General features: G+C 32.3%; 3 protein-coding genes, 2 long non-coding RNA genes and 1 pseudogene across 5 annotated transcripts in view; 3 read left to right on the forward strand and 3 right to left on the reverse strand.

Annotated features, from left to right (window-relative positions):
* Positions 1-4,237: 4,237 nt before the first annotated feature.
* Positions 4,238-100,322, forward strand: LOC139487735 (SCO-spondin-like). The gene is made up of 52 exons (XM_071272820.1): positions 4,238-4,416; positions 22,424-22,531; positions 23,087-23,136; positions 28,170-28,361; positions 30,556-30,747; positions 31,381-31,572; positions 32,956-33,147; positions 33,765-33,956; positions 35,377-35,568; positions 36,190-36,381; positions 37,786-37,977; positions 38,592-38,783; positions 40,413-40,604; positions 41,226-41,417; positions 42,836-43,027; positions 43,648-43,839; positions 45,243-45,434; positions 46,051-46,242; positions 47,664-47,855; positions 48,472-48,663; positions 50,853-51,044; positions 51,662-51,853; positions 52,251-52,442; positions 53,763-53,954; positions 54,909-55,100; positions 55,827-56,018; positions 56,370-56,561; positions 57,553-57,744; positions 60,420-60,611; positions 63,757-63,948; positions 64,230-64,421; positions 64,989-65,185; positions 65,664-65,712; positions 66,723-66,810; positions 67,768-68,115; positions 76,241-76,291; positions 82,394-82,501; positions 83,321-83,370; positions 84,756-84,947; positions 85,382-85,573; positions 86,877-87,068; positions 87,869-88,060; positions 88,576-88,767; positions 89,847-90,038; positions 91,792-91,983; positions 92,653-92,844; positions 94,123-94,314; positions 94,997-95,188; positions 96,057-96,254; positions 96,664-96,711; positions 98,379-98,466; positions 99,828-100,322. The coding sequence occupies exons 1-52, from the start codon at positions 4,361-4,363 to the stop codon at positions 100,177-100,179; spliced, it is 9,087 nt and encodes a 3,028-aa protein (XP_071128921.1). The 5' UTR covers positions 4,238-4,360; the 3' UTR covers positions 100,180-100,322.
* LOC139492806 (uncharacterized) lies at positions 61,887-63,514 on the reverse strand (annotated as a pseudogene).
* Positions 100,323-101,949: 1,627 nt separating the features above from the next.
* On the reverse strand, positions 101,950-117,431 carry LOC139492988 (uncharacterized). Its single transcript, XM_071281136.1, has 2 exons — positions 117,134-117,431; positions 101,950-104,288 (listed from the first exon to the last, which is right to left on the reverse strand). Exon 2 carries the CDS (start codon positions 104,285-104,287, stop codon positions 103,394-103,396), a length of 894 nt encoding a protein of 297 aa, XP_071137237.1. The 5' UTR covers position 104,288; positions 117,134-117,431; the 3' UTR covers positions 101,950-103,393.
* LOC139492998 (uncharacterized) lies at positions 108,568-110,375 on the forward strand. Its single transcript, XR_011656897.1, has 2 exons — positions 108,568-108,736; positions 110,139-110,375. It is a non-coding gene; the product is annotated as an uncharacterized lncRNA (long non-coding RNA).
* A 5,852-nt stretch (positions 117,432-123,283) lies between the features above and the next one.
* On the reverse strand, positions 123,284-138,467 carry LOC139487804 (uncharacterized). The gene is made up of 10 exons (XM_071272951.1): positions 138,290-138,467; positions 136,341-136,433; positions 134,167-134,282; positions 133,214-133,318; positions 132,627-132,791; positions 128,993-129,143; positions 127,232-127,324; positions 125,694-125,809; positions 123,936-124,040; positions 123,284-123,474 (listed from the first exon to the last, which is right to left on the reverse strand). Exons 1-10 carry the CDS (start codon positions 138,420-138,422, stop codon positions 123,307-123,309), a joined length of 1,245 nt encoding a protein of 414 aa, XP_071129052.1. The 5' UTR covers positions 138,423-138,467; the 3' UTR covers positions 123,284-123,306.
* Positions 138,468-141,463: 2,996 nt separating this feature from the next.
* The window catches only part of LOC139493006 (uncharacterized), a 6,833-nt gene continuing 4,117 nt past the window's right edge, over positions 141,464-144,179 (forward strand). Inside the window, exon 1 of the long non-coding RNA XR_011656898.1 lies at positions 141,464-141,532. This is a non-coding gene — a long non-coding RNA (uncharacterized lncRNA). The remainder of the gene's footprint in view (positions 141,533-144,179) is intronic.

Below are 144,179 nucleotides of genomic sequence, written 5' to 3' on the forward strand. Positions count from 1 at the left end.
GGCAAAAGCTGTAGCAAGGTCAGCAATTAGGAAATTAGGTTTACTTATTGTTAAATGTAAAGCACATGGTGGTTTTCAGCAAAATATCTACACAAAGTTATTTGATACGATTGTTTGGTCAGTCATAACTTATGGAGGTCCATACCCCCCTTTTATGAAAGAAATCCACCTCTGTGTAGGTCTTAAAACTTTCCGATTTTGTCCCTTTAAGTATTTTTTTTTAGGGTATACCTTTCATCTTTAGAATAAAATTGAATCGAAAATTCAAATGAGCCTCCGCCCCCCTCCGCAGCTCCCAAAAAAAGAACCCCCACAAACATATATAAAATGTGGTTTTGCATGCTCTCTCTTCATTCCTTAATTCTGCTTTAACTAATGGTTACAAATGATACCGCGCGGTGTATTTTAACAATTTAAGAAAAAACGTGCAGGTACAGAGTAAACAAAAGAAAAATAGTACCATGAATTACATTTGTGTAAAACCTGAGTACTTTTCGGTAAACATAACAATGAGATTGGAAAATAGTATATATAACTACCCACTGTTATCTCTTAATTTGTTGATAATACGTAATTTTATGAAAATAACGATGATCTTTAATATTTAATTATAACTTGACAATAAATAAACGAATGATTAGTATTTTATAACTGATATATATATATTAATCAATCAAATTGTAGGTAACATATTAAAGTTCTACTAAAAACGCAAACTTTCGACTGATTTTTAACTATTTTTGAAAATTTAAGGTACCTTGGACTTAAGTGTTATCTCAGGCGTTTCCTTAGTATAAGGAGTTTCATGCATACCACTTAAGTTTGTGACTTAAAACAACTAAGATTTTACTTCAGAAATACTTATTTTAAGATTTTGATACATACCACTTAGATAAAAAGGGCGGAGTTTCCTTAACTTAAGTTATTACTAAGGAAAATCTTAACTTAAGTAGCTTTATGCATACGGGCCCTGGTGTACAATAATTTCGGTTGCAAATTGAGAACATATAAACTTTTAAACATACTTATAACACTGTGCAATATTTGCTACAGAAAATGCCACTGCGCCATCGTAGTGCTTTTTCAAAGTTCAGATGTGGTGTAGCACCATTAAAAATTGAAACTGGTCGATATGAAAAAAAAATCTAGACGAAAGAGTTTTAACTGCAATATTATAGAGGATGAAAAACAAGTACTTTTAAATTGTACGTTGTATGAAGATATAAGACATGCTCTTTTTATTGATATATTGTGTCATAATGATATGTTTTTAAACTTGTCAGATGAAAAAAAAATTATATGTATGTTTAAAAATACCAGTATTTGTAATATTGTTGCCAAAACCTGCAATAACATTTTAACAAGGAGAAACAGTATTTTATATCATTAACTACTGTATTTGTAGTATTTTATAAAATAAATAAGTATTATATGTATTTTAATAGTCTCTCATAATTCTTTTAAGAATGGCGCATTCATATATCTAATTGTTTTAAATATTTTTATTGTATATTTAATTTTATAATTGTATCTTGTTTTAATCATGTTGTATGTGGTGAGACTTTAATAAATTATTGAATCTGAATCTGAATCTATTTAAAATTGAAAAGAAATAACATATTCAATCATTCGATTTTTGTGTTTCTAGCTTGTTTCCCATTTGTTTTTACATACTTAGTAATACAAAATGTTCAAATTATCATGAAGATTTAATGAGACTTGTATTGTATTGTATTGTATTGTATTGTATTGTATTGTATTGTATTGTATTGTATTGTATTGTATTGTATTGTATTGTATTGTATTTATTGTACTGTATTGTATAGAAGGTACTTGCTAATTACTGTAATTTAATAAACATCATTAAATTCATTTCAATTTTTTTTGCAGTCGCCCAGTTATTATTTGTAAGTAGTCTAAGTTGAACACGCCAGACATCATTTGGTCCTTCACGCTACATTAATCAGATGCTTGTCATTCATTCAATATCATTCCCCAACCCAACAAAGACACCAAGCACGAAGCTCACAATCTTAAACCAATACAAAAATTGTTAGGACGTGTTCACACCTCGGTGTAGTGTTAGTGTCCTTGACTTACTCTTCAAGTAATTCTTTGCTTTTATTCTTCTTTGACTAAATATTTAAGTTAACATTCCAGTCCGATCGAAATTCGAGTTCTAAAAGACATTTCGAGTGTTTTCTGTAAAAAATGTCCAAATGGAATGATTCTTTTTTACCTGACATAAATGTTGGTTGATAAATTTTAGAATGATTCTTTTTTGATTTGCATATTCAAGTACTCATGATTGCCTTTAATAGTTATCAAAGGTACCAGGATTATAATTTAATACGCCAGACGCGCGTTTCGTCTACATACGACTCATCAGTGACGCTCAAATCAAAATAATTACAGAGCCAAAAGGTAAAAAGTTGAAGAGCATTGAGGACCCAAAATTCCAAAAAGTTGTTTAACCAATCCATGCATATAATAGATATAGTAAAATGTGATATAAGTGCAAATGGGACAACTCTCCACACAAGTCTCAATTTATAAAGGTAAATGTACGGTCTTCAAAAAGGAGTCTAGACCGAACAGCAAATTATAAAGGGCCCCAAAAATAACTAGTGTAAAACCATTCAAACGGAAAAACCAACGGTCTAATCTATATAAAAATCTATATAAAGAACACTTAATGTTTATCTGGTTGACACAAATGAACGTTTTGAAGTCATTATTTATTGATTTCTCCTTTTTAATTTACTTGCAGTGTATTCTAACTACATATTTTTATATATTACAGTAAATCACAATCATCTCAATTTTTCGACACGCCATTCTCACTCTTGAAAATGAAAGATACACTTTGCAAATTCCATGTGTGTGAAGCCCTATTCTGGATAAATTGCCATCATGAACGGCCAGAACTAATTATTTGAAAGACAAGAATGTATAAGAACCGAAACATTTGAAGAGCTATAAAACCTAAAGAGACATAGAAAATAACCATATCCTCCTGTGTCTGAAGAAGTTGAAATATTAGTTTCTCTACAATTTATAAACGGAAAATACCAGTGAAGGTGTGTAATAAATCATGGTAGAACCGAAGTGATAACTACTGACCTCATTATACCCTACGACACTGATAGTATTATTTGTATTCCTCTTCCCGAAACACCTTTGTGCTCACGAACAACGCGTTTATATAAAAGCACATTGCAATGCTACATCTATGAAACTGGTACTATCTAACTTGTTCGTTTGTTTTCGTATGGACGATTTGTGATTGTATGTTGTTATGAATGTTTTAAATTTTTTGAACGCTTCCCATTGTTTTATTCTTGGTGGCACATACAAGTAAGTGTCATATCTAAGTAAAGCGTGCACATCATGGCTTATATGAAGATATCACAAGTAAAGGTATTAAAAAGGTCAGAGGTTAGCGAATGGTGTTATCGCCGCAAATATTTCTGGTCAAAACAAGATAACATAACGCATTCAAGTTTTATAACCAAAAGTGTATTAAAACTAATGATTGCTTGGTATTTATCGCCACTTTCAATACAATTTAGCTATTTCTCGGCGGTCAGTTTTGATTGGCTGATGAAGCCGAAGTGCAAGGAGAGAATCACCAACCTTGATTTGAAATGAAGATTTTTTTGTCAACCTCTACAGCAGTAGGTATTGGCTATATTTCTTTATTTTTAGCGATGCAGATTTTCGATTAAAAAGATGTTGTATATTTGTTTTGAAAATAGACCCCGTTTCTACCGAAAACAAAATTTGTTTATTTAAGAAAAAAGTTTTTAAAAATCAACCTAGCAAGTCTTGTACGTTGGTGGTTGCTAAAACAACAAGCAGGTCCTCCTGGAAAGACGTTTGAGTGCAATTACTAGTATAACATTGTTGTACTGAATTTTGCGATTTCTAGTATTCAAACGAGTTTTGGTTAAGAAATAAGAAAATGTAAAGACCAAATTATTTAATAGTATATTAAAACATATAACGCATAGTAAGCTTGAAACCCCGAAGTGACAAATGTAAAACAATTTAATAGAGAAAACTAACGGTCTTCATATTTTAAGTACTTTTAATTGTCACATTTTAAATACCTTTTATTGTCAAACTTGTTAATGAACAATTTCCTGATATGTGATATTCAAAGGGATGAGACTCGGTTAAGTACCTCCGGATGGATAGTCAACTAAATAGCTTCAAGTATTTATATAATGATCAAATTGCATTATTTTCAAACTTGTTTGAAGAGTTATACATGGTACATTTTCCATATACTCTAAACAGTAACTTGCAGCTCGTCACTGCAGCTCGTAACTGGTGCCTGTGAAATAACAAACTTGAGATGAGATTAGATATTCTGTTTTTTATTACTTTACCGACCTTTACAGTTGTAAATAGGTAAGTTAATACAATAATGTTGTTTCCGAAAGATTCCCTTATGGCTAACACGTACATTGACTTAATGTTAAGCTGTAGTAAATATAATGTCCGTCAACAAATGTTCTTAACATTGGCTCTATAAAAATCTATGTTGTTAATTAGATTTTTCTTGAAATTTAAATATTGTTGCTCTATACATTTCCGATTTATTAAAATAATCGAAAATGTGCCAAATTGTTCAAGATAGTTTGACCCTATTGAATTTCCACAAAATTGATTTAAAAATTAGAAACTATGAATTAAATTCATTAAAACATCGCGACCAGATCTTTAAGGCGCAATAAGTTTTGATCCAATGTTTAACTTTTGGCGAAAGTTTGCTTACAAACTATTTTTCACCTAGTCAATTCAAATATGCAATACAAATATACCTTCATGTGCTAGTTGCAGAGATAAGTCGGGTCGAAGTTTTGAAACTAACCTTTCGGTTTCTTGGACATATCTTCCCTTTGGTAAAAATATACCTAATGTTTTATTTTTAAAAGAAAAACGGAAGCGGATTTTTATAAAAAAGATTCGGAAAATCCTCTCTACAAATAAGTATTTGTGTTTTGAATTTGTGTAATAATTGTTTGGAAATCATTCATTTTTATCACATTTTGATGATATTAGTATATAAAAGAAGCCATTTTTGCTGTATACTTATATCCTTTAAAAAAAAAGAACCATCGGTGATTTGTTCATTAAAAATGGAACAAAGAATCTTCACATATAATCAAGTCAAAAGTCATTACGGTCCGAAAATTAATCTTTACATAAGCAATGCCATTACCTTCCCTGTTACTGTATCGTATGCCCGTAAGGCGACTACGAAGATGGAAGTTTTTAACGACCTTAACTGGCTATACAGCCCTTGCACGGTCGGATCTGGCATGCGCCTTTTTGTGACTTCAAATAATTATTTTTTAACTGTATTTAATAAGGACGGTTCGGATGTCTTCCTCCATATTTGATTTTGAAGTAGTAGATACTAATTGGTTTAGATCTTAAATGAAATTTGCAAATATTTAGAGAAGTATGTAACTCATGTTTAAGACTTTTCATGTTATTATAGAAAATTATGTGTTTTATCATATTAGCTGCTGTAAAAAAAAACAACACAATTCTATTGTTTGATCGATTTTTTTCTTCAAATTTGTCACATAAGGGGAGATGACCCAGATTAAAGGGGAGATAACTCTGATAAAGAATTTTTTATAGTTAATTTTCATAATTTAATATGTAGCAAGCAAACAAGTCCGGTGACCCCATTTTGATCTGAAGGGATGTTATAAGAGCTTTCTGTTCACATTTTATATAAACATCTATGGTGTTGTTTTCTTTCTATCACACAAAAGTAGATTTTTGATACATAATCTATACAAAATCTTACAAGTTTGCACAATCTGTAGCCTGAACAAAATTCGGGGACCCATACTTTTTATTATATTTTGGAAAAAGCATGACAAATAGTTAAAAAATACTAAGGATTTTGATTGAGACTCCTCCTCTTTATAAGTAACAATAATTAATAGCCGTTATCATATTATGTTTAAACAAAAAAATGAAAACAAGTTGTGAACAGGAATTTCGCCTTTTTTAATCAATTTAAGTGAGTTCCTTCGATACAGACTTGTTGCATTTGATGTCAGTTTGTTTTGGAACATTTTCTATTATTGTTATCCTTTTTTCTTTCTTGTTAAACTCTTTAAAAAGATTTATTTATTTATAATATCAGTTGCCTTAATCCGCTGCATTTGGACTATGGCTAAAGCATAATTTCAATGTTCTATTTTTTGTTTGTTAAGTTGCTAAAATATACTGCAATAGTCTGTTGGTTTTATACAAACACTTAATAGGTCTGAAGTGTGCTGCATACTTGTTATGAAAGTAAACTTTACTCTGACACTTTTTTAAGTGGTTATATCACATATATAAATACTAGTCTAAAGAGGTCGGACAAACTTCCCCATCATTTTTCAATTTTCAAAAAATCTATGAATATTTACTTTTAATTCACAGAATAATACTTTCCCAATATGATTGTTATTTTCTAAAAAAAAAAAAAAAAAAAAACACTTAATAAATGTGTATGTAGAAATTATAAAAACTATTAGAATGATAATAAGTACTCAGCTCTGAAAGAAACAGAAAAACATCAACGCCAAAAATTTATATTCAGAAAAGTGTTGATAATCATATATTTCAAGGGTCGTTTTTGCAACGTCTTATGAAAACATTATGTCAACATTGACAAGATCACCTGATATGAACACTAGTAGGTTTGTACAAGCCATGCCTATTTTGAGGAGATATATAATATTCATAGATATGTTTATTTGTTAACGTACTGGTACCCAGATATGATCTCTGTGTTTAATCTAATAGAGACATAACTTGGGAATGTTACCGGTATAGAAAAAAACATGAAAGCGCTTTAAAGGAGTAGGTTCAGTAAGACCCCTTTTTGGCCCCAAAATATAGCAGGTTTACAAAATTGGGAAAATTTAATCTTTAAGATATTTATTGGAAAGTAGAGTGCTTCTGCAACATAAATATGGGCTGTTTTTGACAATACAACGCACATATATCTGGTACTAGCATCAATAAGTCATGCTAATTTACTGAAATCTTCAAAATTTCAGCATTTTAGATTTATTTTAGACGGATTCCGGCTTATATGAAAGTATATGGAACGCCGGAACTGTCTTATAGTGTAAATATTTAATGTGTTCTGGCGCTTTGTCTTTACGTCCTGTCGTTTCTTCTTTATGTTATGTGCAAATGTCTGTATTTTATGACACGGCATCTCTGTGTTATGTCAAATTAGTTATTTGTTTGGTCAAACAGTAGTATGATTTGTCATTGCTAAAGTTTGTTGTGTACAATAGGCATAACATCATGCTTTTACTACTATATATTCTGTGAATACTTCGAAACTTTATGATCAACCACCTTTACATTCTCTCATATTTTATCTATGTTCTGTCGATTCTTCTTTTACGTAAGTCAGTTAATAATTGCGTCCTGTCTCAAATTTGATTGTTATGCCGAATGTTCTAAAGGTTTTGTTTTGATACACCTTTATTCTATGTAAACCTCATGATATTATAGTTTTTTGGCGTTATGTTGTGTTAATACATTATGTATCTCCAGTGAAAAACACAACACATCATGGTATAGTTTCTGTGCGTTTTGCCGAACAATTATACTCTCTGTGAGCATTCATTACATCATGTGCAAATGCCTTTTACATTATTTGCAAACAACTTATACGTTTTGTGCAAACATCGTTTACCTTATGTGCAAACATCGTTCCCCCTATGTGCAAACATCGTTTACCCTATGTGCAAACATAGTTTACCTTCTGTGCAAACACCTATTGTGTTATGTGCAAATACATATTAAGTTATGTGTAACAACTACATCATTATGTGCAAACACTATTACATTATGTGCAAATAGTTATCAAAAGTACCAGGATTATAATTTTATACACCAGACGCGCGTTTCGTCTACATAAGACTCATCAGTGACGCTCAGATCAAAATAGTTAAAAAGCCAAATAAATACAAAGTTGAAGAGCATTGAGGATCAAAAATTCCTAAAAGTTGTGCCAAATATGGCTAAGGTAATCTACTCCTGGGGTAAGAAAATCCTTAGTTTTTCGAAAAATTCAAAGTTTTGTAAGCAGAAAATTTATAAAAATGACCATATAATTGATACTCATGTCAACACCGAAGTGCTGACTACTGGGCTGGTGATACCCTCGGGGACGAACACCGATAACGCTTTGTGCAAATGACTATTACATTATGTCCAAACATTTATTACGTTAGGTGTAAACACCTATTACGTTATGGCCAAACACCAATTACGTTATGTGCAAACACCTATTACGTTCTGGTAATCGCTTTTTTGACACATTTTAAAACAAAACGCATCAGTGATATACACTTTGAAAATTAAGAAAATTATAAGTTTTAGCTTTCTAAAAAGCTCTGAACTACTTCAAGGTAATATCCATTGGATGCTGAATGTGAACTGAAGGTAATATATGTGCATCGGGTTGTTGATTTAGTATTGGAAATGTAGTATTTTTATATATCGATTGATATGAAAATGTTATATAAATATTTAGTTTTTTGGTTTTTCTTAAAGAGTGTGCGTTATACATCCATTCTTTTTATATTTTTTCACTTTACTTGTTGAAAATTAAAATATTTACTAATACATAGACACGATTCTCGAGGTGTGTCTCTCTGGAGGTGTGCCTAGATTGACAAAAGTCATAAAATACATTTAATGCAATTTTGAAAACATTGTACAGGAACATTTTGTAGCAAACAAATCGTGCATATTGCAGATTAGCAATGCAAATAAAGACGTATTAATGATTGATATTTCAATTTTCAATTTCAGTGTGTAATATATGCATAATAAAACGACCATGAAATAATAACATTTGATCTGAAATGTAATACACATAGTAAATTTTCCGGCATTTGATGGCTTAATATCATCAGAAGAGAACAGTCTGTAACTATTTATCTCATTTAAGCCAATAGTTGTTGCTGAATATCAGCCACATCATGAAGCAAACAAACAGAATTTGTATGTGACAAGTAATTATTTCAAGAAGGCGTGTATATCGACTGAAACTAAAAGTTCTGCCCTGTTATTCGAAGCAAAAAAAAGCTACATGTGAAAATCAAAATGCAACCTCATTTCTTTACGGAAAATGTGAACGGAAAATAAGTTGATATAAAAAAGAAGATGTGGTATATTGCCAATGAGACAACTCTCCACAAGAGACCAAAATGACACAGAAATTAACAACTCTAGGTCACTGTACGGCCTTTAACAATGAGCATAGCCCATACCGCATAGTCAACAATAAAAGGCCCCGAAAAGATTATGTAAAACAATTCAAACGAAAGCACTAACGGCCTTATTTATGTAATGTTCTCTTTCATCTGCACCAAGCGGGTCATTTCATATGTCGCCATATCTTGCATACATAATTATAACATATGGTTTTGGAAGGCGCCGAATTACATTGATGAATTAAAGACTTATAACAAGGTCAACACATTATATATGCGTCTATTCAGATTATATTGACCGAGGACTAAGATATTTTCCCGCCACCTCTTATCTTGTATTTGTTCTTTGAATTAGCAGGGAGTTTTGGCAAAATTGAGCTTCCTCTTAATCAAACTGCTTATAGAACCAACAAACGCAGCTCCATCATTTTCAAAAATTCTGGTTCCGCCACTGGTCATTGAATGAGAAATCAAAAAGAGAAAAAAAATTTAGGTCCGTGTGTTTTTTTATCTAATGATATCTTAATGAACAACTTCTCTATTCATTTTACATCGGATGACCGTGAGGGCATTCATGTGTATTGCTGTCGCCTAAATTTCCATTACTTAACCTTCGTTTTCAGATTGTAACCGATCTTTAAACATGATAATAATAAATACGCGGACATTATCGAGTGCAAACTTACATTCCTTATCACTTGTTCTTAATTCAATTCAAATGAATACTCCTAAAAATATATTTTTTTGAACGTAAATTAATGATATGAAAATGTCGTTAAACTCGTTAGAAACATAAATAAAGTAAAAAATCTTTAACATGTATACGCACGTACAGAAAAGTGTGTTACCGCATGCGGAAGAATATCTCAAGAACGTTTGCAGTCTCCCATGCAGAGTTATCTGTCTTTGCTCCCTCTCTCTGCGTGGGACATTTAATGTTTTTCTGGAAAATATGTATGCTCCCTCAAATTCAATCTATCAGAAAAATCGAATTATTACAGAAGAGTGTCCACCATGCACTTGCACAGCACTATAATTAATATAGTGCAATAGAATGATATACAAATGGATAAAAATTATATATACATGTAACAATAATTTACAAATATTAAAACAATGTATAACAAAAAAAACCCAGAGTTTACTGATTTGTATCACTTCTACGATGAGGTTGAATTTATCATCCACGCACAGAAAAAAATATATATCTGTACTTTAACGTCACTCTCAGGTAAAGAGATGTGATTTGATTTTCTGAGACAAGTGCTTGTGACCGTCCACAAGAACTTGCGGTCATCCGATGTTCAGTACTTCAGTACTTTGATTACTACATGTATCCTTAACATAAAGATGTTCTCAAAAATTAATAAAACATAACAAGGGTTTTATATTTTTTACAAATGTCTTATTATCCTTATTTTATCTTGTTTCATTTTGAGAACTCAAATCGTATCAATGACATACTGCACATTTAAAGATTTTTGAAAGCTGGGAGTTAGCTGGCAGTTGTTTTATGGTGCTTTAAACGGATGAACAAGAGGGTTCCGAAATTCCAACAATACAAAACATGACAAGTGAACTTTCTTAATTTATAATCAATAGCAGGGAAATTACAGAAGAATTTAAGTCTTCCCTTTCGTGTTAAAGTCTGTCACAGTTTTCTTTTCGTTATATAGGTGATTTTTTTTAAAGACTTTTGACTAAATATGTTACGTCGATTTCAAGGCGAACAAGATTGCATCAATTCAAGATTGTTTCCGCACTTTGAGGATAATTTGGATTGAATCATATGAACTTCATGCCTCGCTAGCTATTAATAAAAAAAAAAAAACGTCTCGCTTTAACAGTAGCCGAGAAAAAATGGGGACCGATATATCAAAAATGGCAATATTTAACGGAAACTTTCAAAACATATTTTAGAATGATAACATTTAGATCCAAAAGAATATATTTGTATGAAATTTTATATTTTTTGAAATAAGATTTCTCAAAATAATGATGTGCAGCAAATCCCTTTTATGAACATTTGGCTTAATTGTGTATTTAGCTATATTTATCGAACCATTCGCGTTCATAACTAAACGCATCGAAGCTTACCGTTTATACTATATATCCCGCAATAATATTCATTAAATTTATGACTCTCCGTTCGGAAAATAGGTTGATGTTTCTAATTTATACGACGATATTCGTTGAAATATTGAACAAAAAGATAAATTCATATCAACAACTGTGGAATAATGTATCGATTATAAATGTACTTTGTCGGTAAACGTGAAAATTATTTGTACGAGCTTTAGAAACAGGACGAAAGGCGAGGCTTACCAAATTTTCTCCTGTTTCGCAGCGAGAACTAATACATTTTATATTTCTGACAATGTACATATATTGTTTACAATTTACACCTGGTATTTGAGTATAAGTTGTTTAAATCTTAACCATTGTCTCTGATTTTTACAATTATTGAAACGCGGACTCGAAGAAAACCCCAAAATGAACTATTACCCAGAAAGAAAAATATCCATATTACCGATTGGTCAACATGGAAACGGGTTGCAGGAAAATTTATTTGTACATGTACAAACAAAGCAAAACAAACGTTGTTTACCTGTTATTTGTATACAATAAATAGCTAATTGCAGGATAAAATCGAATTACTTAACTGTAACCATTTTTTTTTTAAACTGGTGAAAAATTAAATGGGGTAGAAAAATAAATAGATTAGATGACTATGCGGTATGGGTTTTTTGTTAAAGGCCATAAGAAGATCTATTGTTATTTATTTCTTTGTCATTTGGTCTCTCGTGAAGAATTGTCTCATTGGCATTCATACCACATCTTTTTTTATAGATAGTCAGTTTTTTCTGAAATTCAAAGGGAAAATTATGTTATAATGACCATTTTAGCAACGAAATTATTTATTTATTCTTATAGGCAACAAAATAAACGATATGCATATCACTTATAAAAAAATTAATAGAAGAAAACAATTACAATTTACTAGAATATGTATTTTTTGTATCGTTCTTGATGACACGGTTCGAAAAGTTACCGGACCAAATACGGATAAATGAAAGTCATTATAGTTTTCCAACATCCCTGTTAGTTTTAGAAAAAATGTCGGATAAGAGGGGCTGGTCACCTGACCACCCCTTTTCAAAACACCCACCCGTCTCAACAGGCCTTGTCAGGGACGGAGGAAATAATAAGTCTTAGGAAGGTTATTCAGAATAATATTCACAACTGGTACAGGAAATGAACGAAAATAAAATTTTAAACATTTTGTAGGATTCCTTAGCTGCTACATGAATCGTGGGAGACGTCATTACATTTGTAGCATTAATCTCGTACACGTTTCTCGCTAGATGAAAACCCTACTGGGAGGGTAATAACAAATCATCCTGGTCTCTTGTGAGGAGTTGTCACATTGGCATTCGTACCACATCTTCCTTTTTATATCGTATTGTTCCTTTCGGTTGCACCTCTTGAAAACTAAAGTCGTGTCTGTATATTTGTTACAATTTTCAAAAAGTAAAGGAAACAAATTTTCAAAGCATGGATGCATAACGCACACTCTTAAAGTAGAGCAAAATAATTTCCCATAAAAATAGATACAATGTATGTATATAGCATTTTTACACCAATCAATAGAATAAATATAAAAATCCACAGTTTGTTAAAAAGGTCAAACTTTTAATTTTCTTCATTTTCAAAATGCATATCATTGATGCGTTTTGTTTTAATCTGTGTCAAAAAAGCGTTTACCAGAACGTAATAGGTGTTTGCACATACCATAATAGGTGTTTGGAGATAATGTAATAGGTGTTTGCACATAACGTAATAGATGTTTGGACATAATGTAATAGGCATTTGCACATAACTTACATGGTGTTTGCACATAATGTAAGCGGTATTTGCACATAACGTAACAGTGTTTGCACATAACGTAATAGGTGTTTGCACATAACACAGGGTGAACGATGTTTGCACGTAAGGTAAACGATGTTTGCACACAGGGTGAACGATGATTGCACATAAGGTAAACGAGGTTTGCAAAAAAGTATTAGTTGTTTGCACATAATGTAAAAGGCATTTGCACATGACGTAATGAATGCTCACAGAGAGTATCAATTGTTCGGCAAAACGCATATGAATTATACCATGATGTATTGTGTTTTTCACTGGAGATACATAATGTATTAACACAACATAACACCAAAAGACTATAATATCACGAGATTTACATAGAACAAAGGTGTATCAAAACAAAACCTTTAGAAAATGTGACATAACAATAACACTTGAGACAGGACGCAATTATTAACTGACTTACTTAAAAGAAGAATATACACATCATAGATAAAATATGAGAGAATTTAAAGGTGGTTGATCATAAAGTTTCGAAGTATTCACAGAATATATAGTAGTTACAGCATAATGTAATGCATATTTTACACAACAAAGTTTAGCAATGACATATTATACAATTGTTTGACCAAACAAATTACTACATTTACATAACAAAGAGATGCCGTGTCAGGAAATAAAGGCTTCTGCACATAACATAAAGAAGAAATGACAGGACGTAAAGGCAAATCGACAAAACACATTAAATATTTAAACTATGAGACAGTTCCGGCGTTCCATAAAAGTAGCCGCATTCGTGTTCATTCACAATATTGAAATGTAAGTTGTATTTGTTGATAACACATAACATATATAAAGGTTGAGGATGAACACGGATGCGGCCACTATTATTTTTGACAAAAAACTTCTGAAAAGTGACGTTTTTTGGCATATTTGATTTTCATATTTAAGTTTGAATAGGAGCGTTTTTAATGATTTAATCAGTTAAAATCTTTCACCTTAACTAATCGAATCAATTAAAATAGACACTTAAGTGTTTAAAAACTGTACAAAATCTTTCCTTAGATGAACCTGAAATTTGAGGCCAAAATCGGCCCTTACCGGACCTACTCCTTTAATCCTTAGGAGGTCCAAAAGGAGAGGTAGTGGTATAGTATAAGTTTTAACCCTTAGAAGTTCAGGAGATAAAAATGTTGAAAATATGCCGAACAGCCTTATGACCTTTGAATAAAATAGTAGTGAATATCAACTTTTCGTTCTGAAATAATAAAAAAATAACGAAACTACATAGTAAAAGTGGCAGAGTTTTAGCCGCAGAGAGAGTTCCTGTGGGTTATTGTATTGTCTATATTTACAGAATTGCAACCTGTATATAGTTTGAGACCTGTATCTTGATTATTGGATTTCCTTTTTTTGAATGGTGTGGATGGTGTTTTGAAAGTTTATACCCAGCATTTATCATTCGTATCCAAGACATTTCAGAAGTGTTATTACTTGTGTACTTCTGAATATTTGATAAATCATTTGTGGCAAATGATTATTAAATTAGTAGATTGTGTCAATCTAGAACTCAATATATCTTCATTCGTCAGCTGGTTTGAGCTTTTAGTTTAACCATTTTATAAAGGACTTGTTATTTCGAATTCATTTTTGATTTCAGTATTATTCACAACTACTAAAATTTCTAAGCTTAGTTGTATGAACCAATCTCGTCTTGTTACAAAAACATTACAAACTCAGTCATTGCTGTCAGTGATACCCAGTACTAGTGAAGGTTAATGTTTGTAATATATATTTCAATTGGAAAACATTTATACCCAGTTGTAACAACAAATTGACATTGACATTGTCTATTTGCCAGACAAATGTTTATTAAAAAGGAATGATGAACTGCGTAGTAGTTAATTCCTGTTTACTTATTCTCTAAACCGATTAACCCCCAAGTGGATTACTTGTAATGACATAATTCAAAAACCGTGATTGTCAACTACAACTATATATATTTACTTAGTCAATAATGTTTAAAATATTTTCAGTTTTGGGCGAAGATTGGAACATAGAAAGATTTGAGGGGGAAGCTATGAAGAGTCATATTTTATCTATCAGCTGTTTTTTATATTTCAATTTGAGGACAAAAGTCAATTGTCCGTTTCTGTGACATGCCAAGATTTCATAAATCATCCTTAAATTGAAAACTTTTTAAAAGGTCCTGTTGCAAAATTTATTATTTACTAAGTTAACAATTACATAAAATTGAACAAATATGAGAAATCCATTTGTTTTCATCTTTTACCTATAGCCTTTTTATGCATAAAAAAAGGTTTAAAACGTGCATGTATACATTCACAGTAAAATGAAATGTTGCCAATAGAATACAGATTTTTCAGCCTAAAATAGTATCATTGTGTAACATCCACAATGAATTTAAGATTTTGATGTACCAAACAATAGTTATAGTAATTTTTGTTGAAAATCTTGAATTTGTATTTTTGTAATCTAATGTTTCAAAAAATGATATGATAAATAGAATTGTCTTTTATGTCATTATTTATACCAAAATATTGTCAACGTTTAATTTACAAAGTTAAGTGTAACAATCCACTAAAAGTACTTATTACTATGATAAGACGTACTATCCGAAATCAATTACTTTTAGTGTCTGAATAAGTTTACAAGGAGCAACCAACGGTCAAGGATGGTCATCAATTCAAAATAAAGTACAATGCCGAGTCAAAAACATGTATCTTTAAAAGTTTAATATAAGAAAAGCTTTCTTTTGAAAGTGCAAATCGTGTTTTGCCTTTTTGTGGTACATTCTCTACTCTGACTGATACAGAATGTGTGAAAATCTGACGTTTTCTGTTCAAATCTCCACCTCTAAACAAGAATATATGTTTTTTTTGAATATCATAAAATCTTTAATTCTTATAAATATATTTGTATGTCTAAACAACGAACCAAGTTTTCCGTTTATTTCATGCTGTAATTTTGTCATGGGAAGCATATTCTGCCACGAATGTTGCATTTTAATGGGGATTATAATATGATTTTTCTAATGCCTCACGATTGTCTTCTTGATCAAATCACTAGCAAAACGTATCAGTCAACATCAATAAAGATAGGAACTGTGTTATTGCCACAAACTTGTGTGATAAAAGTGACGATCAAATAACTAATACAAAAGATACTGATTTAATCCTTTCCCCGAGCTAGGGATATAATGATATATACAGTCCGCCAAAAGTTTAGCACCAGCTATTTTCATTGCATCGACATTTTTTTCATTTAAAAAATTCAGTTATTCTTCTAAAAAGAGATACCATTAGTGTGGTAATGTTGCTTACATATATCATAAACAAACCATAAACCCAAGTTTGGCTCTATGCATTTAAATTCTGCATTCATGGAAAAAGTGCAAATAACACAAATCAGAAAGTGAATTTAAGTTTCACTGTGATTTTTTTATTTTACATATTAATTACCCAATATCATTAAAAATCTCTACAAATAACCTTTGACAAATTTCATGTCAATATTTTAGTCAATAGGATAAGTAACCATCTCTCTTCCGGTACAATTCAATAACACGGCGTCTCATACTCTGTAAAGCTTCTAAACTTTAGTTGAGGAAATGTATTCAATTCATCAACAATAATTTACCTTTCTGAAATCGCCAAGATTTTGAAAGGGGGATCTCTGCTATGGAGATTTCTGCCAATTCAGAAACAACACCATACTGAACCACCACCAGCACCGATTGCAGTCGTTTGGCAAATGTTGTTTTGGTCATGGGCAATTTTATTTTCTCGCCAAACTCGTATGTTGGCTTCTACAGGTCGTAAACAGAAACTGACTCAAATCTGATCAATGCATTTTTTGCCAGCGTCGCATGTTCCAGCCTTGCTGTAAGGGTATGTCTTTTGACCCCACGACAAGCTCTTAGATTGCCTTTATGAAGTCGACGGACCAATGTTCGAACACTTACACGACCACCTTGAGGCCAGTGGTGTATAACCTGCGGGGCAGGAGTAAATAAGGTGGCTTTAATACGACAAAAATGCAGTCTGTAAACACGATGGATAGTTAAACAGGGTATTCCGGACCTTGGTCTATCGTTTACAGTTCCTATGTCAACATGATATTGTAAAAGTCTGACAATGACGGTGTAATTGAAATGGTTACCATTGCTGCCAGTGCTCTTACCGGCAATTGACATGTCAATTTCTTGTAACCGTTTAGCCACAGATGAACCACGCCTTGCCGTATTACACAATGACTTGATGAAGGTAAAATTTCACCTGTACGCGGGACAGTAAGAAGATGATTTAAAGGTATTGAAACGATGAATTTGTAAAAGTGCAGATGGCCTTTAATAAAAAGTTGCTTAGGTCGTAATAAATTTTCTTAGTGTATGTGAAACGCAATTCATAACATCAAACATAAATATTTATTTTTACAATAGTTTAAAAAATAATGCCAGTTATATTCAGGTGGTGCTTAAATTTTGGCGGACTGTATATTATAGTGGAGTGCAATATCAAAGATAATCATTACATTTCAATACCGTTTATCGTAGAGTGGTTGTATCGGACACAAATTATAAGGCTTAGTAATAAGAACGTCTCATGTGCAATTCTTAACATTCTGGGGGCCCGCAAATGAATTTAATTACAATAAAATGAAAATAAATTATAAAAATTTCACTTTGAATTACTGTCTCTGATAAATATAACTTTGAATATCTTTAACTGTCTTTGATAATGAGCACGAATAAAATAAAATTATTTTACAGTCTGTAATAAAGCACGATCAGTTAACAATTCATAAAATTATACGATAGTCTCATTTGGTCCACATTTTTATCTTTTCTTTTGCATCGGCTTTCGATCGTCCATGGGGCAGTATTTCATCACGGTCCTATATATTCTTCAGTTGTCAATTCTAGCGGATATAATAATAGCGGTTCCTTTTTAAGTCTTTTAATAACATTTTCTTTTCTTCATTTTGAAATCTCGTTGTTCACCGGTGAAGGTGTGTGATCATCTTTCCGGGATAAAGTATCGAAATGTCTGTTGTTATGGCTACATGTCTTCTTATATGAATCTAATACTTGAAATACTTTCTTTCTCCCTATCCTCTCGTCAATATGTTCAATATCAAATGATTCCGTCTTCCGTAACTTCTCCGGGTTGCATTCTTCTGTCTTTTGTGATATCCTTACATTCATTGTAGATGTTTGCTGGTTATTGTAGCTTGCTATACCGTGAAGTGGTCCTGATAATAGATATCTTATTTTTGATTTCACGGCAGTAGGTCCCTCGCCCCTTATGATATAGTTTTCTACAATTGACCAATAGTAGTCGGCTCCTATGAGTACTGAGACTTGAAAATTGTCGTTTGTAGTATCTGGATGAGCAAGTTCTATTACTGATAAGTACGATAATTTGGTAGCTTTACGGATTTAAGTTTTGCGTGGTGCAGCGATTTCTGGTACAATCATTACTCTGATCGGCAATTGTCCTTCATCAGTAAGCAAATAAATCATACTAGTTTTTAAGTGTGTAATTCTTGTACTTTCTGCACTGTCCCCAAATTCGGATAAGTTTAAAGTCTCTGTGCCAGTTATTGATAACTGCAATTTAGCGGCTAGGTCTTCTGTGATGAACGACCTCTGTGCTCCTTCATCAAAAATAATGTTGGCATCTGAACAGTGTCGTCCCGATCTTACAGGAATAATTGCAGTTTTGAGCAAAATATTTTTGGTTGCCTGTGAATGTGAAATTGTGTCCGGTTCCTTCGCGTTGTGTTGTATGGTACTTACGTTTACACTGTCTAGATAATCATTATGTGTATTCTCTTTACATAAACTCGTGTGATACCGCTTGTCACACTTTCTGCATGATTTGATTGACTTACAATCAACCAAATTGTGATGTCCTAAACAGTACTAGTTGAAACATAAGCATTCTCTTTCGACTACTGTCATCCGGTCTTGATATTCAACAACTTTGGTACAATTTACCGAGGCGTGTGATTCTTTACAAAATACGCCTGACTTTACGTGCATTTGTCTGTTGGCTTGTTTTGTATGTACCTTTGCATTGGTGTGAAATGCTGCAATAGCGGTATGAGTTTCCGTAAAATCAGCGGAATTGCCTTCCTCCATAATATTGAGTTCGTGAAATATCACTTCTCGCAGGTCAGATAATTGCCAACTGGTCGAACCATGGTGTCTTGTTAAATTTATGCGTACTTCTCCCGGTAACTTTTTCAATATGATAGGGACCAATAATGAGCCATAGGTATCCTCTGTCTAACCAAGGGATTCCAAACCACGTACATATGTTTTTATTTGTCATTATAGTTACGTAAGCTTTGTAGGGTATTCTTAGGTGACGTTATTTCAAGTAAAGCATTCATGTACTTTTGTGTGATTTTATGAACTTGCCCGTACCTCTGTTGTAACAACGAAACTGCTCTTTTGTAATTTAAGTTTGTAAGCACATAGCCATTTACGGTTTGGAATGCTTCATCATGCAACAATGACTTCAAGTAATTGAACCTCTGAACGTTACTCAGTGTTGAATTTGTATGTACGGTTGCTTCGTACGAGTCCCAAAAGGACTGCCATTGTAGAATGTCGCCATCGAAAGTTGGTAGGTTGAGTTTAGGGAGCTTATTGTACTCGCTAGCAATTGAGGAATATAAGCGAAAATATGAACGGAAATGTGTATTGTGTCGATTTTCTGTGCTTAGAGATTACTACATGTAGGATCTGACGACGGAACGTCGCTTCTAGAATTTGTAAAGCTTGTGGCATTTGTATTTAGCGTTGATGTTTGTACTTTGATATATTTTGCTATTTGACGTACTTTTGTTTCTAAATTAAAGGAATACTGATCTGAATCGACAATTTCTGTTTCAATGTCCTCTTGATCCAAATCCTGAATTATATCCTCATCTAATTTCCTTAACAATTCTTGCTTCCTTTTCAAATTGTCTAAAATGTTCGAAAGTTCATCAGAATCAACAACTTCTGTTCCGTTCTCCCGAATTTCGTCGAATTTCTTGAATATTCTTGAAACGGCGCTTCTATGTCCTGCAAGTATCGATTTCAGCTTCAAATTCATCTTGGTCATTTGTCACCCATATCGAAGAGGGGTTGTATCGGACACAAATTATACGGCTTAGTAATAAGAACGTCAGCTTGCAAGGATACTTGTATTGAAACTCTGAATATCTAACGTCACGACAAGGGTGACGTCGTGTACATGGAGAGCGGTAGCGGGAACACCTCATGTGCAATTCTTAACACCGTTAAAAGGGAAATGCACCCATATCCTATATATGAGAATAAAAAAGAGGACCAGAATGGATCGTCAGGTAGGTAGATTGGGGGCCTGTTTATCGAAACTGTCTTAAGATCGGTCCTATAAATTTCTAAGGACGTGAATTAGGATAAAGTTAGGACCGACTTACGATCTCATGAGCTTCACTGATGAGTCTTATGTAGACGAAACGCGCGTCTGGCGTACTAAATTATAATCCTGGTACCTTTGATAACTATTTACGACACGTTTCATCATGCACATCGATGCTATCTTAGGATTATCTTAGCTAGGATGTCCTAACCGCTCTCTTTGCCGCTGTCCTAAGTAGTGACGTAAGAAGAATAGCAAATTAGAAATGAAAAAATGAAAATATTGTATCAAATTTAACCATTATCTATATTTTAAAAAAGCATTAATAATTAGAGAATAATGATTAATTTTAAGTTAAAGGTACAAAATGGTTTATATAATAATTGTACATTAAACTCTATGAAACAAAACATAAGACAAAATAATATCATTACGTTTTAGGTGTCAGACCACCAATTACTCCCTCCAATTTAGAACGTATGCCTACTCGGACAAAAAAAAATGCATTTGATGTCATTGTTTACTTAATCTAACCGACAAATTTTCAGAAATTAAACTTTTGGTGAAAGAGAAATACATTTAGACCATTTTGAGCCAAAATTCACTTGTCTATGAGTTTGCATTAAAAATTCAAGATGAGTGCGCTACATAGTACACTTATTTAAGATTTCCAGAAAACCGGGAGTTATTTTGGTAGTACCTGTGTTTTTAAGATCAGAAATTTCTAATAAGACTTTAAACATTGGTTGAAAATGGCATGTAGAAAGGTGATACATGTACAATTCAGGATATACCTGGTTTCCCTGAAGTTAAACTAAAGGTAAAATATTTAGAAAGCTGTAAAAATGGCAAAATTTGATTGAACAGATCGGGATTTTTAATGGGTGGTCTGACACCCTTAAACAAGAATTGAACAAACTAATTGTAAATTGTTAAAATAAAATGTATAATAGATAAAATCAACATATATTCATTGAGTGAGCTATTTTCGAAGTTTCACGGTTTTATACTTCAAATTTCAATGGCAAATCTCGTGCATCTTTCATATAAATACTAAGTACTCGACTATGTTATTACTTCAAATAATATGCGTGTGAATATTTGACACGAAAAAGAGGGATAAGGATTTGATACGTATTAATTGAGCTTCCAAACATAATCTATACAAAATTTGATAATTTACTGAGTCTGTACCTCGGAAAAAGTAATGTGACCACGGTTTTTATCATTCTTTTTAAAATTCATAAACAAACTACATTTTGTCAAAAACTAAAAGATACTATTTAAAAAAAAAAAAAAAAAAAATAATGATAACGATTTTTATATTAAGACCCTAATCAACGTTGTGTATCTTAATGTTGAAATGAAGACCCTCTGGTATGACATAATTTTTAATTGAGAGTAACAGTGGACATGTGATCAAATCATATAACAGTGAAGAAGGATATGACAAAAGAAGATGTAGTTACTTCATTCAACGGCACATATAACGACAAAAGACAAATCAAACGTCAAGAAATCGTCATTAGACAACGTTTTATATTATTCTGTCTAGAAAATGAATATAGAAATAATTTTCTGGTTCGATGCTCGTTTAATTCTAATAGAATATTGTTTTTTAGGTTTGAATGACTATTTATACTATATTAAGTAGCCATAAATCATTTAATTTGCAATAAAATATCTTTCTTTCATCAGGTAAAACAATGTTCTTTCCTCCCAAATTTTGTATTTCCCTTCTGCCATCATAACTAAATGTCAGTCCGTTTTTTTTCGAAATAATTCAAAGTTTGTGTATTGTATGTGTTCGGTGTTTAGCTTTAACGTTAGTGTAGTTAAATAATTGCGTTTAAATATGTTTTATATCAACAGTGTGTGTGTAGGATTTCAAACTTATGCATGTACACAGACGTCTGTTCGATACGTTAGTTACAGAACAAACTGTGGATTATTCGGGTGGAATAGATGTCGAAGATCAAGGTAAACATTCTATTCACATGTACAAAAATATTTGATATCTACATTATAAACTAAAAATAATAAAAATGTTTTTTTGTTTCAAATAAGTCATAAACAATATTTGATAAAATTAAACAGTGAAAAGGCATTGTTGTCTGTTTGTCGAATAATTATAATAGTATATTGTTACGCATGATAGTCATAACGATATTTTCGTCATATTTCCCCAAGGAACTATGATTCAGGGCTTCTTGAAAATTGGTGTAAAGCTTTTTTGGAGCATGTTTTACTGTGTGATGCGTTTTCAAATTCATTGATCACCAACTATCTGTTAATTTAAATTTTAAAGCGGATTACTTTAACTCATTTCTAGTATTTCCCTGATTCAGAACAATTGTCATGATAGTTTGAAAAACACTGGTCAATGATCAAAGGACTCAACATATAGTTTTGAAATAAAAAAAAACAACATTTGTATAATGTTGTTCATTTCGACTGTAGGATAGTTGTCGAATTGGCAATCATATCCTAATCTAATACGTATTGCCGTAATATCATTACACATTTGTTTTACAGGATAGCTTATTACCATTCATATAAAACATGTTCACGAAAATGTCCACCAGGTAAGAATCGTAATAGAAAACATTAACAGTGCGTAATAGAAAACATTAACAGTGTGTGATCTTTCATGCATTAATATACAAAGAAGCATGAAATACCACTAAATCATGGTACGTCAAATCCAGTTGTATACGATATAGGTCGATAAAAAAATTCCCTCGAATTTTACTGTTGTAGGTAATTAATCCTACATTTTATTGCAGTAAAACATTTTTGTGTCGTAAACATGTGTCTTGGTTTTTCATAGCCTCATTTTTTTTTTGGGTTGCTATAGAATATTTGGTTAAATTGAGGTTACATGGTTACTTAAGCTTGTACACATGTTGAATAAGGGGAGAAATTTGATTGGTTAACTTCCAGTGATGATTATTTTCTTATATGCAATGATATGTTATGTGATTTTTTTCTATAGTACTGTACAGGATATAACTTTACTCATGCCAAGTATTTCTTTATTTAAAACAAAGATAAATTCTACCAATTTTTTTGAAGTGCAAATTAAAAAAGACTAATAGGGGAATATCAATGGTGGTATTACACATAAAGGACTCCAAACCGGGGTGTAACTCCGAACCGCGATAGTCACGCTAAAGTGCGACGGTATACGCTGAAGAGCGTTCTTTTACTTGCTGTAGTGCGATGGTAACATTGTAACGCTAACTGGTTGATAGTTAACCTGTAATGGTGTTGGTAGTTACGCTATAGTGCGATGTTCTAAATGTGTCGTGTATACTTGCTAAATGTGATTGTCTGTAATTAGAATCCCCTTAATGTGGTGGTGTAGTAGTTAGCGTGATAGCCTCGCATTTGGAATTATTTTTTCCCTGGTCAAGTCATATCAAATACATTAAATTTCAATTTTCTACATCAATATCAATTGGCATACATCTGCATGATATCAGAAATAGAAAAGATGGCTCAGATTAAGTACAATGGATTCGATTGGGAGTATATTTATTCATGTGTGCAAACATGTGTCGAACTAAAGAACTATCAAAGTAGGATCCATCTCATCTTATCAAATATACTAGTAACTTGTTCTTGTCATGTCATAAATTAGATATTGATAACAACACTTATTTATCTGATATTGAAATATCGGTATTGTTCAAGAAATAAAAATCACTAAGTAAAATTGAGAATGGAAATGGGGAATGTGTCAAAGAGACAACAACCCGACCAAATAAAAAACAACAGCAGAGGGTCACCAACAGGTCTTCAATGTAGCGAGAAATTCCCACACCCGGAGGCGTCCTTCAGCTGGCCCCTAAACAAATATATACTAGTCCAGTGATAATGAACGCCATACTAATTTCCAAATTGTACACAAGAAACTAAAATTAAAATAATACAAGGCTAACAAAGGCCGGAGGCTCCTGACTTGGGACAGGCGCAAAAATGCGACGGGGTTAAACATGTTTGTGAGATCTCAACCCTCCCCCTATACCTCTAACCAATGTAGTAAAGTAAATGCATAACAATACGCACATTAAAATTCAGTTCAAGAGAAATCCGAGTCTGATGTCAGAAGATGTAACCAAAGAAAATAAACAAAATGACAATAATACATTAATAACAACAGACTACTAGCAGTTAACTGACATGCCAGCTCCAGACTTCAATTAAACTGACTGAAAGATTATGATTTCATCATATGAACATCAGGCACAATCCTTCCCGTTAGGGGTTTAGTATCATACCATCATAACATATATGAGAAGAACATAACCCGTGTCATGCCAACAACTGTTTTTAGAATAAATGTGTTTAGTTCCGACACAAAGACCTTATCAGTGACTCAATATTAACGCAAAAATATGCAATCTTTAATGACTTGACAACAGTATCGTAATTATATCCCTTCTTAATAAGTCTATTCAAAAGTTTTGTAAGTTTCTGAGGTGAATACTGACACCTTTGTGCTTTATAAAGAATATTACCATAAAAAATTGGATGTGAAATACCTGAACGTATTAGAAGTCTGCATGTTGAGCTATATTTACGAATGATGTCTTTATACCGATGATAAAATTTAGTAAATGTTTTGACTAGTTTGTGATATCGAAAACCCTGGTGTAATAATTTTTCAGTAATACATAAATTTCTCTCGTTAAAATCTAAAACATTGTTACATACACGAGCGAATCGTACAAGTTGAGATATATAAACACCGTAAGATGGTGACAAGGGAACGTCACCATCTAAAAACGGATAATTAACGATAGGAAATGAAAAATCATCTCTTTTATCATAAATTTTAGTATTCAGATTTCCATTAGTGATATAGATATCAAGATCGAGAAAAGGGCAGTGGTCATTGTTAATATTAGCTTTATTTAAAGTAAGTTCAACAGGATAAATTTCATTAATATACATACTGAAGTCGTCATTATTGAGAGCCAAAATATCATCCAAATATCTAAAAGTATTATTAAATTTGTTTATCAGATGTTGGTTCGATGGGTCTTTGCTTATTTTTGTCATAAATTGTAACTCATAACAATACAAAAACAGGTCAGCAATAAGTGGTGCACAGTTAGTCCCCATTGGAATTCCGATAATCTGAAGATATACGGAATCCCCAAAGCGAACAAAAATGTTATCTAGTAAAAATTCAAGGGCATATATAGTATCAAAGCATGTCCAATTAACATAGTTTTTTTGTTTATTGCTACTAAAAAATGACCTAAAAGAGTTTGAACATATATATTCACATTCTGATTTTTTGAATGCCCATTTAATTAGGTGTGTGAATTTTTTCTTAATGAGAATGTGAGGCAATGTGGTATACAGGGTAGAAAAATCAAAACTTTGAACAGATTCAAAATCACCAATATAAGCATGCAATTTATCAAGTACTTCCAACGAGTTCTTGACACTCCAAAAGTAATTTATTCCACTATTTTCGAAGGCCTTATTTGAACAATTTATTATCAGGTTTTTAATTGTACCAAGTGTGCTGGTAAGAAGAATAGACAATTTAGTAGTTTAACAATGTCTTGAAGACGAAATAAATCTATATTTGTAAGGGGTTTTGTGTAGCTTTGGAAGCCAATACATAGTTGGGACTTTCATTGTATTTGGCTCTGCTTGTAAAGCGGTGCCTAAAAGTTTATGTTTGTTACAGATTTCGTTTTCTGAAAATGGAGTCAGTTGGAATGTTGGTGAATTGGTGATTTCCTTTTTCAGAACCTCAATGTAAAATTTACGTCAAACAATAATAATATTATTAGCAGCTTTATCTGCCGGGACAAAAACAAATTCCTTGGCTAGTTCTTTTAGTTTATGTTTGATACGAGAAATAAGTTTATTGTGGTTATTGTTTATAGTAAAATGTTCTTTAAAATGTTGAATACGTATATCAACTATCTTCATTACTGAATTCAAAAAAGAGTCCAAAGATTTTTTGTCAGCTTTTTCCCGTTTTATCCATTTCATACAGTAAGTATGGAGTGAGTCGTGGATGATATTACGACACTCATTCCAATTAATAATTGACGGGGGACGATATTTAGGTCCTTTACTGAGGAATGATTTTAACTCTCGGTCTTGAACGATGTCAAGATCTCCTGTTATAACATGGGAAATGGGTCCATAAATATATTCGGAATTACTGCAATTACATGAAGTAGGTGTATTTTCACTGATGTTATCATTTATGCTTGACATAAAGCGAGAGGCGTGTTTAGTTAAAAGCTTGAGAATTAACTGCTCCTCACTGAACACTATGTATTGAGAAGTGCACGCATGGATTATTCAGGTAAAACAATATTATCTTTACTTGATACACCTAAATCATTGCATATAATGAGTTTTATTTCATGATCAAATTTACACACAAAATCGTTTGAAGCATACTAGAAGAGAATTAAAAATTTCAGACTAAAACATTTACTTTGTTGTACAAAATATTTGAGGCATACATGTTTAACTTCCGAACACTGGTTAGCTCAAGACCAAGACCATATTTTGACCGTTTTGATCCCCATGATTTGCTGCCTGACTTTTTTTTATATATATTTGTAACCTAAATCTCCACCTCCATCTCTACTGCTCAAAACTCTTCGTAACTTAAATCTGCATTTGAACGCATAAAAATCTTATCCTCCTGCCTGCAAATCCATGACAAAACCATTGCACTTCAGCAAAAGGTTTATCGTACTTCGGCGTTGATCATCGTATTTCAGCGAAAGCTCCAATGTACTTCGGTGTACACCATCGTACTTTAGCGAAAGGTCAAATGAACTTCGGAGTTGGCCATCGTACTTCAGCGAAAGGTCCATTCGTACTTCGGCGTTGACCATCGTACTTCAGTGAAAGGTCTACCGTTCTTCGGCGTTGACCATCGTACTTCAGCGAAAGCTCCATCGTACTTCGGCGTTGATCATTGTACTTCGTTCTTCGGCGTTGACAATCGTACTTCAGCAAAAGGTCCAATGAACAACGGCGTTAACCATCATACTTCAGCGAAATGTCCATCGTTCTTCGACGTTGACCATCGTACTTCAGCAAAAGGTTTAATGTACTTCGGCGTTTTCCAAAATTATCATTGTACTCTGCTAGATACTATCATGTTCGCCAATACTATCATTGTATACATTTTCTTGTATATACTTAAGGCAATTAGTAAGGGTTGCCACTTATCAAAGTCGTGAATAAACTCACCTTAGCATGCCAAAAAACACTCCACTTAACACACCGCAGTATGTTAACGTTCCTATATTCTTGTATCACTTGAAATACTTTTAAATCGTCTTTTAATTCTTAAATAAACGGTATAAAATATTGCACATGTTTCTCAATGAACTAATATATTTTTGTTTAGGGGCCAGCTGAAGGACGCCTCTGGGTGCGGGAATTTTTCGCTACATTGAAGACCTGTTGGTGACCTTCTGTTGTTGTTTTTTTCTATGGTCGGGTTGTTGTCTCTTTGGCACATTCCCCATTTCCATTCTCAATTTTATATATACCTTAGATTTTTTGAGTTTCATATTTAATTTCCAATGATTAATAACTTCTTTAATTCAATACAAAGTTGACGGTAATTGGAGCTCTTGGATAAGTTGGAACGGTTGGTCAACATGTACGAAGAATTGTGGAACTGGTGGTCAAGCTAGGACAATAACAAGAGCTTGTACCAATCCAGGCCCACTTAATGGTGGAAAACAATGTCCTGGACTTACCACTGGGATAGAAAGAAGACAGTGCAACACCAATTCATGCCCAGGTCGGCTCAATTTTTTGTTTGCTTGATTCCTAATATGTATTTGTATTTATAACACAATTACAAACTTCAACGTAAGCGCGTCACGGTTATTGATATAGTTGTCAAAAGTACCAGGATTATAATTGAGTACGCCAGACGTGCGTTTCGTCTACATAAGACTCATCAGTGACGCTCATATCAAAATAGTTATAAAGCCAAACAATATAAAGTTGAAGAGCATAGAGGATCCAAAATTCCAAAAAGTTGTGCCAAATACAGCTAAGGTAATCTATTCCTGGGACAAAAAAATCCTTAGTTTTTCGAAAAATTCAAAGTCTAGTATCAGGAAATTTATAAAAATGATCACATAATTGATATTCATGTCAACACCGAAGTGCTGACTACTGGGCTGGTGATACCCTCGGGGACGAAACGTCCACCAGCAGTTGATATCCTGTGGCGTTTGTTGTTGATGGAAGATGTTCGTTGTTGTGGCTTCGGTTTGCATGTTGTGTGACATTATATTATTTGTTTATACGTTTCACTGTTATGAACGTTCTTGTGTGTGTTTGTGCTGAATTTATGTCATGTAGTGTTTTGCGATATTTTTTTAACATTGTCACAAAACCATTAAATCAGGTTCAACCCACCTTTTTTTTTAAATGTCCTGTATGGCAGTTGTTATATAAATATTCGTTTCTATGTGTGTTGGCGTATGTTTTTGATGAACTTCGGTGTTCCTGTTGTTCCTTCCCCCCTCTTATAATAGATGTGTTTCCCTCGGTTTCGGTTTGAAACACGGATTTGTGATTGTATAATACTGTTGATTATATTTCATCCCAATTTTATATTCAATATTTAGAAATTGACCTATGACGTGACATTTTGTTAATACATAATTCTATTCTAATTCTATTTGGCTGTATTTGTATAGTGCCAGGAATTGATTTTAGGTGCTCGTTGTTATTTTGTGGTTTACATGTCGAAATGTACTATTATATTATTTCATTTATGCAGTTCTCTGTCCTGGATGTTCTTGTTTCTTGTCTTGTTCTTGTACTCTATTCCTGTTACGTAATGTTGACAATTTTACAGTTTTTGTTTTAAATATTGTCATATATTAAAGCGGGTGGTTGGACATGCCATTAAACCAGGTTCAACCCACCATTTTCCTTAAAATGTCCTGTACCATGTCCGGAATATGGCAATTGTTATACTATAGTTCGTTTCTATTTATGGTGCTTTCTCTTTTGTTTTTGTTGCACTTCAGTTTTTCTGTTGTTCCATTGTTGTCCTCTTATAGTTGATGTGTTTCCTTCGGTTTTAGGTTGCACTTTGTAAATACAGCTGTTTCTCAAACCACGCCCCTTTTGGGAAGATTTAGAATATTCATAGAAAATTATTTTTTTTACATACTAGTTCTCAGTTATGCTCTCTGTGTTCCATCTCATAGAGACATAACTTGGGAATGTTACCAGTAAATATACATGTGCATATTGTTTACATTGAAATCTATGGTAACCCTTCATTCGAGGTAGGGGTAGTTAAGAAAATGTTGAAAATATGCCGCACAGCCCTATATTTTGACCTTTGAAAAAATTGTAGTGCATATGACTTTTCAATTCTAAGATAAGAATTTTTTCAAAACTTCATAGTAAAAGTGGTACAGTTATAGCCGTAAAGGGAGTTCCTATGGGAAATTGCATTATCAATATATATTTACCGAAATACAACCTATAGCTTGTTATCCGGATTTGTTTTCTCTCAATCGATTTATGACTTCTAAACATCGGCATACTATTGTTGCCTTTATTTTTGTATCAATTGAAATAAATGTGAAATTTCGATCAAGTTTAAGTTACAGTAAATAAAAAAATCCTTAATCGCATGGAAATACAAATCGAGCTGTATTTGCATCGTTTCATATACACATACAGAGTACCTCAAAATCGACTGCTTAAACTGTATTTCTTCAATCTTGCATTGATTTACACTTTTCTGTTATATTGTTTGTTATAAGACATATCGAACACATCTGAATATAAAACTATTAATTAAAGAAGGTGTGGGTATAATGCAAGTAGACAGCAACAAAAAGACACAAACAACCCAAACACACATACAGAAGTAAACATATAATCAATAAATAGGTGTCCATACAAGATGTCAATCTCTGAATGTCAAAGAACTAAATAACTCTTTATTCAATAATTAGTTGACGGTAAATGGAGCTCTTGGACAAGTTGGAGCAGTTGGTCAACATGTACGAAGAATTGTGGAACTGGCAAACAGGTTAGAACAAAGACAAGATCTTGTTCCAATCCAAAGCCACTGTATGGTGGCAATCAATGTCCTGGACTTACCACTGGAGTAGAAAATAGACAGTGCAACACAAATCCATGTCCAAGTATGTGCAAATTTATCTTTAGCGAGCGAGATTCTATATTTTGTTCTTGCGATGAGAAAATAAGATGAATACTGCAAGTGAAGATTGGTTTACTTACTTGTAATGAGCAATCTCATCACTTCAAGTGTTTTATGGTGTTTTGGTTCTAAGTTTTAATTTATGGCGTGTTTGGACTTTAGATCGTTTTTGTTTTTGTCATTACGTTGTCAGTTTATCTTATCCTTATTGGCTTTAAAAGTCTTCTAGTTATATCATGTCTGTTTTGTATTTAAAAAAACTTCAATAAAAAATGTAATAAATCTTTAATAATGTTTTCATTGCATTGGATATAAAAGTCAAAATGTATTTGTTTCGTAACAATCGAATTTTAATACTTGCATTGGCCTTGTCTGTAGGCATTTAAATTACTTGAAATCATATGTCCTATTGTGACATCGTTATCAGCTATTAGAAAAAAAAACAAAAAAACGCTTGTAAATATAAATACTATAAATGATAGAAGTTGTGGGGTATAACAAGATGTGACATACAAACAAATCAAAACACTCAAACTCACAATACAAAGGTATCAAAACAACATGTCGAACTAAAAATATTGTAAAACAAATACTGATTGACTTTTGATCAATTAAGTTGACGGTAATTGGAGTGTTTGGACAAGTTGGAGCAGTTGGTCAACATGTACTAAAAGTTGTGGAACTGGTGATCAAGTTAGGAATAAGAAAAGATCTTGTAACAATCCAAGTCCACTTAATGGTGGAAAACAATGCCCTGGACTAACCACTGGGATAGAAAGAAGACAGTGCAACACCAATCCATGCCCAGGTCGGCTCATATTTTTTTGTTTGATTCCTTATTTGTATTTGTATTAATAACACCATTACAAACTTCAAGGTAGGCGCGTCACGGTTTTTGATATCCTGTGGCGTTTGTCGTTGATGGAATATGTTTGTTGTTGTAGATGCGGTTTGCATGTTGTGTCGACAGGATATTATTTGTTCATGCGCTTCACTATTATGAATGTTCTTGTGTGTACTTGTGATGAATTTATGTCACGTAGTGTTTTGCGATATTTTTTTAACATTGTCACAAAACCATTAAATCAGGTTCAACCCACCTTTTTTTAATGTCCTGTATGGCAGTTGTTATAAAAATATTCGTTTCTATATTTGTTGGCATATGTTTTTGATGAACTTCGGTGTTCCTGTTGTTCCATTGTTTTCCTCTTATGAAAGATGTGTTTCCGTCGGTTTTTGTTTGAATCACGGATTTGTGATTGTACAATGGTATTGATTTTATTTGATCCCAATTTTCTTTTCAATATATAAAAATTTACCTTTGACGTCACTTTTTGTGACGTTGATACATTCGTTTGACGTACAGTTCATACTTCTATGTAGCTGTATTTGTGTACTGTCGGAGATTGATTTTAGGTGCTCGTTGTTATTCTGTGGCTTACATGTCGAAATGTACTATTATATTATTCATTTATGTATTTCTCTGTCCTGGATGTTCTTGTTTTTATTCGTACTCTATTCCTGTAACGTAATGTTGACATTTTTACATTTATTTTACTTGGTCATATATATAAACGGGAGGTTCAACCCATTATTTCCCTTAAAATTTTCTTTACCATGTCAGGAATACGGCAGTTGTTATCAAATAGTCCATTTGTATGTATGTTGCATTCGCGTTTGCTTTTGCTGCACTTCAGTTTTTCTGTTGTTCCGTTGTTTTCCTCATATAGTTGATGCGATTTCCTCGGTTTTAGCTTGTTACCCAGATTTGTTTTCTCTCAATCGATTTATGACTTCTGAACATCGGCATACTGTTGTTGCCTTTATTTTTGTATCAATTGAATGTGAAATTTCGATCAAAAGTAAGTTACAGAAAATAAAAAGAATCCTTAATCACATAGAAACAAAAAAATAAGCTGTGTTTATTCATACCTTAAATCGACTGCTAAAAATTGCATTGCTTTACACTTTTCTGTTATATTGTTTGTTATACGACATATCGAAGATATCTATATATAAATCTATTAATGACAGAAGGTGCGGGTATAATTCAATTAGACAGCAACCAAAAGACGAAAATAAATCCCAAAGACACACACAGAAATACACATATAGTCAATAAATAGATGTCCATACAATATGCCAATCTCTAAATGTCAATGAACTAAATAACTCTTGATTTAATTATTAGTTGACGGTAAATGGAGCTCTTGGACAAGTTGGAGTAGTTGGTCAACATGTACGAAGAATTGTGGAACTGGCAGTCATGTTAGGACAAAGACAAGATCTTGTACCAATCCAAAGCCACTGTATGGGGGGAAACAATGTCCTGGACTTACCACTGGAATAGAAAATAGACAGTGCAACACAAATCCATGTCCAAGTATGTGCAAAGTTATGTTTAGCGTGATTATATATTTTGTTTTTGCGATGAGAAAATAAGATGAATACTGCAAGTGAAGATGGGTTTACTTACTTGTAATGAGCAATCTCATCACTTCAAGTGTTTTATGGTGTTTTGGTTCTAAGTTTTAATTTATGGCGTGTTTGGACTTTAGATCGCTTTTGTTTTTGTCATTACGTTGTCAGTTTATCTTATCCTTATTGACTTTAAAAGTCTTCTAGTTATATCATGTCTGTTTTGTATTTAAAAAAACTTCAATAAAAAATGTAATAAATCTTTAATAATGTTTTCATTGCATTGGATATAAAAGTCAAAATGTATTTGTTTCGTAACAATCGAATTTTAAAACTTGCATTGGCCATTACTTGTCTGTAGGCATTTAAATTACTTGAAATCATATCTCCAATTGTGACATCGTTATCAGCTATTAGAAAAAAAAACCAAACATACTATAAATGATAGAAGCTGTGGGGTATAACAAGATATGACATACAAACAAATCAAAACACTCAAACTCACAATACAAAGGTATCAAAACAATATGTCGAACTAAAAATATTGTAAAACAAATACTGATTGACGTTTGATCAATTAAGTTGACGGTAATTGGAGTGTTTGGACAAGTTGGATCAGTTGGTCAACATGTACTAAAAGTTGTGGAACTGTTGATCAAGTTAGGAATAAGACAAGATCTTGTAACAATCCAAGTCCACTTAATGGTGGAAAACAATGCCCTGGACTAACCACTGGGATAGAAAGAAGACAGTGCAACACCAATCCATGCCCAGGTCGGCTCATATTTTTTTGTTTGATTCCTTATTTGTATTTGTATTAATAACACCATTACAAACTTCAAGGTAGGCGCGTCACGGTTTTTGATATCCTGTGGCGTTTGTCGTTGATGGAATATGTTTGTTGTTGTAGATGCGGTTTGCATGTTGTGTCGACAGGATATTATTTGTTCATGCGCTTCACTATTATGAATGTTCTTGTGTGTACTTGTGCTGAATTTATGTCACGTAGTGTTTTGCGATATTTTTTAACATTGTCACAAAACCATTAAATCAGGTTCAACCCACCTTTTTTTAATGTCCTGTATGGCAGTTGTTATAAAAATATTCGTTTCTATATGTGTTGGCATATGTTTTTGATGAACTTCGGTGTTCCTGTTGTTCCATTGTTTTCCTTTTATGATAGATGTGTTTCCGTCGGTTTTTGTTTGAATCACGGATTTGTGATTGTACAATGCTATTGATTTTATTTGATCCCAATTTTCTTTTGCAATACATAGAAATTTACCTTTGACGTCACTTTTTGTGACGTTGATACATTCGTTTGACGCACAGTTCATACTTCTATTTAGCTGTATTTGTGTACTGTCGGAGATTGATTTTAGGTGCTCGTTGTTATTTTGTGGCTTACATGTTGAAATGTACTATTATATTATTCATTTATGTATTTCTCTGTCCTGGATGTTCTTGTTTTTATTCGTACTCTATTCCTGTAACGTAATGTTAACATTTTTACATTTATTTTACTTAGTCATATATATAAACGGGAGGTTGACATGCCATTAAACCAGGTTCAATCCATTATTTCCCTTAAAATTTTCTTTACCATGTCAGGAATATGGCAGTTGTTATCAAATAGTCCATTTGTATGTATGTTGCATTCGCGTTCGCTTTTGCAGCACTTCAGTTTTTCTGTTGTTCCGTTCTTTTCCTCTTATAGTTGATGCGATTTCCTCGGTTTTAGATTGTTACCCAGATTTGTTTTCTCTCAATCGATTTATGATTTCTGAACATCGGCATACTGTTGTTGCCTTTATTTTTGTATCAATTGAATGTGAAATTTCGATCAAAGGTAAGTTACAGAAAATAAAAAAAATCCTTAATCACATAGAAAAAAACAATAAGCTGTGTTTATTCATACCTTAAAATCGACTGCTAAAAATTGTATTCCCTAAATCTTGCATTGATTTACATCTTTCTGTTGTATTGTTTGTTATAAGACATATCGAACATATCTATATATAAATCTATTAAGCACAGAAGGTGTGGGTATAATTCAATTAGACAGCAACCAAAAGACGAAAATAAATCCCAAAGACACATACAGAAATACACATATAGTCAATAAATAGTTGTCCGTACAATATGCCAATCTCCAAATGTCAATGAACTGAATAACTCTTGATTTAATAATTAGTTGACGGTGAATGGAGCTTTTGGACAAGTTGGAGTAGTTGGTCAACATGTACGAAGAATTGTGGAACTGGCAATCAGGTTAGGACAAAGACAAGATCTTGTACCAATCCAAAGCCACTGTATGGGGGAAAACGATGTCCTGGACTTACCACTGGAATAGAAAATAGACAGTGCAACACAAATCCATGTCCAAGTATGTGCAAATTTATGTTTAGCGAGCGAGATTCTATATTTTGTTCTTGCGATGAGAAAATAAGATGAATACTGCAAGTGAAGATTGGTTTACTTACTTGTAATGAGCAATCTCATCACTTCAAGTGTTTTATGGTGTTTTGGTTCTAAGTTTTAATTTATGCCATTTTTGGACTTTAGTTCGCTTTTGTGTTTGTCATTACGTTGTCAGTTTATCTTATCCTTATTGGCTTTAAAAGTCTTCTAGTTATATCATGTCTGTTTTGTATTTAAAACTTCAATATAAAATGTAATAAATCTTTAATAATGTTTTCATTGCATTGGATATAAAAAATGTATTTGTTTCGTAGCAATCGAATTTTAATACTTGCATTGGCCTTGTCTGTAGGCATTTAAATTACTTGAAATCATATGTCCTATTGTGACATCGTTATCAGCTATTAGAAAAAAAAATAAACGCTTGTAAATATAAATACTATAAATGATAGAAGTTATGGGGTATAACAAGATGTGACATACAAACAAATCAAAACACTCAAACTCACAATACAAAGGTATCAAAACAACATGTCGAACTAAAAATATTGTAAAACAAATACTGATTGACTTTTGATCAATTAAGTTGACGGTAATTGGAGTGTTTGGACAAGTTGGAGCAGTTGGTCAACATGTACTAAAAGTTGTGGAACTGGTGATCAAGTTAGGAATAAGAAAAGATCTTGTAACAATCCAAGTCCACTTAATGGTGGAAAACAATGCCCTGGACTAACCACTGGGATAGAAAGAAGACAGTGCAACACCAATCCATGCCCAGGTCGGCTCATATTTTTTTGTTTGATTCCTTATTTGTATTTGTATTAATAACACCATTACAAACTTCAAGGTAGGCGCGTCACGGTTTTTGATATCCTGTGGCGTTTGTCGTTGATGGAATATGTTTGTTGTTGTAGATGCGGTTTGCATGTTGTGTCGACAGGATATTATTTGTTCATGCGCTTCACTATTATGAATGTTCTTGTGTGTACTTGTGATGAATTTATGTCACGTAGTGTTTTGCGATATTTTTTTAACATTGTCACAAAACCATTAAATCAGGTTCAACCCACCTTTTTTTAATGTCCTGTATGGCAGTTGTTATAAAAATATTCGTTTCTATATTTGTTGGCATATGTTTTTGATGAACTTCGGTGTTCCTGTTGTTCCATTGTTTTCCTCTTATGAAAGATGTGTTTCCGTCGGTTTTTGTTTGAATCACGGATTTGTGATTGTACAATGGTATTGATTTTATTTGATCCCAATTTTCTTTTCAATATATAAAAATTTACCTTTGACGTCACTTTTTGTGACGTTGATACATTCGTTTGACGTACAGTTCATACTTCTATGTAGCTGTATTTGTGTACTGTCGGAGATTGATTTTAGGTGCTCGTTGTTATTCTGTGGCTTACATGTCGAAATGTACTATTATATTATTCATTTATGTATTTCTCTGTCCTGGATGTTCTTGTTTTTATTCGTACTCTATTCCTGTAACGTAATGTTGACATTTTTACATTTATTTTACTTGGTCATATATATAAACGGGAGGTTGACATGCCATTAAACCAGGTTCAACCCATTATTTCCCTTAAAATTTTCTTTACCATGTCAGGAATACGGCAGTTGTTATCAAATAGTCCATTTGTATGTATGTTGCATTTTCGTTTGCTTTTGCTGCACTTCAGTTTTTCTGTTGTTCCGTTGTTTTCCTCATATAGTTGATGCGATTTCCTCGGTTTTAGCTTGTTACCCAGATTTGTTTTCTCTCAATCGATTTATGACTTCTGAACATCGGCATACTGTTGTTGCCTTTATTTTTGTATCAATTGAATGTGAAATTTCGATCAAAAGTAAGTTACAGAAAATAAAAAGAATCCTTAATCACATAGAAACAAAAAAATAAGCTGTGTTTATTCATACCTTAAATCGACTGCTAAAAATTGCATTGCTTTACACTTTTCTGTTATATTGTTTGTTATACGACATATCGAAGATATCTATATATAAATCTATTAAGCACAGAAGGTGCGGGTATAATTCAATTAGACAGCAACCAAAAGACGAAAATAAATCCCAAAGACACACACAGAAATACACATATAGTCAATAAATAGATGTCCATACAATATGCCAATCTCTAAATGTCAATGAACTAAATAACTCTTGATTTAATTATTAGTTGACGGTAAATGGAGCTCTTGGACAAGTTGGAGTAGTTGGTCAACATGTACGAAGAATTGTGGAACTGGCAGTCATGTTAGGACAAAGACAAGATCTTGTACCAATCCAAAGCCACTGTATGGGGGGAAACAATGTCCTGGACTTACCACTGGAATAGAAAATAGACAGTGCAACACAAATCCATGTCCAAGTATGTGCAAAGTTATGTTTAGCGTGATTATATATTTTGTTTTTGCGATGAGAAAATAAGATGAATACTGCAAGTGAAGATGGGTTTACTTACTTGTAATGAGCAATCTCATCACTTCAAGTGTTTTATGGTGTTTTGGTTCTAAGTTTTAATTTATGGCGTGTTTGGACTTTAGTTCGCTTTTGTTTTTGTCATTACGTTGTCAGTTTATCTTATCCTTATTGACTTTAAAAGTCTTCTAGTTATATCATGTCTGTTTTGTATTTAAAACTTCAATATAAAATGTAATAAATCTTTAATAATGTTTTCATTGCATTGGATATAAAAGTCAAAATGTATTTGTTTCGTAACAATCGAATTTTAAAACTTGCATTGGCCATTACTTGTCTGTAGGCATTTAAATTACTTGAAATCATATCTCCAATTGTGACATCGTTATCAGCTATTAGAAAAAAAAACCAAACATACTATAAATGATAGAAGCTGTGGGGTATAACAAGATATGACATACAAACAAATCAAAACACTCAAACTCACAATACAAAGGTATCAAAACAATATGTCGAACTAAAAATATTGTAAAACAAATACTGATTGACGTTTGATCAATTAAGTTGACGGTAATTGGAGTGTTTGGACAAGTTGGATCAGTTGGTCAACATGTACTAAAAGTTGTGGAACTGTTGATCAAGTTAGGAATAAGACAAGATCTTGTAACAATCCAAGTCCACTTAATGGTGGAAAACAATGCCCTGGACTAACCACTGGGATAGAAAGAAGACAGTGCAACACCAATCCATGCCCAGGTCGGCTCATATTTTTTGTTTGATTCCTTATTTGTATTTGTATTAATAACACCATTACAAACTTCAAGGTAGGCGCGTCACGGTTTTTGATATCCTGTGGCGTTTGTCGTTGATGGAATATGTTTGTTGTTGTAGATGCGGTTTGCATGTTGTGTCGACAGGATATTATTTGTTCATGCGCTTCACTATTATGAATGTTCTTGTGTGTACTTGTGCTGAATTTATGTCACGTAGTGTTTTGCGATATTTTTTAACATTGTCACAAAACCATTAAATCAGGTTCAACCCACCTTTTTTTAATGTCCTGTATGGCAGTTGTTATAAAAATATTCGTTTCTATATGTGTTGGCATATGTTTTTGATGAACTTCGGTGTTCCTGTTGTTCCATTGTTTTCCTTTTATGATAGATGTGTTTCCGTCGGTTTTTGTTTGAATCACGGATTTGTGATTGTACAATGCTATTGATTTTATTTGATCCCAATTTTCTTTTGCAATACTGTGGATTCATTTATTTTCGTGGGTACCAATTTTCGTGGATTGAGGGAAACTTGCATGTTCGTGGATATTTAAATTCGTGGTTTTGGCAAAGTCTGCATACAATCCTTAAGAACATTTGTATTTCGTTAAACATTTAAATTCGTGGTTTCCCTGTACACACGAAATCCACGAAAATTGGTATCCAACGAATATTAATGAATCCACAGTACATAGAAATTTACCTTTGACGTCACTTTTTGTGACGTTGATACATTCGTTTGACGCACAGTTCATACTTCTATTTAGCTGTATTTGTGTACTGTCGGAGATTGATTTTAGGTGCTCGTTGTTATTTTGTGGCTTACATGTTGAAATGTACTATTATATTATTCATTTATGTATTTCTCTGTCCTGGATGTTCTTGTTTTTATTCGTACTCTATTCCTGTAACGTAATGTTAACATTTTTACATTTATTTTACTTAGTCATATATATAAACGGGAGGTTGACATGCCATTAAACCAGGTTCAATCCATTATTTCCCTTAAAATTTTCTTTACCATGTCAGGAATATGGCAGTTGTTATCAAATAGTCCATTTGTATGTATGTTGCATTCGCGTTCGCTTTTGCAGCACTTCAGTTTTTCTGTTGTTCCGTTCTTTTCCTCTTATAGTTGATGCGATTTCCTCGGTTTTAGATTGTTACCCAGATTTGTTTTCTCTCAATCGATTTATGATTTCTGAACATCGGCATACTGTTGTTGCCTTTATTTTTGTATCAATTGAATGTGAAATTTCGATCAAAGGTAAGTTACAGAAAATAAAAAAAATCCTTAATCACATAGAAAAAAACAATAAGCTGTGTTTATTCATACCTTAAAATCGACTGCTAAAAATTGTATTCCCTAAATCTTGCATTGATTTACATCTTTCTGTTGTATTGTTTGTTATAAGACATATCGAACATATCTATATATAAAGCTATTAAGCACAGAAGGTGTGGGTATAATTCAATTAGACAGCAACCAAAAGACGAAAATAAATCCCAAAGACACATACAGAAATACACATATAGTCAATAAATAGTTGTCCGTACAATATGCCAATCTCCAAATGTCAATGAACTGAATAACTCTTGATTTAATAATTAGTTGACGGTGAATGGAGCTTTTGGACAAGTTGGAGTAGTTGGTCAACATGTACGAAGAATTGTGGAACTGGCAATCAGGTTAGGACAAAGACAAGATCTTGTACCAATCCAAAGCCACTGTATGGGGGAAAACGATGTCCTGGACTTACCACTGGAATAGAAAATAGACAGTGCAACACAAATCCATGTCCAAGTATGTGCAAATTTATGTTTAGCGAGCGAGATTCTATATTTTGTTCTTGCGATGAGAAAATAAGATGAATACTGCAAGTGAAGATTGGTTTACTTACTTGTAATGAGCAATCTCATCACTTCAAGTGTTTTATGGTGTTTTGGTTCTAAGTTTTAATTTATGCCATTTTTGGACTTTAGTTCGCTTTTGTGTTTGTCATTACGTTGTCAGTTTATCTTATCCTTATTGGCTTTAAAAGTCTTCTAGTTATATCATGTCTGTTTTGTATTTAAAACTTCAATATAAAATGTAATAAATCTTTAATAATGTTTTCATTGCATTGGATATAAAAAATGTATTTGTTTCGTAGCAATCGAATTTTAATACTTGCATTGGCCTTGTCTGTAGGCATTTAAATTACTTGAAATCATATGTCCTATTGTGACATCGTTATCAGCTATTAGAAAAAAAAATAAACGCTTGTAAATATAAATACTATAAATGATAGAAGTTATGGGGTATAACAAGATGTGACATACAAACAAATCAAAACACTCAAACTCACAATACAAAGGTATCAAAACAACATGTCGAACTAAAAATATTGTAAAACAAATACTGATTGACTTTTGATCAATTAAGTTGACGGTAATTGGAGTGTTTGGACAAGTTGGAGCAGTTGGTCAACATGTACTAAAAGTTGTGGAACTGGTGATCAAGTTAGGAATAAGAAAAGATCTTGTAACAATCCAAGTCCACTTAATGGTGGAAAACAATGCCCTGGACTAACCACTGGGATAGAAAGAAGACAGTGCAACACGAATCCATGCCCAGGTCGGCTCATATTTTTTTGTTTGATTCCTTATTTGTATTTGTATTAATAACACCATTACAAACTTCAAGGTAGGCGCGTCACGGTTTTTGATATCCTGTGGCGTTTGTCGTTGATGGAATATGTTTGTTGTTGTAGATGCGGTTTGCATGTTGTGTCGACAGGATATTATTTGTTCATGCGCTTCACTATTATGAATGTTCTTGTGTGTACTTGTGCTGAATTTATGTCACGTAGTGTTTTGCGATATTTTTTAACATTGTCACAAAACCATTAAATCAGGTTCAACCCACCTTTTTTAATGTCCTGTATGGCAGTTGTTATAAAAATATTCGTTTCTATATTTCTTGGCATATGTTTTTGATGAACTTCGGTGTTCCTGTTGTTCCATTGTTTTCCTCTTATGAAAGATGTGTTTCCGTCGGTTTTTGTTTGAATCACGGATTTGCGAGTGTACAATGCTATTGATTTTATTTGATCCCAATTTTCTTTTCAATATATAAAAATTTACCTTTGACGTCACTTTTTGTGACGTTGATACATTCGTTTGACGTACAGTTCATACTTCTATGTAGCTGTATTTGTGTACTGTCGGAGATTGATTTTAGGTGCTCGTTGTTATTCTGTGGCTTACATGTCGAAATGTACTATTATATTATTCATTTATGTATTTCTCTGTCCTGGATGTTCTTGTTTTTATTCGTACTCTATTCCTGTAACGTAATGTTGACATTTTTACATTTATTTTACTTGGTCATATATATAAACGGGAGGTTGACATGCCATTAAACCAGGTTCAACCCATTATTTCCCTTAAAATTTTCTTTACCATGTCAGGAATACGGCAGTTGTTATCAAATAGTCCATTTGTATGTATGTTGCATTCGCGTTCGCTTTTGCAGCACTTCAGTTTTTCTGTTGTTCCGTTCTTTTCCTCTTATAGTTGATGCGATTTCCTCGGTTTTAGATTGTTACCCAGATTTGTTTTCTCTAAATCGATTTATGATTTCTGAACATCGGCATACTGTTGTTGCCTTTATTTTTGTATCAATTGAATGTGAAATTTCGATCAAAGGTAAGTTACAGAAAATAAAAAAAATCCTTAATCACATAGAAAAAAACAATAAGCTGTGTTTATTCATACCTTAAAATCGACTGCTAAAAATTGTATTTCCTAAATCTTGCATTGATTTACATCTTTCTGTTGTATTGTTTGTTATAAGACATATCGAACATATCTATATATAAATCTATTAAGCACAGAAGGTGTGGGTATAATTCAATTAGACAGCAACCAAAAGACGAAAATAAATCCCAAAGACACATACAGAAATAAACATATAGTCAATAAATAGTTGTCCGTACAATATGCCAATCTCCAAATGTCAATGAACTGAATAACTCTTGATTTAATAATTAGTTGACGGTAAATGGAGCTTTTGGACAAGTTGGAGTAGTTGGTCAACATGTACGAAGAATTGTGGAACTGGCAATCAGGTTAGGACAAAGACAAGATCTTGTACCAATCCAAAGCCACTGTATGGGGGGAAACAATGTCCTGGACTTACCACTGGAATAGAAAATAGACAGTGCAACACAAATCCATGTCCAAGTATGTGCAAAGTTATGTTTAGCGTGATTATATATTTTATTTTTGCGATGAGAAAATAAGATGAATACTGCAAGTGAAGATTGGTTTACTTACTTGTAATGAGCAATCTCATCACTTCAAGTGTTTTATGGTGTTTTGGTTCTAAGTTTTAATTTATGGCGTGTTTGGACTTTAGATCGTTTTTGTTTTTGTCATTACGTTGTCAGTTTATCTTATCCTTATTGACTTTAAAAGTCTTCTAGTTATATCATGTCTGTTTTGTATTTAAAAAAACTTCAATAAAAAATGTAATAAATCTTTAATAATGTTTTCATTGCATTGGATATAAAAAAATGTATTTGTTTCGTAGCAATCGAATTTTAATACTTGCATTGGCCTTGTCTGTAGGCATTTAAATTACTTGAAATCATATGTCCTATTGTGACATCGTTATCAGCTATTAGAAAAAAAATAAACGCTTGTAAATATAAATACTATAAATGATTGAAGTTGTGGGGTATAACAAGATGTGACATACAAACAAATCAAAACACTCAAACTCACAATACAAAGGTATCAAAACAACATGTCGAACTAAAAATATTGTAAAACAAATACTGATTGACTTTTGATCAATTAAGTTGACGGTAATTGGAGTGTTTGGACAAGTTATAGCAGTTGGTCAACATGTACTAAAAGTTGTGGAACTGGTGATCAAGTTAGGAATAAGACAAGATCTTGTAACAATCCAAGTCCACTTAATGGTGGAAAACAATGCCCTGGACTAACCACTGGGATAGAAAGAAGACAGTGCAACACCAATCCATGCCCAGGTCGGCTCATATTTTTTTGTTTGATTCCTTATTTGTATTTGTATTAATAACACCATTACAAACTTCAAGGTAGGCGCGTCACGGTTTTTGATATCCTGTGGCGTTTGTCGTTGATGGAATATGTTTGTTGTTGTAGATGCGGTTTGCATGTTGTGTCGACAGGATATTATTTGTTTATGCGCTTCACTATTATGAATGTTCTTGTGTGTACTTGTGCTGAATTTATGTCACGTAGTGTTTTGCGATATTTTTTAACATTGTCACAAAACCATTAAATCAGGTTCAACCCACCTTTTTTTTAATGTCCTGTATGGCAGTTGTTATAAAAATATTCGTTTCTATATGTGTTGGCATATGTTTTTGATGAACTTCGGTGTTCCTGTTGTTCCATTGTTTTCCTCTTATGAAAGATGTGTTTCCGTCGGTTTTTGTTTGAATCACGGATTTGTGATTGTACAATGCTATTGATTTTATTTGATCCCAATTTTCTTTTCAATATATAAAAATTTACCTTTGACGTCACTTTTTGTGACGTTGATACATTCGTTTGACGTACAGTTCATACTTCTATGTAGCTGTATTTGTGTACTGTCGGAGATTGATTTTAGGTGCTCGTTGTTATTCTGTGGCTTACATGTCGAAATGTACTATTATATTATTCATTTATGTATTTCTCTGTCCTGGATGTTCTTGTTTTTATTCGTAATCTATTCCTGTAACGTAATGTTGACATTTTTACATTTATTTTACTTGGTCATATATATAAACGGGAGGTTGACATGCCATTAAACCAGGTTCAACCCATTATTTCCCTTAAAATTTTCTTTACCATGTCAGGAATACGGCAGTTGTTATCAAATAGTCCATTTGTATGTATGTTGCATTCGCGTTTGCTTTTGCTGCACTTCAGTTTTTCTGTTGTTCCGTTGTTTATCTCATATAGTTGATGCGATTTCCTCGGTTTTAGCTTGTTACCCAGATTTGTTTTCTCTCAATCGATTTATGACTTCTGAACATCGGCATACTGTTGTTGCCTTTATTTTTGTATCAATTGAATGTGAAATTTCGATCAAAGGTAAGTTACAGCAAATAAAAAGAATCCTTAATCACATAGAAACAAAAAAATAAGCTGTGTTTATTCATACCTTAAATCGACTGCTAAAAATTGCATTGCTTTACACTTTTCTGTTATATTGTTTGTTATACGACATATCGAAGATATCTATATATAAATCTATTAATGACAGAAGGTGCGGGTATATTCAATTAGACAGCAACCAAAAGACGAAAATAAATCCCAAAGACACACACAGAAATAAACATATAGTCAATAAATAGTTGTCCATACAATATGCCAATCTCTAAATGTCAATGAACTAAATAACTCTTGATTTAATTATTAGTTGACGGTAAATGGAGCTCTTGGACAAGTTGGAGTAGTTGGTCAACATGTACGAAGAATTGTGGAACTGGCAGTCATGTTAGGACAAAGACAAGATCTTGTACCAATCCAAAGCCACTGTATGGGGGGAAACAATGTCCTGGACTTACCACTGGAATAGAAAATAGACAGTGCAACACAAATCCATGTCCAAGTATGTGCAAAGTTATGTTTAGCGTGATTATATATTTTGTTTTTGCGATGAGAAAATAAGATGAACAAAGCAAGTGAAGATGGGTTTACTTTATTGTAACGAGCAATCTCATCACTTCAAGTGTTTTATGGTGTTTTGGTTCTAAGTTTTAATTTATGGCGTGTTTGGACTTTAGATCGTTTTTGTTTTTGTCATTACGTTGTCAGTTTATCTTATCCTTATTGACTTTAAAAGTCTTCTAGTTATATCATGTCTGTTTTGTATTTAAAAAAACTTCAATAAAAAATGTAATAAATCTTTAATAATGTTTTCATTGCATTGGATATAAAAGTCAAAATGTATTTGTTTCGTAACAATCGAATTTTAAAACTTGCATTGGCCATTACTTGTCTGTAGGCATTTAAATTACTTAAAATCATATCTCCAATTGTGACATCGTTATCAGCTATTAGAAAAAAAACCAAACATACTATAAATGATAGAAGCTGTGGGGTATAACAAGATATGACATACAAACAAATCAAAACACTCAAACTCACAATACAAAGGTTTCAAAACAATATGTCGAACTAAAAATATTGTAAAACAAATACTGATTGACGTTTGATCAATTAAGTTGACGGTAATTGGAGTGTTTGGACAAGTTGGATCAGTTGGTCAACATGTACTAAAAGTTGTGGAACTGTTGATCAAGTTAGGAATAAGACAAGATCTTGTAACAATCCAAGTCCACTTAATGGTGGAAAACAATGCCCTGGACTAACCACTTGGATAGAAAGAAGACAGTGCAATACGAATCCATACCCAGGTCGGCTCATATTTTTTTGTTTGATTCCTTATTTGTATTTGTATTAATAACACCATTACAAACTTCAAGGTAGGCGCGTCACGGTTTTTGATATCCTGTGGCGTTTGTCGTTGATGGAATATGTTTGTTGTTGTAGATGCGGTTTGCATGTTGTGTCGACAGGATATTATTTGTTCATGCGCTTCACTATTATGAATGTTCTTGTGTGTACTTGTGCTGAATTTATGTCACGTAGTGTTTTGCGATATTTTTTAACATTGTCACAAAACCATTAAATCAGGTTCAACCCACCTTTTTTTTAATGTCCTGTATGGCAGTTGTTATAAAAATATTCGTTTCTATATGTGTTGGCATATGTTTTTGATGAACTTCGGTGTTCCTGTTGTTCCATTGTTTTCCTTTTATGATAGATGTGTTTCCCTCGGTTTTTGTTTGAATCACGGATTTGTGATTGTACAATGCTATTGATTTTATTTGATCCCAATTTTCTTTTGCAATATATAGAAATTTACCTTTGACGTCACTTTTTGTGACGTTGATACATTCGTTTGACGCACAGTTCATACTTCTATTTAGCTGTATTTGTGTACTGTCGGAGATTGATTTTAGGTGCTCGTTGTTATTTTGTGGCTTACATGTTGAAATGTACTATTATATTATTCATTTACGTATTTCTCTGTCCTGGATGTTCTTGTTTTTATTCGTACTCTATTCCTGTAACGTAATGTTAACATTTTTACATTTATTTTACTTAGTCATATATATAAACGGGAGGTTGACATGCCATTAAACCAGGTTCAATCCATTATTTCCCTTAAAATTTTCTTTACCATGTCAGGAATATGGCAGTTGTTATCAAATAGTCCATTTGTATGTATGTTGCATTCGCGTTCGCTTTTGCAGCACTTCAGTTTTTCTGTTGTTCCGTTCTTTTCCTCATATAGTTGATGCGATTTCCTCGGTTTTAGCTTGTTACCCAGATTTGTTTTCTCTCAATCGATTTATGATTTCTGAACATCGGCATACTGTTGTTGCCTTCATTTTTGTATCAATTGAATGTGAAATTTCGATCAAAGGTAAGTTACAGAAAATAAAAAAAATCCTTAATCACATAGAAAAAAACAATAAGCTGTGTTTATTCATACCTTAAAATCGACTGCTAAAAATTGTATTTCCTAAATCTTGCATTGATTTACATCTTTCTGTTGTATTGTTTGTTATAAGACATATCGAACATATCTATATATAAATCTATTAAGCACAGAAGGTGTGGGTATAATTCAATTAGACAGCAACCAAAAGACGAAAATAAATCCCAAAGACACATACAGAAATAAACATATAGTCAATAAATAGTTGTCCGTACAATATGCCAATCTCCAAATGTCAATGAACTGAATAACTCTTGATTTAATAATTAGTTGACGGTAAATGGAGCTTTTGGACAAGTTGGAGTAGTTGGTCAACATGTACGAAGAATTGTGGAACTGGCAATCAGGTTAGGACAAAGACAAGATCTTGTACCAATCCAAAGCCACTGTATGGGGGAAAACGATGTCCTGGACTTACCACTGGAATAGAAAATAGACAGTGCAACACAAATCCATGTCCAAGTATGTGCAAAGTTATGTTTAGCGTGATTATATATTTTATTTTTGCGATGAGAAAATAAGATGAATACTGCAAGTGAAGATTGGTTTACTTACTTGTAATGAGCAATCTCATCACTTCAAGTGTTTTATGGTGTTTTGGTTCTAAGTTTTAATTTATGGCGTGTTTGGACTTTAGTTCGCTTTTGTTTTTGTCATTACGTTGTCAGTTTATCTTATCCTTATTGGCTTTAAAAGTCTTCTAGGTATATCATGTCTGTTTTGTATTTAAAACTTCAATATAAAATGTAATAAATCTTTAATAATGTTTTCATTGCATTGGATATAAAAAATGTATTTGTTTCGTAGCAATCGAATTTTAATACTTGCATTGGCCTTGTCTGTAGGCATTTAAATTACTTGAAATCATATGTCCTATTGTGACATCGTTATCAGCTATTAGAAAAAAAATAAACGCTTGTAAATATAAATACTATAAATGATTGAAGTTGTGGGGAATAACAAGATGTGACATACAAACAAATCAAAACACTCAAACTCACAATACAAAGGTATCAAAACAACATGTCGAACTAAAAATATTGTAAAACAAATACTGATTGACTTTTGATCAATTAAGTTGACGGTAATTGGAGTGTTTGGACAAGTTGGAGCAGTTGGTCAACATGTACTAAAAGTTGTGGAACTGGTGATCAAGTTAGGAATAAGACAAGATCTTGTAACAATCCAAGTCCACTTAATGGTGGAAAACAATGCCCTGGACTAACCACTGGGATAGAAAGAAGACAGTGCAACACCAATCCATGCCCAGGTCGGCTCATATTTTTTTGTTTGATTCCTTATTTGTATTTGTATTAATAACACCATTACAAACTTCAAGGTAGGCGCGTCACGGTTTTTGATATCCTGTGGCGTTTGTCGTTGATGGAATATGTTTGTTGTTGTAGATGCGGTTTGCATGTTGTGTCGACAGGATATTATTTGTTCATGCGCTTCACTATTATGAATGTTCTTGTGTGTACTTGTGCTGAAATTATGTCACGTAGTGTTTTGCGATATTTTTTAACATTGTCACAAAACCATTAAATCAGGTTCAACCCACCTTTTTTTTAATGTCCTGTATGGCAGTTGTTATAAAAATATTCGTTTCTATATGTGTTGGCATATGTTTTTGATGAACTTCGGTGTTCCTGTTGTTCCATTGTTTTCCTCTTATGAAAGATGTGTTTCCGTCGGTTTTTGTTTGAATCACGGATTTGTGATTGTACAATGCTATTGATTTTATTTGATCCCAATTTTCTTTTCAATATATAAAAATTTACCTTTGACGTCACTTTTTGTGACGTTGATACATTCGTTTGACGTACAGTTCATACTTCTATGTAGCTGTATTTGTGTACTGTCGGAGATTGATTTTAGGTGATCGTTGTTATTCTGTGGCTTACATGTCGAAATGTACTATTATATTATTCATTTATGTATTTCTCTGTCCTGGATGTTCTTGTTTTTATTCGTACTCTATTCCTGTAACGTAATGTTGACATTTTTACATTTATTTTACTTGGTCATATATATAAACGGGAGGTTGACATGCCATTAAACCAGGTTCAACCCATTATTTCCCTTAAAATTTTCTTTACCATGTCAGGAATACGGCAGTTGTTATCAAATAGTCCATTTGTATGTATGTTGCATTCGCGTTCGCGTTGATGGAATATGTTTGTTGTTGTAGATGCGGTTTGCATGTTGTGTCGACAGGATATTATTTGTTCATGCGCTTCACTATTATGAATGTTCTTGTGTGTACTTGTGCTGAAATTATGTCACGTAGTGTTTTGCGATATTTTTTAACATTGTCACAAAACCATTAAATCAGGTTCAACCCACCTTTTTTTTAATGTCCTGTATGGCAGTTGTTATAAAAATATTCGTTTCTATATGTGTTGGCATATGTTTTTGATGAACTTCGGTGTTCCTGTTGTTCCATTGTTTTCCTCTTATGAAAGATGTGTTTCCGTCGGTTTTTGTTTGAATCACGGATTTGTGATTGTACAATGCTATTGATTTTATTTGATCCCAATTTTCTTTTCAATATATAAAAATTTACCTTTGACGTCACTTTTTGTGACGTTGATACATTCGTTTGACGTACAGTTCATACTTCTATGTAGCTGTATTTGTGTACTGTCGGAGATTGATTTTAGGTGATCGTTGTTATTCTGTGGCTTACATGTCGAAATGTACTATTATATTATTCATTTATGTATTTCTCTGTCCTGGATGTTCTTGTTTTTATTCGTACTCTATTCCTGTAACGTAATGTTGACATTTTTACATTTATTTTACTTGGTCATATATATAAACGGGAGGTTGACATGCCATTAAACCAGGTTCAACCCATTATTTCCCTTAAAATTTTCTTTACCATGTCAGGAATACGGCAGTTGTTATCAAATAGTCCATTTGTATGTATGTTGCATTCGCGTTTGCTTTTGCTGCACTTCAGTTTTTCTGTTGTTCCGTTGTTTTCCTCATATAGTTGATGCGATTTCCTCGGTTTTAGCTTGTTACCCAGATTTGTTTTCTCTCAATCGATTTATGACTTCTGAACATCGGCATCCTGTTGTTGCCTTTATTTTTGTATCAATTGAATGTGAAATTTCGATCAAAGGTAAGTTACAGAAAATAAAAAGAATCCTTAATCACATAGAAACAAAAAAATAAGCTGTGTTTATTCATACCTTAAATCGACTGCTAAAAATTGCATTGCTTTACACTTTTCTGTTATATTGTTTGTTATACGACATATCGAAGATATCTATATATAAATCTATTAAGCACAGAAGGTGCGGGTATAATTCAATTAAACAGCAACCAAAAGACGAAAATAAATCCCAAAGACACACACAGAAATAAACATATAGTCAATAAATAGTTGTCCATACAATATGCCAATCTCTAAATGTCAATGAACTAAATAACTCTTGATTTAATTATTAGTTGACGGTAAATGGAGCTCTTGGACAAGTTGGAGTAGTTGGTCAACATGTACGAAGAATTGTGGAACTGGCAGTCATGTTAGGACAAAGACAAGATCTTGTACCAATCCAAAGCCACTGTATGGGGGGAAACAATGTCCTGGACTTACCACTGGAATAGAAAATAGACAGTGCAACACAAATCCATGTCCAAGTATGTGCAAAGTTATGTTTAGCGTGATTATATATTTTGTTTTTGCGATGAGAAAATAAGATGAATACTGCAAGTGAAGATTGGTTTACTTACTTGTAATGAGCAATCTCATCACTTCAAGTGTTTTATGGTGTTTTGGTTCTAAGTTTTAATTTATGGCGTGTTTGGACTTTAGTTCGCTTTTGTTTTTGTCATTACGTTGTCAGTTTATCTTATCCTTATTGACTTTAAAAGTCTTCTAGTTATATCATGTCTGTTTTGTATTTAAAAAAACTTCAATAAAAAATGTAATAAATCTTTAATAATGTTTTCATTGCATTGGATATAAAAGTCAAAATGTATTTGTTTCGTAACAATCGAATTTTAAAACTTGCATTGGCCATTACTTGTCTGTAGGCATTTAAATTACTTGAAATCATATCTCCAATTGTGACATCGTTATCAGCTATTAGAAAAAAAAACCAAACATACTATAAATGATAGAAGCTGTGGGGTATAACAAGATATGACATACAAACAAATCAAAACACTCAAACTCACAATACAAAGGTATCAAAACAATATGTCGAACTAAAAATATTGTAAAACAAATACTGATTGACGTTTGATCAATTAAGTTGACGGTAGTTGGAGTGTTTGGACAAGTTGGAACAGTTGGTCAATATGTACTAAAAGTTGTGGAACTGGTGATCAAGTTAGAAATAAGACAAGATCTTGTACCAATCCAAAACCTCTACATGGAGGAAAACAATGTCCAGGACTTCCTACCGGAGTAGAAAATAGACAATGCAACACAAATTCATGTCCAGGTTAGTGCTACAGTATTGATGAGGTTCCTTTTAATTTAAAGTCGACCTTACTATACTGCTGTGCAATGTAGTTGTAAGGCCTTTGAAAATTCATAATTTTTTTCTCGTTTTATTTTTCTTACATTAAACCATTAAATGGGTTCGGATCCATCTATCATTTGCTAAATTCTTGTTAAAATATATCGTTGAATTGTTTTTAATCTTTATTGAATGTAATAATGTATTAGAGTCACCTTAAAATGGCAGAAATCACTAATAAGCATATATTATAGTGTTTTTGCACATGCCTTTTAATATGAAAATGGTATATAGAAATGTTCACTACTAAGCAATGAATAGAAGTCCATACAATATGTCAAGCGCTGAAAAACTCAAAAGAATTTGTTTAAATAATCAGTTGACGGTAATTGGAGCCCTTGGGTAAGTTGGAGTAGTTGGTCAACATGCACGAAAAATTGTGGAAATGGTAATCGAGGAAGGACTAGAACAAGATCTTGTACCAATCCAAAACCACTACATGGTGGACAACAGTGTCCAGGACTTACTACTGGAGTAGAAAATAGACAATGCAACACAAATCCATGTCCAGGTTGGTGAAAAAACCTTGAAGAAAGTATGTTTATTTAATGTAGAATTTGGTAAATAATAGTTTGCACAACTGGATGAATTTCACTGCTGATGAAAGTTTCTTCTCTGATGGTATCACCGTTCAATTTGTCTTCAATGAACTGACAGGGTATATCATTGATTTGGTCCTAGTTTGTAATCAGCTGTTTACCAAAACTTTGGAAACTTTAGAAAAAAAAACAACCTAAGGATAATTTACTGCAATAATCTATCAACTTGGCTGTTTTTAGAGAAAAAAAAAAACATTCGGAAATGTTGTTCAGTTTGTATAATTTATTTTTTTCTTTTATGATTTGAGCACCACCGGAGAGTTTTTTTTTTTGAACGAAAACACACCAAAGGAATGCAATGCGCGTCTAACCTATACAATTTTAATCCTGGTATCTTCTTTGATTAGTATATTTACCGAGAAATGAAAAACAGTATAATAATGAGAACAGATTTAGAAATCGCATAATTTGGAGAGAGATTTTATTAGTATATTAGTAGACAGAGTACGCGTCTCATCTTATGCACCAGTCATGCGCCTGACAAATTGCAAGTTGCAAATATGAAATATCTTAAAAAAAAGTTTAAGATATAATTGGTTAATAACCAGATCAGTCGACCTTTCTCGAATTTGAATCATTTTGGCTCACGAAAACATAATAACATTCATTAAGTTGAAAAATAAATTATTTATGGTACAGTACAACACACTTATTTATTAGTGAATAGTTTCAAGTATATTAATTGTGTTATGAACTTTGGTAAATTTGTTTATTATTATCTTTAATTTTTGCTAATATGCTGTGCGTCATACCTTTTTGTGCTTCTTTGTTACATATTGCTTTGTTTTTCATAGTGATTAAGAATATAACACAATGTTGACCCCTATTTTTGACATTTTTACCTCATATGTCTGTTTGTTTTGTTCACAAATCGTTGTCAATAGAATGGACTTTATTAGCTTTAAAACCAAGTTTAATCCATCATTTTCTACACAAGTAAATGTTTGTACCAAGTCAGGAATAAGAAAGTTGTTATTCATTCATTTGAAGTGTTTGGTGTGTTTGAGCTTTTGATTTTGCCATTAAATTAGGGACTTATCTTTTTGAATTTTCCTCGAAGTTCAGTATTTTTGTGATTTTTCTACTTCCCCTGTGCTTTACACTATGATAAAAGCATTTAAATGTTTCATTATAGTTAGGAAAAAGAAGTTTCAAATGAAAGAACCTTGATATAAAAATCAGCCAGTTACTTTTCTTTGTAAATTCATCTGAAAAAAATTAAATAATTGCAGTCAATGGCGGATGGTCCTCTTACGGAAGTTGGAGTCCTTGGACATCGTGTACAGTCCCATGTGGTGGAGGGTCTCAGTCTAGAGATAAACATAGGATATGCTCTAACCCGGAACCGAAATATGGTGGAAGTCACTGTGTTGGTAGTTCATCTGAAACTGCATCACTTCCATGTAACCTTTCACCATGTCCAAGTGAGTAAGCCTGGTGCAAACAGCACCACAATGAGAACAGACGATAAGATTAGGGACCGTTAATTCACTAGCATGAGTTTACGGCATTTAGAACATGCGTCATAAAAGACACGTCATGTACTCCGTAGTGTTTTTATGCACGGCGATTGATTTTTCTTCAACTTCTGAAATAAATTCTAGGTCAAAGTACTTTCAATTTTTTTTTCTGTGAATGCATTGAAACTAACAAACATTTATATAAGGGTTATATGGGGAAACTTATATTGCCATTTTTTAGGGAACATTAAGCCATAGATTTGGTTAACATGCAATGAGGTTATGGTTTTTTATAAATACTCCCGAAATAACAAATAACAATAAGGGGTAATGGGTCTTATGCATGACATTCTGTTGAAAAAACCATCCAGTGTTCTATTGAATTCAATTTAGAAATCTAAATGATTTAAAAAACCCATTTGTTTCTGTTATTGTAAAAACAGTGAATGATACTTAATTTTTAAGAGAGTATTGTTAAATGTTTCTACCGAATATCGAATGACGCTTAGTAAATTATTTTTTTACAAATTTTTTTTGTATTATGACTGTTTGGATGCTCAGAAAAAGAAACTGATTTACTTGTAATGACTCAACTGTAAAGACTTTATTTAAATGGTCAGTTTCCTCAAACTTCTTGGCGATATTACAGAAAACATTCTTCATTAATAAATCGGGTCACAAATTTTGAGTTCGGAAATTAATAAACCCGATAAATAAAAATATGCTTATACTCTATATCATCACGATGTAAAATACAAAGGTTCTTATTGATATACGTTATTTCATTCTTAGATTTAAAGTCAAAATAACTACATAGACGAACAAAAAGATATACAAAAGTGAAATCTCCTGATCCATGTTTTAAAATAAGATTTGCAGCTATGGCAATACGACAAACACTACCTATTTCTATTTTAGTCAACGGAGGATGGTCTTCTAATGGAAGTTGGAGTCCTTGGTCATCCTGTAATGTCACATGTGGTGGCGGAAAGAAGACTAGAAAAAGAGAAAGAACATGTTCGAATCCAGTTCCAAAATACGGCGGGAATCAGTGTGTCGGGATTAGAACAGAAACGGCGGCAGATTCTTGTAGTCCCGTACCATGTCCGAGTAATTAATCCATTTGTCCAATATGTTAATTCCATATTAGTTATACTATTATTAAACTTTTAAAACAAAATGGAATGCGATGCAGGAGTAAATGTCCAATAGCTGAAAAAACAAAACTAACCAGATATTCTGATGATATAAATAATGATGATTGATTGAATTCGTTAATGAAACAACATCTTATGACCACAAAGATCAAAATATATATAAATACAACATTATGCCTTCAATTGCAGATATTAAACTATAAAATGCCAAACCCCAAATTTGACAGAAACCTTAAAAAAACTGCTGTATGAAACAAAATCCTTTAATGACCGAAACATTTCGTTATTATTATGAAAGGCAACACTAGATGCCCACAAACTAATAAAAAAAAAAAACGAAAATGTCAAAACCATACACGAAATTTTAAAACGACTTATGTGTGAGCTGAATTGAACACAGACCATGCAACATCTGCTCTAAACACCAAATTTTTCAACGTGTTTTGATAAATAAGGTCAACAATTATCCATTGTTCAAACGGACAGAATTCAATGCAATTTCTTACGTTCTAAATCAGTCCAAGTAAAGAAAGAAGTGATTAAATATGAAAATTACGTATTTCAGATATACAATCAACATATAATTCCGAAACATGAGCATATAAAAAAATATTATTCTGATATCACTATATTTTCAAACATTAGATCTTATTATAAGGTTAGTTTTTTTTTATTGCAGTTGATGGCGATTGGTCTTCATTCAAAAGTTGGAGTCCTTGGTCATCATGTAATGTAACATGCGGTGGTGGAACAAAATCCAGAAGCAAAAATAGGACATGTACAAATCCAGAACCAAAATATGGCGGACAATCATGTGTAGGAAGTACAACCGAGAAGTCTACAGTTTTTTGTAATTCCATGCCATGTCCAAGTAATTTAACCAATACATTTTACACTATTTATCCAATATTTTATACATTATTAGTTATCAATATATACTTTTTTAATAAAGCTGCCATACAATTTGAACACAATGTTTATATTAACACTTTATATACTGTTTTTATATATAGTGTTAATCATAGATTTATCTCAATCTTTGGAGGCTTTGAAGTTTGTACAAATTCATTATTTGTAAGATTCAAAACAACTTTTTCTGCTATTGTCATCAACAATTAAAATAAAAAATATAGAGTTTCAGACACATACTAACAATTAAATCTATATATGTATGAAAAGTCAAATATGAATAATCAATCCTAATGTGTATGATTTATTAAAGTTGATGGTGGGTGGTCATCCTACGGAACATGGAGTTCGTGGTCTATATGTAGTATAACTTGTGGTGGTGGTGTGAAGTCAAAACGTAGAAATAGGACATGTTCAAACCCTGTACCAAAATATGGCGGGAAAAAGTGCATCGGGGATGAAGTGGATAATGTAACTGCTGAATGCAACATATTACCATGCCCAAGTAAAGTCATATTTAATCATAATAACATTGCATCGTACTTTGAAAAGTTTTGGTAATTCAGGGAAAATAAAATTTCACATAATTGTATAATGTAATTAAATTGGCAAATTGTTACCCTCAAAAGCTTTTAAATATGATAAAATATATTAAGAATTGAGATGCGATATAAAACAAACACTTACAATTATAGTTCATTATCATAGATAATAATTTTTTTATATGTAGTTTCATTATATTAAGAATCTGTAAAATGTCTTTGTTGCGTACCACATTAACGAAAATAAAACTGTAAAAACTCTGTTCATTTTAAGCGCTAGGTTCAGTAATAATAAACACATGAAAATCATCCGGACCGGCATTTAATGATTATAAACCTCATAATAGATATCACCCTTATAATTATGGACACCAGATTAAAGTTTAGTGTACACGAGACGTGATATATACTTGCTTACTATTAAATCAAAATTAACAGATTGGCCTTTAATGACCAATTATTATTCACAACTGGTGTCTTATTTTAACAGACATTTTGTGGATTTTGCCACAGATACAGGGCAAAATTATAATATTATTATAATCACAAGTTTAATTTGTTCAAAAGTAACTAGATAGTCTATTCAATATTTAAGACACATATATTTTTAGATCAGTATTAATAGGCAAGGTGTATAAATAAATTCAGATTTTTTTATAAAGCAGCAGCATCCAAAATGTTTGAACACAAAACCCTGGACTGTTTTCTTCTTTTGAGCTATTTTCTTCTATTACCTGCAACGAGAGAAACACTTTTGTTTTGAAATCTGTCAATCTAAACTGTTTATTTAGATACATATTTCCCTTTCTAACACAGATTGAAAGAAAAACACGTACCTTTGTACAAACAACACCTACGAAAATGTAAAACAATGAGTCGTTCTTGCAAAAGTCAGCAACTGTATTATTCAGAATGCAGACAATGATAATTATATCATTATAATATTTATTAAAGTTGACGGTGGGTGGTCATCCTTCGGTGAATGGAGTAATTGGTCTGTATGTAGTGTAACTTGTGGTGGAGGTGTAAAGTCAAGAAGTAGAAAAAAGTCATGCTCCAATCCTGTACCAAAATATGGAGGGAAACCGTGCAATGGAAATGAAGTAGAAAATGTTACTTCTGACTGCAACACGATATCTTGTCCAAGTAAATTCATATTTTATTATAATTCTAATGTATAGTCCATTTCAATTTTTGGTCAGTGGCGAAAATGAAATTTTACATTTTTTTTAAATAGAATTTATTTGTATTGTTTATAAGGAAGGAAATAAAAAAACCCAAAACAAACAAGCCAATGATGTTTATTTTCAATGTTTATATAGTTTCAATATATGTAGAGTATAAATAAGAGAAATGTTGATGTTGAGTAACCCATTTGATACAAATTAAACCAATGTGAAGTGCTATGATAATCCACGAATCATGAACAAAGGGATTTAAGAATTTTAAACTAATAACAAATTCAACCTTATTTTTGTTTTGTACCAGACGCGCATGTTTTTTAAATGATTGTCAATGAGCAAGTTATCCATGAAAATTCAAATGAAATGGACGTAATTAATTGAATGCAATCGTATGGTCTCCAGCAATGAGAGAAACTCACAACATATGGGCGAATATAAAAAAATACTTGCTTATCGGTATAAAAGAGGGACGAAAGATACCAAAGGGACAGTCAAACTCATAAATCTAAAACAAACTGACAACGCCATGGCTAAAAATGAAAAGAACAAACAAACAAGATCACACGACACAACATAGAAAACTAAAGAATGAACAACACGAACCCCTACAAAAAACATGGGGTGATCAAATTGCCTTCAATGATTGACCATTATGCACATATTATTTCACTATACATTTTGTAGTGAAAAGACAAATACACGATACATGTATAACTATAATTATATATCATTTTGTCATTGGAACTTAGAAGTCTTTCTTAAATTCTGTGAACAAATACATTTTAAGAGCCATATAGATAAGAAAGTAAGATAAATGAATATGAGATACGAAAATTTCCATACCCCTATAATGTTTTGATATTTGGACATTTTTTTTATTTAATTGAGTTTTGATTGAGTTATGCCTTTCCACTGGTATTTTATAGTGTGCCTTTCTATTTTGTGATGTTATAGTATTGTTTCAGAAAAGGGAGACGGTCTAGTACCATTAAAACGTTTAACCCCGCTGCAAATTTTTGCACCTGTCCTAAGTCAGGAATCTGAGGTACAGTAGTTGTCGTCTGTTTATGTAGTTCATACATGTTTCTCGTTTGTCGTTTTAATATAGATAAGATTTTCCCGTTTCAATGGTTTTTCACTAGTAATTTTTGGGGGCCTTCATAGCTTGCTGTTCGATGTGAGCCAAGGCTCCGTGTTGAAGGCTGTACCTTGACCTATAATGGTTTACTTTTATAAATTGTTTCTTGGATGTAGAGTTGTCTCTTTGGCACTCATACCACATCTTCCTATATCTATGTTATAATGTTATAATGTTTTCAATACAATGCATTAAAGTTAATGGTGGGTGGTCATTCTACGGTGAATAGAGGTCGTGGTCTGTATGTAGTATAACTTGTGGTGGTGGTAAAAAGTCGAAAAGCAGAAGTAGGACTGTTCAAACCCTGTACCACACTTCGGTGGAAAACAGTGCACTGGGAATGTCCTGTGAAATACTTCTCCTGACTGCAATACATATCATTGTAAAAGTAATTACTTCAAATCTTATTGTTTAGAATACAACTTTATTATCAATTTATAAAACATAATATTTTTAAACGATAAAACGATATGTATTTGCGTGTACAAAGAAATAATAAAATTAATTTGTTTTGAAACAGTGTTTTAATATCTGATTTCCCCCCAACTAAATTTCACATGCATTTGATATTTCTAATGGATGATTTCTTCTGACTGCAATATTATCCGATGTCCAAGTAATAGCACATTTTTCGTTGTAATAAAGATATAATGATAAAAAACTCCTGGATAAAATACGTATGTTGATATCCTCTTAAGGGCATACGATACAGTTTCGATCCCATAATGATTTTATTACGAAAAGTTACATACAAAGTAAAAAAACAAATAACTTCATCTTCTATTTTTCGAGATAAAAGGGGTCGATTTTTTAGACATTTACTCAAAATTTCGGTTCTACGTATCTGTTTTCAGTTAAATCAGTTTGAATGATAAAAATCTGTCGAAACATGCATCTTTTATCGATATGTCACAGTTTGACGTCGCAAAAATGACGTTTTACGGTTGCAACGATATTCTCTCCCCTGTTACCAAATCGTTTCCACTTCAAAGATGTTCTCTTTATTTTACCTTCAAATCATACCTTTCTCTAATCATAGCTAGTTAGATATTAATTTGATTTTATCTGATATTTTTAACAACAACAAAACATTTCTATATAGGAGTCTTCATATTTAGTTACGGTAAAATCTGCTAAAAATATAGAAGATGAAATTAATAAAAAAAAATATCATTTAACCCGTAGAAAACTGATGTGTCTATCAGTGCAAAATATTTAAAAAAACAAACTAAAAAAACAAATAAAATCAATTTGCTTCAACTTAAAACTTCAAATATAGAACCATTCGTAAAACATAGACCATTTTTATGGAGTTTATTCATAAAATAATCATACATAGCATGAAACACTTGTCCTGTAGACAAACCTGGCCTCGCCCATTTAGGGGGTTTCCCTCAGGTTTTGTTTGTTACGTTGATTCGTCTCTTCTGAATTGTTTGATGGGATTTGGTCATTGGAAAACAACAGTCGCCTTCATTTACATACTTTTTTCATTGAAGTTCATGGTGAGTGGTCATCATTTGGAATTTGGAGTTCTTGGTTTTCATGTAGCTTAACGTGTGGTGGTGGTGAAAAGATACGAATAAGGAATAGAACGTGTTCTAATCCTGTACCACAATATGGAGGAATGCAGTGCACTGGAAATGCAACGGAAAATACAACATCTGACTGCAACATATTGCATTGCCCAAGTAATAGCAATTATTGATTATATTAGTCACTTAAGTTTGTATTGCTCTTACCACTTCAATTCACATTTGCATTATTCTTATAAAGTTAAGAAACTTGACAAACTGTAAAAGTTGTCAAACCTTCATTTTATAGAATAATGTACATGTATATGCCATATGTATAACAGACAAATATTGTCATTTAATTCTATTTTCAGGGGTGAAGGTACACAGCGGTGTATAGGGGTGTACCTTTAAATTTTCTTTGATATACAATAGCTTCAGTATTTTTGTGCAATTACAATTGAAACACAAAACTCAAGTACAATACTGTCATTATGATTTCATGTTAAAGGATTTCATATCAAATATGATAACCAAATGCTTCAAAGAATAAAAAAACATGGTTTAACCAATACTGTTGGATAAAGTGAGCACCTTATATATATATATACAACTCGTCTAAACATCAACCCAACAATGTTAGATCTGTAAATTTGCTTTCTCAAATCTGTTGTTGTTCCCTCGACGGGATTCGAACCCATGCTACTGAGATATCGTGACACAAATCGCCTGCACTCTAACCGGTGCGCTAGACCACACGACCACCTGAGCTTCATAAAATTGAAGCTTTCGGTGACCGGGTGTTATCTTTCCACGTCAGTTTTAATCTAGCGTCGTACTACAGTACATAATATATTAGGCATGAAGATGTTATTTTTACAGATCAGCTAAATCATCTACAGTAAACGATATATATTAGACAAAGTTAAGTAAAGTCCGTATGCCGGTAACATTTAAGAAAATTATTAAAAGATAATAACGGTTTCAATGCATCACTTTTTTACTAGTACTTTCACTGTGCTCGCAGATCTTCAAGTAATGTGACTTATATATATATATATATATATAACAATTGATCGACGTTTACAATAGTGTGACGTTAACAATAGTGCGACGTTAACAAATACAAGGGAGACTACTTCTGTCATTTTCAGTCTTTAAAATGTTACGTTAAAATTAGAATATCATTTATCATTTAATCCCGGGTTGAGAATGTTTATGAATAATTCTTTTTTCTTCCTCCGGAGAAAATCATTTTGACGATTGACCATATACAATGGAAATATTTTAAATCGTCCATTTCAACAACGATGGAAATGGTCGTTTAACCTGATATAACAAACCATGAAGATTTTACACTCATCAGGGCAAACGACCATTTCCGTCTTTGTTCTAATGGACGATTTAAAATATTTCCATTGTTTATGGTTAATCGTCAAAAAAGGGATTGGGAAGAATCTGTTTTAGCGGACCCCGGAAGTTGGAAGATGCACAATTTATGCGCATGACTGATAACCCCGAGTTACGTTGCTATGCTGAAATATAAACAGCGGCCATTTTTTTTACCGCTTCGAAAGACGTCGATGTAAATGATTTTTAAAAAGTGATTTTAACTAGTGAAACTGAACAATTAAAAATAAATATAATGCACTTACCCATTTAAGCTTGAAAATCATCCATACTAGAATTTAGTGTGTTTGTTATTTCGTTTAGTACTCTTGGTTTTTTAGATGCAGGTTGTGGTACACTGACGGTGATGGTTTCTGTCGTAATTAGGGCTTGTTTTTGTTTTTCCGGATTATACACTTTTTTAATAAGGTTAATAAATGCTAGGAAAGGGTCGTCAGAGCCAATAATATATTTTTTTCGTACACAATATTGACTGAAATAAGTGTCATAAAGGGATTTTACTGTGCCGTATTTTGGAAGTGATTTTTTAAGTGCTCGCCAAGTACTTTCAATCGTATTTGTATGCGCTCCTGTTTCAGGGTCTACAAAATTTACAGAATGGTTGACTTTTAAGTGTTCAAATCCCTCAGATCCTAGACAATCATATGCCTTCCAACAGTCGCTGATGATTGTGGTTCCTGGTTTTATGTTGTCTTTTATTAATTTTAATAGTGTTTCTTTTGTCCGATTTTCTACTGATGCAAAAAAACTTTTTTTACTGTCTCTTTCTATACCTCCAAAGACCCACTGTCCTTCAACTCGACGCCCTTTATGGTATTTTCTTTTTCCAAATTTACTTTCGTCTATTTCTACGATAACGTTTTCTCCACCTATTTTTTCACTGTCTATTTCCAAAATTTCTATGCAAACTTCACGGCAATAATTGTACCAATCTACGATTGTTTGATTACAAATAGAAAGTTAATGTTTAACAAATTCTTGGTCTATTTTGTAAATCCAGAAATAAGTGATGAATAATATTTTTTCCAAACTTAAATTATGTCCTTGAAACCAGGATCTGTTTCTGATGGAGACCTTTTTATTGCATTTTTTGTTGCTACACTTCCAATAAAAAATGTCGTTTGAAAAAGAACTGTCTTTTCTTAAACCGAAATGTCCATGGCTACACTTTTTACATACCTCTCCAGATAAATCTAGAATTAATCCTAGTGAAAAACACCACTGAATAATTTTCTCAACACTTTCACAAATAATAAACAAATCTTTTAACTTGATCGGCATTTCCGTATTTACATTGTAACAGTGTTTGTAAACACAGCTGATTTTACGTTACGGTTGACTATGACGTCACTTATTCATGAATATTCATGACATAGAGGTCACAGATAATGGAATTTTTATCACGTGATATACCTACCTGAGTTACGGAAGCGTAGACATTTTGTACACTTACCAAGACGTATTTCTACTAGATTTTGTAATTTTCATTTAAAAAACTGTTTAAAACAACAGTTTTTTAAACAAAACTTGACCTGGGGAGTTCGATTTTGACCTTCTTTTTTTGATTTTTGGCCTATTTTCGTTTTTAACTTTTTAGCGGGACCGATTCCTATATACTAGTACTTACTATAGTTTCCCGTACTTTTTATGGGGTCCGCTAAAGTAGAGGTACTCCAAGGGATTTTAAAATTATTAATTTTTTAAATAAAGAAAAAAGAATCAACACAAACGTTCATTTTTTTTTATATATATTGTCAGTAGGTGCCCACCATATAATTCTATAGGGTTCTTCATTTTTGTCGAATTTGTACATCGCAAAGATATCATTTTGAGAATAGGTTTAACATATAACCTGACATGTTTTGACGTATTGCCTTGGATAATTTTACCTTTATTATCTATTTTCTTGCAGTCGACGGTGGCTGGTCGTCATATGGACATTGGAGTTCATGGTCGTTATGTAATGTTACTTGTGGTGGTGGTAAAAAGTCCAGAATCAGGAATAGGACTTGCACAAATCCGGTACCAAAATATGACGGAAAACAATGCATTGGAAAAGCAGGTGAAAACGGAACCGCTGACTGCAATACATTACTTTGTCCAAGTAAGTAACACAGTTGATTATGCTAACAATAAATATAATCGATATCGAGAGATCCAGAGAGATAGTTTTTTAGTTATTTTCTGGGTATAACATTTGGTATCGTCTGAATTTTTGTGTCAACAATAATTCTAAACAATTTTTGAGCACTTGTTAACTTTTGAGAGAACAGAACCAGTTAGAGGTGCTTGTTCTTACCAAAAAAAGACAATTGAGCATTTTGTTTTAACCTGACGTTGTCTGAATAGTCACATGTTTAAAAAGTCAATATACATTTATTTAAGTAAACGGTGAATGGTCACACTACACTGTATGGAGTCAATGGGGAAATTGCTCAAACGAATGTAATGGAGGATTGAAATATAGAACCAGATCAAGATCCTGTACAAATCCACAGCCAAAGTTTGGTGGTTTGGAATGTACTGGAAATACGACTGATGAAGAAGGAGGAGTCTGTAATATTCATCATTGTCCATGTAAGTATAAAAAATAACAAATGGTAGACAATATCTTACAAACTTGAAAAAAGAAAGGAATTGGATAAAAATTGAAACACAAGAGAAACAAAAAGAAAAAAAAGGATGAAAGCAAATTTGTATTAGAGTACTATATGAAAATATTAACAGTCACAATGACCTTAAAAATTTAGGTTTTGAGCGTTTTCTTCTGACATCAGCAGGACATTTCAATCATTTTCGAATATTTAGTGTACTGTAATGTACAAAATGAACGACACGAAATCCCCTATTTAGATGAATAAATACGACTAAAACAATTTAAAGCAGCCGAAGAAATAAATTTTCTACATTTGAAAATGCCTGTAATAAGTCAGGAATATGACAGTTGTTTTCCATTTATTTGATGTGTTTTGTCATTTAATTTTGCCATTTGATTAGAGACTGAAATTTCCGACTAAATTTTCCTCGGAGTTCAATAATTTTGTGACTTTACTTTTTGAAGAGTCTCAAAAGAACAACCCTCTTCAATATTATCAATTCAGTTTAACAGTGAAATATATATAATGTGCTATCTACTTTTTTCAGTGGATGGTAATTGGACATACTATAGTGAGTGGTCGCCATGGGATACATGTAATGTGACGTGTGGTGGAGGATTCTGTAGTCGATATAGAAACAGAACATGTAAAAATCCAGAACCTATGTTTGGCGGAATGAATTGTTCGGGAGATGATATAGACCAACAAAAAGGAACTTGTAACAAACAACGATGTAAAGCAAAAGGTACAATAAGCCCTATCTTTTATGAACTAATACTGGACGTCTACGTTCTCAATATTTGACAGTAAGCTAAGATTGGACAATAATAATTAATTAAGTACATTATTTTCTGATAAATAATGTACTGATAGACCACAATTATTTTCATTTGAAATCCCGCAATATCAAGAAAATTAATTCAGAGGTTAAGATATAGGGATTTAAAAGAATAAATAAAAAAATCACGAATTATTATACCAATATTCTAGTCCTATCTCCTTATATCTATCTGCCAACAATAACCGTAATGACGTACACTGAAACTAGAAAGGTGTAGAATAACAGTCAATAGATCATGCTCAGTTATACTGCTACAAAAGAATTTAACTTCATGTATGTACCCATCAGTCTCAGAGCTCGTCACAATAGTTTTATGATTAACGTATATACTAAGTACACAAGAGGAATTTTAGAATGCATTCTAACATTCAAATATTTTCTGAAATTTCAGACGTGTCAAAGATACTATCATCAGAGATGTTTAAGAAAGGTAGTATCTTACCGTTAGAAGTATAAGTATATAATGTTGAAGTAATTTGCATTTTAAAATAAGATATAAGTACATTTTCACAATTTTGTTAAAACTAACATTATATAGTAATTAATATGTGTTTTACTAATTGAATGCATAGACAAAACCTGCTAGAATGTCTACTTTTAATTTCTTTAAATAAGGTCAAGGTATCATTTAGACGGTAAAGCAAAACATATTTTCACAGCTGAGAATGAATCTTAAACATCTGAATAACACAATAACTCAATTGATAATTGATGTTTAGATAAAATATCACGGGTTTCGTTGGGAAAGGAATAAATGAATCTACATATAGATGCTTACGTTGATACCAGTGAATCATCGGATTTATCAAATCGACATAGTTAAAGAGTCCGAGGACTTTAAAGCTTATAATTTAACTATAGAGATTTGTTATATCCGATAATCCACGAATAACTATGTAAGAATCTGTTTCTCTGATGATGCAAAAAAGAAAGTTTTCACCTTCTACATTCCAGAAAGTTGTCAATTTCTTTAATACATGTTAGCATTTTTGGATTCATCCAGTGAGTTTATAAAAGTTATGACCCTTAAATTCATTTAATCATCTTCTGAGATCACTGGCAACTACACCATGTACACATTGATTAAATTTGTTTATACAATGAGTTCGGAAAGGTATACATTTCAATTGGAGAAATACAAAAATTCCATTTGCTCAAATAAATATGTAAAAGAAAATAGTCCCCTTATCTCTTTTTTTTTCGATATGTACTAACACCCTTCAAAATAAAATAAAATATTATTAAATTTGGTACGAGAGAACATAGAAATAGACACTTAAACACATTTGTGGCCTCCGCTGTTATTTGCTCTTTGGTCGGGTTGTTGTCTCTTGGACATATTTCCTATTTCCATTCTCAATTTTACTTAGGATAACATTTCAATGACTTGTATTACTCATAGTCTTGCAATGAGCTAGATTTGTCTATTATATATTTTAGCTCTTTACTATGGTATAATACCAGGAGTATTGTTACTGATACTGTGTGTTGTAATTGTTTGTGTGATTGTTAGGAAGAGAAGAAGGAGGTAGGCTATGTCAATTTATCGTGGAATAACAAATGAATGGGAGAATATTTAGATTACCATTTAATCGGAGTCGTTTTTAATAACAGCGATGTGTGCAACATAGAGGCTTGCATTGATTGACTTATATTCATCGTGAAAGTTTCATTTATATAGAATCACATGAACAAATAATCGACACTTTCATCTCCTCAATTATCTAAGCTAATTCAAAAATAATTAGAGGTTATTTGTTTCAAAAGAGTAGGTCCGGTAAGGGCCGATTTTGGCCTCAAATTTCAGGTTCATCTGACGAAAGATTTTGGACACTTTTTAAACACTTAAGTGTCTATTTCAGTTGACTCAAATAGTTTATGTGAAAGATTTTCACTGATGCATTCATTAAAAACGCTCCAATTCAAGCTTAAATATGAAAAAATTATCAAATATGCCAAAAATGTCACTTTTCAGATGGTTTTTGTCAAAAATGAAAGTTGCCGCATCCGTGTTCATCCTCAACCTTTATATATGTTATGTATTATCATCAAATACAACTTACATTTCAATATTAGGAATGAACACAAATGCGGCCACTTTCATTTAAGACAGAAACCGTCTAAAAATTAACTTAAATCCTATCATTGTGAAGACTTCAGTAATTTAGAATGACTTAATGATGATAGTACCCGATATATGTGCATTGTCAAAAACAACCCATATTTATGTAGCAGAGGCATCCTTCTTTCCAATAAATAACTAAAAGTTTACATTTAAACAATTTTGTAAAACTGCTATATTTAGGGGCAAAAAAGGGGTCTTACTGGACCTATTCCTTTGTAAATCCTATGAAACTGTTTATGAATAGAACTTCTGTTATATCAATGTAATACAAGTATTTCATGACATTACTAAAATCATAAATGATATAAGAAAAAATTCTTTACACGCATTTGTTTTTAAAAAATGTCTTTTCCTTTTTAGTTCAATATCCTTAAAGACATATAACTTCCAGAATACCACATACATGACGCCAGGTAAAGATGATGCAATTTGTGAAGATACAAAATTATCATGTAATTTGGATCAAAAACAAATAACAGATGAAATGGAAGAGGATCGATATACAGACATGGACAATAAGCTGATTTGCAGTGCTGGTACTGACCTAGACAATGAACATTACGACTATTCTAGGGAGGATGAAGACCATTACGATACATATGTCGAGGAGAGTGATCACTATGAAGAATGTGACAGTGTTGTTCGAGAGCCATTGGATGAAAGTTGTACCAAAAACGCATCAAACGAATTTCATACATTTAAAAACTTTTGAATAGACTGTGTTTGCGTATCGTACTTGTATTCATCATTGGGTTGATAATTTTGGTATCATATTTTGTTATTTTGCTGTAAATTCTATCCGTATGCCTTTTTTCTAGATAATATACCTGTGTTTGACCATATTAGGAACATAGAACATAGTGAGTATGATCAGTTTTGTCCTCGATTACTTTTTTTAACGTGCATTGGCAATAAATGTATGAAATATTTTTTTGTTTACTATATATGTTACAGTAAACAGATGCAACTAGGAATAACATGTTATTACCAAACAATCGAGTATTCAATAATTTTTTTGTCAGTTTTACAGCTTTTAACTAACGTTATGTTTTGTTTTAATATTTTGGACATTAATCAAGAAACTTAAAAAATTAAAAGAATACATTAAGTATGACGTCCACTATTACCGAACTACAATACATTTTTGTTTAGGGGTCAGCTGAGGCACACCTCCGGGTGTGGGAGTTTCTATCTGCATTGAAGACCCATTTATGGACTTCGGCTGTTGTCTGCTCTGTGGTCGGGTTGTTGTCTCTTTGACACATTCCCCATTTCCATTCTCAATTTTATTACAAATTTCATGCGTCCGAAGCACTTTCCTTGGTTAACCTATAATGTAGCCACCTTTCATACGTAAAGGTAAATTGAAGTAATTGAATAGGCCCTAGTATATCTTATGTGACACGTTTACGTAATCATTGATAGTCGTTTCGCAGTTATAGTGAAACTGCCTTTTTTTGTTATCTTGATATTTTTTGGGCAACGCGAAACATAAGTGACTCGAAGAAAGAAATATTCTAAAGTACCTTGAAGGAAAATGTCTGTTAATTGCAGGTAAACTGATTCCATCGTAAAAGTATTATACTTTTTTAAGTTTATCTCTGACATGGTATAAAATATATCCATTCATTTCCACCTAATTGATGCGGTCATATGCAAAATACAGAAACAATCAAACTTATCTGCTTTTTCTTCATTATACTTTAGCTGTTTGCCGGTTATGTAACAGCTACTTTGCTTGTTTTATTTTCTTTCTTTATAATTGGCTGTCACCAGCAGGGCATCATAGCTTTGCTTAAACTATGTATCAAGATTGTAAATTGATAAAAAAAGTAGTATGCCATATGCATTGAAAGGTTGTTAAATATTGAATTTTTAGACACGTTTTGAAAAGTTGCAAGACTATTTGATTGTTTGCCTTGATAATGCATCAGTGTTAATATAATACATGTTCAATGCCAACACAGATGTCGACATTGTATATATCAATAATGTTAAGACCGAACATAAAAAAGATAAAGGGTGAGATGAACGCTGGATTGTAATCAATTGTCAGTTTGAGGCAATCATGTGATCTCTCTGATGCCATTTTCTATTTACAGTTTAAAAACATATCAAGACACTGAGCGAGTGTAATTGATTTTTTTTTAATTTTTTGGTAACAATGCACTTGTTCAGTGTTTGGCCTAAAAATCAAAAAGTTCAACGAGTTACACATTGACTTAATTTTACTGTAATAAGTTAATGCCTTGTTCTTCTGTATGACTTTTTTTGACTGGCAAAATTAAAGCGTTTTATGATTATTATTATTAATATCATTTTCTTTGTTCTCTTGTATTAAAAAGTGCAACAAAATTACTTGAGTCATGATATAGCATGAAGGTCTTTAAATACTTGAACATCTATGCAGCTGATCTGCAATTTAAGGAACCTATTCTACTTGCCACTATACATCATGTACAGTGCTCATACAGGAATACGGTAATAAAGCCGACGAGGAAAGAAATTACTCGACTATCGAATGATGATACTTTAGCCTAGTTGGTCGAGTTGTCTATTGCGCTGGACAGAGGAGAACAATGACAAAACAGAAACACAACACCAAAATGCAACACACACAGACACGAACTATAATATAGCAATGGTAATTTTCCTGACTTGGTACAGGACATTTTAAGAACAAATGTTGGGTTGAACCTTGTTTTATGGCTAGCCGAACCTCCCGGTTTTATGGCAATGTTATATATAACATTAAAATGACAAAATTACATGACAGGACTACAATACAAATAAATGGGAGAACATACAGAACAGAGAAACCGCTATCAAAAGGTACCAGGCTCATATTAAATACGTCAGAAATAAGAAAGTGTTTATCTTTTATTTAAAAAAGCTGTGCCAAAAAGGTATAAAAAATGATTTATAACACAACGTCAACAATTTTTATTAAATAAATCTGTTGGTTGTGCTCAATGTTGGTCATGTCATTCTTAACATGATTCTTGAAAATATCTTCCTCTTTATCTTAGAGTAAACATTTATAATAGATAATATCCTATATGCAATGTTTAAAGCACAAGTTTGAAATGATCATAGCTGTGTTTAAATATCAACGGGTATTATTGATGTAAGATTGGTGATATCAAAAGGTCCTCTTCTATTCCCTCTAGGTCTTGAAGACTGAGAAATTAAATGAAGCATTACTACAAAATATAACATGTTTGTTAGTCAAGAGTTGTCATTCGTTATACATTCATATACATACCATCATTAAATCAACGTTGTATTTCTTTGCATTCAAAACATATGCAATTTTTGCGGTAACTATTTTAAAACTGACGTATCAGTTTATTATCATAGTACGATGCATACAAGAGTTGATATTTTTCGTAATTCAATGTAAGAAACTGAGTTACATGATACTCAGTACACTTGGTACTTTGAATCTTTAGTGTGATTTTGTTATCCTCAATTACTATTAACCCTTATTTTCTAGTTTGAAAATGTCTTCCTTCATTTGAGTAAATTGGAATGAACCACTTGGATGTAATATAAAAGTATGCTAACCGTCTATTAAGAGCGACGCTAGTCATGTTGGAGCTATATGAATTATACAGAAAGTTTACTAACAGCGGCAACCTTCACGTTGCAACTATGTACACGTATACTGACAGTCCATTACCGGCATCATTCAGGTTGGTGCTATATCAATTATACAGACAGTTTATTAACAGCTGAAACCGTAACGTTGCAGCTATAAACACGAATACTGATAGTCCATTAATAGTGGCGTTATTCAGGTTGCAGCTATATGAACGTTTACTGACAGTCCATCAAATGTGGCATCAGTCAGGTTGTAGATGTGCAAACGTATATTGACAGTCTAATAACCGAGGCAATAACGACTTTGTAGTAATATCAAAGTGTTCGAAAATATAAAAGAGAAGATGTGGTATGATTGCCAATGAGACAACAGTCGACAAGAGACCAAAATGACACAGACATAACCAACTATAGGTCACCGCACGGCCTTCAACAATTAGCAAAGCCCATATCGCATATTCAGCTATAAAAGGATCCGATATGACAATGTAAAACAATTCAAACTAGAAAACTAACGGTCTTATTTATATAAAAGAATGAACGAAAAACAAATATGTCACACATAAACAAACGATAACCACTGAATTACTGGCTCCTGACTTGGGACAGGCACATACATAAATAATGTGGCGGGGTTAAACATGTTAGCGGGATTCCAACCCTCCCCCTAACCTGGGACAGTGGTATAACAGTACAACATGAGAAAGAAAAGTTTACTAATTGCTACATTAGCTTTGTTGCAGTTATAATAAACATATTTCACATTGTGCGCTTCATCTGAAATAACCTTCCTTAGTTACACATCGAAAATAGAAATCAACATTTCTTTCAAACCACACCAAACCATATGGGCAAAAACTTAATTATTGTTTATTACAAAGGTATATCTTTGACTGAGGGAGTCAAAAACTAAGTTGAAGTTGAATTTGATAAACTAATTATTTTCAATCAGAATATACCATTCATGATAGTACCAAATTAAGAATACTGAAGAGACTACGGAAATTCTGAAAGATTAAGAGTTAATATATGAACTCAAAGATACCAAGATTAAAATTTGTACGTCAGAGGCACGTTTCGTTTGCAGAAGAGTATCCATTTAATTCTTGTTGTGGATTATTTTCATTTGCTGAGCATATTGCTTAATAAACTGTCTTAATATTTTCAGTACTAGTAATTGTCAATATGAAAAAAAGTAAAATAACAAAGATACCTAGCTCCAAGGAAAATTTCGAACGGAAAAGCTTAAAGACACCAAAACGAAAGGAAAACAAATGAATAAAACACAAAATAGAAAACCTCATGTCGACCTCAGGTACTCTTGAAGGAGGAGCAGATCCTTCCGCCCGACAGGTATATTTTAGTTTTGTCTCCATTACGGTCATTGCGATATAAAAATCAATAAAAAGATAATATAAGGAAACTGACAAATTTTTCGATAAGTCACAAGTATTTAATGTAAAAACTAAGATATTATCATAAAATCTCCGATAACAGAATTTTTTGCAATCATATCCAACATGAATGTTTACGGAAACTGACTAAATTTTATAACCTAAATAACCATTTTAAGTAATCGAACAAAGATTTTTATCATGAAATTCCAGAAAAATAGGAAACTGGAAAATCTGTCAAGTGTAACGCAAATTTAGACTTTTGTAACCTTTCCCAAAATATAAACTGAATTCATTAAAATATTTAATATACCTAACGATAAACAATATTTATGAATTTTTTTTTGAAAAGCTTCATTAAAATTGCTATATAAGACGAATTGTACAGAAAACAACTCGACGACTAATGATAATTTTGTATGAATATGAACCTTCTAAATAACTAACATGATGATTCTGACAATTTCGATAAAAAAAATGAGAATTCAAAGGAGCATTTATTTAGCAACGAGATATAAAAAAAAAGAAATATGATTTAATTGTGTTCAATCATTAATGAAAGTGATAGAATGAAATTCTTAATCGCTTGAAGCAGCCAATTTGGTTGTATGTTTTCAAATTAGATAAAACAAACCATCGTAGGTGAATAATTCACTTGCAAGTGAATAATTCAACCTCACTGAATCCGTATTGTTTAATTTAACCCCGTAGCTCGAGTTGGGTTACTTAATATATTTAGCCTATAAAAGCAAAAGAATGTCAACATGGAAAGTGAATCAATGATGAAGGATTTGTTTCACTTATTTGTTTCACTATAAAATCATTCTTATACAGATAAAGACGATAATAAACATGCTTTTTAATCTACAATAAGGAACCAAACAGACATAGAACAATTTAGTTGCACCTGTTTATATTCATATTCATGTTAATACATTTCATATGACCGTCGGCAGTTTTCGGAGGTACTTTCGATAGTTAATGAGATGACATCGTCTTAGATAAAAATAAACACAATCCGTTGATACATATTATCGAGTGCATGCATTGTTAATTGTTTATTTTAGAATTTTTCTAATTTAGATATACGTTTTAGTATGTTATAAATCAAATATGAAAATTTGAATCAAATCAGTGTAGACGAATTAAAAAGTTTATGTTCAACCTGACATTATCAAGATGCTTGATTTCTTGATTGACAACATTGAGGGTTGAGATCTCATATACATGTTTACCCACCGCATTTTTGCGCCTGTCCCAAGTCAGGAGCCTCTGGCCTTTGTTAGTCTTGTATTATTTTTAATTTTATTTTCTTGTGTATAATTTGGAGTTTAGTATTGCGTTCATTAACACTGAACTAGTATATATATTTGTTAAGGGGCCGACTGAGGGACGCCTGAGGGTGCGGGAATTTCTCGCTGCATTGAAGACCTATAGGTGACCGTCTGCTGTTGTCTGTTCTATGGTCAGGTTGTTGTCTCTTTCACATATTCCCCATTTTCATTCTCAATTTTAACATATTTGTTACGTTCGGAGGACGTCTTTTTTTAACAGACTGTCAGCATTCCAATGGGAACATATTGTGCCCCTCTTCTTGTCTACTTTTTTCTTTATTATAACGAGGCTGACTTCATACAGGAACTTCTTAGGAAGAAAGATAAGAATTTAGCAATATCTTTTAACTTTACCTCCCGCTATATAGATGATGTTCTCACACTCAATAATTCAAAATTTGGTGGCTATGTTGAACGCAACTTTCCCATAGAACTAAAAATAAAGGATACAACAGTTAAGTCGGCCTGATATCTTGACTTAAATCTAGAAATTGACAATGAGGATCGGTTGAAAACAAAACTTTTCGACAAAAAAGATTATTTCAGCTTTCCAATTGTGAATTTTCTAAGTAGCAAAATTCCAGCAGCACCTGCATACAGGGTATATAGCTCCCAATTGATACGACATTACCGTGCTTGTATTTCGTATCATGATTTTCTTGATAGAGGGTTACTGCTTACAAGGAAGCTATTAAACCAAGAGTTCTAAATGTGAAGTTGAAATCATCCCTTCGTATATTTCACGGACGCCATCACGAGTTGTTTGACCGTTATGGTATAACCGTTTCACAGATAATATCGGATTAGTTCCTTACGTCTTAACTACAATCTCCTTCTCTTTCATGAATGTGACCTACCGAATTAGATTATTTACCAGATTTGTTTTAACAACTCTAACAAGATGAAATTACGTTTATATCCTTTGAAGGCCTGTTGCGAATGATTCTGACAAAAGACATAAGCATGTTATACACCGTTTTGCAGATCGTTTAATGTATTTTTATGACATAACAAGGTGTAGTGGGAACGACTGCCACAAAATCGAAATACAATTGAAGTTTGTTACCGGGTGATCGTTTGCAAACAAACGAGTGATGTACTTATATCATATTAACGTACATAGTTTAATTTTGTTCAGAGTCAAGTGCCTATGTTTTTAACCTACCATTAGATATCAAGCAGACCTAAACAAATTCAATTGGACGTGTTCGCTTCCTGTTATATTTGGTCAATTTGGATTATATGACCATTGGCAGTCTTCGGTTATCACGACGATAAATAAGATAATGTCTCGAGAAAAAAAATCATGCAAAATGTAAATAAATGATATCGAGTCTATGCATTTTTGATTGTTTAGTTTAAACTTTTTGTAATTGCGATATACGTTTAAGTATGATATACATGTATATCAAATATGAGAGTTTGAGTCAAATCGTTAAAGATGAATTTGACAGCTAGAGCTATATTTAGATCAATACAGACACAGTTCTTGCTAAAGCTATCAGTTTCATTTTACATGAAAGCCACCTTAAAATTATAACTGATAAAGAATAAAAAAAATCACAACTTAGCAGGTCTATTTTATAACCGTTGATTCAATCTCCAGCTGGTCTTTCTTGTTAGCAGTTTGAGTGCAATTATTACATTTTTAAACTAAAAAAAAACGAGTTTGCGTATAGAAACAAGAAAATGTCTATAACGCAGTGTAAGTTTTGAACGGCCCAGAAATGATATATGAAACAATTTAATCGGTAAATCTAGCGGCCTTCATTCAAGTATTTTTTGTTATTGTCAACCTATTAATGAACAATTTCCTGACATGTGATATTCAAAGGGATGAGACTCGGTTAAGTATCTCCGGATGGATAGTCAATTAAATAGCTTCAAGTATTTATATAAACATCAAATTGCATTATTTTTTAAACTTGTTTGAGTAATACAATTAGTTATACAGTGTGCTAGTGACCTAATACGATAATAAGGGTTCAGTTGGTTACATTTAGGATGAGAGCGAAGCTAGAATCCCATATGATGTTTACTGACCCCATATATATCGTATAATATCACAAACACACTATATAACGAATTTTAATACAGTTTTTATTTGTTGAATTTAAAGTTGTCTCATTTTCAATCATACAAGATTTTCTTAATTTTATATAATAGTGTTCAAGTGTTCTATTTTAAGAACTTTCTTCCATTGGCCTGCACAAAACAATAATGTTAACAATAGCAGTTTAATACCAACAACCTTGATATAACAATATTAATCAGAACTTTCAATATATTTAAATAATCAAATAGTGCCAAAACTCCACCGTGTATTGAAATAAGTCCCGCCCCCTACTAACCTAATATGGAATATACACGGTTTGAACGTGGACGCTTTCGATCAATCATATGCATAGAAATTTATAAGAGGTAAGATAAATGCCACATGTTCCTTATACTCTTAACAGTAACTTTTAACTTGTGCCTCTGAAATAACAAACTTAAAATGAGATTAGATATTCTGGTTTTTATTACTTTACCGACTGTTACAATTGTAAATAGGTAAGTTACTAATGTTAGTCTCCGAAAGTTTTAGTGTTGCATTACTGTTTCAATATCTATATAAAAGGCTAACACGTACATTGACTTAAGGTTAAGCTGTAGTAAATATAATGCGTGTCAAATCTGTGAAAAATGGTCTTAAAATTAACTGTATATAAATTTTCATAACCTACCTAGTATATAAATTAATTTTTTCTTAAAACTGTTGCTGCGGAATTTTGCTGTTTACTGATCTTATTTAAAAAAATAATCGGTGATTTGGACATAAAAATTAGAACAAATAATCTTCACATATAATCAAGCATTATTTTTAAATGGTCTGGCCATGGATACACTTACAGGATGAATCAATCTGAAAGATATAAATCTTCCCAGTAACTGTATTGTATGCTCTAAATAATAAATAATATGATAATTTTTGTATTCTTGTCTATCTTTTAAAACCAATGTGCTTTGCCTATTTGCCTTTTCTTTTGTTTCTTAAATACACATAATATGGGTCTTTACGCATTCATCCGGTCATTGAATTATTATGCTATTGTAATGTTTTGTATTCTAGTCTTTCATTTTTGCAAATGTGTTTTTCCATACGCTTTTTGTGCCTCTTTGTTACATATTTGTTTGTTTTATAGTGATTTTAAGATTATAACACAATGTTGACTACTGTACCACTATTTTTGGACACTTTAACCGTTTATGTTTGTTTGCTTTGCCGTTTACACATCGTTGTCAATATAATTGAATTTGGTGCAACTGTCATACATGTGAGAGATTTAGATAGCTATATAACCAGGTCTAATCCAGCATTGTTTACAACCAAAAATGCCTGTCCCAAGTAACGAATTTGACAGTTATTATCCATTCTTTTGGTGCGTTTGAGCTTTTGATTTTGCTATTGGTTTAGGGACTTTCTGTTTTGAATTTTCCTCAGAGTTCAATATTTTTGTGATTTAGCTTTTTAAAATAGTACTTAAATTGGGCTTGAATGAATAATGCCAATAATATAGTTGTGACAGTTTAGTTTAGTTTAAACAATATTTTATTCAAATACATTGAATTGGGCAACTGGCATAGCCTATGTTGTACTCGTTGCAACAGTCTTGCCCGATATATGACTTCATTACGAGTGAAAGTAGATACAGCTATTGATTTTAAAGAAATATATGTTCTTGTGAGGATGTTGTTATATTTTGCAATTGGAAATGAATTTTCACCAAATTATAGTATTATGGCACGTTAATGACGTCATGGTTAAAATCAATAAGTAATAAAAGACGTTTTCAAATGATTTTTTTTCAACGAAAAAAACGAAACAAGTTGTCTAAAGACGAAGAAATGTCCTATTTAAAGCAAATTCTGAGTTCGATTATATTAGTAACCTCCTTACAGCTAACTGTCTTTTTTGACGTTTTTGTTTTTCGTTAATGCAAAACTGACTTAAAGATAAAGTGTTTTAACCAAAAATAAGATATCAAGCAGATCAATACAAATACAGTTGAACGTGTTCGCTTCCTGTTATTTTATGTTAATTTGTATTATATGACCATTGGCAGTCTTCGGTTATCTCGACGATAAATAAGATGATGTCTAGAGAAAAGAAATACATGCATAATGTAGATAAATGTTATCGAGTCTATGCATTTTTCATTGTTTAGTTTAAACTTTTTGTAATTGCGATATACGTTTAAGTATGTTATATATCAAATATGAGAATTTGAGTCAAAGAAAAGAAAAATGCCAATAATATAGTTGCAACAGTTTAGTTTAGTTTAAACAATATTTTATTCAAATAAATTGAATTGGATAGGGCAACAGGCATAGCCTATGTAAGCCCTCTCCACTCGTTGCAACAGTCTTGCCCGATAAATGACTTCATTACGAGTGGAAGTTGTCAAAAGACGAAGAAATTTTCCTATTTAAAGCAAATTTTGTTAGTTCGATTATATCAGTAACCTCCTCACAGTTAACTGTCTTTTTGGACGTTTTGTTGTTGTTAAAAAGATAAAAAGAAAAGACAAAAAAAAAAACCCAACATAATTTCATATTTGCAACTATTTGTAGGAACTATTTTGTTTTTAATTTGTTCTACTTTCTATTTGTTCTTTTAAAACCAGTCTAATTTAATGGTTTTGGTCTCGTATGAATGAAAACACTTAAGTTTAGATATCCAATCGTATTACTTATTAATCGTAGGACATGTAGAACAATCCTTCAGTTTGGAACAAATCCAAACTTATGTAGATTAATGCATACGGGCCTGTCACGTAGCTAAGTCTTTCAAACAATTCCGATTAAACTTGCAGTGAAGTGAAAGCGTTTTGCTCCTTGTTGAAGTCCTCACACTGTGACACAAGACGAAGGAACAAACAAAAATAAAAGCGCTGTTGCTTTGCTTTAAAAAATATTTAAAAATAATGTAATAAAAAAATAATTTAAAAGTTACCAATTAACTTTTTACTACACAAAAGCCTCATTCTTTTATAAGAATTTATGTATAATACCAATTGCCTTAATCCGCTTCATTTGGAATATTATATCCTTATTGCATCATTACACTATTCGGTTTTCATGTGTTAAATGTGATAAAATGAGCGGTAATTTTCATATGAAAAAAGAAGGAGTGGTATGATTGCAAAATGACACATAAATTAACAACTATAGGTCATCGTACGGCATTCAAGAATGAGCAAAGCCCATACCGCATAGTCCGCTATAAAAGGCCCCGAAATAACAATGTAAACCAATTCAAACGAGAAAACTTACGACCTTATTTATGTACAAAAAAGAACGAAAAACAAAAAGGTAACACATAAACAAACGACATCCACTGAAATACAGGCTGCTGACTTGGGACAGGCACATATATACATAATGTTGTGGGGTTAAACATGTTAGCGGGATATAATACCACGTGTTTCCATCAGTTTTCCTTTGTAACCCGAATTTGTTTTTTTCTCAATCGATTTATGAATTTCGAACAGTGGTATACTACTGTTGCCTTTATTTATACAAACACTTATTTGGTCTGAAGTGTGCTTCATTCTACTTAGTAAGCGGACTGTAATCTGATATCTTGTTCAGGAAGTAGTTATATCACCCACTCACATATATGTATAGGTATAAAGACGTAGGACAAACTTCCCTTTCATTTTTACAATTTCCAATAATCTATGAATCATTACTTTTCAATTCCCAGAATAATGATTAGACCACATGACTGTTGTTTTCTAAAAAAAAAACCCACTTAATGTGTACATGAAAATTCTAAGAACAATTAGAATAATTATTAGTACTTAGCTATGAAAGAAAGAGGAAGACATCAATGTCAAAAATTAATATCAATAATAAAAGTGTAGCTAATTATATATTTCAGGTTTTTTTTTATTCAACGTCTTATGAAAACATTTTGTCAACTTTGGCAAGATCACATGACATGAACACTTGTCTATCGTTTGATACCATTATGCTTACCTTTAGATCTACTTTTTGATGGTAAAGATGGTGTTTTGATAGTTGATACCCTGCATATATTATACATATCTAAGGAATTTCCAAGTGTTATTACTTGCGAAATTTTGAATGGTCAACTTTAATTGATGCATCATTTGTGACAACTGGGTATTGAATTAGTCAATTGTATAAATCTAGAACATATGAGACAATATATCTCTATTTGTTAAATGTGTTTGAGCTTTTGATTTTATCAATGACTTTCTGACTTGAGTTTTTCTTTGTGTTCAGTACTTTTTACTTTTTTTTATTTATCGAATTAACATAACTACCATTTTCCAAGCTTAGTGGTATGAATTAGTTTCCCCTTGTTCAGAAAACAGTACCGACTGTAAGTGATACGAAGTAGTATACGTAAATGTATGTAGCATCTATTTCATTCAACAAAAATAATTACAAAAAATTGACATTGACACTCTCTACTTTCCAGACAAATGTTTATTAAAACGAAATGATTAACTGCGCAGTAGTTAGTTCCTGTTCAAACTCCGTAGAGTGATCGTTTCCGTTCCGGAACTATTTTCCTTTACATTATTGTAGAGTAGTATGCGGACCAGTATGCGGATCGGAGCTGGAACTGCCGGGGAGGTTGGTTTTCTGTTGGCATACAGCTAGTTCCCTAAACCGATTGACCTCGAAGAGGATTACTTGTAATGACATAATTCAAAAATCGTCCTTGTCTACTACAAATATATATATGCACTTTGTAAATAATGTATAAAAATAAATTCAGTTTTAGGCAAAGACATGAACATTGAAATATTTTCGGAAAACAACGAAAAGCGTTATTTTATCTAGTATGCAGCTTCGGTTTATTCTACTGTGAGAACAAATTCAATATCCGTTTTTGTGACATGTCAAGTTTGCATAATCTTCTTTTAAATTGGAAACTTATATAAAGAACATGTTGCAGAATTTACTTATTTTAATTACGCACAATTGGACAAATGAAAATAAAACGTTTGTTTTTTAACCTATGATATGGATAGTTTTCCATACCAAATAAAGCGTTTGAAAGTGCATTAATACATTCGTAGAAGAATAAAATGTTTCAATAGATTAATAGTCTTAGAAAATTTTCACTAAAAAAAAAGTATAATTTTTGTGACATCCCCATTGAATTTAAGATTTCAATGTATGACATAATAATTTAAGTCCTTTTTTGTTTGAATCTCGAATTATTATTTTTGTAATCTTCATTTAAAAAATAAATAAATAATAATAATTATAATTGTCTTTCCTATGTCATTATTTGTACCCCAAAATTGTCGACTTTTAATACAAAGTTATTAGTTAAGTGTAACAATCCACTTAAAATACTTACTACTAAGATAAGATGTTCTATCCGAAATCAATTATTTTAAAAGTGTCTGAATAAGTTTACAAGGAACAATCAACAGTCAAGGACGGCGATCAATTCAAAATGAAGTACACTGCCGAGCCAAAAAAAGGTATCTCTCAAATTAAATATAACAAAAATTTCTTTTAAAAGTCGAATTCAATTTTGCCTATTTGTGGTATATTCTCCACTTTGAATGATACTGCATGTTTTAATACAATACTTAAACGATTTTCTTTGTAAATGTTTTCCATCTCAAGAACAAGAATGGAATGCTTTTTATTGAAATTTAATTGTGGTGTTAAAGTATTGACCAAAGATATTTTGTAAGAACAAACAACGCTTAAAATATCACACAACATATAATACTATAATTATATTTTGATATCAAAATAATGAAACTGCATCCAGTAATATCTGTTTTTCTCTAGATCTCTATCTCTCTGCATATCCCATGTACACAAAGTTGAAGACCAGAATGGTAGATCGGGTGTCGATTGCCATCTTGGATTGTAAAACAGCAGTAAACTATCGGTCTAGATCTTTAATGAAATGTGCAAATTTAAAAAAAAGTATACAATTCGTTTGTAAGCTTCTTTTCTTATATCTAAACGAAGTAAACTATGTTTTTATCAAATGCATGTTCAGGTTTATCGTTTAGTTTCTTTTTATCACACTAAATTGGGGTTTCGTGGGGTTTCAAATCATAGTTTTCGTAAAAACTGATAATTTTACTGAGCCTGTAACAGCCCCTTGATCAATACTTTTTATTATATTTTTTAAAATGCCTAAAATTATTTACATTTTGCCAATTATAAAAATCATAGTGGTTTTAGTTAAGACCAAAATAGATGTTTTATGAGTCCCAATAAAAAAACTCTCCATTAAGTACAAATAGACCCCTAAAGATCAAAGTATGGCCTTCAAAACAATGTCTAGGCTTACACCGATCAGCAAGTTAAAAAGGGCTCCCAAAATGACTAGTGTAAAACCACACCAATAAACGACAACTACTATAAAACAGGTTCCTGACCACGGACAGTTATCAGAATTCAGCATGCAAACGAATGTAACCATTTTACAGGTACATGCAACCGACCTTCACCCTTACCTGAAATAATAATATAAAGTCACAACATAGAAAGGCACACTTGTTGTAAATATTTCAAGGTCTGTATGATGTCTTTGTGCGGTATTTGCCATTGCGTTTTTTAAGTTAAAAAACTGTGTTTACGTATGTTTTATATTAACAGTGTGTGTGTAGGATTTCAGACTTACAAATGTTCACAGACGTCTTCTGAATACTATAACTACAGTCGGGCATGTGGAACATTCGGGTGGAAGAGATGTCGAGGACAAAAGTAAATAGTAGAATTAAATGGACATAAGTTTTTACGTTCTTGAATAAGCATAATAAAATGTTTTTTTTCAAATCCGTCAAAAACAATATTTATAAAAATGAGAAAGCAGTAATGCCTAATTAAGATAAGCAGATATCGTATGAGTGCTAATGAGACAACAATCCATCCAAGTAAAAAATTAATAAAAGTAAACCATTATAGTTCGGTTTTCAACACGGAACCTTGGCTCACAACAAACAGCAAGTTATAAAGGGCCCCAAAAAATTGCTAGTGTAAAACCATTAAAACGGAAAAACTATGCCCACTTCTGGATATCGTATACATCTAAGTAATATATTCGGAACGCGTAATAGTCATGAAAGAAATTTTCTCGACGATCTATGAATCAAGACTGCCTGAAACTTGGTAACAACTTTGTTCGATTATACTTTACATTGTAATTCGTTTTCAAATCAATTGCTCATCAACTTCCTGTCAATTCAAAACTGACAGATGGGTGTTTTTGAATAGCATTTATAGTATTTAATGCTGATGGTTTTTTTTGAGATTGTTCACCATTCCTTGATTCAGAAAAATAACGAACATGATACTTTCAAAGCCACTGGCTGATAACGAAGAACTTTTTACCTATGCGAATCATTGTGTAAAAAAGAACCAAGCATGTAATCATTTACTCTACATTTGAATGCTTGTACCAAGACAATAACGCACTTTCCGTTTTTGAATTTTCCTCGGAGTTCGGTATTTTTGTAGGATACTTATCTCAATACCAGTTATATCAAATATTCTTATCTCTTTTTTCATTTTTTTCTTTTACAGGAGACGTTATTACAAGACTTATAAAACATGTACACGACAATGTCCATCAGGTAAGAATTTTTATGGACCCAAAACATAAACAGTGTATGCTGCAAATGTTTGCACCTGTCCTAAGTCAGGAATCTGATGTACAGTAGTTGTCGTTTGTTTATGTAATATATACGTGTTTCTCGTTTCTCGTTCTGTTTATATAGATTAGACCGTTGGTTTTCCCGTTTGAATGATTTTACACTAGTAATTTGGGGGCCCTTTATAGCTTGTTGTTCGGTGTGAGCTAAGGCTCCGTGTTGAAGGCCGTACTTTAACCTATAATGGTTTACTTTTTAAATTGTTATTTGTATGGAGAGTTGTCTCATTGGCACTCACACCACATCTTCCTATATCTATATACTCATTAACATGTTTATGCACGTATATACTAGGATGATAACTAACTTATTAATTTACCTCAGCACCTTATTCTCGGTAACACTAAAAAAAGGAGGTTACAATTTTCAAGCTTAAGGATGTTTGCTTCTTTTGTTTTGATTTTTTTACAAGATCGTCAGAGTCCCTTGTTTTTATCCATGTATTGCCATTAAAAAATGTGCCAGCTAACTCCTACATTTTTATTTCTTCATCATTTAAATACATAAAGTTAAAAATGCAATATTTAAAAATCTTATAAAAACCTTGTTTTTTTCATAGTATCAGAAACCAAAAACCGTCCAATATAGAAGGTATAAAAACTCTAGAAATAATCATTTCCCTCAAAATTTTCAATGGCTCGTACCTTGAAAACAAGCACGCAGACCCTTCATTTCTTAAATTTTTTTAATTCGTAATTAATGATTCAATTCTTTATTAATCAAAGTAGCATCAGAAGTAGTTTTTAAATGTTACCTCAAAACCTAAGATTAATTTTCTAGGGGTTGTATTTGTGAAGTCTTCGTATTCCTCATTGTTGTAAGTAGTGTTAAGTCCAGTAATTTTATCATGATTTGGTGCATCGGTTGATAGCTTAAATGATTGATTCTGATTAACAATCAATGTCAAATGTCCATATAATAATTGTCTTTTTAAATGACCCTCTTACAGACAATTTATCAATTTAGACTCTTTGATATACCATTTTAATTGAAAAATTTTATTTGCTTTTTATCATTTTGTTGTAAAAACTTGAGACAATTGGCAGGGGCAAACACTTATAAAAGTCTCAAATAACTTCACCACAGCATGATAACAAAAGCCACTCCACTTAACACCCCGCAGTTTGTAAACGTTCCTATATACTTGTATCACTTGAAATACTTATTCTTCTCTATTTTCTAAATTAAACTGTATAAAATATTGCACATGTTTTTATATATACAAATCTGTTGAATGTATACCTCAGATTTTATGAGTTTTATATTTAATTTCCAATCATTAACAACTTCTATTATTCAATACTAAGTTGATGGTTATTGGAGCTCTTGGTCAAGTTGGAGAGGTTGGTCAACATGTACGAAGAATTGTGGAACTGGTGGACAAGTAAGGACAAGAACAAGATCTTGTACAAATCCAAGGCCACTTAATGGCGGACAACATTGTTATGGACTTACCACTGGAACAGAACGTAGACAGTGCAACACCAATCCATGTCCAGGTCCGACCGAAAGACATTTTTTTTTAATTCCTTATTTGTATTAATTAAATGTGAAATTTCGGTCAAAGTTATGTTTCAAAATTAAAAAAAAACCTTATTCGCATGGAAACACAAGTAAGGCTGTAATTGTATGGTTGAATCAAATTATACCTCAAATCGAATAAAGAAAAACTAGGATATATACTTTATTCTTTAAAATTGCATTGATCTACACTGTTCCTTTATATTGTCTGTTATCAAACAATTGGAACACATTCAAATCTGAAAACTATTATTGATAGAAGGTGAGGAAATAATATCATTTAATTATACAGTAATCCGGAGACAGACAAAAACCACATAAAGAAGTAAACATGTAGTCAATAAATAGTTGTCCATACAGTATGACAATTTCTAAATGTAAAAAAAATAATGACTCTTGATTCAATATTTAGTTGACGGTAAATGGAGTTCCTGGTCAAGTTGGAGAGGTTGGTCAACATGCACGAAGAATTGTGGAACTGGTAATCAGGTTAGGACAAGAACAAGATATTGTACAAACCCAAGGCCACTATATGGTGGAAATCGATGTCCTGGACTCACCACAGCAGTAACAAATAGACAGTGCAACGCAAATCCATGTCCAAGTATGTGCAAATTTTTATTTAGCGAGATTCTATATTTTGTTTTTCCGATGAGAATAATGATAACTACTACTAGTGAAGATAAATCTGCTTACTTTCCATGAGGAACTGCATCACTTCGAGTGTTTTACATGTTTTATAGTGTTAATGGTGATTTTATTTTTGATTTATGTAGTTTTTGGACTTTTACTTTTTGTCGCTTATCTCCTACTTATTGACTTAAAAAACATGTCCGTCGACATTTTTAGAGTCTGAATCATCTTACTTCATAAAATAATAATATCACTCATGAAGTAGAAAGATGAAACATTTATGGTACAGTGCAAAACTTTCATATTGAATTTTCCTCGGAACTCGGTATTTTTGTGAACTTACTTTTTGATGTTAAGTTTCAAGCATATTTTCTGTGCTTCACTCTATGATATAACTTAAGCATTTGAATGTTTCAAAAAAAGATTACAAATGAAAGAACCTTGACACAAAATAAGACATTAAATGTTCTTCTATCCTTCGTTAATATGCCAAGTTTCATGCTTTTACCATAAAGTGATCAATTATTCTGATATCCGCTTGACTAAGATAAAAAAAATAGGATATGTTATAACCCGGAACCGAAATATAGCGATAGTCAATGTGTTGGTAGTTTATCTGAAACTGCATCACTTCCATGTAACTTATCACAATATCCAGGTGAGTTGATTGTTTCTCATTAAACTCTATACTGTTAGACCCAAATTTAACAGAGACTTTGAAAATGTCTGCCGTCCAAAACAAAATCCTTAAATGACAGAAACATTACGTTGTGTCAAATAAAAGCAATCACCAGATGACCACAAACAAGTGTGAAGAAAGGCAAGTGGCAAGATTATACATGTAACTTTCAAATGACTTCAGTGAAAATTTAATTGAACAGAGACTATCAAACATCTGCCGTAAACACCCATTGTTAGTTGTCTTTTTTAGCCTTGAATCTGTTTTTAGAATAACAGCTCTCCTTGATGGTGTATTTGAATAAAAGGAGATGAAGGGATATAGACAAATATGACAGTAGCCATACATCAGAAAACAAACACATGAAAATAGAAACACCTGGTCTTTATCAATAGATAGAATTTAATACAATATAACAAGTTCTTAATTAGTGCGAGTTAACAAAAAAATTGAAAATTATGTATTAAAGATATACAATCATTTGATTCATAAACATGACAATATCGACTTCGTTATCCTGATATTACTCTAGTTACTCAAACAATACTCAAAAAAATTTGATGCCGTTGCAAGATTAGTTTTTTTTTTATTGCAGTTGATGGCGAGTGGTCTTCATTTGGAAGTTGGAGTCCTTGGTCATCATGTAGTGTAAAATGCGGTGGTGGAACCAAATCTAAAAGCAAAACTAGGACATGTACACATCCAGAACCAAAATATGGCGGACAATCGTGTAATGGAAGTACCACCGAGACATCTGCAGTCTTGTGCAATTCAATGGCATGTCCAAGTAATTAGATTAATATCTCTTATATCATTTATTTATCCCTTTTGTTATACATTATCAGTTAAACAGAGACTATCAAACATCGGCCTTAAACGCCCATTGTTCATTGTCGTCTTCTTTACCCTTGAATGTATTTTTAGAATAATATTTATCCTGGAATGTATAACTGAATGAAAGGGGGTGAGGGGATATATGCAAATATGACAGTAGCCATACATCAGAAAACAAACACATGAAAATAGAAACACCTGGTCTTTATCAATAGACAGAATTCAATACAATATACCAAGTTTTAATGTATTTATTCCATATTTTATACATTATCAGTTTTCAAGTTATACCCTTTCATGGAGCAGTCGTACAATTTGAACATATAGTGACAATTTGATTAAACAGAGACTATCAAACATCTGCCTTAAACGCCAATTGTTCATTGTCTTATTTATCCTGGAATCTATTTTCTAGCATAATATTTATCTTTGAATGGTTTTATAAGAATACTATTTTGCCTTGAATACTTAATTGAATGCAAGGGGATGAGGATATTTAGGCAAATATGACAGTAGCCATACATCAGAAAATAAGCACATGAAAATAAAAACACCTGGTCTTTATCAAATTCAATATACCGAGTTTTAAATTAATGCGAGTCTAAAATATTAAAATTATGTATTTAATATATACCAACATCATATGATTCCTCAACATGACAATATCGAAATTTGTTATCCTGATATTACTAGAGTTTCAAACAATACTCAAAAAAATTGAGGCCGTTGCAAGGTTAGTTTTTTTTATTGCAGTTGATGGCGAGTGGTCTTCATTCGGAAGTTGGAGTCCTTGGTCATCATGTAATGTCACATGCGGTGGTGGAACAAAATCTAGAAGCAAAAATAGGACATGTACAAATCCAGAACCAAAATATGGCGGACAAACGTGTAATGGAAGTACAACCGAGACAACTGCAGTCTTGTGCAATTCCATGGCATGTCCAAGTAATTAGATTAATATCTTTTATATAATTTAGTTATCCCATGTTTTGTAAATTATATGTTTTTAAAGTATACCCTTTTATGGAGCAGCCGTACAATTTAAACATGTACTGAAAATGTAATTAAACAGAGACTATCAAACATCTGCCTTAAACGCCCGTTGTTCATTGTCTTATTTAGCCTTGAATGTATTTTAGAATGATATTTCGCCTTTAATGTATAATTGAATGAAAGGGGATGAGGGGATATAGGCAAATATAACAGTAGCCACACATCAGAAAATAAACACATGAAAATAGAAACACCTGGTCTTTATCAAAAGAAAGAATTCAATTCAATATACCAAGTTTTAAATTAGTGCAAGTTTAATATTTGAAATTTTTGTATTAAAGATATACAATTATCATTTGATTCATAAACATGACAATATCGAAATTCGTTATCCTGATATTACTCTAGTTTCAAACAATACTCAAATAAATTTGATGCCGTTGCAAGGTTAGTTTTTTTTATTGCAGTTGATGGCGAGTGGTCTTCATTTGGAAGTTGGAGTCCTTGGTCATCATGTAATGTCACATGCGGTGGTGGAACCAAATCTAGAAGCAAAACCAGGACATGTACAAATCCAGGACCAAAATATGGCGGACAAACGTGTAATGGAAGTACAACCGAGACAGCTGCAGTCTTGTGCAATTCCATGGCATGTCCAAGTAATTAGATTAATATCTTTTATATAATTTAGTTATCCCATGTTTTGTAAATTATATGTTTATAAATTATACCCTTTTATGGAGCAGCCGTACAATTTAAACATGTACTGAAAATATAATTAAACAGAGACTATCAAACATCTGCCTTAAACGCCCGTTGTTCATTGTCTTATTAAGCCTTGAATGAATTTTAGAATAATATTTCGCCTATAATGTATAATTGAATGAAAGGGGATGAGGGGATATGGGCATGACAGTAGCCACACATCAGAAAACAAACACATGAAAATAGAACAACCTGGTCTTTAACAATAGACATAATTCAATTCAATATACCAAGTTTTAAGTTAGTGTGAGTTTAAAATTTTGAAATTATGTATTTGATATATACAATCATCATACGATCCTTAACATACGATTCATTTTTTTTACAGAAATAAGGCCGTTAGTTTTCTCGTTTGAATTGTTTTACATTGTCTTATCGGAGCCTTTTATAGCTCACTATGCGGTATGGGCTTTGTTCATTGTTGAAGGCCGTACGATGACCTATAGTTGTTAATGTCTGTGTCATTTTGGTCTTTTGTGTATAGTTGTCTCATTGGCAATCATACCACATCTTCTTTTTTACATGACAATATCGAAACTTTTTATTCTGATTATGGAAATGCTCTAGAAAATACTTCTGCTGACTGCAATACATATCATTGTCAAAGTAATTAATTTAAATCTTTCTTTCATGAACACAACGTTATATAGGCAAGAGTTGTGTTAAGGGGAATTGAATTTCAAACACACATATGAAAACTGTTTGAATGACATTTTTTCAACTCACATCTTCAACTGTTCCCAACAAATACATATTGAAAAGATATTTAATTCTCCTACAATTTTACAAGGTGAATCTCGGAAAATAGAATATGATTCAGAAAAATAAAACTAATCCTCATTATATTTTTTTTTTAATTATCTACTGTCGAAATGTTTTTAAAAAGTTTAAAAAGATGTTAACGTCATATGTGTTTTAATGATAGCTATGCATTAGAAGATTATCTAAACATAGCTCTCTTCTTCTATTATAGTTGATGGTGAATGGTCGCCCTTTGGAACTTGGAGTTCTTGGTCGGTATGTAGTGTAGGTTGTGGTGGTGGTGAAAAGTCAAGAAGTAGGAACAGGACATGTTCAAACCCATTACCAAAATATGGTGGGAAACAGTGCATCGGAAATTCCATGGAGAATACTTCTTCTCACTGCAACTTGTTACCTTGTCCAAGTAATGTCACATTTCATTATTATGACTATGCAAACATTTTCACTGATAAAATGAAAAGTAATAAACAAACACGCAGTAAAAGATAACTATATTGTGTATGAATTGATCGGGCCGTTCCAATTCGAAATGTATTATCCACACATCCGTCCATCCATCCGTCCATCAGTCCATCCGTGCTATGCATATTTTTCGTCGCATTTGTCTCAGGAATTACACAACAACGATTTCTGAAATTTGGTTTCAGGGTTTGTATAAGTTAGCTAAACAGTGTGATGTGTTTTTAGATTCATCACTCAATAACTTCCGGTCTACCGAGTATTTATATCGTTATACATGCCACCCAAGTTAGAAATTGTCGTCACATTTATCTCAGGAACTACATTGTAAGGATTTCTGAAATTTTCAGATTCATCAACAACTTCTTATTTACCGAACACGTACAACAAGTATAGCTGTTCCGGACCATATGAGTATTTGGACCATACGCGTATGGTCATGACCATATGGATATATACTCATATGGTCCGACCGTACGCGTATGGTCGGGGTAATTAACAATCTGTTACAGTTTACTTTTAATACTTCTAAAGTCTTAATATGGTATTACCGTTCATTAAAAAGACGCTATCATATAGGTAATTTTATTATTATATTACAATTAAAAAATAACTAAATAAAAATTAGAAGTTTCGCATAGTTAATTTAAATTACTTGTCAAAACTATAATAAACAAATTTCATACCGATAGTCATTACCGATGGTCATTACCGATTTTTTAATACGAGAGAATGGCAATATGTCGACTTAAATAAATAAATTCCAAAAATTTCTTACTGAACTGCTATACAAGAAGTCACTGGAAACTAACATAGTTTATGTTTAAAAGTTGTCTTGTGAATATGGTGTGTTGCAATCATGTTACGATAATTGAGATCTATAGCTCCTTAAAACACCGTATACAGTACATATCGGAATGGCCCAAGACCTCGGTATCACGGTACGCAGCTACGAAAACGCTAGCTTTTCACTCGCAAACAAAAGTTGTAAATGAAAAGGATCGTGCACAACCAAGACTTGCAAATGCAAAAAATCTATGATACCATGTGGAAGTAAATGTCACCTCAAGCCTACATGCAAGAATGTAATTAGCGATAAAAACTAGCTATTGCACCAATGTTTAATTTGTACGTAGTATTTGAATTATAAAAATAAAACATTGTCATGTATAAACCACTATTCTTTTTTTAGATAAAGTTTTTGTATTATTGAAACTTTTATAATGTAATTTAAAAAAAAATACCTATATGGTCCAAATACTCATATGGTCCGGCCCGTTAATAACCAAACGAGTATTATTCTCATATGGTCCGACCATACGCGCACGGTCGGACCATACCATGCCAGTATCATAGAAATTGTTATTGGGCATAAAGAGCCAACCCGTTGTTAAATCATATAATTTTCATCCATCCTTGACTTAGTTAAGTACAAAAGACTGTAAAATAAGCTGGTTGATTGATTCTAAAAACGTTTTCTAATTTTTGTCACAAAACAAAACCTTTGTCTCATCATGTCGAAATTAATAGCACGAAATAGTCATCTAAAATTCATTAACATGTAAAAAATTTCTTAAATGTCTAAATAAATGACCAGCACAAATCAGAAGACCTTTTGAATCTGTTAAATATCTAGAAAACGCAATTATACATTGGAAACTACTGTCATCTAAATCTACATACTTATTTCATTGAAGTTAATGGAGGGTGGTCACCCTTTGGAATTTGGAGTTCTTGGTCGTTATGCAGCTCCAGCTGTGGTGGTGGTGAAAAGACAAGAAGTAGGAATAGAACGTGTTCCAATCCTATACCACTTTATGGAGGGAAACAATGCAGTGGATATGCCGACGAAAATACTACTTCTGACTGCAATACTATTCAATGTCCAAGTAATAACAATTTTTTTTTATTAAAGGAAATAAAGATATAATAATAAAAAAATAGGTGAAAACCGCATGCTGAGTGACTCTCAAAAAGTGTTAAGTTTTTCTACTACAACCTTTCTCTGATCATGGACAGTTAGATAACCACATCTGATATTTATCAACATGTATAACATTTCTATATATCTGTCGTCATATGTAACTAACCAGCACAAATGAGGAAAACAACGGAATCTACTGAAAATATAGAGGGCGAAATAAATTTTAAAAAAGTACCATTTAATGCATAGAGTATTTATAATAACAACAATCTTGCTTAAAGCTGCAAATACCGAAAAATCAGTGGACAATCGAACATTTATTTCGTTTCCCCTTAAAGCAATCCTGCATTGCAAGAATAGCTTTATCTGTCGACGCTCATTGCCTCGTTCCCTTTAGGTGGTCGACCTGATAGCGGGCTACCACGGGTTACAGGTACGTGGTCGACCTGATGGCGGGCTACCATGGGTCTCGACGGCGGGTACGCACGTGGACGGCCTGCTAGCGGGCTACCACGGGTGCATACGATTCATAAGTAATGTTTATTTCGTTGATTTGTCTCTCCTGAATTGTTTGACGGGATTTGGTCTTTGGAAAACAACTGTCGCCTTCATTTGAATACTTATTTCATTGAAGTTGATGGTGAGTGGTCATCATTTGAAATTTGGAGTTCTTGGTTCTCGTGTAGTTTAACGTGTGGTGGTGGTGAAAAGATCAGAATAAGGAATAGAACGTGTTCCAATCCTGTACCAAATCATGGTGGAAAGCAGTGCACCGGAAATGAAACGGAACATACAACATCTGAATGCAACACATTGCATTGCCCAAGTAATATCAATAATTGGTTATATAAGCTATGCATTGCCTCTTTAGTTGTTATTTTACAACAATTCAAATTTACATTATTCTAATGTTAAAAAACTTCGAAAACTGTAAAGGTTGTCAGACCTTCATCATATAAAATAATGTATATGCCATATGCATAAAAGACAAATATTGTCATTTTTCTAAATTGTTTTCTCGAGGATTAACCTTCGTATGCTTAGTATTTATGCACAATTTCAATTGAAACACAATACGTTAAATCATGTTACTATCATAATATATTGATTTCGTTTCAAAGATTTCATTTCTAATACGATGACACAATGCTATAGAGATCATGATATGACCAATTGTGTAGGCCATTGTGTGCACCTGATATATACATAGCAATATGCACTTTGTTGACTCCTTAATAGACCAAAGGAAAAATATTGTTTTTAATTTTGTCCTAAATACAATGTAGAAAAAACTGTCAACTATGAGACATGCAATAAGATTTTTCTATCTATAAACCAACTTATGTAAGCTCTTTCCTTTCATAAGTTATATGCAATGCATGGATTCAGTGATAGAAATGCTATCATAATAAGGAAAACAAATACAAAGTTTTTAAAAAATATTGTAGAACACTATTTTTTGGCAAACAATTTTCTGATTAATAACATTGTTCCATGAATTACCTGTTTAAGTATTTTAAACTCATTTTGAGTTTACTGCTCAGTAGTCAATATAAAAAAGATAAAATAAACCCATAGTAGATACCAGAATTAAATTTGTGTACGCCAGGCGTGTGTTACATCTTCAAAATACTCACCAGATACAAAGGCCAGATTAATGACAAAAATGAAGGGCATAGACCCCAAAATTTTGAAATGTTGCCTCGCCTTATACTGCTATGGTAATCTTTCAATCAAATATCTATGACTGCGAAAGTATAGTTTTTTGCTTTCTTCACTTCTTTTTGAAGGTTTAGTTTAGGTTTTATTTATATTATCATAATTATTGGTTGACAATAACCATCCTGATAAACGAAAGCAGTCAAGTAAAATCTGACATGTAGTTAATAAATGGGATAACAGTTGTTTCGCATTTGATACGTAAATTAAAGACTTTACGAATTATTTCAATATAGGAGTAAAACCATCGAGGGTTTAAAAAAAATATTGGGCTCTAAACATCATATAAAATATAAACAGATACAATGTGTCAACAATTAATTAGCTTCTGAATCAATAGAATACGGAGAAAAGTTACGTTTAATAACTTGATCTTTTCTTGCAGTTGAAGGCGGCTGGTCGTCCTATGGAAACTGGAGTCCATGGTCGTTATGTAATGTAACTTGTGGTGGTGGTAAAAAGTCCAGAATCAGGAATAGGACCTGCTCAAATCCGGTACCAAAATATTACGGGAAACAATGCATTGGAATGGCAGTAGAAAACATAACCGCTGATTGTAATACATTATTTTGTCCAAGTAAGTACTACTAGTAGTATCACTTTTGATTATACTAACAATATTCCGAATATCAACATTGCGAGAGGGAGAGAGCTAACGCAGAAGACATTTTTTTTAAATGCGTAAATATATTTATATGACAGTATTATTAGGAAAAAATGTGAAAAGAATCTGTACTATCCCTCCCCCACCCAACCACCTCCATTGTTTTGTTTTTCTTTATTGATTTTTCTCTTCCGAATGGATTTTCGAGATTTGAACATCAGTACACTACTGCAACTTTATTAAGTAAGATATTTTCAAAGTCAATATCATTCCGTCCTTTGTTCGCAGCCATAAAGTGACAAAAAAGTAATGTTTATATTTTCGTGGTCAAAATTCCGAATTTTTCTCTTGGATTATGACATCTTCAAAAACAATTTAACGCTGAATTTTACTTTCCATGCTTAAAACGACCTGTGCCAGTTGTGCATATGTCATGCATGCCTCTAACAAAAAATTACAAGTCTCGTAGTTAATTTGGAGTACTTATTAAGATATAAGAAAACATAAACAGTTAGAGGCACTTGCACTTACCAAATAGACAACTTCTGTGTCTTGTGTAATAAGTGAAAACAAAAATAGATAATAAAGTTATTTCAAAACCAGTAGGTTTTCAGAATAGTAACCAGTTTAACAAGTCAATGTTCTTTTCATACAGTAAACGGTGGATGGTCACAATACACTGTATGGAGTCGATGGGGAAATTGTTCAAGAGAATGTGATAGCGGATTGAAATACAGAACCAGATCAAGATCATGTACAAATCCAAAGCCAAAGTTTGATGGTTTGGAATGTACTGGGAATACGACCGACGAAGAAGAAGAAGTTTGTAATATTCATCATTGTCCATGTTAGTATACAGATTATTAATCAGTAGATAATAGCAAACTTATTAACAAAGAGAGGAAATGAAGTGGATAAAATTTGAAACACACGAGGTACAAAAACATCAACAATGATAATAGCAGAGTTATATCAGAGTACCATTCAACAATTTACAGCCATAGTGAACATGTAAAATTTAGCTTTGAGCAATAAAACATATCATTGATACCCTAAATAAAGAACTCAATGAAACAAGAGCAATTTATTTCGTAAATTTTACGGACGCCATCACGAGATGGTTGACCGTTATGGAATAACCGTTTCACAAAAGATATCGGATATGTTCCTTACGTCGTAACTTCAATCCCCTTCCCTTTCATGTATGTGACCTACCGAATTAGACTATTTACCGGATTTGTTATCACATAAGCAACACGACGGGTGCCACATGTGGAGCAGGATCTGCTTACCCTTCCGGAGCATCTGAGATCACCCCTAGTTTTTTGGTGGGGTTCGTGTTGTTTATTCTTTAGTTTTCTATGTTGTGTCATGTGTGCTGTTGTTTGTTTGTCTTTTTCATTTTTAGCCATGGCGTTGTCAGTTTGTTTTAGATTTATGAGTTTGACTGTCCCTTTGGTATCTTTCGTCCCTCTTTTATTTAAGATATTTGCATTTAAATATGTTTTCATTTAATATCAAGAATCATTTTGGCATATATAGTGTACTGTAATGTGCCATGATAGCAAGAACGACAAAAAATATAGTTATAGGAATAAATACGACTCTTTTAAGACTACAGAAGAAATAATTTTCAGAGTTGCAAATATAACCTTCACAATATTATCAATTCAGTTTAAATATGAAATATATAATGTGTTATCTACTTTTTTCAGTAGATGGCAATTGGACAGACTATAGTGAGTGGTCGTCATGGGATACATGTAATGTCACGTGTGGTGGAGGATTCTATAGTCGATATAGAAACAGGACATGTAAAAATCCAGAACCTATGTTTGGTGGAAAGAATTGTTCGGGAGATGACATAGACCAACAAAAAGGAAATTGTAACAAACAAAAATGTATAGCAATAGGTACAATATGCTGTTATTTTATGAACTAGTACTGGGTCTTTACTTTCTCAATAAAAGACAATAAGGCAAGATTGGACAATAACAATTTAGTAAATACAGTATTTTCTGATAACCAATATTCTGATAGACCACGATCATATTCCATTTAGTTCCGCCATATCAAATAAATCAATTCAGTGTTTCAGATATAAGAATTTGATAGAATAAGTAATAAGTTCAATTATAATTACACAAATATTCATGTTCTTATTTCCTTACATCTATATGCCAACCATAACATTTATCTCTTAAATTGAAACTGGCATCTATGTACCCATCAGAGTAGTCACATCCGTTTTATGATAAATGTAATGCTATACTAGGTACCCAACGGGATCTTTAAAACAGTCTTCCACTTTAATATTTTCAGAGATTTCAGATGTGCCAAAGATACTATCATCAGAGATATTTAAGAAAGGTATTATCGTTAGAAGTATAAAATAAATAGATTTATCATATACTTAGCATTAATATGATAGCTTTTGCATATGTGTAATGGGCGGAAGTGCACAAGCCATATCTTCCCACCCGGGCTGATAACCCATATCAAGTGCCTCTCGTGCAAAAAACCCATATCAGTGCCTCTCGTGCAAGTTACTTCCGGTGTTTCCGGTATCGGTTGTTTACTTTTCCATTGTGACGTCAGATGTTTTTTATGACGACGTCAAAATTTACTGGAACTTTTGTGGGGATAGTTTAATACTTGCTAACAAATGCCATTGACAATTATGAATCATTTTATAGTACAACAAACATGGAGTAGTAATGATCGTAAAACTCTTCCAAATTTTCAATGTTTCAAAATGCCTCTATAGGAAATGTTACCATAAATATATAAGGAGTATAATGCTGTTGTTGGACAACTATAGTATATTTGATTCATAATTTTAATTTTCTTTATAAAATGTTTGACTGTTTTAGTTATTGCATTAGTTTATTTGCCTTACATAAAACTATTGTCGGAAGTATATGATAAAGCGATTAATACATGGCCTTTTCCATATCAGCCTGGGTATCATCCCTCGACCCATATCAGCACCTCGACTCCGTCTCGGGCTGATATGGGGGTCTCGGGATGATACCCAGGCTGATATGGAAAAGGCCATGTATTAATCTCTATATATAGATATATAGATATAGAAATAGGGAGATGTGGTATGAGTTTCAATTAGACAACACTCCATCCAAGTAACAATTTATAAGGTAAACCATTATAGGTCAAGGTACGGCTTCAACAAGCTAACAGCAAGTTATAATGGGCCCCGAAAATTACTAGTATAAAACCATTCGAACGGGAAAACCAACGGTCTAATCTATATAAAAAAACGAGAAATGTATATTAAATAAAAGTAATCTGCATTTTTAAATTAGAGTAAAAGAGGGACGAAAGATACCAGAAGGACAGTCAAACTCATAAATCTACAATAAACTGACAACGCCATGACTAAAAATAAAAAAGACAAACAAACAAACAATAGTAAACATAACACAACATAGAAAACTAAAGAATAAACAACACAAACCCCACCAAAAACTAGGGGTGATCTCAGGTGCTCCGGAAGGGTAAGCAGATCCTGCTCCACATGTGGCACCCGTCATGTTGCTTATAAGACAACAAATCTGGTAAATAGTCTAATTCGAAAGGTCATATTTATGAAAGGGAAGGGGACTGTAGTAGCGACGTAAGGAACATATCCGATATCATTTGTGAAATGGTTATTCAATAACGGTCAACCATCTCGTGATGGCGTCCGTAAAATTTACGAAGAGATGATTTCAACTTCACCATTTGGAACTCTTGATTTAATAGCTTCCTTGTGAGCAACAATCCTCTATCAAAAGAATCATGATAGGAAATGCAAGCACGGGAATATCGTACTAATTGATGTCTGTTTTCAATCCTATAGATAAGACAATTTATCATTATACAAATGTTCAACACATTCTCACATCCTTAAATACAACACAAAATATCATGAAATTTGGTACGAGAGAACAGAAAACCCGACAAATAGGATATAGTTTCAATGACGTGTGTTACTCATAGTTGTGCAATAAGCTTGATTTTTCTAATATATATTTTAGCTCTGTACTATGGTATAATACCAGGGGCATTGTTGCTGATACTGTGTGTTGTAATTGTGTGTGTGATTGTTAGGAAGAGGAGGAGGAGGTAATAGGCTTCATAATTAAAAATGTCTTTAGAGAACTTAATCGATATCGTTTTTAAATAACAACGAGATTCGCAACATAGAGATTTGCGTTGAGTGGCTTGTATATATATATATATGTATATTTTTTTGATTGAGTTAAGTCTGCCAATTGATATTTTATCGTATGTTTTTCTTTGTTGTGATGTTATGCTATTGTTTCAGAAAAAGGGAGAAGGTTTGGATCCATTAAAACGTTTAATCCCGCTGCAAATGTTTGCACCTGTCCTAAGTCAGGAATCTGATGTACAGTAGTTGTCGTTTGTTTATGTAATATATACGTGTTTCTCGTTTCTCGTTTTGTTTATATAGATTAGACCGTTGGTTTTCCCGTTTGAATGGTTTTACACTAGTAATTTTGGGGCCCTTTGTAGCTTGTTGTTCGGTGTGAGCTAAGGCTCCGTGTTGAAGGCCGTACTTTAACCTATAATGGTTTACTTTTTAAATTGTTATTTGTATGGAGAGTTGTCTCATTGGCACTCACACCACATCTTCCTATATCTATATACATGTTGCTTTCAGATAGAATCACATGAAACAGTAAACTAATCTTTCAACTCCTCTCAATTATTTAAGCTGATTCAAAAATAATTAGAAGTTATTTGTTTCAAATTCATAAATCCTATGAAACTATTTATGATTAAAATTGATATCATATCAATGTAAAGCAAAGATTTCAATGACATCTCCTTGGAATCTCAAGCTGAAGGCTTGTTATAAACAGAAAACGCAAAGGACAACTACGATTTTACATTGTGGCCGCGGCAAGATGAACTGATCAGTTGTGTTATAAGCATAGCCATTTTCATTGTAGAAACCTGCATTAAGCCCGTCACACTGTCAAGTTTTACTACGTTTTAAAATTCTACGTTTCAACTACGTTTTGAACAAAAATGTCCCGTTATTTTGAAAACTAGGTTTGTGCTACGTATTAGTACGTGTAGACCCACGTTTTTACCACGCATTGATACGTTTCGATACGTAGTAAGTACGGTTTGGTGCGTTCCGCTAAGCTTTGATACGTATTTACTAGGTTTCTACTTCGTTTCAATTTTCGCTTCGTTTGTTGTTGAATTTTCAAAACATACGGGGCAGGTCGAGTTTTGAACAAAGGATCACTACTTTAGGATACACTTCGTTACGTACATTCCCGTTTCGCTGCGCTTTCAAAACGTAGTAAAACGTATCTCTTGAAACGTGACTGGGGCTTAACTGTTATTATAAACTCCAAAGTTGATCTAACATAATTAATAATTAATGATGATATAAGATAAAAACTCTTTACAAGCATTTGATTCAGAAAAATTGTCTTTTCCTTTTTCAGTTCAATATCCTTAGAGACATATAATTTCCAGAATACTACCTACATGACGCCAGGTAAAGATGATGTAATTTGTAAAGATACAAAATTAACATGTAATTTGGAAGAAAAACAAATAACAGATGAAAAGGAAGAGGAAGAGGAACGATATACAGACATGGACAATAAATTGATTTGCAGTGCCAATACTGATACTGAACACTACGACTATGCTAGGGACGATGAAGACCATTACGATACATATGTCGATGAGAGCGATCACTATGAAAAATGTGGCAACGTTAATCGAGAGTCGCTGAACGAAAGTTGTACCAAGAACGCATCAAACGAATTTCATACATTTAAAAACTTTTGAATAATCTGTATTCGCGACTCGTACATCATTATGGTATGATATTTTGATAATTTTGCTGTAAATGCTACAAGAATATACATATGCCTGTTATTTTCTAGATAATATACCTTTCTGATCCCATTAGGAACATAGAGAATATGACCTATTTTGTTCTCGCTTACTGTTTTTAATGTGCATGGAACAATTAACGTACCAAATATGTTATGTTACTATATAGATATACAGTGTATGTATAACATGTTTTTAACCTGATTAACCGCGATGTCCCAAGTTAGGAGCCTTTGTCCTTTGTTTGTCTTGTATGATTTTTAATTTTCGTTTCTTGTGTATATTTCGAAGTTTAGTATGACATCCATTATCACTAAACTAGTATACATTTTTGTTCAGAGGCTAGCTGAAGCACACCACCGGTCGGGTTGTTGTATCTTTGACACATTCCCCATTTCCATTCTCATTTTTGTTTAACAAATGAACTCATCATTGATACCAGGATTAAAATTTCATATTTACGCCAGACACGCGTATAATCTACAAAAGACTCATCAGTGACGCTCGAATCAAAACATGTTTAAAAGGCCAAATATAGTACGAAGTTGAAGAGCATTGAGGACCGAAAATTCCTAAAAGTTTTGCCAAATACAGCTACGGTAATCTATTCCTGAGGTAGAAAAGCCTTAGTATTTCAAAATTTGAAAGTTTTGTTAACAGTTAATTTATTATTATGAACATATCAATGATAACTCAAGTAAGCACGCTGGGCTGGTGATATCCTTGGGGAAATAAATCTCCACCAGCAGTGGAATCAAAAACATTGTCAGAGAGGACATACAGCTCCATTAAACACTAGGTTGCATTGCCGTCCGGAGCAGAATCTTTATAGCTATTGATTGGCGTTCATGTTGAGCTCATTATATAATACATTCTTAGAGTATTCTGGTTTCTAGTCAGTACTTTGAACTGCTATTTATAAATCATGCACATCAACTTTCAATGAAGCACTTATTCGTTTTGCGTTGCGTTGAAATAAAGTCGACTTTAGTATACTGCTGTTCGAAAGTCATAAATCGATTGAGAGAAAAACCAAATCACGGTTACAAACTAAAACCGAGGGAATTTCAAACATAACACATCAACAATAAGAAGAAAACAACGAAACAACAGAAACACTGAAGTGAACAAAAAACAAACGACAATGCAACACACACGTAATCGAACTATAGGATAACAACTGCCATTTAAGCAAGTATGATATACAAACTATTGAAATCAGTTGAAAAACATTCAACAAAAAACACAGAAAGGGCGTGGATTAAAAAAAAACCCAACAAAGACAAAAAGTACAGATCTTAGAATACTTACAGTAACTGACAGCTATAGTTCAAATTAAAGCCAACAACAACAACTTATATTATCGTCATTAACAGCCAGAGAAATCTTGACAATTATTATTAAATTATATAAAAAAGAAGATGTGGTATGATTGCCAATGAGACAACTATCCACAAAAGACCAAAATGACACAGACATTAACAATTATAGGTCACCGTACGGCCTTCAACAATGAGCAAAGCCCATACCGCATAGTCAGCTATAAAAGGCCCCGATAAGACAATATAAAACAATTCAAACGAAAAAACTAACGGCCTTATTTATGTAAACAAAAATGAACGAAAAACAAATATGTAACACATAAACAAACGACAACCACTGAATTACAGGCTCCTGACTTGGGACAGGCACATATATAAATAATGTGGCGGGGTTTATGTGTGTTTGAACTTTTTATTCAATTCCTATTTTTGTCACATCATCTTATTATGTTTGTTTGGGCTGTTGTTCAATCAATATTGTCAACAAAACGACAAACAACTATATAAACAAGGTTAAACCTACAATTTTGTGTATATCTGCACTAAGTCAGGAATATGACAATTGTTCTCCACTCATTTTGTTTGTTGATCTTTGTAGATAGTGTTTGATTTTTATCAGTTTTTAGAGCCTTCCCCTATTTTAAAGTTTTACTTATAGTTTGATATTTGTGTTATACATTTTGCTTATTAGAAAATCGATACAGAAGATAGGAAAAACTAGTTTCTTACGGAGCAAACAATTTTAAATCTATGAAAATGAAAAAAGATAAAAAAAAAAAAAAAAAAAAAAAATAAGTTGTGGCCGATTTGCAACGGTTGTTTTTTCCCCGCTATGGATGAAGGCAAAACTACTATCGGCATTTTCAATTAAACATTAAATGGCTCTTTTAAATGATTTATAAACGTAATACATAACATTTTGCTATTTTGTTATCTTTATATCAGGCTCAAAGTTAGAGAATAGCGCATTGCAAAATTTGAATCATGTGCCCCTTTTTTAACCACTAAGAAACATAGTTGTTCGCATCTAGGTCATTTGATCTCTGGTGAATAGTTTTCTCATTGTCAATCATAATACGTCATTTCATTTTTATAGAATATCAAATATACTTAAAAGCCATGGTCAATTAATACTGGCTACTTTCCCTTCAAAACCTGCATAAATGTAGCAATTGTCAACCGACTATTGGTTTGTGAAACAAGGTTATATATATAGCGTACCAGTATCCTTCAACAGTTTTTTTTTTTTATTAATAAATAATAATATGTCTGCAAAGAAACACATATATTGCAAAAAATAAATACAATTCCTCGAACCAAGTTTAAGTAAACGATGTATGCCGTTATATTTTGATCATACAAGTTTAAACACTCTTGAAATAATGCATGTTTTGTCTTTTGAAAATATCTTCTCGAGCAAGGTTTTCCATATAATATGTTCAAAGAAACAGCTTAAAATCGTTTACTTTGGTATAATTGGTTCATCAAATTAAAAACTAAACATGTTTTACAAAGTATATTGTACTCCAAAAGTTATATCAGTATCTACAATGGTAAAAGTTCCCAAAACAATAAAAGGAGATTCAATTTTATTAAAACATGCTCAGAATGGAAAAACATATTCCATATCGGTTTCCGGTTAGACAGTTTTTTGAAACACAATATGCAATACCTTCAATATTTCTACTAAGAATTGCGTCAGTTTATTACTGAACTTGATTTCTCCTAAGATTAAAGAAAATATTCGATTCTGTACTCGGAGGAGTAAATTGTAATGATTCCCATAAGTATTTCCTTAAGTGAAACATCTAGTTTTAAACGTGATGTTATGAGGAATTTTAGTCTCACCTAATATCAAGCTCTTTTTTAATCTTTTTGTTGAGAGAAACAGGGGCAAGCTCGTAGTTTGGTTTTTCTAATCGCTTAGCTTTTTGTTTTGATAAAACATCGTCTTTTAAACTTGATCGTCGGACAATGACTGGCGGTAATTCAGGCTTTGGTTCTTCGTCGCTAGTTTTCGTTTCAGATACAAGCGTTTCTTTTTGTTGCATAACAGTCTTTTCTTTTTCTAATTTTTCACCAAGATTACTTTTTTCCATAACGTACGCTCTGGAAACCCCTACAGTTCTCCGATTTTGAGGTAGAGTCAACCTTCGCATTCTCATTTCAGCATTCATTACAGGTGGTGCCGATGCAGGAGTTGAAACATCTGACCTTGAATCATCCTCATCTTGGTCTCGATATGGCTGCCATTGTTTTGGTGGAGGATAAATAACATCAATTTGTTTCCGATTTTGATGTATCACATCGTCACAGAGGCGCCTAGCTTCATCGATTTTCTCTTTAGCTCGCTTCTCTCTCACATACTGTGGTGAAATCTGCTTTATCATCTCTTTAATCTCCTTTTGTATTTTGCGTGGAGACCTATCTTCATTCAACGCTGCATTATAGTCTTTTGCGTTAGAAATATTGTGATGTTTTGCAACTACTTTGTAAGCCATGAGTTTTTTCATTTTAACTAGCAATGTTTCTTTCTGTCTTTGAACACGATTGAACTCTAGTTCTGCTTGTCTATTGTAATAATTTATTTTATATTTACTTAACCGGTTCTCCACCACGTTGAATGCTCTGACTCGACGTTTTGTTACATCACTAAATTTCATTGTGTTCATGAAACGAGAATTCTTTCCGAATGCATTTCCATCCAGGAGAATGGATTTGTTGTGAACCTGTGGCATCCTGTAATAAATAATGCAAAACAATCAAATTGTTCACTAAATGATAGGATAAAATTTCACAAAGCAAAATACCGTATAGCGGGTTATTTTCGGGGTGTAAAATTTTGCTATTTTCATTCAATAAGGTACTAGTATACGAAATATTTTGGCGGTTATTATTTTGACGGATTCAACACTTTTACCAATACCTTTGAATGTACACTTTTGATTTGGCGGGATTTATTTTTTCAATTTGTTCTATCTGCGAAAATAAGCGAAAATCTACACGCAGCGAACATAACCCACTATACGGTACTCTAAAACGAACCAACTTTTTAACATTGTTCTAACAACTGTAAAATAAAATGTCTATTTACAACGTCATCAAATAAGAAAAAAAATTATTTGTATTGAATCTAAACCTCAATGTTTTTTTGTTTCTCAACCAAACCTTGAAAATGTATCGTAAGTAAAATTTTAAGAAAATCGTCATATATGAATGTCTCTAATGTGTCTAGAGCTTGTTTGGACCGTTCAGTATTTCTTCCAATATATCAAAAGTTGGAGGAAAAGGTGTGTTCTAATAGAACATTGTGTCACCTTTATTTGAGTCACTAAAGAGGTTTACAGCTTTGACATTATAACTTAATGCTCGTATGCAAAATACTATTATATTACATGAATTGTCAATCGTACTTTAAAGTAGAAACGTGAATTTGAAGTTTATTAAAAGGTTATTCTGAGTAACTTATCTAAATTTTATTTCGAAATAGATATAAGAAGATGTGGTATGAGTGCCAATGAGACAACTCTCCATTCAAGTCACAATTTATATAAGTAAACCATTATACGGTCCTAAACACGGAGACTTGGCTCATACCAACAGCAAGCTATAAAGGGCCGCATAACAGTGTAAAACCATTCAAACGATAAAAATAACGGTCTAATCTATATAAAATACGAGAAACAAGAATATGTGAAATAATGGGAGAGTTTGCAATAATAACAGCTTGCAGTACAAAGGATAGACAAGATAACTCTATATAAAAAAAATCACATACATTGTAAAATAAAACGTAGCAAAATACAAAAATGGACCCTATTTATAAGCAAATGCAAAATGAACGCCTGTAAAGTTGGGATGCGGCAATTCATAATAGTTACGACTCTGGTTACGATACAACTGTATCTGACAACGATTGTAAGAAGTCCATTGATTATCTAGTAGACATTTCGAAATTTCTGAACCGTCAGTAAGTTCTTTAATCCTAACACATTCCTTAATGTCCAATTTTGAAATAAAGATGAAGTTTGCATGGAAAATGTAGACAGTACACTAGCAAGTGAAATTAATAACCGCAAACAATAACTAGAGGCTCTAAAGAGCCTGTGTCGCTCACCTTGGTCTATGTGAATATTAAACAAAGGAAGCAGAGGGATTCATGACAAAATTGTGTTTTGGTGATGGTGATGTGTTTGTACATCTTACTTTACTAAACAGTCTTGCTGCTTACAATTATCTCTATCTATAATGAACTTGGCCCAGTAGTTTCAGTGGAAAATGTTAAAATAATTTACAAATTTTATGAAAATTGTTAACAATTGACTATAATGGACAATAACTCCTTAGGGGGTCAATTGACCATTTCAGTCATGTTGACTTATTTGTAAATCTTACTTTGCTGAACATTATTGCTGTTTACAGTTTATCTGTAAAAATATTCAAGATAATAACCAAAAACAGCAAAATTTCCTTAAAATTACCGATTCAGGGGCAGCCACCCAACAATGGGATGTCCGATTCATCTGAAAATTTCAGGGCAGATAGATCTTCACCTGATTAACAATCCCCCTTGTCAGATTTGCTCTAAATGCTTTGGTTTTTGAGTTATAAGCCAAAAACTGCATTTTACCCCTATGTTCTATTTTTAGCCGTGGCGGCCATCTTGATTTGATAGCCAGGTCACTGAACACATTTTGTAAACTAAATACCCCAAAGATGATTGTTGCCAAGTTTGGATTAATTTGTCCCAGTAGTTTCAGAGATGAAGATTTTTGTAAAAGATAACTAAGATTTACGAAAAATGGTTAAAAATTGACTATAAAGGGCAATAACTTATAAAGGGGTCAACTGACCATTTCGGTCACTTGACTTATTTGTAAATCTTACTATGCTGAACATTATTGCTGTTTACATTATATCTCTATCTATGATAATATTCAAGATAATAACCAAAAACAGCAAAATGTCCTTAAAATTACCAATTCAGGGGCAGCAACCCAACAACGGGTTGTCCGATTCATCTGAAAATTTTAGGGCAGATAGATCTTGACCTGATAAACAATTTAAACCTGTCTTAATGCTTTGGTTTTTGAGTTATAAGCCAAAAACTGCATTTTACCCCTATGTTCTATTTTTAGCCATGGCGGCCATCTTTGTTGGTTGGCCGGTTCACCGGACACATGTTTTAAACTAGATACCCCAATGATGATTGTGGCCAAGTTTGGTTTAATTTGGCCCAGTAGTTTCAGAGGAGAAGATTTTTGTAAAAGTTAACGACGACGGACGACGACGACGGACGACGGACGCAGTAATGGGAAAAGCGCACTTGGCCTTTTGGGCCAGATGAGCTAAAAGTGAATTCGAAGTATCCCGTAAAAACACAGAAATTAAATAAATAGCGAAAAGAATCCCATGTAAACGCAGGGAACCGTGGCGTGCTTCGGAAATGTAAGCACGTCTTCCTCCAATAGTGGCTTCTGACCAATTGTAGGATCATATATCTCAATCTAATTATTTCTTTCTGAGGGCAACAAGCTTTAATGTCTGTTTATAATGTATTTATTTAAGTATTTAGCTATGATTATGATTTCAGCATTAAGAGTTGTGACATTTTTAGTATAATTTATTATTTCTCTTGCAATAGTAGTCTATAGTTACTATATATCAACATTTCTCATCTCTTTGTGAAGTTTAGAAATTAACACCTTATATTTAAAAAAATGTATTTATAATAAAAAGTGTTTCGGTGTTTCCCTTTATGAAATTAATGTCACTGCTCTTTATACACATATAAAGTACATGTATATCAAATCATTTATTCTTACTGTAAAAGACATTCATTCAGATGTTAACTAATTTACACGCTGGTCATCAATCTGAGTCTTATAAAAGTTAACGTTAAAAAGGACTAAGCTACAAGATATGTATAAAAGAATATGTTTCTTTAATAAGTTTGATTCAATCATTAATAAGAGTGAAAAAATGAAATAATAATTCGCTGTTAGCAGCCCATTTGATTCAATTCTGAGATAACATCATAAATGAATTATTAACTTACAAGTGAATAATTCGACCTAATTGAATCCGTATTTATGTGACCTTGAATAAACTTATTACAATGTAACTCTATTACCTAGAAATTGGTTACGCTTGTTGAAGTCGTTTTCAGTCGTTATAAGTAAAAGAATATAATTTTTTTTTTAAAAGTAAATCAATGATGACCATATTTCATTGACCGATTCGATAAATAAAAAAAAAAAAATTCTTGTGCAGGTAAAAAGCGATAATTCTCTTTATTTTCTTAACGTATAACATGTAATCCCTTGCATTACGTTTGCGCGCATTACCACTACATTTGCGCGCAGCTTTTGATTACAATTGCGCGCATTTTTTTGACAGGTACACTCAGGTAAAATAAGGTAATAATACTTATTTTATTATAATTTGTTCAATAATTTACCAGTATGAGTACTCATTCCGTTAGTCTTAGTCCCCTGGGGCCGGTTTCACGAAGCTATCCTAAGACATGTCATAAGACATATCTTAGGACATGTATTATGATCTTCTTATGACTATCCTAGGACATATCTGAGACCTCGTCTCGAAGCTGTCTTAGGATCATCTTAGCTAGGACATCATAAACCTGTCGCAAGTTCTTTAAATTTTCAAATATAAATATGATCTACGGAAAAAAAATCATGTAAATGTAGTATGTCTTTCCATAAATTATTCTAAACGTATTGATTAATATAATGACATTATTTGCAAAATAAATATAAAAAAATAAAAGTAATTTATTTATAAATTATCTTTAAACAATAATACATCAATATAAATATGAAATTTTCAATGCAAAATTAAGAAAAAAGAATATAAAATTATGACAATGTTTTGGTACAAGTGAGTTGAATTCAATTTCGACTGTATTGGTTATAAAAGGTTAAGAGATAAAATCGTGCAATTTTTATATCAATACATCGAATTTTCATTGTTGACAAATCCTGATAATCCGTCAATATACAGTCCGGAATGCGGTTCGATAAAATTGCTCCCCTTGTTTATTTCGCTCTCCTGTCAAATCATGTAATTTCGCTACCTCCAATGGTAGACGCTACAACGATGGGTGTCGTCAAGAAAGGTACGATTAAAGGAATCAGCTAGGAATTAGACGATCACCATTGGTATAGGTGAGTTGTTTAATGGTTGTTGCTTTGGGAGAAATGCATGTTTTGGATTAATTCATAATCAGGAATAGCTGGAAAGGAAAGAAACGTGTTGCTACGTGAACCCGGAAAGGCCGGGACGAATTTTAAAAAAAAATCTAGAGACGATCGTTCTGAGTGTGCCACCTACACGTTCAAACGTGTACACAAGCACAGTATTCCCTATCTATGTTATGTGTTTTCATAATTATGTGATATAGGGCAAAAAAAGGTAGCAGTTTTTTGTGTCTTGTTGTTAGGCATTTCCAGGGGAGATAATGTTATTGTTCACGGTGTGTTTGATAGGTTTGTTACATTGTAACATTATATGATACACACTCATAAAGTGGATTAAAATAGCCTCCCACACTCAATTAACTGAATTTTAATTATTCTATTTACCGTAGTGCTATTATATAAGACGTCGGAGGTTCATATCACTTATATTCAACGTTTTTATATCCGATTTTTTTTTACTATTGATGTTGAACGGTTCAAAGTTAAAAAAAAATCCGATAAAACCGTTGAATGTAAATGATATGAACCTCAGTCAGAAGTCTTATATATTGTCCTTTAATATAAGACCGGAGGTTCATATCATTTACAATAAAAAAAAATTATCGAATTTTTGTTTACTATCAATGTTGAACGGTTCAACATTGGTAGTTAAAAAAAATCCGATAAAAATTAACGGTTCAACATTGATAGTAAAAAAAAAAAATCGGTAAACATGTTGAATGTAAATGATATGAAACTCTAAAGCCTTACATTATAGGACTATCGTTTATTAGTTCTTTATCCTAACTAAATGGTGTTGTTTTTTTTGTGGTGTATATTACAAAAAAAAAGGGAGGGGGGTCTTTTAAAAACACCAAAATACCTTTACAATCCTACAATATCTGTTTACAGAATGAGAGATATTTCGTATTCTAAAACTCATTTTTCTCACATGTTTGTAAGATATGTTGAAAATACAGAAAAATGTTTAGTACGTATATCCATCCGCTCTTTTTCAATTCATTAGTTCAAGATACAGCTCTGAAAAATATGCAATAACCTAACATTGATAATTTAGCTAACAATAACTTCAGTTCATTTTTCTAACAAGTGAAGACCAATGAAAACATTTGATATGATTTGAAAACATGGCCAATTAAGTAGGATCTTGTGGTTTCGTAGACATAAATGATAATTCAACATTTTTGATTTATATTTTTCTTTATTTCATATTCTAGTATATTTAATAACATGTTTATATTTTGTGATGCATCTGATGTATAAATCCAGTGGCAGATCTGGGAAAGAGCTCTTAGTTCCGATCCGTTTGTACGGGAAACATGTGGTTGCAACTCCCTCTTTAATTGCCTGTTCGATTTTTTGTTTGCAGTGTCAAAGAGGGAGATAGACAGCAGTTTTATCATGAAGTTATGTGAAAGTTCTGCTATACAGCTGACAGTCAGGAATTATTCTGAAGTACACATTTCGACCAGAGGCATGGAACAGAGAGGAGAGGTTTTAAAGTACCAGATGCTTATATGAGATTCCAATTTGAACTAAAGAAAGCAATATATAAAGATATGTAGGAGAAATAATCTATATGAATAAAGTTATGCCACAAAAGGAACTTATTTGTTTTTATATTCAGAATTTGACAACCGTATCCATAACAGAAGAGATGTGAACGCATCCTTAGTCTTGTAATACTGATGGTAATAATTTATATAATTTCTGAGATGAAATAGCAGTGCCATTGGTTTCCCCTTTCTCCTGCTTCAAAGAACTTGATCATCTGAACTCTTTTTTTGAAATTGGAGCCCTCTACAAGAACAGTTAAAAGAGCATATGCTTAATTTTCGTTATCTTTTAGAAACATCATTTTTTTTTAAAATAAAACAGGCTGTACATTCTACATAAAATATGCCAGTCAACCGTAAATGTTAACACCCAAAAAAGGTCTTTAGTATATTCATTTTTCAACTTACAAAATATGTCAAAGGTTTAAGCAACCCACACATTACCATGTGACTTAAGTTTTTGATTTGTCAATATCAAGCAAACTCGATATTTTCCATAACATCATAATAGTTCCGTTTAAAACAACAAAGGACTAACTCTTGTACAAAAGTGTAACAGATTATAAAAGACTAAAAGACTGTCTAGTAAGTACAATTTTAACCCAAGCCTCTGCTCTTTTAAGCACCGTCTTAGCAACGGCTTGGTTGATTGTAAGTGTTCGGTGCAGACTGAAGACTTGAGACTATACCTTGGAGGTAAGTATGTATAAGAACAATGTTTTCAAGAATATAGACGGATTCGGGAGAGCGGGGCCTTCGTCGGAAAAATATGTTTGATTTAACATAGGGAATCAGTCAGCGCCCCCCCCCCCCAATGTCAAATTCTGGAACCGCCACTAATTGTTTGAACAATGCGATGGAAGTCTTCAAATGTATATTATAAATAAAAGATAATGAAAGTCTTTGTGCTGGTTATTCACATACGGGAACGGTATTTTAACTTCAAACTGTGAAAAAGAGTGAGGGGTAAGATTCATTAAAAAAAAAATGTCTGATCCAAAATTCGTTCGAAAAAATATTGTTGTCAGGCAAATTTAAACCCCAAAAAATATTATGAATTCTGATCTTCTAAAACCTTAGTGTTAAGTTCTGAAAGAAAAAAAAATATTTGATTGATGGAGGCCGACAATTATTGTCCGCGATCAGACAAGAAAACCATACCCCCTTTGAAGTTAAATTATTAACTTACTTCCTTGTTGATGGATTGTTTCCTGGCTTTCTTTGGTAGAGTATTGTTGCATGTTTCACACTCGAGTAATATATATACGCATGTGTAGTACATGAAATATGAAGACACCGGTGTACTACTATAGTACTTGGCTTGTAATAGTGAGCATGTATAGAGTGAGCCACCGTATACGGTAAAAATTTATATAAGGGAACTTTGATATTCTGGGATCTGTTTCTGAGTTGTGAAGAACTAACATACAACTAACAGTAGGACGGTTATTCAAGTAAAGTACTATAATACAATCGAGTCTTTATGTGATAAACTATAATAAAATTGAGTCTAATGTAAAACCGTTAAATAAGTTAAGACTCTTAGTGTCTTGCAAATTTTCGACTGTAGGTAAACCATTAAGAACAGAAAAAGATATAAATAGTAAATTCAAATCGTATAAATCGTATGAATAATATTGGCGAACAAAAAAGTATCGCATTATGTCGTCGGACAATTGTAAGATGCTATAAGATAGACTAAAAATGTATCGAAAATTTAGCACAAAAGAAATCATGAAATAACTCAGTGCAATCCCAATTTAAGATGCAAACACATCAAAAGAAAAACACAATCACACCATATCTCCACATGACACAAAACAAAAACCAACTGCAATGATCAACAAATAAGACACAAAGAGTCACAAGAACTAAAAAAAATCCATTCGCTGGCAACTACCGACTTATTATACTGTATAATCGAACACAAACATAGCCAAAATATGACACCAAAGAAAAAAGACGCAAACTAAATTACAAGAAATTGCAAGATCAATAAATGATGTATAAAAAATAGTTCCGAACGACAATTGGTTAACACAAACAAAAAGGAATACAACGGTATAAATCTATGCTACCCCAAAAACTCAACTTCACATTTGGTCAACCCATCCGAGCCCGGTTACTGTATAACTAAGGTGTAACAAAATGTGTAACAAAACTTTTTAAAATAATACAGAAATTATGACTGTCGGTGTAATTGTAATTGTTTAAGAAAAAACATGCCAAACATGCAAATATTATTTAAAAAAAATTAGTTTGAATCACTTAAAAGTCATGTGATGTTACATATAGAGGACGGGTGTGTTCGATGCGTAAATTAATTAACAAAACCCCGTCATATAACATCCAACTTTGAAATTGCGTCCAAATGTCAAATTTAGGTGTGCCACTTTGGGAATGGTCTTAAACGATTGACAATTCATTTCTCAATTTTTGTAATTTTTCTCAGATTTTTTCTATGTCGGGCAAAAAAAAGTAGCAGTTTATAAGGAGACCCCCTAAATGACGTAACAGCTTGACTTATGGTAGTTTTAAAAACGATTGTTTGCAAGTTGCATTGTTAACAATTGTACAATATGACAATTAAACAACGTGAATGCAAAAATCTATAATGACTTTACGGAAAGTAACTTTTGTGACATCTTGACAACCGAATACAAAGTTCATTTCACTTTTCTACCTTCTAAACACAAGAGGTCGAATTCTTTTGTTCTATTTAAACCGCATATCGGACTGTATATATATGTTTTAAGCAGGAACAGGAGAATAGATAATTAGATAATAATAAGATATTTTTTTTCAAAATTAATATAAAAAATGAGTGTAATTTACATAAATAAACGTATAACTATCCTAAGACCATCATAAGACACCTCTCGCGTTGTCCTAGCTTTATGACCAACTTTAAGAGATGTCCTAATTTAGGGCCGCTTTGTGAAACCCACTTAGGACTAAGATGTGTCGTAAGACCATCCTTAGACATGTCTTAGTCCTTAGACAGCTTCGTGAAACTTGGCCCTGCTCACCACCGATGAGGTGGAAGTGGGATTTCGAGCAAGATAAGTCCGTTTTAATTTGCACAATTCCTAATTCCTAGAAATATATACAGATAAAAATGTCAGAATGCTAAAACATAGCTAATCTTAAAGGTTAAAGTATTGATGAATTCATTAATTTACATGTTGGTACGTGCCGAGACTCCATGTTTGTGCCTTGGTGTAACTTTAAAAGATAACTTAAATTATTCACTAATTTTAAAAACGATTACTATTCGTTGAAACACTTTTCATTCTAAAATATTCGCAATGAAGTTACATGTATGTCTTAAGCTGTACTACGGAGTTTATAATGATTACTGTACAATTTGTTTTAGAATTCAAAATGAACAATATATAATTTGTTTTAGAATTCAATATGAACAAAAATTAAATATAATTTGAATTAAGAAATATTTTTAAAATTAATAATTGATAGTCATATTTATTATGAAAAAAATATATATAGTCAATTGTAATTTAATTTTAATTTTTACCTGAATTTACCTGTGAAATTAATGCGCGCAAATGTAACCAAAAGCTGCGCGCAATCTTTTTATATTAATGTTTATGTTTATATCGGTTTATGTGACCGTCGGCAGTCTTCGGATGTCATCTCGATAATTAATAACACGGCGTCTAAAGTAAAATACACCCGAAATTTTAATAAAAAATATTGAGTAAATAAATTGTTAACATGATTTAAATCGAATATGAAAACCTGAGTCACATCGCTGAACATGATTTTGACAGCGTATGTCCCTTTAACAAAAAGAAATAACATATTTAGCAATAAGGAGTTAACAGTCAGCTGTTATTTTGAGACGTTTAATTTTGCCATTCATTTAAAACTTTATAAACGCACTTCACATGCTAGTAATAAAATAAACATCGAACGTTTAGCTATGAAAATAATTGACAGTGAAGAGTATCGAATGGAATGGGCCGTACATTGACCTATAAATTAATGGTTTACTTTTATCAATTGTTTTTTGGAAGGAGAGTTGTCTCATTGGCATTCACACCACATCTTACTATATCTATTTCGTCAATGGAATTTTATAGTAACAACAAATCTAAAAACTTGGGATCAAGTATAAAATACGTTATTGTAGTTCTGTCGGTGTATTTTTTTTTCACAGTAAAAAAATCTGCTGTTATATATAAATGGAAGGTTTTTTATTTTCCGTCATTTGTTTTTCATTTTTCATAAACCAATTGTAGATTCTTTCAATTTTGAGTCAATTGTATTGTAAAGATTACATGGTCGGCAGGTTAGCATATGGATTGTTGCAGCCGAATTATTATTATTGCTGGCCTGTCCACCTGCTGACTTGTTGACCTGACGACTTGCTGTCCTGTAGACCAATTTTACCAAAAAAATGGCTACGACTTTTAAAAAGTTTGTAAGTGAGGATATTTTAACGACCTGCTGAATTGTCGACCTATCGACTTGTTGACCTTTAGGGTTAAGATCTAAGTTTCTAAGTGAGGATATTTTTTCGCCCTGTTGTCTTGTAAACCTGCCGACTCAATGATCAATTTTTGGAGACCAATTATTTACGACCTGCTTACTTGTCAACCTTGTCGCCCTGTAGGGTTAGGGCTAGTTTAATGGTTGGGGTTACTTTTCGACCTGTTAGTTTATTGTTTAAACCTCCCATAGGACTCTGCGTATGAGGAAATGAAAATATCTAGATTTTTTTTCCAGTCAAAAGCTTTAAAAGTTGCTATCTTTTTAACTACTACTTGCACTTTCTGTGAAATACAGTTTTATTTATGCAGCATTATTTTACCGATGTTAAAATCTCATAAATCGGTTTAGAGCACAAATAAAGGTTATAAACAAAACAAAACGGAATCGCATAATTTCAAAAGGAGTAAGACCAGTGTTGAAAGCGTTCAAGTCACCTGCAAATATCAAAAAGAAGATGTGGTATGATTGCAAATGCGACAACTCTCCACAAAAGACTAAATGACACAGAAATTAACAAGTAGAGGTCACCGTACGACCTTCAACAATACGCAAAGCACATACCGCATAATCAGCTATAACAGGCCTCGTAATGACAAATCTAAAACATTTTATTCAAACTAGAAAACGAACGGCCTTGTATATGTAAAACCATCTATAACCAGTTATGCGAATCCACACTCAGCTAAAATTTCATCAATCAGGAATAGGACGCAATTGTTGAAACTATACTGAATTGTGGGTTATAAGCGTAGTAAAAATTTCAATATAAAAAGAAAAAAAGATAACTGATCCGAATTTATAATTGAATTGGTCAACTCATATTACAAATGAGAAAATTTAAATTCAAACCAAATGATTTTTATGTATACAACAAATGTCACTCTTGATTAAATGACTATTTTAATGGCATATATAGTATTTGCGTTTAATTGATACTTTTAGAATTGGAATAGACATTAAGTATACTAAAATGATCATACTATTATCCTGAGAACTTAACTTTAACTTCAGCGGGGACAAATAAATCAATATACAACTATTATTTCACATATTGACGTTTATCAATAAAAAGCGTAAAGTCGAAGATTTGTTCAATTTTAAATCAGCAAATTTCAATAAAACAATGTCAGTATTTGTATACCAGTTTTAAAGTACTGGCTACTGGAATAGTGATAGCCGTGGGGACTAATAGTCAATCAAGCAAATATATCGAACAAGTGGTATATAACATAAATGTTCATATCTGAATGTAAGAGAATTTCTAAAATTAGCAGCAAATTTCAATGAAACAAAATCCATATATGCAGGACCAAAGTATAATAAAACAATATCAGTATGTATATACCAGTTTCAAAGTACTGGCTACTGAGATAGTACAATATAATACCTGCGGGGACGAATCGTCAATCAAGCTCTACACAGTGGTACAGAGGAAGAGAAATTATGTATTTTGCTCTATGCTGATGATATTGTTTTACTTGCTGAAAATGAATCATTTTTTATAGTCTCTCATAACTCTTTTTAGAGTAGCTCTTGTTTTATATTGGAAATTGTAATATTATATGTAAATGTTTTATAAGAGGTGAGACTCAAATAAAATATTGTCTTGTCTTGTCTTGTCTAAAGTGCTTTCAAAAATTTCATAATAGCAAATCTAATTAAAACATGAAAGTATTATATTGACCATAAATACTTCCATATACAATAAATGTAGCAATTTCATATCATCATCCTTTCGTCCTGAGCTTGGTAAAAAGACTGCCATCCCTAAGCCTGGTATCAATCCGTCTATTAATGTGTTCATCATCGAATTGGGCTGTTACAACCAATTAGAAAAAAAATGACGGCGAGAAACGTTTTCATAACGACAAAGAATTTAAATTAGTTTATAAATTAAAATTCGTCAATACGAAATACAGTGCATTTGTTCGATATATCTCTATTGAGTTGATTTTGCGTAATGTATCTGTTGCTACAGTGAATGAAAACGAACCGTTTAACTTGACAACATTGAAAACAATGATCTGATGGTATGCTGTAATTTCAATATATTGGCGGGGAAAAGGGTAAATTAATGATAAAGTTATTAATCCTTCCGTATGCTGCCAAGTATTTCAAAATTTTCTTAAAGAAAATAAAATATGATTTATTTATGCACCTGTTTTTCTTATTAAATACTAGTAGAATTCTATTACTCGTATTATTGATGGAGATCATATCATTTTTCAAAAAAACTAATAAAAATAAATCTAAAAAAAAAAAAGATAAAAGAAAATAAAAGAATATTACTAACCTGATTTGTAATTACGATAAATCCAACTACTTTCCAGATATATCTTATTCGTTTCTGCGTACTGATTTCAAATGTCATACGATTTATAATTTACTGCATGACCTCAAGTTTCCACTGTGGTACAAAATAAATCAGACTAAGTCTTGTGTTAGGTTGCGGTGCCATTTTAGACAAGATAATAAGCTCTCTTTTTAATTTTCGATTAATAAAAATATACAAATAATAATAGACACCTTCTCATATTACGTATAATTCACAAAATTGCAGCTCAACGGTTAAATGGTGGTTCAATGTTAAGTGTTGGAAATTTAAAACAATTATGATTCAAAAGGATCAATGTTTAAACTTTTTAATTTGATTTATAAAGAATATATAATAATATACCCGGTAGGTAAATCTGTGTATTGTATTTGGTGTAAATCTCCTGAAAGACTAGCAAAATAGTATCAATCCAAAAATAAGAAGGAGTGAATAGGTCATTTAATTCTCTACTTTCCATATTTGAATTTATTTAATTGTTTATACGAAGGTTAATTTTTAATAAGTGTTCCTTCAATAACACAGAACTTCTATACATCAAAAGATTATCAAGACTCAATGGTACAAAAATAAAACGACAAACTGTTTGATTTTAAGTTTAATTTTATTATATAACTGACAGTCCCAGATATATATGGCATTGACTTTAGTTCATATTCAAACTATTTTCGATCAAAGACTTGTTGTGAATAGTAATATCATTCAAAGAAATTGTACAACCGCTTCCTTGATCTTATACTAGAATATGCGTCTCAAATACAAGTGTATAGCAGTTTGAGCCTAACCACTTACTGAGCGTAAGTTTCAACGAAAAACAGAAAAACGTTAAAGAAGTTTAAAAGCAATTACTTGTCTTTCACGAAGACGAAAATATCTACAGGAGATGATTAATTTATATGTGTAGTATGTCGCTCTTTTTTTAAAGCTTGTTACTTATATTGTTGCAGGTTTATATTTCCGTCTCATCATTATACACTAGAATAATGCAGGAGTATATATTTTCTTTTCTTTATCTCAACGGTCAAATGTTTATCAAATGGTAACTTACTGGCCATGCATGTTATAGTTGCCAAAAGGTGATAGCACCCAACCTAACAATAACAATTTTACGCGTATATTTACCATTTGTTTACCGCCAATCATTAGTTCTATATATTAAGTTTCGGAAATGAAAGATTTAAAACGAAACAAAAATGCATTCTTAATATTGTAGCTTGTCTTAGTATTTCACGATCCCAATTGAAGTTTATGTAACCCGAATTGCGTTGTGTTTAAAACAATCCTGCAATGTGTTAAATGTGGTAAAGAATCGCCACAACCATTACAACACATTCCTTTAATTCATAATTGAATGGACCGTTATGACATTTATTTCAGATATACCATTTGACTTTTAAAGCTTACATATATTAACTTTTGAGTTACAGTTTCCCTGTAAAATATTTGTCAGACGGATACCATTAAACTTTGGCGATCGATATGTTCTGTTATCTCATTGCTCAACAGAAGCCTAACTTAAGTATTGGAATTGTGATCCTATTATGTTATCTAATGTTTTAACATATTGCTGATAACTACAGGCTGATTGATTTGCGTACACCAAATTTGGCGCTGCTACTGTTGGTTTCGCTAATCTTCATCAGACGTATATTTAACAAAGGAGGTTATATGACCTCATTAATCTACCTTTACTCTGTCACTTTACTGACTATACGGTATGGGTTTAGCTCATTATTGAAGACCGTGTGGTGGGTTAGTTGTTAATTTCTGTGTAATTTGGTCTCTTGTGGAGAGTATTCTCCTTGACAATTTTACCAAACGTTCTTATTTTTATATTAGAACATGTCTCAGTCACAGTTACCAATAATACAGTCTAATTAGAACAGAATGAGATAATAAAGGTTATTAAATTCATGTAGCTCGATTTTCGTTAAAAGGGTTAATCAATTTACTTTCTATTTTTAATTCGGGGTTTTGGGCGTTTTACGTTTGCGCGCATTTGGGGATTAAAATGTTTTTCCTTTTGCGCGCAGATTTTGATTACATTTGCGCGCATTAATTTTACAGGTAAACTCAGGTAAAAATATGATTTTAAATTAAAAGTAATGCACCGTTTAATTAAAGTATTACTTAAATGAAAGCTGAACTATGAAGTGATCGGAAATTTAAATACATGGTTTGATTTATCAAACTATATTACTAGGTTAATCTCAAAGATCATTAAATGAATGCTAAACCATACAGGAATTCGAAACATTTTTAATTAGTTCATTAATATTTTATATTATTAACTTAAGGGTTATGTAAAGTGAAACCTTTAGATCATATTTCCCTTTTATATATTGAATTAAATATACTATTGATGATAAAATAATTTAATTAAGACAAGTGTATGTATTGTTGACCTAATTCTTTCACCACTTTAGTGTGCACTTCATCTTCTGAATATGATTTGCTACAATAGAGCGGTAATTTTCATTAGCCAGCTAATAACCATATGTGATATTAAATTTAAGACACTATCAAGCGGTTAAATAAACAAAATTCAAAATGAGTCGTTATTCTGCCACTTCAAGGTTTAAAAGTGTTGATATAAGTACTTGAAAAAATATAATCGATTGCGATGTCAGGTGAGGTTTTATTAGTTTAATTGTCACTTTTAGCAAACACGAATTATATGAAATTTAAATATATATATATTCACGTTTTGAAACAGTAATTGACAATGTAACGAAAAATGGGTATATTTTACGATGAAATAGATAAAAAAAATCTTACAGTTTATCATGTTCAACAAACTATCAGTACGTACGGAAGCCGTAAGTACGCAAGCGTATTATGGTCATCCTTTTTATTTTTTTTTTTCAAATTGTCGACTTTAATGGATTAGACATGCCGTCGTAGGAAAACAGTCAGTTTCACATTTTTTGTTTACATCATCTGAAACTCCAGTTGCGATCCATATTTCGCGTCCAATATCCCACCAACTTTGCAGACCATACCTGTTGATATTTGTTTTCGTCCTGAAATTGCATGAAATATTTCCCACTGGACGTTTAGCAAAAACAATTAATTACGGTTTAATGTGAAACTTATCTTCTATTCAAATATTTCGATGCCCTATAATTTGTACTAACCTTTTTCATAAACTGACTATGAATATGCCTTTTATTGGAATATTAAACGATTGTATCTGCGTTATGTGTCAATCAATGGCCACACTGTTTTGAATTTCATTCTATAAGTAATAAAAAAGAAAACATTTATATACCTTTTATAAAAAAAAAAAAATAACGATAAGAGACATAAGGGCAAATATGATTGAGACAGCAAATTTAAGATATACTTTGAAATACAAAAGAGGGGCGAAAGATACCAGAGGGACAAAATCTCATAAATCGAAAATAAACGGACAACGCCATGGCTAAAAATGAAAATGACAGACAAATGATAGTGCACAAGACACAACATAGAAAACTAAAGACTAAGCAACACGAACCTCGCCAAAAATGGGGATGATCTCAGGCGTTCTGGGAGGGTAGGTATTTAACAATGTATCAATCAATGTAAAATTTATTTTATTGTTGATCTTCACCTTGACTGTGATTAAAACTTACTTACTTAGACGATATACTTAATAATTGTGTCATATCTAAACGGCTTAGGGGTTTTGGATGAACTTTCTTTACATGTATTTTTACACGCATATTTAATTTTTTAATGGTTTTAATCCTTTCAATAAAATAAACGATAAAGGGTAATTCAGTTCAAATTATTGTAGATATGCAGTATATTAGGTGCATTTAAATTAAAGAACCAATTTTTATAAAAAAAAATATTTTTACTTTTTTTTTTCTCGGTAAATGCAATTACATGAATTGTTTCGTAATGTCTGTAAAGTATGAAGACACGAACTTTGTGGTTTCGTAAATATATCTTCAATTAAAGGTCCTTTAAATTTGCAATATGCAATGCTGCACAATAAATCCTGTAATTAATAAAATTGTGTTATCTTTGAATCGCAATTTATTGTTTTAGGTTACATCAATTTAATGATTCAAAATCCATCATAAATAAACTGAATAAAAAAAAAATGCATTAAATAAATTTCCATAAAAATCACAGTACATGCAAATCATGGGCTTATTAGTAATAAAATTGAGAGTCGCTAAGGTTTAGAATTTTATACTTGTAGTTCAAGGAGTTGAGATGGACATTGTGAATTCAAAGACGTTTACAGATGAAATAAGTCTGTATTTTATGATCACGCATATAGGTTATCATATATTTGAAAATGGGAAAAAATCTTTTCAGGTGTACGAAAAAAAACAACTTGCAAAGCTATATAACAACTTATATTGACAATAAAACAATTATTGAAACTTTGAATAAACACAACCAGCAGAAAGTAGAATCTGAACAAATCAACAGTCAGAGTTCCAAAAGCATCTGATAATATTACTGAAAGACCTTCAACAATATATATCATACACTGACATACATCAAATACTAAAATGTTAATTTGTAGATTGATAGAAGCCAAAAGTTAACAATACTTTCGCGCTTACACATCCTCCAGCTAAATATTTTTGTTAAAAAAACCTCATCATTCAGATAAGTACAAATTAAAGCATTTCTGATCAAAATTTGTTAAATAATTTTCAGTAATATACAAAACATTTACCTTGTTTTAGATTCTGCTGGGCAGATATTCGTATTTTCATTGTAAATATTGGAAAATAAATAGATTAGTGAATACCATACTTTGCATAATTAGGTTTCTATTTTATTACTGGTTTTGTTACATTGATACTGTATTGATAATCGAATAATTATTGTTTTCATATATTATGTTGTGACTTTAATGCCAATGCCATTGTAAGGACATTGTATTATGTGTCGATATATTGCAACCATCACCATTTAATCTCATAAAATATTTAAAAGTACTTTTGGAATAAAAGTCTATACAATAAGGTCGAAGTTTATAAAGGAATTAAAAAAGATGAAGAGCTCTTTTTAGCCGCATAAAATCAATTGAAGTTTTTTCTTGAAATTAACAATAGAGTAAGGCTTTTGCATTTCTCAATAATTTTTTGTTTACAGTATAAGTTTGAACCTTTTTAGTGACTGACTCCACAGCTTTCAAATTGAAGGTACTGGTATTGCATACTCAAAATGATTCCACTTGGAAAAGCTGGTGAAGTGGTCCAATTAAAGGGTTTATACGCAAGCCCTAGTGATAAAGAGCGCATTTCTTTCTAACACTAGTAGTGTTTTGCTATTGGTGTTTTGTCTTTTATTTTTTTTCCGTCTTAGTCATATAGTGTGTTTAATATGACAGTTTTTATCCATTCTTTTGATAAGCTAGAGCTTTTGATTTTGCCATTTGATTAGGGATTTTCGTTTTGAATTTTCCAAAGAGTTCAGTATTTGTGCAATTTTACTGTTTATCGGACTGTCCCCTTTGGTTTTTTTTCATTTCTCTCTGTATCCCTAAACTCAAGCGGATTGAGAGACTTAAATACTGTACAAACGACTACAGATAGAATGTTTAATTCATGATATATTTTCTGATTATTTTGTTAATTTGCTTTTTAAATACCACGTATTTCTGTTCTTAGATTTAAAAAAAAAACAAAAAAACAACACGTTTAATAATTTCATTCGTCCGAAGCGCTTTTCTAGATTTACCTTCATCAGGAACGCTCAAAGCTTAATATTTGAAAGCCGCGTGAAACGAAAATGCGAATTGATATGGTGATATTGTAAAATGAGTGTTTGTGTAGCGTGGATTCTTAGTTTGCAAAGGTAAATGTTGTACTGATCATGTGATAGATAAATAAATCAAAGGCCATAACTGAGTATTCTTCATCAAACTGTTACAGTACCACATTAGACATACGGAGTAGTTTGAACAAGCCTGGTGTGATCGAAAAGAAGGTTAACATTACATGACACCTTCTGAGTTTAAAATATAATATTGACAAATGTGTTCTTTGTTTAAATAATAATGTATTTATTTTTTTATGTATAAATCTGTAGTACACCACTAACATACATTAAATCAAACCGAATTACATACTAAATATAATTGTCCAGATTAGTTAAAACAAAACATAATGATTAAGGGTTCAGCGAGCTGTCTTTGGTCGGTTTTCTAACCAGGCCTTTATACTTGGTATGGACGCGATCTTTTCACAATGAGCTTTTAATACAGTTGACATATTCATGAGGTCCTGACTCCACATATCAGATATTCTTGCAATGACATCAAATACAGCCACATCTGCTAGTGTTACCTGAAAAAAGGAGAAATATTTAATGTTAAAATAATCAATATAAACCTTCATAAAATTCGAATTATTATTGTAGATATTTGCATTTGAGTTCAAATAAACGCGAAACTAATAAAATATTTTCAACAATTCATCAGCATGTTTATTGTTCTTTCTATTTCTTTTACAATTTCATAGAAACACCATCTTGCCTCATCAATGCAACTGTTAAACTAACTTGAAAGTAAAGTTTGTACTTTCAGAGTTAAAGTGTTATTATTATTGATGGTACTTGTTATGACAAGAATTATCAAACGAAGGTAAATGAGTGAGTAAGGTTTTGTATTGATTGATGTTGTTGAGTACACCTCATTTTGTTCATCAATGTTTACGTTTTGCTACTCTAGTCTTTGCCTCGGTGTTTTGTTTTGTTACGAATGTGTTATGAATGATTAATTCAATGCAAATGATATACAATAAGTTACCTCACTTCCAACCAGGAACTCTCCTCCATTATCCGACAATACTTTCTCAACAAACGTAATAAATCTAGGAAATACTACTTCTTTCATTTTATTGATGATTTCTGCCTGTAAGAGATTAATAGATATGTGTATTTAATTAATACGATATCGAAATCGAAGTTAGCATATCTTGATATTCAATGTTTTTATACATCATTTTTGTAAAATTGTTTCTGTCAAGATAGTCTGCTGTCATACTGTAATCTTTCTTAAGGAATGAACTTTAGTTTCCCTTATCAACTGAGGTATTCCCATCTAGATTTTCAATTTGACTTTATTTTTCATGATGCATTTTATCTTTATGTCACAAATGTTCAAATTATCTCGTTATCTTTACTCGTTATTACCTTCAAATGAAGTGGATGTTAGCAATTAAATATTGAATAAATTCAAACAATTCAAAAAAGAAAATATCTGTATTAATAGAGAAATTAATTAAGAAATCAATACATGAAAAAAATCCAACAAATATGATAACGACATATACACTTTTTATGAACCAACAACAAGATAAAATCACACAAAAACTAAATGGAAGTCCTTAATAAAATAGTAAAATCAAAATCTCAAACAAATCAAGCAAATAGACAACAACTGACATATTCCGGACATGGTACAGACATTTTTCTTATGTCGAAAATGGTGGTATAGCTATCTAAACCTCTCACGTGTATGACAGTCGTATTAAATGGCAGTATAATGACAACGATATGTGAATAAAACAAACAGACATAATAGGTAAAAATGTCAAAAATAGGGGTACAACAGTCAACGTTGTGTTATTATCTTGATGACTATAAAAGCAAACAGATATATAAACAAACATTTACCATGACACAATAACGGGAACTTAAAGTATAAAGCCACGTCACATGCAAGAAAGAAACACAAAAAGGCACACAGAAAAAGCACAGTCATTATCAAAACCGAAAGACAGGAATACAGACATTTTTATAGAACAAAAAAAACAAAGACGTGATGTATAAGTACAGAGCCACGTTATATGTATCCAAGAAACACAAAAAGGCATACAGAAAAAGCATATTTGCAAAATGAAAGACAATAATACAAAAAATATCATAGAACAATAACACAATGACGAGACATAAAAATACAGAGCCACGCCAAATGGATACCACCAAAAGAACAGAATAAACAGTATGAGTAATCTACCACACTTTTCTTACAATCGTATTAATATTAGAACTTTGAAAGTTAGATACCAAGAGAAAATTGAACCTTTCGTTAATTTTATTTTCTATTTTTGAATTTTCAAAAGTTCATTTTACGGTGAATCAAGTAACCTGTTTACATTAATTTCACATTCGAATAAATGGCTAATAAAGACATGAGAGCATTTTTTTGCTTTTTTATGTAAAGACTTTAAGCGTGACATTTTTATATACATTCGTGATTTACAATATCGTATACAAAAGAGATGCAAAAGATACCAGAGGGATAATAAAACTCACAATTCGAAATTTTTTTACTGACAACGCCATGACTAAAAAAGAAAAAAGGCCAACCGACATACACTAGTACACCAAGAAAACATAGAAATCTAAAGACTGAGCAACACCAACTCCACCAGAATCAGGTGTTCCGCGAAGTGTAATTAGATCCTGCTCCACATGTGGCAACCGTTGTGTTGCTCGTGTTAGTATTGTATTTGACATTATGAATTTATCCGGTATCATCCGTGAAACGGATACACAAAACCTTTTTAGTCGCATCCTCTTCTTTGACCCATTTTATAAACTCTGACCTCACTTCATCAATTGTCTCTACTATAACATCAACCATGGTATTCTCCATATTGTTCTTGCCGTACAATCCTTTAATTTAAGTAGAAACATAAAAAATAGACAACAACGAATAAAATGTCCTGTTAATTGAGTAAGGATTGTCGTTTGCTTAATGTGAACGTACACATATTCTTTAAAAACGAAAAGAGGATATACCAATAGACCGAAGGGGCAGGAAATTTTGACTTTAAATGCAGTAAACGTATTTTCGTATGAGAGATATATTCTGTTTTGCAATATTGGTCACTTTCAATTACTGCTGTTATTGCAATAGTAATATAACGTACAGAAAGAGCAGCGATATACCATACTTGTTGCATCTTATTTAACGTTCCGATCCGAGTAGATAAGGCGAAATATTTATTCCCATCGAACGGTCAAACAAACACGTCGAAATAGATTTTATGGCCACGCAGCAGTAAAAATACAGGTGACCTCATTTATATGTATCACAGTTAACCATTTGGAATGAATGGTCTGTAGACAAAAATTGAAGGGAATTGTTTTAAATTTTAAACCATACTAATCTAATTAATCTAAAGAAAGATGTAAATTTTCATAAACATGATTGAATTTACGTCATGAAGACCAATTTCGCGAACTTACCTCAACTCCCGATTGATTTTCTGCACGCGAAGTATCAACAAAATCAGATGACGTTATGTCCGACCAAGATATTAGGTTGCCCCTATTATGCAGGAACGATTTTGAGTGAGGAATAAAGATATTTAAGTCAGTATTCTCTAGTTGAAACAGAATAGTTGTGCTATGAATAAATTTTTGTATTTTATATATTTTATATGTAATTTCTGTTTTCATTTGTTTGGTCATGGGTCATTTTTTGAGATCATTGTATAAAAATATGAATGTTGCCTGTAGAGTTAAATACATAGGTGTCAAATACCCTCTGCTGAAAATATTGGACCAATACTCAGTCCTAGGATTTCAAATGAATATAAAACAATACGAATTATACAATATGTGGGGTGAACTCCAATGAGACAACAACCAAACATCAGAAAAATTATAGTCTTCAATAATAAACAAGTGGTAAACCGAGTCTAAAAAGTCCTGACCAGAACGAAATGAGACTTTAGAAGATCTGCCTTCCAAACTATGGAAATGACAATAAATATGATATAAGTGCATTCTGGTTCACATCTCCTAATTGATGCATCAAATAATCATTGAGGATTGTCTGCATGACTTTCTTATAGATTATCTTATGCGCTTACGTCCTGCGTCCGAAATTAAAAATCCAAATTTTTAAAGACAAGTATGTGAATTGATCTGTTTATTAACGGGTCATTAACATAGCTCACGCTTTCCTCGTGTCCATTTGTATACGTATCAATCATTTTTGAACGCAGATACATATACTAATCATATAATAACAAACACTTAATTGGATATAACTAAAACATTGTTACAAGGTTTAAGAAAATAGGTTACCGAAATCCCTGGCAAGATATCGGATAATTGCTCCTGATTGTGGTATCTGTGTCCCTTCTACCGTCAGTACTGGAACCTGTCCTAGTGGCATAGCTGTAAAGATAAAGTTGAATACTTAGTACTCACGTAAATTAATTCATTATAGATACCAGGCATTAAATTGTGTACTCTATACGCACGTTTCAACTACAAAAGACTCTTCAGTGATGCTAGAATAATTAAAACGATTTAGGACTTAAAATTCACAAACTTTAAAGTTTTTGTCAAATAATGTGGTACAAAATCCTTAGTATTTCGATAATTTAAAGTTTGTTAACAATTTATTTATAACTATGACTACATCAATGATATTTCCTAAAAGTTTTAATGGTCAACAAATGAGGCAAACAACAGGATGACCACAGCAAAGGAAATGTTAATTTTAATGAAAGCAGCATGTTATATGGTTGATAGCCCTTGAATTTATGAAAACAAATGTAAACTCAAAATAGCAAAAAAAAAAAGAAACTAGGCACGTACTTTTTTTAATATACAATCATGTTAGGTATTCTCATTCTAATCTACACCCTTTTCGAACCATATAACTTGTGTCAGTGTTTTTGTTAGTTAGTAACATTTAAAACATTTGACAAAAAAAAAAAAACAAAAAAACAAACAAAAAACAAAAAAACAAACAAAAAAAAAACAAACAAAAAACCACAAAACATAAAACAAAACTGAAGATTATAATTTAGTCACATCATAGCAAAAGCAAACTTTATATATAGAAAAAGGTATCAGGATTATAATTTAGTACGCCAGACGCGCGTTTCGTCTACATAAGGTTCATCAGTGACGCTCATATCAAAATATTTATTAAGCCAAACAATTAAAAGTTGAGGAGCATTGAGGATCCAGAATTCCAAAAAGTAGAAAGTCAACTTAAAATAATTTTCAATAAGAATGTCAGAATAGTAAAGAAAAAAATAGCCTTGAACCAAATAAGCTTGCTGATATTGCAAAAGTGGATGGGTTCTATCTGATGTTTGGAATTGAGATTTGTGAAATACCATAAAAAAAGGCAGACCCGGGCTGATTGATAAACTCAACAATATTTCTATGGCAGAAATGAACCCAGGAATTGCACGCTATAGTCAACCTCTAAAGAGGGCGAATATTTGTTATATTTTATTTTTTTTTAGAATGCCAGAATACACAGAGAGACCCATTGGACCTCGATAAGAAAACTGACAATCCTAGTCGGTTTAGGTTAAAGTAAAGCGCACCTGCAATGTTTGGGATATGAACACACAATCTCAGTGTTGACAGGTTAGTGGTACAGTATTTCGACTACTTAGACGAATACCGAGTCCCATTCATGTATCATATAACAAAGCAAAAGAACGCTAGGTTGAGTTATAGAAAGTTTGAACCTACTCCCATTCCCATCCACAAAAAGCGTTTGAAGAATTAAGAATATTTAGAAAAAAAAAGAGTATTATGTCTATTAAAAAAAAAACCATTCTGATCTTAGTTTGAAAGGAATTCGACCAATGATTCAGCACAAAAATATACATACACATACTAGTTTATAGTATAATAAACTATTTACATCTTTATTTTAGAGTTTTGATGCGAGACAAACTGCCTGCTCTTATTCATATAACAGAAATAAGCAATAAGTGAAGAATATAGGTCAATTCTTGTCAACAAATTCGTCAATCTGTAAATTCCTCGGTAAATATGATGTTTTCAAAATTGACAGTACAGTGGCATACTTGCATGGTTTTATATCTTTCCATTCTTCTCGTTCAAATCGATGATCTTCATATTTCTTATCCGCCAGCACAAACAGCAATCGGCATAACTCTCCTCTTCCTTTAAAGTTAAAATACGAAAGCTTGTATTCTGCCATTTTTGTTAGGTGAAAAAACTATGTCATTATCTGGGACATCATATCAAGTTTATCTTCATTCGTAGATAACAAACTGTTGTGTTTTTACATGATCACATGCATTATATACAGCCTTCTCATATTTGAGTGGCGTCAATCACGAATATATGGGACGGCATTCAAGTAATGACTATTTTATCTTTTCTCATATTCTAAAGGGAGCAATTTTGTACTACTTCTATGTAAATATGATTAAGTCGTCTCATATTTTGATTGCTGACTCCACTCAGATATGAGAAGACTATATCTTATACTTGTTAATCAGTTATAATTCCAAATGCAACATTGTCTCATTAGCAATCGTATAACTTTTGGTCCTCAATGCTCATCTACTTCGTACTATATTTGACGTTTTTAACTTTTTTTCATATTCGAACGTCACTGATGGGCCTTTTGAATAAAATTGAGAATGGAAATGGGGAATGTGTCAAAGAGACAACAACCCGACCATAGAAAAAACAAAACGCTAGTCTGGCGCAAATACAAAGTTTTAATCCTGGTATCTACGATGAGTTTAAACACAACTTTATTTTGTTTCCAGTTTGGTGTGTTTTGAAGAAGACCAAAGAAGATATGAGTTATGAGTTAACAAGACAGCAACCCTAACATTAATAACCAAAAAACACCGTCTACAAATCGACCCAAAGTGTTAAACAATAGGCGAATTTTTTTTTATACAATATGCCAATCTCTAAATCGTCCAGTGTAAAACAATGTTTAAATTCAACCGAAAGTATCAAATATCTATTATCAACCAAAACGTTTTTTAAATAACAGAATATAGTATGATATACATGACATAAAACAGTTTTTGATAAAGATTGGGAGTGGCACGTAAGGTTAATGTAGCTCCTTTAATACGTCATCCGTCCTCTCCATTATTAAATTTATAAATTAACTGTTTACAAAACGTTTGAGTTTTGAAATACTAAGGGTTTACTACCTCAGGAATGGATTACCTAAGCTTAATTTGGCAAAACGTTTAGGAATTTTGGTCCTCAATGCTTTTTAACTTCGTACTTTATTTGGCCTGTTAAATTTTTTGGATTCGTGCGTCACTGATGAGTCTTTGGTAGACTTTGGCGCGTTTCGCGACTCTTGCGTAAATTCAAAATTTAATCCTGGTATCTATGATGAGTTTATTTATAAGATACGATAACGAAAACACAAGTAATATTTTTTTATAGTATTAATGAAAACTTGAAGAGACTGAACAAATTGTACTTAACCTACAGATATGTGAGAATGCAGTCCTAAACCCTCATATAGATTACTGTACTTCATAGACTTCAAAACTATAAAGAGATAATGGTTTTCTGCAAGGTCTAGAACAAACTAACAAATGCAGAAAAAAAAACCAACATTAAAGTACTACTTGAAAGTATCAATAAACGAATTCACACTTATCCCCAAAGACACCCGACTATGTGATTTGGGATACATCGTACTTTGTAAAGAAAAACACCACTCGAATCCAAACAGAAAATTCCCTGTAACTAAGGATATCAAAATTAATTTCGTTATGAACCACATATATTACTTACGTTAGGAGGACAGGATTTTTTAAAAAAACAATTGGCTTTTCCGTCGGAATCATCAATGCTAATCTTCTTGTCGATTTTGTTCCTTTTTTCATATGATGCTGACTATATACAAAAACTGCTTATGAAGAATGAAAAGAACCTACCATTATCCGTTTATTCACGTTACCTCATAAAGAAAATGTCCACTCACTGAATCATTCACATAAAGGTGTGTCATCTGTGAATGTTCTTATATGATTCATCAAGGTTTCTGCTTTTAATGTTAAAAATAGCATGTAACTGGATTATTTGATGCCAAATTGCCAATGAGACAACAATCTTCCACACATTAAAATGACGTGCATGTAAGCAAACAGTAGAGCCTTCAACATTGAGAAATAGTCGGATATAAAAAAGGGGCTGACATGAAAAGGTGACAAAATCCAATTGAGAAAATAAATGGCATAATTTATAACATAATAATTTACGAAAAAAATATAACAGATATGAACCAACGACAACCAGTGAACTGCAGGCTCCTGACTTGGGACACGCACATAATTTGGCAAGAGTAAACAAGTATGAAGGCGTCAAACCTCCCCTTATCTTGAACAGTGGTTATGGTACAACAAACTACAAAACAATCATAGAAAATAAATGCATGATAAACATCAATAAACTACTACCACTCAATTACAGGCTGCCGGGGTCAGGCACATACATAACGCGACGGGACTAAACATGTTTGCTTACGCCATATCCTCACCCTAACATACAACAGTGCTTTAAACAACAAAACATAAGAAAAAAGTCCATAGAAATCAGTTGAAAAGCGCTAAATTCATTAGATTTATAAAAGCATAAAAAACAAAAACACAGACCGACCCTGCCTGGGAATTTATACATTCCTTATAACAAAAACAAAAAAAAAAAACTGTGCTCGCACCTAGTTAAAAGCAAAGAACAACTGATAGAAAATCTAGTTTTACAGATCAGCAAACAAAATTGTGTTAGCTCCTTTGTGTCAATTTTTAGTTCGTGAAATTCACCATTTGTCGCCATTTAGCTTATCATACTGCCTTGTCCACTACATACATTAAATATTGGTTTCATTAGTATTGTATATTTTTTGGAAAAATTCTTAATGTCAAGCTTACTTGAACCTTATAACAAATTGTTAATATCACTGTTTTGGGAGTATACATTCATAGGTTTATGACTTGGGACAGTCGCATACAGAATATGACGCAGTAAAGCATGTCTAATATACCAATTAACTAAACTATATATATAAAATAAGATGTGGTATGATTGCCAATGAGACATCTCTCCACAAGAGATCAAAATGACACATACATTAACAACTATAGGTCACCGTACGGCTTTCAACAATGCGCGAAGCCCATACCGCATAGTCAGCTATGAAAGGCCCCGAAATGACAATGTAAAAAAATTCAAACGAGAAAAATAACGACCTTATTAATGTAAAAAAAATTGATAAAAAACAACATGTAACACATAAACAAACGACCACTGAATAACAGGCTCCTGACTTAGGACAGGCACATACATACAGTATGTGGCGGGGTTAAGCATGTATTTTGGTGATGTTTACGTCAAGAAAGGAAACAAACGTAAAAGTTTTAGCCAAGACATTCGTAGTACTGTTTACTGATGAATAACATTATAATTTACAATCATTACAATAAGCTACAATCGATCTTTCTTTATCAAACTATTACAGTATCCTATTCAACACTCTAATATAGACACACCTGCGCTAATTGTAAAAGGAGTAACATTTCATGATACCTCCTGAAGTTGAAATATAATGGTGTGGCCTTTAATCAAATAAAAGCGAATACATATGTTTACTGGTAAACAATTAACCAGAATTATATAATTGTCTGATTTTTTTAAACAAAATTTATTTTATTCAGCGGGCTGTCTTTGGTCGATTTTCTAACCATGCCTTTATACTTGGAATGGACGCTATCTTTTCACAATGAGCTTTTAATACAGTTGACATATTCATGAGGTCCTGACTCCACATATCAGAAACTCTGGAAATGACATCGAAAACAGCCACATCTGCAAGAGTTACCTGAAAAAATAAAATAGATATTTAATATAAAAATAACCCATCAAGATTACTTTTAATCCCCTTCATAAGTTTATAGAGTCATCATATCATCTCATGAATGAAACTGGAAAACTAGAATGCCGGTTAAGAATTGTTCTTTTAAATGAAATCTTTATAAACCGATTCATAAAAATTAGGGATATCTACTGGTACGTGTTAAGACAAGAACTATGATACACATAATAACGCAAGATTTAATTAGTCAATGAAGTTTCGTTTTCTTTGTTGTATGTATACCACTCAGATTTTTCATTGATTTCCCCCTTTTTCTCCTCTTATCTTTGCCACAACTAGTTTGTTTTGTTAAGTTAACAATTGAACAATTTTGGTTTTATTTATGTTTCCTTATTTTCTATAATGCACAGTGATATAAAACTAGTTACCTCATTTCCAACCAAGTACTGTCCTCCATTAACCAACAACATTTTCTCAACAAACGTGATGAATTTAGGAAACACTTCTTCTTTCAATTTTTTACTAATTTCTGCCTGTAAAAGAGTGGTAAACTTGTTTCGTTATCGAGAAACCTCATTCAACGTAATATCACCACAATATTCAATGTATTTAGATTACTTTGTCTATTCAATTGAGATAATCTGCACTAGAGGTTCATTGTGGGTTGAGTTTGAGTGTCAATCCCACAAGTGCTGGCATAATTTATTGTTGTTTTTTCATGAACAATGATTATAACATTGTATTTTTGAAAAAAAATTATATAAAACTAGATGTTGAGGTTGATTAAGTCGACATCAGATATTTTTATTGTCGGTATTTGACTTGATGCATATCTTCCATTTAACCACCTGAGATCCCCCAGGTTTTGGTGGGGTTTGTCTTGCCAAGTCTTTAATTTCTATGTTGTGTTTTGTTTACAATAGTCGTGTGTTTGCCTTTTCTTTTTAGCCATAGCGTTTGCAGTTAATTTTTGATCTATGAGTTTGACTGTCCCTCTGGTATCTTTCGCCCCTCTTTTTCCATTTATGTATATGTCTTCTATCCGATATTTGTGTAATCCATCATATCAAATCAAAAATGAACAGGGGACCAACACATCGATATTGCGCTCTAGGCTGGCGGTACAGATTAAGACTAAGTTTCATGAAACGACGTTGAATTTATACATTAATGAGTTGATGCGAAGGGTCGGTTTCACAAAATTAAATACTATAACTAAGATTGTTCGTATGTCATGAACAAATCAGTATATTTACTATCAGTCTGAGACTTTTTTTGTGAGAGCGACTCCTGATCCTTAGTTTTATCTCGTTAATTTTTTTTACCACTTACATACTTATATTTTTAAATTAATTAATGATTTACAATTATATCGCTGTACCTTTTTTGTTGCATCCTCTTCTTTGACCCATTTTACAAACTCTGCCCTTACTTCATCAATCGTCTCTATTATAACATCAACCATAGTATTCTCCATATTGTTCTTGCCGTATAATCCTTCAATTTAAGAAAATTTTATTTCAAAAAAGCAAGAATGCACTGAATGTCCTGTTGATTAAGTATGACAATTGTCATTTGCTTGGCGTATGGGGGAAATATTTAAACATCAAAAAAAGTATGAAACCTAGGGTCGGTAAAATTCTTCATTTTTAGAGCCACATGTATGTGTATAAAATAGAAGCAAAACTTAAAAAGATAAGAGGTTAGAAATTTTGACTAGAAATGTTATATATGTTTTTCGGGGACTCGTTTTCCCTGTCAATGTTTATATCTGCTGAGCCGTCAGGCGAGGTGGATATAGGGCACTAATAGGGAATATGAGCCTATGTCCGCTGTGAAACCCTAGTAACAACTATATAACACTGAAGTGTGTCCTGCATTTAGCATTATTTACCATTCTTATCTTTGTTTTTGTTCACAGGGGACATGAGCTTATTCCCTGTCAAGGTGATCAATCAAATTGCAGAATTAACTGAGATGTTTCACTCTAGTACTATTCAGATAAATGTTTGTATGGGAGATAAATGTTGTCTTACACTATTGGTCGACTTCAGATACCGTAGTACTTGCATAGACTATTCCGTGTAGAGAGAGCAGTGATATGCAGTACTACTATAGTGGCATCGGATTGAATATTCCAATCCGACTAGATGCTGAGGAATATTTATACTTCCCGAACAGACAAACAGACAAGTCGAAATACAGTTAACACTTTGGGATGAATGTCCTGTAGACAAACATTGAGTGGTAAATTTTTATTGTATAGCGATACTAATCGAAGTTGCTCAAATCCACGTCATTTAGACTCATTGGCAATCAAACCCCATCTTCTTATTTTATACCACATGCACACAACCTAGTGTCAATGCCCTACTAAGCTATTCATGAACAGTTGAGTATAAGGGATAAGCAGATTGAAGCCACCATTCTCTCTTTGATATAGACTAGTTGTGATCAGTATATATGTTTTTATCTTATTTATTTGTTAAAATAGATAAATTTATAATTTTATATATGTTTGGAATATACATCGCTGTAGATTTCACTTACTTATATTATTTCAACTGCTTGATTAAATAGTTTGAATAACGAATTTTAAATTAATACTTGATGCCTAAAAATGTAGTCGTGTCTGAAACAGATTGCTGTTTTTTGTTTGTTTATTAGGTCATGGGTCACTTAAGGCAAGCTTTGTAGAAAACATGAAGTTTGGGTGTTGAGATATAAATGTAGCAAACAAATATCCGTTGTTGTTAATTATAAGACCATAATACGGTCCTAGGTGATTGAGGAGCGTCTGTTGACTTTCTGTAAAATTTGCGGGTGAACCGCAGAATGGTAATCAATTCTAGATCTCTATTTCAATTTTTGCATCTTACGATTGCTGTCTCATTATAAACTCCAAGATAGAACTTAGTAAAAAATATCCACAGGACACCAGTTTTTGGTGGGGTTTGAATTGTGTTTTGTGTACTGTCGTTTTTCTATATCTGTTTTAGCCACGACGTTGTCAGTTTACTTTCGACTTATGAGTTTGAATGTTATTTTGATGTCTTGTCTCTCTTTTAAGAGCAGCTTGGTTCCTTAAGTCGATAACTGTATAACCTTAGTTAGAGAACGGAAAACAAATCAGCAATGTTTCCATTTGTAAAGGGTCATAACTCTAGAACGTTAAAAGTGACTACACCAAAAAATCACACTTCATCTGTGTTATGTGGTGATAAACATCGTGTATAAGATTCATAACATTTGGTTAAGATGTACGCTTATTATAAGTTAGAGAACGAATGCATTCAATTCAGCAATTATTTCCATTTGTTTAGGGACATAACTCTAAAAAAGAGAAAAAGTGACGCCATCCAAATTCAAATTTGATCAGTATTTTATGGTAATAAGCATTGTGAATAAATTTCATAACATTCGTTTAAGGCAAAATAAACGAACTAAAACTAATTTCGAGACGTACAAACATGTACGGAAAAATGTAAAACTTAAGCCCAATTCTCTACGACGGGGGAGGGGGGATAATGATAAATTATTTGAAAAATAAACTACCGAATTCCCTGGCAAGATGTCGAATAATGGCTCCGGTTTGTGGTATCTGTGTCTTTCCTACCGTCAGTACTGGAACCTGTCCTAGAGGCATAGCTGGAAAGATATTGAAATACTCTAAATGAATGTGTAAAGCTAAGAACACAGTTGTTACTGGCGTCTTTAAAAGTAGAAGACCACATCAATCAAATAGTTTTTATAAGAAAGCAGTGTGTTTTACAGTTTTATACAGTCTAATTAAAAACCGATCTCTCATCGCTCCCGTTTTCTGATATGTCGCTCCAAGAAAACGGGAGCGATTGGTTTTTAATTAGATTGAGTTTTATACAGCCACTGATTTTGAAAGGTTAAAAAATTCTGTTTCAAATTCAATAAAGTCAAGTTGTAACAAACAAGGCATATACTATTTTCAATATGGTTTCATGATATGGTTTTTTTTCACTTATTCGAACGATATAACTTGTTTTCAATTGTTTATGTTAATAACTTACTAAATATGACTGCACCTAATGTACTTTTGTTTTTGAAAAAAAAAATCATAAACAAAACTTCGGTCACTTAAAAAAATATTTGTCTTAATTTGATATCAAGGTTGCGCTGCTGCGGCCTAAAAAACACCAATCAAATGGAATCATGATCACTCAATTTCAAAATCAAAATAGTGGTCAAGACAACCAAACAAGTCTTCAGTCGTTTCAAAAGTGGGCGGGTGTATATAGAAGACTTAGAAATGTGATTTTTTTTTAAATACAAAAAAATGAGGATGGCAAAATTCTTCTTTAATTTCAATCCACTATAGGTGGTTAGGTAAGGAGTATGCATCTTTTGATTTAGACTTGACAGATGCATTGAAAGTCAAATGCTTGGTGTTATATCAGAAGAAGGGATGGACTCGGAAATTGAATTCAAAGGTCTTAAACGTGTTTTTCTTATATCATATCTATCGCTGCCGTTTCACAACAGATCGTACAATTTTGGCGTGGAAGATCAATAAAATGGTTGTCGTGGCACTGTCGTGCAAAATGTCAAAAAATTATTTCGAGTGGTCACATCAGCTACGACATGTCCATGATGGTTCCACGATGGGTACAAGACAGAAACAAAGAATTGTAATTGTAATGTTGTGGGTTTGTCGCAAGTCGGTCGTGTAATAGTCGTGCGACAATCGTACGACAATCGTGAGTTGTTTGGGCTATCTTTCAAGTTTTCATGTCATGGGATGCGCATATTACTGTCGTGTCACTGTCGTGCCACTGTGATGCGAGGGGCATTTCCTAGCAAAAGCTCTTGAAACATGCCAGACTCCATCCGCATGAATCCAACGAAGTCACCGGCTGATTCCCGCTCCAACTCTTGCATCAGTGAACTATACCGTACTGCGCCGTTCGATCCATGGCCTAACTCACCAACGTTGGGCGTTTCCCTAGTTTCTATACTGTTCACGGGCTCGAATCAACGCTAACAGGACCATATTTTGCCGTGGCGCTGCATAGATCTATGTGTCGTTGGTTCGTTGTGACCGGGGCTTAAATAGTTTACGACGATCTAATTTAAAAACCTGTATCACAAAATAACCTTTGATCTTTTTCACTAATAGGACATTGTACTATTTCACATATGTCACAAGTTAAAATCTGGATACTGTTATATCTTCTGTAGCTGTAGTAGCTATGCTATTTATAGACAGTTAAGACATACTTCATACGTTTTTAAAACTAAGAATATTATGTGCTTCGTATATATTTCAATCTTAATTAATTAGTTTCAATGGAATTCGACTGATGATTCATCCCAATAATTAAAATATTTAATAATGTACAGGGTTACATTTATTAAGTTGTTATGTATACATGTATATTTTATCGTTTAGAAAAAATAGGTCACTGAAATTCCAAGGTAAATATTGATCAATATTTGATGATTTCAATTTGACAGAACATCAGTATACTTACATGGTTTTATATCTTTCCATTCTTCTCTCTCTAATCGATGATCTTCATATTTCTTATCTGCCAGCACAAACAGCAATCGGCATAACTCTCCTCGTCCTTTCAAGTTAAAGTACGTGAGTTTGTATTCTGCCATTTTTTTATAAGTGAAAGAAGTATGTCATTATCTAGGACGTAGTATTGAATTTATCTTCATTCGGATGTGATAACATTTTGTGAGGGTATTTAATGTTTGCTATACCACGGATCATTTGAACCCTTGTTATGAAAATACCACTGTACCAATCAGAATGAGTTTTTATGCCCCATTTATTGGCATTATGGTTTCTGGTCTGTGCGTCCATATCGTCCATCTGTGCGTCGTACTGTCCGACCGTCCGTCCGTCCCGCTCCATGATAAAGTTTTTGGTCGAGGTAGTTTTTGATGTTATGAGATGATTTCTCTTTGTATCCATATATAATTTGTGAAACAATAAATGCTTTAAAAGAGCGAAATTTCTGTATAGAGTACATTATAATGTAGACTTTTGAAGCCCAAACTTTCATATCATACCAATATAAAACAGAGAACATATGTTTTAAATACTATAGAAAATTTTTGGTTGACAAATTATTATTCGCTATTGCAAAGAAATGAACTTTAGTTTTTTCTTATCCATGCAGGTACATCGGGTAGAACGCCACATGCGGGGTTTCGGCTATGTATGACACGGGGTGGCAATTTCGAAGCGAAGAAAAACTGTCAAAGTAAGTTCAAGTATCAAAATTTCTTTTTTTAGAATTCTTAGTACAATATAATGTATTGCATGGAAGTTACTGAAACATAATATATTTCCTACAAGCAGAAGCAGTCGTTTTCAGTGCTCTGTTTCCAACACACCTCCCTTGTTCTCCGTGTTGCAGATTTTGAGGCATCATTTGCAAATTTCTGGTTGAAAAACTACGTTAGACGACTTCCTCCCGAATCATTTATATAGAATTGAATTCCTATTAAGGAATTTAACCAAACACCAGCTTCTTACTAAAATTTGATTGGTTTTAAAACTACTTTTTCCTCAAAATATAATTTAATTTTGGATGAAACACGTCTTCTGATTGGCTGACGTTATTTTGTTATCACCCCATAGACATAATTTAGTAATGTGATCGTGACGTCATCAACGTGTTTTCATGGTTTTCTACAGTTTAAAATGAAATTTAGAATTAAATTATAAGAAATGATTGTAATATTTTTTCTGTCTATTCGAAATAACATAAATAAATTTGGTGCACACTGTTAAATGACCCGCTACGCGCGTTATTCAGTGTGCACCAAACTTTTTATGTTATATATTTCTTCATAGACAGAAAATATATTATAGTTATTCCTTAAGTAAATTGTCACTCGGGGTGTCAGATTTTGCGTCTCAAGGGGTAGAGGCTCTTAATAAAAAATAGAATAGATTTGCATATACATGTAAATCGGCCTTTATCTGATAATTTCTTTTCCTTTTCAGTTACTATTATCGTCAGAAAAAAATTCACGGCTGTGCTCAATGCACCGAAACATGGAGGAAAATCACAGAGTAGACCTCCATAAAATATTTGCACGAAGCCACCAACAGTCAAACTCCACCAAAGTTCATCACCAGGTTTCTCTCAAAAGCACTCGTGCATTATAAACTAAATATAACTGTACCTCATATCTTATGCCTTTTAGCGATCCAAGCTGCTATTTAACACTGGATGTAGCTTATATCAACCCCGCCGCATTTTTGCGCCTGTCCCAAGTCAGGAACCTCTGGCCTTTGTTAGTCTTGTATTATTTTTATTTATAGTTTCTTGTGTACAATTTGGAGTTAAGTATAGCGTTTATTATCACTGAACTAGTATATATATTTGTTTAGGGGCCAGCTGAAGGACGCCTCCAGGTGCGGGGGTTTCTCGCTGCATTGAAGACCTGTTGGTGACCTTCTACTGTTGTCTGTTCCATACATGGTCGGGTTGTTGCCTCTTTGACACATTCCCCATTTCCATTCTCAATTTTAATAGAGAAGACACAATATAACCGAATTATATAAAATAATTTATTTTACCTGATACATCAAAAGTTTGCAACAGTTGGTCTCTCAACACATCTCTGGAAACTGACTGTCCAAGTGCGTAAGCTATACGCGCCATCTCCTCTACCGATAGGCGTCCACTGTCAATAGCTGACACTATCTCCTCTACCTTGTTCTCCATGTCTTCTCTTGTCTTTTTTATCGGTGGTTGGTTTAGAAAATTATCAGTTCAGTACTGAATACATCCTGTACACAGAAATGTAGAGTGATCGAAAATATCTCTGCGTTTTTTAAGCTCATCTTTGACTGCTTTTCTAACTTTTTTAGCGTCTAGTCTGATGATATTTCCGACCACTCCATTCTTGACATAATCTTCATGACTTTTACAGCTGCAGTTTTTTTTCCTTTTTGATGACATCTGTAAATTTTTAAATAATTATGAATTGAACAGGAATGATTTTTTACTTTAATAATTAAAATTAATTAAATGATGGCAATATATCTATTAGATACTGTAAATTATATTATTTTCATCATTCTTAAAAAAAAAGGTAAACGTTTTGAACTTAACACGCTGCTTCAACTTTAAAAGCATTTATATCTTATCTAACGCTTATGGTGATCCATATGTTTGTCCTAGGATCACGATAATATTGCAAGTTCAAATTTTATTAGCTAAATAAGTGATCATGTGCACCAACAGTTGTTTCAAAATGGCGGATGACCATGAGAAGAAGACGGCTGTACGGCTATATAATTACATTAGATGTATGTTTCATTGTGATATTTTATTCTGATTGGCTAACTGCACATCACGAGTTATTCCGTAAGCAGTTGCATTGCTCAATACAACTTTTCATTCATGATAACACGTGCTCCAACAATAAAGTGCACAGGTGAATTCAATAATAAAGTACTATATAAAATTCGTGTTTTCATGATCATAGCTAAAAAATGTAATTATAAGTATTGAATGCTTCTTTTTGTAACTTTATAGGGTTGTAAAAGCGTTGACCGTGCTTACATTTTTAGAATGAAGCGCGGAATGAAGCGCTTCCGCGCTTCATACAAAATGTACTTCGGTCAACGCTTTTACACCCCAATAAATTTACAAAAAGAAGCATTCAATTCTTAAGTAAAAATTTTCAACAAAACAAATAGTATTACTATCATTTTTGAAAACATAGATGGTAAATAATGAAAGGTACATACCTCCGGCTTTGCATTCATCCACTTGCGTTGCCAAAAAGTCATCTGACATACAAAATCTATGCATCCTTTTATATAGAAGATAAAGCAGAATCCCGCCAAACCATGATTTATTTGCGCTTTCACTGAATTCTCGTGCGTTTAACATATGGTATAATTTTAAAGTGCTTTGTAGAATTCAGTAGTCCGTCAATTATCTTCTCATTTTGTTTGTAGTTTTATATTTAGGTTATGAATGAATGTAATTGTTTCCGAATTTGTTGACAGATTTGTATATGTTGAAATAAATATGTATTTGCAGTTAATACTATTTCAATGATTATCAGAGTATCTATTGATAAAAACGGATTAACATGATTAACAAAAAAAAAACTTAAACAAAAACAAAACTTTTAAATAGATACTATACTAGCAGCTTTGCAACCAAATAGAAATGTGTATTAAAAAAGACAACACATTTAAACTTGTTATTTAATAATAAATGTAATCCGTTTGTAGGACGAAGAACATGCTTCTAGTTCTTTTTGATATATTCATGTACAAATTTCAATAAATATTTTCAACTAAAAAGAAAAACTTTGGTGCGATTTTCTTTGGTTTTTTGCATAGGAACTCGAACCAGGTCCAAAAGTAATGTCATGGTAAATCAGCTATCTCTGTAGAAAAGCAAGCTCGTGTGACATTGTGGTTGACAATGTTGTTACCCGTGTCTGTTAAATTATTTATGTAGGACAAACGGACCGTATTCTACTAACTTTTTAAACATAATAAAATTGGAAATGGGAATGGGGAATATGTCAAGAAGACAACAATCCGACCAAATAGCATAAAACAGCAGAAGGTCACCAATTGGTCTTCAACGCAGCGAGAAAATCTCGCACCCGGAGGTGGCCCTCAGCTACGCATTTAGTGTAACATATATTCGAATAATTATTTTGGTGTATCAATTAATGCAATTCTGTTTCAAAATTTGGCAAATGCTATTTTAAACATGAGATATGAAATTTAAATAATTTCAAAAATACTAAATTATGTCTTCTCATATATACATGTATTAGATATTTCTCGCACGAGAATATTTGTATACTTTTGACATTTCAATCGAAAAATCTTATCATTAAGCAAACTTTATTTAATAACAAAATTTCATATTCAATTTATTATCTTCACTTAAGTAGCCTATTGTCATAATATTTACAATTTCAATATGCATCTTATCAGATGATACGTGTATAAACTATAATGAAATTAATTAAACAAACTTTTTTCCACCATGAAGCATCCATTTCATTTTGTTCTTCTTTCTCTGATAATCTTTCTCAGCTCGCATTGCAATGGTGTCTTTTATTGTGATCAAATAAATGGCGTCAAAGAGTGTGACATAGGAGCGTGGTTACAGTGGAATAGTTGTACACATTCATGCGGAGGGGGGAGCGCTAAAAGGTTCCGAAAATTGTGCTGTTCGCCTAGTTATAAATCTTATAACCAATGTGCCCTTAACTGCAATAAAACACTACCGTCTTTGCAAGAAACAAGAACATGCGGCCAAACTTGTATCCAAGGCAACTTTAACGTATCTATAAATATCTGTCAATGCTCAGGCAATTATACTGGAGACTGTTGCCAAACACTGAAATCTGGTGAGTAAATATTTTATTTATATTATGATTGATGTTTTCAATATGATTTTAATATTTGTATTTTATTTTATCATTGTAGATTATTTTGTTTGTTGTATTGTTATTATCATTGTCTATAAGTTGTTTCAATTGTCTTTCACTTGAGATCACACATATAATGCAGTAAAATACTTCTTTTTTATATTTATTTTTGCAGATATATCTACTGCTACTGTATCAAAGAATGGTAAGAAGTTAACAATATATTTTCTTCGTGTTTTTGTTGCATATTTAGCCAAATTTAGTCACAAAATTAAGACTGGAAATGTCAAAGAGCCAACAAAGCCAAAAAAAATACAACCCCCCCCCCCCCAAAAAAAACCCCCAACAAAACAGCACAAAACCACCAAATGATCTCCAATATAGAGATAATATCCCGTTTGTATATGTAGGACTCTAAAGTGCGATGGGGATGCTAAAGTACGATGGGGACGCTAAAGTGCGATGGTCTACGCTAAAGTGCGATGCCTTCACACGCTAAAGTGCGATGGTCCGCGAAAGTATAGACGTAATAAACGTACTATGGATTATGAAGTGAACAGTCTTTTATACAATATATATATATATTTTATTGTGAAACTACCCCTTTACAACGGGGGCAAGCGCCAGCGGGGTACTGGCACCTGCGTCATCAAACATGCACATCATAGTATTTACAAACAACATTATATGATTGTAGTAAAATGATATAAGATACTTGCAAAAGGCTTTATAAGTCTTATAAATACATTAACGCTAAAATATCATAATAAATTGGTTATTTCGTAAAAGTACATTACAGTGACAATTTCATATGCATAAATACTTTAAAATCTTTCATCCATAAAAGATTAATAAAATCAAACTTAAAACTAAAAACGTTCACACACAGTTCAAGATATTATACATTGGAAATCTTGATACAAACAAAAAATGAACATGCCGAAAGATAAATGTAGAATATTTGATTAACAACTTTAAACC

Source organism: Mytilus edulis, chromosome 1, assembly GCF_963676685.1.
Source record: "Mytilus edulis chromosome 1, xbMytEdul2.2, whole genome shotgun sequence".
In the NCBI taxonomy this organism is placed as follows: domain Eukaryota; kingdom Metazoa; phylum Mollusca; class Bivalvia; order Mytilida; family Mytilidae; genus Mytilus; species Mytilus edulis.

Coding starts and splice junctions, on each gene's coding strand:
- LOC139487735 (XM_071272820.1), top strand. CDS start 4,361: ATGAGATTAGATATTCTGTTTTTTATTACTTTACCGACCTTTACAGTT. Junction 51,045..51,661: donor CAACACAAATCCATGTCCAA/GTATGTGCAAAG, acceptor TGATCAATTAAG/TTGACGGTAGTTGGAGTGTT. Junction 52,443..53,762: donor CAACACAAATCCATGTCCAG/GTTGGTGAAAAA, acceptor AAATAATTGCAG/TCAATGGCGGATGGTCCTCT.
- LOC139492988 (XM_071281136.1), bottom strand. CDS start 104,287: ATGCCACAGGTTCACAACAAATCCATTCTCCTGGATGGAAATGCATTC.
- LOC139487804 (XM_071272951.1), bottom strand. CDS start 138,422: ATGGCAGAATACAAACTCACGTACTTTAACTTGAAAGGACGAGGAGAG. Junction 129,144..132,626: donor ATCGACCAAAGACAGCCCGC/TGAATAAAATAA, acceptor ATAATGACATAG/TTTTTTCACCTAACAAAAAT. Junction 127,325..128,992: donor ATGGAAAGATATAAAACCAT/GCAAGTATGCCA, acceptor TTATCTTTACAG/CTATGCCACTAGGACAGGTT.